This window comes from Phaenicophaeus curvirostris, chromosome 1 (assembly GCF_032191515.1).
Source record: "Phaenicophaeus curvirostris isolate KB17595 chromosome 1, BPBGC_Pcur_1.0, whole genome shotgun sequence".
NCBI lineage: Eukaryota > Metazoa > Chordata > Aves > Cuculiformes > Cuculidae > Phaenicophaeus > Phaenicophaeus curvirostris.
The window spans coordinates 84,667,959-84,812,137 of NC_091392.1; the positions used below are offsets into that span (position 1 = coordinate 84,667,959).

At 43.0% G+C, this 144,179-nt stretch overlaps 1 protein-coding gene and 1 long non-coding RNA gene across 5 annotated transcripts; one reads left to right on the plus strand and one right to left on the minus strand.

Annotated features, from left to right (window-relative positions):
* Positions 1-15,109: 15,109 nt before the first annotated feature.
* On the minus strand, positions 15,110-18,337 carry LOC138725625 (uncharacterized). Of its 4 annotated transcripts, none has more exons than XR_011338278.1 (4): positions 18,096-18,337; positions 17,121-17,293; positions 16,525-16,604; positions 15,110-15,553 (listed from the first exon to the last, which is right to left on the minus strand). It is a non-coding gene; the product is annotated as an uncharacterized lncRNA (long non-coding RNA). The 4 variants fall into 4 exon arrangements; XR_011338280.1 differs by lacking the exon at positions 15,110-15,553 and adding an exon at positions 15,688-15,852; XR_011338274.1 differs by lacking the exon at positions 15,110-15,553 and having other exon boundaries at positions 15,688-16,604.
* Positions 17,636-114,869, plus strand: TBX15 (T-box transcription factor 15). The gene is made up of 8 exons (XM_069866667.1): positions 17,636-17,913; positions 78,289-78,502; positions 86,515-86,616; positions 88,459-88,630; positions 88,995-89,162; positions 92,476-92,540; positions 99,438-99,535; positions 112,692-114,869. Exons 1-8 carry the CDS (start codon positions 17,712-17,714, stop codon positions 113,474-113,476), a joined length of 1,806 nt encoding a protein of 601 aa, XP_069722768.1. The 5' UTR covers positions 17,636-17,711; the 3' UTR covers positions 113,477-114,869.
* The last annotated feature ends 29,310 nt before the right edge of the window (positions 114,870-144,179 follow it).

A 144,179-nucleotide genomic window follows, 5' to 3' on the forward strand; every position in this document is an offset into this window, starting at 1 on the left:
ATGCTGGGCTTCAACGGCTGAGTCTCTCTAAAGAATCCGTTCCTTCCTGGGGTGTATGTGGAATCCATGTGGACAAGGCCTCTCAAAGGTCCACAGTTTAACTATAGTTTTATGCACAGAAAGCTCCTCCCTACCACATCAAGAACAATTCTGAAGAAGCACTGGAGTTACTGTCTACTCACAGGTTGAATGCACTGGATGTGAACAACTAAACCCTTTTCTTTCTCAGGGCTAATGAGTTCTCTAGGCATGCATGAGGCAGAAACACCTTGGTGGACCTTGGAAAAACGTTGTCTGGGAGGGGATTACTTCTGCTGTTGGACAACTGATCTGAGCTGTGATACTCCTGGCTTATGTTCAGCAATATGAACGCCTCTAGAGGGAAGCTGTGAAGTGGATATATTTACTGTATGGGTTACAGGAAGGCTGCAGGTTTCATAGTGCTGGTGTGACCTGGTGGGCAAGTATCATTTTGGTGTTTAGTAGCCACTGCAGAAATGGCTCAGGGTTCTGCTGGCATTCTGAAGATCTTGGATCAGGTGTGTTGCTGACTTCTGTGTGAGAGCGGGTTGTTTTGGCTCCACTAATGATGAAATATGCTTTTATGGGAGGTTTATTTCTAGTGGGCTTAATTCCTACAAAGAAACAGTGGTGTTAAATTAGACTTCAGAGATACCTGTATAGAATAACAGCAAAATTCAGGTGGTATCACTGCTGGTTTAATCCATTTTGCTTACCAGTATCACATGCTAGCAGGCTGCCTTAGAGCAGAAACTCCACTTTTTTCCTTCTTTAAGCCAGCAAAGGCTGCACCCTACTCACCTTTGAGGGGGATGGATTAGCTGAACTGCGAATGTGAAAGTGTTTATAAGGATGTTTCAGCAGAAGATAAGTGATTTGTCAAGAGTGGTCTGAGGAGATTTCATGGATGCTGGAATGTTGTGAGGGTGGTACCTTAGTTCACTTTAGTTTAAAAAAAAAAAGTGTGATGTATCTGCAGCTGAGAAAGAAAATAGAGAGTATTTCCTATCAATTTTTTAGAATGCTTTGCTACAGTTTCTTAGAAAACGAGTGTGCATCAGCAAGGCTACTTTGGTCTCTTGTTTTTAATCTGGTTTGGGTCTTTTCCGTCTGTCTTACAGATTTCTTTTCCTTTAGTATTATTTCTGCAGGAAGAGTTTTGCTCTGGTTAAGCAAAGAAAATCTACAAGTATGTTTTACCTTGTATTTCTTTGATGCCTTCGAGCAAGTTGTGCCACTGTGCTTTTCCTCAGTTTCCTTTGCATAGGAGACTGCATTACACAGGTATTGGGAGGCTAACCTAATATTCACTAAGCATTTTGAGCCTTCCAATTGAAGATGCCTTTACTTGGTGCAGAGTTATAGTAGTTCTTCCTGAGATGCTCTATTAGCAGTGCCTGTGACACGAATAAACAGAGTGAAATGTGCTGGAGGGCAGACAGTTCAATCCAGAGTAATAAATAATGGATCCAATGAAAGCATCAAAGTTGTCTGCTTTGCAGAAACCTGTAGGCTATTGCTTTCTAACCTGATGCTTTTGTTCCACTGCAAAATGCCTGGAAACGTCCTGAAAAAAAGCTTACAGTACAGTCTGTACTGTGGCCTCTTAATCACTGTCTCCTCCCTGCAGCCTGAAATGAGGGCCTATGGTAAGGATCTGATATCAAAAGAAGGGTAATGCCACTACAGGGAAGGGAAAAATAATTACTAAATTTCCTGAATAGTAAACAGTTTGGGGTTTAGGAGCTGGGCCCTCTACTCTTCTAGCCCTCACTGTGCTGGTGGTGGTTTGTAGGGTGGAATGCCCCCGCCTGCTGCTGTTACACACCTCTCCTGATACCGAAAATGCCAGCAAATCAAAGTCTACAAGACTCATTTTGGAGTTTTAGAAAGCAATCACCCTTTATCAGGCCTGGGCAACACAAGGAGCGATGTCCATCCATCGCGTGCAGCAAGACAAGCGCTGGGACAGAACAGATTTCCCACTGACAGGTATATGGATAAACTTATGCATATTCTATTACTTTCCAAGGTCCAATTTTAATATCATGATGAAACTTAACAACAGCCACATCTCTTGCCAATTTGGAGCTCTGGAGCCAGCCCTGCCCGACGCTGCGTGTGAGGCAGGTAAAGGCTGCGAGCAGGGACTGCAGAGGGAGAGGCACCTGTTCAGCACAGATCACACCGAGCACTAGGGGCCGCCAGGGGGCAGCAGCGGGCCCGGGGCGGGCAGAGCGCCCCCCGCTCACACCAGCCCGAACCGGGGATGATTTTACGTGCGACCCGTCCGGGCTCCGAGCTCTGCGGGAGCGAGGAGGTGCGGCCCGGCTTCCCCAGGTTGGAAAAGACCTTTGAGATCACTGAGCCCAGCCGTACCTGTCCACTACTAAACCAGATCTCTGAGCGCCTCGTCTGCCCAGCTCTTAAACACCTCCAGGGATGGGGACGCCACCGCCTCCCTGGGCAGCCTGTGCCAGTGCCCAATGACCCTTTCCGTGAAATCTTTTTTCCTAATGTCCAGCATGAACCTCCCCTGACGGAGCTTGAGGCCATTCCCTCTTGTCCTGTCCCCTGTCACTTGGGAGAAGAAGCCAGCTCCCTCCAGCCCCTTCACCAGCTTCGTTGCTCTTCTCTGGACTCGCTCCAGAGTCTCAACATCCTTCTTGTGGTGAGGGGCCCAGAACTGAGCACAGGATTCGAGGTGGGGGCCCTGCCTCACCTTCGGGACCGTGAATCCCTGCAGGGAAAACGACGGTGATTCCAGCGCCTCTCGGTCCATCCCTCTCCCAACGATTATTCCCCTGCAGTTTCCCTCAAGCAAGCCGGAGTCTGGGGATGATTTCCGCGGCCGAGTCGTTTGGAAGCACACGGGAGGGGACTGTGCAGGAACGATGGTATCTGCTCACCGAGTGGTACTTGCTAAGCCCTCCCCGCTTCCCAAAACGCGAAAGATACGAGATGATCTGGAGACTGGCCTGAGCTTTCACCTCCATAAAATGATGGAGGAGACGGGCAGCAGCCAGGAGGGAAAGGGGCTAATCCGGAGCCCTTCGCCCCTGCTGTCCTCCTCCATCTCCAGACTCCTGGGTGCGCAAAACTGCGCGCATCTATGTCCCCATCCCGGGGCTCAAAAGCAAGGCGATGCTTCCCTTCATCCTATTTCTGCTAAAGCAAAGCACGTTTTGCTGAGGCGCGGAATAAACCTGCGAGTCGACGAGCACCCCGCCATGTAACATTTCCCACAGTCTGAGCTCTCTGGGATGAGCGAGAGGTTGAACTCCAGGCTCACGTGAAAATCCCCCAGGGCCGGGATGCGCGGGGAAGGCTGCAGTGCTCGCTCTTTTCAGGTATCCCAGCGGGGAAAATTAAATTGCAGCAACTTCCCTACGGCGAAAACCAATTTAAATGGAAGGGGGGGAAAAAAAAAGAAAGAAAAAAAAGAAGAAAAAGAAAACCATTAGAGAGTGGATACATTTTGAGAAACGAAGCCTTGAGCGGCCAGCAGCGTTCCGTGCAGGCTACAGCGCTGGCTGCCTTAGTTAAATCCTGTTTATTCTTCTCTCGGCAGAGCCAGGAGCGGTTCCAGCGGAGGGTCCGGGTGCCAAGGGCATCTCTCCGGCAGATCGAAGCAGCCTCTCTCCCCTGCCCCTCCTGGTGCTCACCCTGTGTCTCCTCTCCCGGTTTTTCCCGGTGTCCCGGGCCAGCCCCGACGAGCATCTTTTCTACCTCTTTCATTTCAGGCGCCTCCTTGCGCGCTGAGCCTCGCAAACTTCCCCCAGGTGTTGTTGTGTCCGAAATAAATTTTCTAAACAAGCGTTTCCCTCCCAAATACGGATATAATCTTTCTGGGCTTTCTTTTTTAATGACTTCCATTGAATCGATTCTGCAAAGCTCTTTATCTTATAGAGCAATACGGAATGTGGCGTTGCACACATATGGTTTAGTTTTTTCCCCCTAATTCTTGCGAGCTGGGCAGCTTTGAGCCGGGAAAAGGCATATTTAGGCGTATTTGACTCCTTCCACGTTCTAAGGCGCTGCAATGGTATAGGGTGGCTTGGCAGATCTGTTTGGGCAGGGAGATTAAACTAAGGCTTTGGCAAATGTGCTTTTAAGCGGATTCCGAGGAAGCGGGTCTATCCTTAAAGGCAGAACTAAAAACGCACTGGGAAACCGTTGTTGCTGTTGCTGAAAATGGGCTAAGCACGGCGGGCTCAGTCGCCATGGCAAACCCATCAAGAATAAGAGTTAAGATCCCGTGTGACAATAAAAATTATAGAAAGAAAAAGAAAGAGAAGGTACGTGTAAAGCCGCTTGTGACTGAGGACGCGTGTGAAGCCGGGGGAGCTGCGGGTCGTGGGTCCGGGGGAAGGCGGGGGGCAAGCGAGGGGAAGGTGTCAAGCAGCCCCCGCTGCCTTATCCCTCCTCCTCCCCGCCTGGGGAGGCTTTTCGGGAAGCCCGCACAAAATCACCCCTAGGGATCCCGCAAATCCCCCGGCCCCGGGGGAGCAAAGGGAGGGGGGGAGGGGGGGGGATGCGGGGCTGCCCCGCGTCGCTCCCGAAAAGTATCCCAGCTCGGAGCCCGCACCCAGGGATCGCCCCCTGTCACACCGCGGGTGTCGCTGTGTGAGTGAGCGTCCTGCGTGCTGGGGGGGCTCCAGGCTGCCGTGTCCGTGCCTGGTTTCTGTGTGGAGGCATCTAGAGGTGTTGTCTCTGGTCTACACGCGACCCACTGGCAAGGCAAGAGGGGGTGAGTATGAGTGATGTAGTCCCTGGTCGTGACCCGCTCTTTGTGCTGTGCCTGAGCTGCCAGGCCAGCTTCTCTGGAGTGTGTTTTTTTTATCTTCAGCTGCTCAGGAAGAGTTTATCCCGCGTTCTCTCTCTTCCTCTGAACTTGACAGGGAAACGTCGGTGCGGTTTTATGTCGCGCAAGACAGTGCCTGCAAAAGCGATATATGCTTCCATCCAAATAAATAAATACGGGTGAACTCCACTCTCTGCCCTTTCCAGGCTGAGTTCAAGCTCCTCTTCCTACTTGCAAAACCCGCCTGTGTCCCTGCCCGCTGGTCTGTCCATCTGTCTGCCCGTCCGTCTACCTTTGGGGCTGGACTTTCTGGGAGAGGCAGCCCAGGTCACATCAGTGAGGACTCAAGCATAAGCCCAGTCCTTTACTAACTCGTTTTAGGTGGGTTTCCCCCCGAATCCTCCTCGAATTCGTTCTTATTTCAGTAATGAGACAAAGAAAGAACCACCTCCTTCCTGAACAGCTAAGGCCCCCAAACCAGAACCCAATAACAGCAATGAAAATTCCGAGGGCTTCTTTGAAGGAAATGTATTTGTGTACAGGAACATAGACCTGTAAAAACCTTCCGAGCCGCGCTAGCGTGTAAACGAGGCGTCAAGCCCTGCACCGCGTGAAAAGAGATGGAATTCATCTTCTAGGCGCATTTGAAACAGGTTACAGGTTTATTGCTGGGTTGCTGTTTATTTTCCTCCAGAAATAAACATGAGCCGATTTCTGAAATCGTTTCCCCCTCGGTGTTTCCCCCTTTTCTGTGATGTAGCTGCCGCCGCAAACGGGAGGCGAACAATTTCGAAATCTCGGGTCACGGTTAAGAGTTCGAGGAGAGTTAGCGCAGCCGACCCAGCTCTATTTCTAGGCAAATGCATTCTGGAAACTGGCAATACGCTGAAGAAAAGGTGCTCTCCGAAAGGACGAGCGGCTCGGCGTTTAGCCGTGAAACCGGGGAGGAGGAAAGCTCTGCGGCTGCCGAGATCCCGACCCCGAAACGTTTGCTCCGTGGCTCTTTACGGTGATTATTTGTACCGCGTGCGGGAAAGCGAGAGGGTCGAGCTCTTATTGCAGCTCTGGTCAGGTTTACAGCCTCGAACCGTAGGGGACTGTGCTGTAAAGCCGAGGTCTTGAGAGCCTCCGCTTTGGCAGGGAAACATCCCGAGAGCTGCTGGGACACAGCGATTCATGTGGTGCCGCCGAGGCGTCTTCTGTGCAGCGAGGCTGTGGGGCTTGCGCGCCGCGCCGGTGTCTCGGGGAGAGGGGAAATATTTGCTAAATTGTTTTCCAATCCCGAGGTTAAAACGAAAGGGCGGCCTTTGAAGCGCCTCAGACCTGGAAACCGAGCCGCCGGGGATCGGTGGTGAAACTTAAAGAGGGGATGGAAACCTTTGCAGCAGCAAAGAGGGTTTCAATAGCCCAACAGCGGCGGGACGGCGTCCGCCTGAGGCGTGCGTTTAAAAATCAAACCCGGGGATGGAACCACCGATGCCAAAAGCAGGGAAGACGCTTCTACGGCAAAAGGGGGTCGTGTAAAACCTGCAGCGCCCAGGCCGGGACGCATGCCCGGTGTCAGGGCGGAGGGAGGAAGGTGCGACCCAGACTCGTCGCCTCTGCCGCCGGGGGAGGCGACGGGCGGCACCGCGGCCGCAGGCTCCATCCCCTAAGGAAGGGCAGGATCGCCTCGAGGGAGACCTGCGGCTGAAGGCCCAGACCCCCTGCCCCGCGTGTGAGCTGCTTCTGCGCTCCTGCTGACCCGGCTCGGCCTTTTTCGATGCTGGAGGAGCCGCTCGGAGATGCTCTTGCCTTCCCGAGATGCGCTGCCTCCTCTGCGGCTCTCTGGGTGATTCCTTCTCCCCCTTTGCTTTTATACGCTTGTCCACTAACTATCAAAACTTCGGGAACCCTTCTGTTCCCGGGGATCCAGACGCGTCTCCTGACACTGAAGAGTCGCGATCAGCTTTTTCCCTTTCGCAGAAAACCGCCCGGCCCATGGGGGTTTCTCCTCCAAGTTCAAAGTCACCGTCCCGAAAACATGAAGGGAGCAAAAGGGACAAGTGCAGGGGAGGCACAGGATCAGGAGTGCAGGGTCGAGGCCATCAGAGCCTCTGTCGTCCTTAGAACCCAGGGACTTAAGGGAAACGGGATGGGAGAGGAAATGTCACGTTACTTCTCTTTGGAAACACTAAAGACACGTCAGACACAGGGCCATCGAGCTCCAGAATAAGTGACCCCGGCAGGGACTGGTGCTTGAGGAGAGCACGGTTTACCCACCCACCCTCTCCCTTCTCTCTTCTTGGGATCCACGATCCCGCGGGCCCCGGGACAGGCACATCCCTCCTAAGAGACGGAACGAACACTTTCCTCTCTCTCCCAGGACCTGCTTCTCTCCGTCCCCTGCACCCTCTCTCAGCCCGAGGGCGTCTGCTGATGAAAACTTCTCCTCGCCGCCGCCCTTTGCTCCCTCCCTACAAGTTCTTGGGTTCCGCTGGGCTGCCGCGTTATGCAGGGCATGTGCTCGGTTGTTAGAAGCCTCTGTAAAAGAATAAAGACTTAGTAGCAGCCTGAAACTCCTCTTTCTACACGTTATAACACAGTCCTCGGTTTCGGGATGGGAGCTAGTAGAAAGACGAGGCTCGTGTTATTGCTTTTTAATGAAAGAAGAAAGCCGTGTAAGGTGTTTCCTGTCTACTTGAGATTTTGTACGGCCCTTTAGGCAGGTTATTCCTTTGGAAAACAGCCACGGAGCCCATTGTCTTTATCTGATGCTTGAAAAAATGGGGAGGAGAGGAAGGAGAAAAATCATTGTTAAAAAGCACTTTGAAGTTGTGCAACTGTTGCCGCTCCAATTTTTTTCTCCAGTTTCCAGATGCACCAGAAATCGTTACTTTGATCTCACAAAGGAGCAATTTATATTTTCTAATTTTTATATATAGAAAAAAAAAAAAAGAACGAAACAACAAAAAAAAACCAACCCCGTTGGGTAACTGAGAATGTAATGGCAAACATGCCGGGAATGAGGTCATCGGGCAGAGCGGGAGCGAACGCCGAGAGCGCAGGAATGAGGCGGCAGGGAAGGAAAAGGGATTTCTCTCCAAACGAGCCTGGCTGCGGGAACATCTGCTCAAGGGCTAGTTTTACATCGCAGCTCGATCACGAGGGAAAAGCCTCTGCCGGTGCACATGGGGCTGGCTGGAGCGGGCGAGGGACCTTCCCTTCCCTGCCCCGAGGGTGCCGGAGAGGCGCGATGCCACGGGGAGGGGCGCGCACGTCGGGTAGCGAGGAGCCCGGGAGTAACTACTGCTTGTATCTTTAGAACCGCGGCTGCGGACACGGAGAGGACCAGGACTCTGCCTGGCAGGGGGGTCTCCGTCTCTCTTCGTCGGAGGAGACGGGAGATTTGGGGCAGAGGCTTCCTCTCTCGAAGCTGTATGGCAAACTCTCTTTAATCTCTCCCCGAAAACGGGTCCTCTCCAGACGAAACCACAGACCTCGAGCCTCTTCCAACACCCTCAAAACCAAAGCCAACCCCACCCGGTGTCCGCGCCCCCTGGGGTGGAGGCAGCTCTGTCCTTTCTGCCCCCTCCTGCCCGGAGCATCCAGGACCGGCGTCCCAGTCCCCATGGGCTGGGAGATGGCAGGGGGACAATGCTGAGAGCGCCCAGACGGGAGCATCAGGCTGCCATCCTCCGCTCTGGGAGGGTCTGCGGGGGCTCCTCGGGCTCCTTTGAGCGAGCAACAGCCACCTGCCTAGTGCTCCCGGGAGAGACCCGCCCGTGCCGAGCTCGGGAGTTGGTTTTTCTCCAGGAAAAATCAAATGAGAGGATGAGAGGTGTGAGGACAGACCCGGGAGACACCAACCCGTGACTCTCAGGCTGAAAACAAACACACCGGCGTGGATTGTGTTGAACCCCGGCGTTGAATGCGGGTGATTTTCTTGCTGGGCAAACTGCCTGGCTTTTCCATCCCCAAGGTACCGCCTCTCCCTACACAGAGCGTGAAGTGGGTCCCTCGGGAGGTCGTCGTGCCCCCGTGGGGATGTTTCCAGAGCAAAGGGATGGGAGGGCAGAAATTTGTGTTCTCCGGGGGAGGAGGCAGGCTGGTGCCGCTCGAAGTGGCCCTCCCCGTGGAAATAGGACCGCAGGGACCCGCGGGTGGGGTGGCGGCATCCCTCGCGACCCTTCAAACCCCGTGTTTTTTGAAAGGGGAGAAATAGTGGGGGAGAAGCTACAGAAACAAGATGCTGACACTGAGGAGTCGCAGGGAGACATCAACAATTGGTGCCTATAGACCACATCAAAGGCCTGCAGAGCAACAATAAAATGCCTTGAAATATTTCTTAATGCAATGTTTGCATTGGGCAAGTCCACGGATGACGCCGAGTTTGCCATCGCAGGGGAAAGAAAGCAGCAGATGAGGAGGTTTAGCCAGCATTCTTCCAAAACCCAGATTTAGAGGGAAAAGAGAGGAAGGGAGAGGGAGAGAGATTTTTATAATCCTGAAAGGCAAAAGAAGAAACCGAATCAACGCAGAGCAAGCAAGTGCGACAGGGCAGGATTATCGAGGCACAGGGGGATCTGAAACAAATGGACCGATCTGCAACAAGATACCCATAAAGAAGAAAACTTCCACTCGGGATTGCTACGGGGGCATTTTTGACCTAGAAGCTATTGCTCGGCCCAGCTATTCTTTTTTTTTAAAAAGAGGCCACATTCGAGTCCCTTGCTCATGCCCCCTCCGGGAGATCTGGGGGCACCCACAGCCTGAAGCTCGTCCTGGCGGCTGAAGAGCTTTCCAGCGGCGGAACATCCCGGTGTGGGACTGGTGGGGAAGAAGGGAAACGAGGGCAAATTTGTGTGCTGATGAGGGGAAAGCCTCCAGGTTCCCGTCAGTCTCTGCCAAACAAGCAGTCACACTCAGATGAGCGTTTAATTGCTATTGTGTTTTCTTGTTTTCCAAAGGCAGAGCCCCTGCTCCCCGAGTCGCGGCTGCAGCGTGGCACAGGCTGCCTCTGTCTGGTTGCTGTGCGGCCGCTCTCGTCACGCTGCTCCCCCTGATTGAAGCCCAAGGTCAGCAGCACCTATTTAGCCGCCGGCCACCCACGCACGAAAAAAAGTCAACAAAAACCGCTGGATGCAGGCGGCTGAGCACCGCCCTGCACGGGCAGCGGGTCTCTTCCTCTCATCCCCGAGGAGATGAAGCCGCTCTGAGCCCAAATCTCTGCTGAGCTACCGGATCCCGCTCTAAATTCGCTTTGTTTGCCTCTTCTCCCGTGGGCGACCTGCCGTCCCCTCCTCCCTCCTCACTCTCCCGAGCCCCATCGCAGCCTTTCCCGAAGCGAGAGCCCGTTCTTGGATGAGACACCCCGATCCGGCTTCCCACCAAACGCCCCGTTTTGCTGCCCCCCCGCCCCACCCCCATCCTCCTCGGGGAGCGCTCCCGGGGTGGCTCCGCTGCCCCCCTGTTGCGGGGATGTCCCTGCGATCCGGCCCCTGAGGTCGGGAGCTGGATGCTGCACTCTCCCCTCCAATCCAGCAACCCCCCAGCCCGCAAAACATTGTTCTCCGAGAGCCTGAAAGGCGACAGGAGAGGGAGAAAAGGGGTGTCCCTCCAGCCTCCACCCCCCACTGGCCCCGGTTTGGCTTCGCGGCGGCTCCAGCCCCCAAAAGAGATGGGGAGGGGGCTCGGTGCTCCCCGGGCGTGGGCTGCAGCCTGGGACTCCTCCCCCGGGGATGCCACACGAGCCTCGCTTGACCCTGGGAGACTCCGTGCCTTCTCCCACAGGGATGCGACAGGAGGGAGGGGGCTGGGTGGGGATGCGGGGGGTGATAAATTCGCTCGCGGTGTCAATGCCGCGATAAAAAGTGACCCCGGCAGGAAAGCTGCCGGTACTGCCAGTCTCAGTCTCAGAGAAGGGGGTTCTCTGTAGGTTTCTGAGTGCTTGCTGGGAATTGCCGGGATGGGCTGTGGGGAGCCGAGAAGGCTGCGCCGAGAGAGGGGTAGAGGAACAAGCTGGATCTGCATCGCCCGTTCGCCTTCCGTCCTCTTCCAAAGTTTCAGTCGTCCAGCCGGGAAAAAGCCCAGCGAGCCGGGCAAACGGGGGACCGCAAGCGCTAGGAGGAAATCCTCCCGGGACAGCCCAAAAGTTAGCTGTAGGATAACCCAGTCCCCAGTAGCGTTTTGGTTACTAGAAACTAATAAAACCTATTATCAGAAACTAAGAGAAACTCGTTTTGTCATAAACCTGGGTAAATTCCGGGCGTGGAGCAGGAGCGGGCGAGGTTTGCGATGCAGAACGGGAGCCCGGGACGGGGCCCGACGGATCGTGGCTATTTGGAGGGGGACCGGGACCGGATTTCTGGCTTGTTTGCTTGTCCACAGCAGCCGCATTTCTCGTGGGGCGACACAAACCCCGTGTTTGCCGTGCCCGGCGTTGTGCCTCACACACTGGTACCCGCCGCAGGGGCCGGAGACCGCTCTCCTGCCTTTGTGGTCGTTCCTAGCGCTGATGCCACCGCGGGATTAACGCTTGTTTTCGATAGAAGAGGAACCCATCCCGCAGCCACCGCTCTTTTGAATAGTCTCACTAAAGTCTACTGCGTTTTAGCATCGACCCTAAGCGGGATTGTTTATGGTAAAATACATCATGTAGAGGCAGGGGAGTGCACAGACCTCTCTTGGTTCAAAGCTCAGTGGAGGGAGAAAAAAACCGCCACCCTATATATATATATATATATTTTTTTTTTTTTTTTTTACTGAACACACATTGAAATTCTGAGCGCAGCTCGGCTTTCTTCCCTGGAAAAGCGGACTTGGGATGCCGTCTCTGTAACAAGGGGCCGGTTGTCCGCCTACAGCTCTCCATACGAGAACCATTGTGTGCAGGACCCGCGGCGTTTTCTGAGGGACGCCGCTTTTTTTTGTTTTCTGCGTGTGCGAGGTGTGGGGACAAGGCGGGGGCAAGAGAAGAGCGTGGCTGCCAGGTGGGTCCGGCCTGGACTCTGTGGAGGTGAAAGGAGGCTTGGCTGCTCCTGTTCCTCAGCTGGGACGGCTGCCCCAGAGTGACCCCCATGCGTGGGTGAAGCCCCAAATCTCCCCACCTATCACACTCAATCCGGAGGATTTGAGAGCCGAGGGGTCCATAGGGCTTGGGAGAGGGAGGAGGGAAGATCAAAACGAAGGAAAAATTCCAAACTTCGACGTTATAACAGCAGCAGTAATCTGCACAAAACTGCTCTTCAACGCACCGCCCTATAGATGCTGTTTGCTACCGACATTAATTATTTTTTTTTTTATGCTTTCCTGGTGGAAAAATGGAACGGGGGCCCTGCTGCGAGCAATCACCTTTTAGATTAAAATCTCCCCGCCGGGGTCAGCCCCACGTCCAGCTTTCCTGGTGCGACTTGCATCCCTCCGGCCGCCCTGGCAGCAGCCTGGCTAAAGCTCTTGTCCTGGAGCAGGAGCTTGTCTGCATACAGCCCCGCTTTTTCCGAGGTCCACCAGCCCTCTAGATCTCCTCCGAAATCACACAAGGATGGCTTATTTCTTGGAAACAAACAAAAAAAAAAGACAGAAAGAAAGAAAACCAAAATAACCCAGACTCAAGAACCTCTTTGAGATCTTTCTCAGTCCCTTCCCACTGGCCGACACCACCCCCAAGTACACCTGCAAAGGTGGGGAGGAGGAAGGAGGCCCAGGGGAAACCTCAGGGACCTCAAATGGGGCCAGGGGAGCGCGCAAGGGGGCGGGAGACCCAGCTCCGCACTTGCCCTGGGCCCCAGCCTTCCTTCCCCTGCGAGCCACCTCGTCGGGCTTTGGCATCTTTTCGTGGGGAGGGGGCATCGCGGGGATGTGGCTGCCTGAAAGGTAACCTGGCGAGCTGTGGACAGACTGATCAAACACCTATTTTCCTCCGCTCGGAGGTGCCGAGACGAGAGCATCCTTTTTTTTTTTTTCTTTCTTTTTTTCTTTTTTATGCGAGGCCTCTGCTCTCCAGGGGGCTTGGCCCTCCGCGAGCAGCACCCACGCGGATCCATCTGCCAGCAGAAGCAGGCACCGGGGAGGGAGAAAATCCGCAGAGGAAAGGGGAAAATAAATACAGTATATAAAAAAAGCGGGCGGCAGAAGCATCAGCAGCGGAGCCCGTGGGTGCGAAGCGGGATGCCCGGGGCTGTGCTGCTTCGGGGAGCGAGGAGAACAACCCCCCCCATGTGTGTCCGTGCGGGTTTGACACAAGCTGAAAGCTGCAGGAGCTCGGCGCCCCTGCTTTCGGCCGGGAGAAGCGGGTTTGTAGGCGGCAAATGAAGGGAGAGAGCTCCTAGATCCCCCGCTCACCGCTCCGGGTCGTTCTGAAGGCTGGCGTGGTAAAAAATACAAAATGCACGGCTTTGAACCCTGCCTGTGTTATTCCGAGCTAGGAGCTAAGAAGGCAGAAGGGTCTCGAGCCGGGACTTCAGTCTTTGTTTGCGAGGGGAACCTGCTTTGTTTGAATTATTCACCGTAATTGCTTATTTCCAAACAGCTCCGCGGGGAGGCTCCGAAATGCAGTCAGGTCTGATTAGTGCCTGCGAAGAAGAGACGCCTGGAGCTGGAGGGAGTTCAGGGACAATTTAAGTCCCCGATTCGTCTCTCCTCTTGGAACACTAGGGCTGGGATGGAGCTGAGAGGGGAAACAAGCCCGGGGAACCTGCCAGTGCGTTTCTGCTTTGCCTGGTCTCCTTCTGCCGCTCCCAAAAAAACAAGAGAGCCAGAAATAATGTACCCGTCTTGGTCTGCAGAGCCAAAACTGAATGGGGGACAAGTCCTGGTAAAATGGAGGGCAAGTAGTGGCTGGTTTTTTATAGTTCAAGTGTATAAACGGATTTTTTTTTCTGTCCTGATAGAAAGCAGATAAATTTATGAAGGGAGAGCTAAGAGAATAATTACAGAGTGAAGGTAGTTAAATTTTATTTCGAGTCCCAAAGGCAAAACCTGACATTTTATTGCAAACATCTGGAAGGCTTAAGAGACTGGCATGGTGTTTGTTTAAACACTAATAGAGATTTTTATTCTGTAAAACGCAAACAAAGCCCATTTAAAAAACACTAGAGACTGTAAATATTTTGCGGTGGTTCAATTCTTAAAGCCTGAGAAAACCAGGGGGAGGAGGGGAACGAATCGACGGCATAATGGGGATATAATTATGAATTAGTTAATAATATGCAACAATACCGTTTGTGTAGACCGTAAAAATAAATTGCAGGCGTATTTTTTTTCCGCAGTCACAATAAGTGACCCCGCGCGTATCACCTCGCTCGAGTTTCCAAGCGGCGGCTTGTATTCGCTCTAAACTCGCCCCTTACGAGAGCGCCAGCCTCGAAATCCTTCTCTCCGTTTTAAAAGATAATCGACGGTGCATTAAAGTCCGCGGAATCACTCTCTCACGCTATCAGGCGGCTTTCAGCCCGCACCCGCTGGCGAGTTCTAACATTGTTTTCAATCACTAACCTTAAAAAAAAAAAAAGAAAGAAAGAAATCCCCGGGCTAGGTCTGGCTAAAGAACCTTCGGTGAGGTTTTTCTCGCTGTCGGAGCAGGGTTTGAAACTGGCTCGGCTGAGCCCTTGCGAGCAGCACATCTGGACCGCACTCCCGCCCGGCTGCCGGATCCCCTTCTTTCCCTTCTTTTTTTTTTCTTTTCTTTTTTTTTTTTTCTTCCCCCAAATATTCCATACATAAACAAATATTTTCGGCTCGCTCTGCAACAACTGGAAAGCAGGAGTGAATGATTTCTTTATAAAGCCCTGGGCCTGGCCCTGCGACCCTTGCTCCTGCCACTTTATTCCAGGGAGCAGTTTCCTGGATTTAATGGGGGCTACCCCTGTGAGTAAGGGTTTGGAATAAAGACCAGGCGAAGGGGTGCATTCATCTCTGCCGGCCGGAGGTCGGAGTCGGGTCTGAATCCGGATTAAACCCAGTCTGACTCCGGGTTTACGCTGCGGGGATGGGGACCCGGTTGTGAAGAGCCCCCAGACCAGATGCCAGACGGGGTGGAGGAGAAGGGGGGGGGGGGGGTCGCTCAGCGAGAATTTGGGGCAAAATCTGCGTCGAAATCCTATCCTCCGGCGTGAGGAGCGCGGGTATCTTCGGGAGACCCCCCTCAGGACTCTGCGAGGGGGCTGAGTTGGTTGTCCCCCCTCTCCCTCAGTCTCATCCCTCCTCTTTCCACCCCTCGGGGCCGAGAGGTCGCAGCAGGGGCGAGCTGAGCTAAACCTCCTGGGCATCGACGTCGCGGCAGGGAGGAGGCAGAGGAGCGGCTGTGCGGCCCCAAGCCCCCCCGGACACCTCTCCTGGGACGGCGGGGAGCTGCTCTCTCTCTCCTCCCTGGTCAAAGGGTTCGCTCCCTGGAATGTGTCAGCTCCGGGCCGTGCTGGCTCGGGAAACTGCGCCGCGTTCCCGCTGGCTGCTGCCAGGCTCACAGACACCCGGGAGAGCCCCTGGGTGAGGGACCCACCAAGGGCTGGGGCTGCTGTAAGCTGGCGACCTGTAAAAACGCGCTTAACGCGGTGGAAAACGTATTCCTGGGCTCTTACATCAGCCCCCAAATTTCGTTTAAATCGCCCTGCCTTTCCAACACCATTTCCTCTCGCTAAAGCGCTATAAATAATCCTCTGTTTTCTTGGGCTCTCTTTCTGAAATCTCCCATCCAACTTCTTTAAAAGCTTCCCTCGCTGTCTGTCTCCCAGACGAGTGTTTCGAGGCTTTCTGAAACAGGGAAAACAGGTTTTATTTATTTATTTATTTATTTATTTATTTATTTATTTATTTATTTATTTTGTAATTGCTTGGGAGATGTTTCTTCTCCGAGGGAAGGACACGCAGCCCGAGGACCAGCTGGAAACGCGTTTTCCCCCTCCAGCTCCCCGCTCCTCCATCAGCCCCGCTGCCGGCTCCCTCCAAGCCCCTGCTCCTGTCGCTCCCTCCTCCCCGCTGCTCCCCACGGAGCTGGGGGAGAGGACGACGACACGACCCCCCGTGTGGCAGCGCTGCTGTGCCCGAGTGACCTGTCAGAGGGGACGTGCAAGAGGGAGGGGAAAGGCGGGGGGGGAGAAGAGGGGGCGGTGGTGGGTGAGGGGATGACAGAGTCAAACTAAACCTGCTCCTCGGCCTGGATAACAGGGTTTAGCTCTTCCAGGATTCCCCGAAGAAACGGCTTCTTTCTCGCTTTTCACCCCAAATCCCTTTCCGCGTGTGTGGATCCCAACGGGATGTTGCCCTGTCGGTCCCGCTTTAGGCCGGGGAGAAGGGGAATATGGGCACCGTGGGGTCACTCCGGTAGCTAAAAGAAGCGTTTCCCACCTCCCCCCTGCTCCCCGAGCCGCCTGCTCCCTTCACTTGGGTCCAGTCCTACGGAAAAATCTCGCCTCGCTCTTCCCCGGCGCTGCTGGAAGCAGCTCTGCGCCTTCGGGGAGCATCGGCCAAAAAAAAAATCCCTTCCTGAAATTTGGTGTGTATCCTCACCCCCTTTTCCACTGTGGTTCTGTCCATATTAATTCCTTCCCTCATTTTATAATTATTTATTAGCATTTTAACGTTAATTCGATCCTTAACCCCCGGCGGCTCTCCCTGCTATATTTTCCCTAGACGTGCGGTTTCGCTTTTCTCTCCCTCTCTCTTTTTTTTTTTTTTTTTCCGTGGTCCCATCAGCTCCCGAAAACACACGGTGCTTCCTTCACCTTCGCAAATTCATCCCATGCTCCTTTTCCCTGCGATTCCTTGCGCCACGCGTGGGAGCGGCTGTGGATGCGGCTCCAGCCTGAAGGGTTTTTGGGGCAGAGCGAAAAGAAAGAAAACACCGAGTATCACCCAGGCAACAGGCCAGGGGTTCTACCTAGCGGGTTTGTCCTCGCTGTAACTAAACAGGCAAAGATAGAAGGGATGATGATGATAATAATTTTATTGATATGTATATATAAATGTATATGTATATATATATTTTTTTTTTAACTGCCTCTTCCCAAAGAGAAGGTGCTGCCCAAGGGTGTCTGGGTCTCTCCTGCCCCTGGCAGCCCACGCCACCCCCTCCCTTCCACGGACTCGCGTCGTTTCGAAGCGAAATTTCACCCCCTACCCGAGATGCTGCTCTTGCCGGGACAAACACAGATTCCACCGGCGGGAGCAAGTAACGAATGGCATGAGTGACGTTTTAAAACACCCCCTCACCCGGCACCCCCGGGTGACAAAGCCCCTCTCGGGTGCTTTGCGTGGGGATTAACTGGCAGCAGCCCCTGGGAAACCTGGATGCGGCGGGGAGAAGTGCTGGACTTGTTACCTTCTCTGCATTGAGAGCTACGGGTTTCCTAGCGTCTCCCCGCTCTTCAAACAGTTAATTCTCCCGGCCGGTGTTCCAGGACTCAGATGGCCAAAATTCCTCGCCCTGAAGCCCGAGTCTCTCTCCTCTCCCCATTGGGTCGCAGCTTTTGGGTCTCTCCCGTTCTCTCCCTCCTATTGGCCGAGGACAGTTGGGTTGGTTTTTTTTTTTTTCCTTATTTTTTTTTTGTTTCTTGACAGGCGCACGCAGCCTGCCTGACTCTTGGAGAGAAAAAAAAAAAAATCCCAGAAGTTTGGATCAATCAGAGAGAGACAGAAGGAAAGTGGAGAAGAAAAAAAAAAAAAAGATGAAATCCAGCCTGCAGCCCCTCTGAGCAAGTGCTGGGGACCTGGGCTGAGCACACCCTCCCGGCTCTGCCTACGGAGTATTCGCAGCCTCATGTAGAGCCTTCAGGAGACTGAGGGCTGGTTCTTCTGGGGGTGCAGCTGGGGAGGGGTGGGGGGAGAAGGAGGCGAGAGGCTCTTGGTCCCCGAGCTCCGCGCTCCCAGCCAGTGGCCGCTCGTCCGCCCGAGAGCCGGGGCCGGGGATAAGATGAGCGAAAGGCGAAGATCGGCGGTGGCCCTCAGCTCCCGAGCTCACGCCTTCTCGGTAGAAGCCTTGATCGGGACAAATAAAAAGAGGAAACTGCGAGACTGGGAGGACAAGGGGCTGGATTTGTCCATGGAAAGCCTCAGCCCCAACGGCCAGCTGGGGGACAATGAAGACCCGACCCAGTGCCTGGACCTCAACCCCGGTTAGTGCGACTCCTTTCTCTTCCAGCTCCCTCCCTCATCCCGCCGGGAGCGTCCCGGGAAGCAGCCGGGTCTGGTGGGAGAGGAAAAGATGGGACATTCTGTCGAGATTCTTTGGATTTTATATATTTTTTTCGTGGGGGGGGGGGAGGGAGGGATTTACGGGGACTTTTCTCCTACTCACTGCGGCTCTTTCCCACTCCAACTCGATTATGTCCCGGGAGGGAACGGCGCGTCCTCTCCGCTCCCTCTCTCTCCCGTCTCTCCTCCCTTTCCGTGCCCGCCGGTCGCCAAGGTCCTTCCCGGGCGTCTCGGGACTCGCCTTTGCCCCGGAGCTTCCCGACCACCTCGGGGTTGGGGGGCAAAGGAGTAGGGAACGACGCTGGCGACCCCGCGGGAGGGATCCCCCCCTCTCTTTTCGGGGCACCGGCCGCCACCCCCAAGTCTCCCCCGCGGAGCCGCGCGGTGGAGGAGGAAGAGGAGGAGGAGGAGGAGGGAGCTCTTCTCGTTGCACCGAGGAGAGGGGCTCCGGCTCCCACCCAAGACCCCCGGGAGCCGGGGTGACTCAGCCCGGCAGCCAAGGGGCAGGGGGCCTGATCCTTCCCCGGGGATCGGGCTCCGCGGGAGCTAACCGGGGGACGGGACGTTCCCCCTCTTCTCTTCGCACGGACGCTACTCCCAGCAGGGATAAGGGGTTCGTGGGCAGCCGGAGAGGGGGGCTCCGAGGAATCCTGCCCTCGCTCCCAAGCCCGGCATCTCCCGGGAGGCTTTGGAGGTTTTTGCGTTTGGAGCAGCGCTGGGGCCCCGGGGCCCCCGTCAGCTGCACGGGATTTCGGGGGAGAGAGCTCCAGACCTACCCCGTGGTGCTTTTTCGCTTTAAACTTTTATGGGATTAATTATTTTTACTTAAAAGGAAGCCAGTCGCGTGAAGCGGTCATTTGGCTCAAGCCAAACGTTCGGTCTCTTCTTGTCCCACCCTCCTCGGCCGTTTCTTTCCGTCTAAAAACCTTAAAGCTGAGGTTCCGCAAAAGCAGTCGCTTTTTTTTCTTTTTTCTCAACCGAGGAGGGAAAACGTTCTGCCCCCCGCACCCGCACGACCCCCCGCACCCTCCTCGCCACCCCCTGCCCCGCATCTCAGCGCCTTAAAATGGGACGTAGCAGGCGGCCCCGCTCTCACAATTGCAGCCTACGGAGAAGGAGAATTTTAGGTGCTTTCTCTTATTTTTTCTTTTCATATTCGGGTGGGGGAAAAGGTCAAGTGATCTCTGTGCGCCACCCCGTAAAAGAAAGGGCAGAAATTTCCTCCACTCGCGCCAAGTCCACTCCGCTGCTCTTGGAGAAGAAAACATATTTTATTTTATTTTATTTTATTTTATTTTATTTTATTTTATTTTATTTTATTTTATTTTATTTTATTTTATTTTATTTTATTTTATTTTATTTTATTTTCATTTTTGCGTGACGTTTCCCGCGCTATCCATAAGCCCGAAACACAGCATAAAACAAACAAACAAACAAACAAAACCAAGGAAAAATAGTTAGGGACTGAGGTGTAAAAAAAATTTCTGCTGTAAAAAAAAAAATCTGTTAAGTGTTTTGAAAGCAGCGAAAGACCGGGAACTCCGGAGACCTCGCCCCACTCCGCTCTCAAGAAACCGCACTTCAGTCTGCTTGTAAGAGCAGCAGCCTTTGCCGGTGCGGATCTTAAGGAGAAGTAGGTAAAAGCTACTACCTGCCACCTCTCTCTCAGGGGGGAGACGGGCGTAAAGGAGAGGGAGCAGAAGCAATCAAAGTGTCAGCCACTAAAAAAATAGTTCACGGTTAGTGAACTATAGTGATAGTCTTCCCCGTTAAAAACAATAAATACGCGAATGAAAAGACAAAAGTCCACTTTCCAGTAACACAGCACGTATGTGCATCTGTCTTATTTTCTAGAACCGCTTGTCGTTATGTTTTAGCTGCAGTAGGATTTATTTTTGGACACTCTAGAGGTTTAATTTGCCCATTTCTCCAAGAATTTGAAATTAAAAAAAACCCTGGAAAAGTCCCCCTGCGCGAATGGCTGCTAATGCCTGAAACCTTAGAAAGCAAACGTGATGTTTTTCATAAAGCAAAGGAAATCAGGAACAGTTTGAGAAATCATTTTTTTAGGAGGTTGATAGACTTTAAATAAAGTCCGTGACTGTAATTTGCACAGTCACTTCATTAAACCTCAAGCCTCCACTGTGCACCTTTGCTGCTGGGTGAAAATTGATTAGCGGCTCTATAATGGCCACCAAATTCCACCTTTACAAGACCCAATTAAGAGCAAACTTTACACCTAAAGTATTTTAAACTTGCCAAATCTCCAGCGATATGGCAAAAAAAAAAAAAAAAAATTAGAGAAAGGAGGTTTTATAGCGTCCCAAAGGTTCAGAACATAAAGTCGCTGTTGGAAATATTATTGGAGCGGGTGTGCTTGCAGGGAGGCCCCAGATATTACAGTATGAGCTGGGAAATTAGATGTTGATTTTGCGTGTGATAACGTAAATCAGTCTAGCTCAATTTTTTTCGATCTCCTCGTATAAACCCCCTCGAATTCAGCTCAGGAGGGTCTGGAAAGCTGAAAAGCAACCGCCGCGGGGAACCGAACACCGCCAAGGGAAGAGTAAGGCTTCTCTTTCTTTTTTTTTTTCCCGTTCTCCGTGTAAACGGGCATCGGGATTTCTCTCCCACGAGCTGGAAGCGTCTCGCGGGGAACTTTTGTCCCCGTCGGGGGTGTCAGTGGATTTCGTACACGTCGGGCGTGTACGAAATCCGGCGTGGGAGTCAGCGCTCCTCGTTTTGGACAATTCCTTCACCCCTAAAACGCGTTTATCCATCCGTGCCCAGAGCCTCGGGCAACTATAGCGGCGATTCGAAGTCCCCTCGAGGGCCAGAGGGACACTCTCCGCGGCCGCATCTTCCCGGGAGAGGAGAGGTGGCAGGGTGGGAGGCGTCGGGTCGGGGGGGCGGCGTGGGGGAAAGGTGACAAAAGGCAGAGGATAAATCTCAGGTTGATTAAAAAAAAAAAAAAATCTCCCTAGCATCCCAGTTATTGACGTCTCAGCACAGAATCTCGTCGCCGGAGCTGGTGTGCTGGTCCGCGAGACTCGTTTAAAACGGGGGAGGGTGTTAAAGCCGGATTTTAATCACGTGCGGGTTTAATCACGAAGTCGTGAAAAGGAACGAGGGATTACAGGGGCTCTCCCACTCCTCCCCGCATCCCTGCTCCTCGGGGTGGAAGGCTCGGGGCACCCCCCCACCCCGCCCCGCGTTTCTCCCCGCATCCTTCGCTGCTCCCGGAGAGGAGGAGGAGGAGGAGGGTGGCGGAGTCCCTCAGTCCCCTTAGCAGGTTCGGTTTCAGAGGGCAGCACAACAATGGGCTCGGATGTCGTCTGGGTATTTATAGATTAAACCTGAGCAGCGAAAAGGTCACGGGGGGCGAGGCCAGGCGTCGCCTCCCTTAATGTATATATTATTTACCATCGCTTACGGCGGTGGCTTTCGTTGCCCCTTCCCTCTGCGACCCCAGCAGCGCAGGGACAGACCGAGGCAGAGGCGAGCGAGCTCCCTGGCTCGTCGAAAGTTTAAGACAGGTTTTGGCGGTTTATTTTTTATTTTTTTTTTTTTTTGTGTGGAGACATCTCTCACGGACGCGTTTTCTCCCCTGAATCCCAGAAGCTGGTTCCCTACCCGAGAGGCGCTAAACGGGCGCTTCAGAGGCGAAGCGAAACAATGCGGCTGAAAATTTAGAATTTCTCGGTTTGGGGACGGTGTTGTTCCTCGCGAAGAAACGCGCAAGCGAGTTTGTAAACGAAATTCACCAGTGCAGTCTTCATATCGTACATCTCACTGGTATTTTTGGTTGAATGTATTAAAAATGCAGATATCAGTTACATAAAATAACAAAAAAAACCCCCATTTTCAGGAGTTCTATTTTGGCAGTCTGCAAAGCGATTTGCATTGCAACTTTTTTTTTTCGTTCCGTATGTTTTTCTAAAGCTACGTTAACAAACTGCTGCAAAGCTTTGCAACGGGAGAAAGCAACACAGCGCACATCTTGAGATCCACAATGTGTTTATTGCAGCTGTTTATCCATAAGATTAAGATGTGATAGCTTGGTAAATTCTTCCGTAGCTAGCAGGAGTAAAACCTCCATCTCTTTCACCATGGTGTGTTGTTCTCCTGCCTGTTCTGGGAGTTTACACGAATATCCATCCTAATCCTGCTCCCCTGCTCCCTCTTGCCCTCCGCCAATGGGGATATGGGAACCATGCATCCCCCCCGACCCTCTGGAGAGGCAAACAAATTTAAAGAGTGAGAGAAATGCGACTGATAATATGTGATTTTTTTAAATATACCACTGTTTCTGAATGCTCGTGCTGATAAAGTCCCCTTTTTTGAGCAGTGGCTGTTAAACCTGTGAGTGGGGAATGACTTAACCAGACCCAGTTTCTCAGTTCAGTTTTTGTTTGAGCACTCGGTGGATGAGCCTAGGATTTCAAGACCTGGCAGAGAACTGTTTTCTCATCTCTTCCCTGAGGCAGGGTGGCTTGGTGTACGCTGTCCTTTGCATGGTCCTTGAGGGTCGCCAACGAGCAACACTTCATAGGTGTAAGAAAGAGCATCAGTTTTGCCTTTGGCAGTAGTGCTCGGGGCTGGGATTTATTGAAGCAATGTCTTTCTAACAAATGTAATGTAAATTGTATGAATTCATTCCACCTGTTGGATCATCAGTCTGCCTCTTAAAGAGGGAATAGTGAGCTCAGATCCATTGCTCCCTTGTGTATAAGATGGAAGGAAATGCGAAAATCTTACCCTTGTAATGCCTCCGCTCCCCCTGTACTCTGGCCACAGAGCTAATGCTCTTGCCCTTCCCAGAGGAGGCAGTTGTAGGAGGTAGATGGAGCTGTCCAGATGAGAGCCAGGAGAGCCCTGTGGGGGCTTGGGAAAGGGTTGCCTTGGTCAAGTTCATACAATTCTGACCTTGGAGGTGACAGAGAGTGAGAAGGATTTGTCTCTGCGGTAATATGTGTCTTAAACGAATTGGTGAATTCCTGCTGCTGGTTTTGTTAAACTCTTCCTGCAGAGAGGTGAATTGCTTACACTGTATTAAAAGGACAGATAATAGAATTATAGAGACAAATCTTACAGAACATCAGAGTATTAGAAAACAGGCAGCATGTCAAACAATGTCTTCCTTTCTTTTATATGAATTTTAAATCCACACTGGTTTTTATGCAGGTTTATTCCATCTGCTAGGAAGGGGAAAGCTGCTATTTCAAAAGACTTTTCTTGTCTTTGACAAGAACTTTGAGAGAATCCAAAAAGCTTCTGTTACAAGAAAAAGTTAAGTAATTCCCTACAAACCATCAATCACTTCTCCCTCCTCCCACTTGGGACTGAACGCTTATATCAAATATCATCCCAGCTGGCCTCTCCTCAGGCAGAAGTGTCCTGCTTTATCTGTATCTGTCTTTAAGGAAAACTGATGCTTTTTTCAGGTGGAAAAGTTGAAAGATGTCTTCCAAGAGCACCACGTTCAGGAAAGAGCATTTGCATTTTTTTACAACGCGGTCAGTGCCTCTTCAGTCACCTCTGTTCACATAGATCTGTGTTCCTATTTTACTCAGGTAGAGTCCTGTGTGAATCTTTACTTGCAGACATGCATCTGAAAAGATCAAAATGTGGGTTTTTTTTAACTTTTCTTCCCCCCCACCTTCAGATCTAGGTTCATAAGCTTACAGTAGTGTAAAAAAATGCACTAAAATCAGTCTGAGAGCACTCAGAAAATTCCTGGATATATTGAGACCAGCTCATATGGCATTTACATCAGCTCCTGTTGCAAGCAAAATCTATTAAAGTGTGATTTAAATCACCCCAAGTGTCCATATTGAGATCTGTAGCTTACACGGGTGATGTAAAATCAAATTCAAAGAAAGAAGTTTAACTTCTCTAAAATGTTTCAGAGATCAACAGTTTCCTGGAGAGGCTGAGCTTGCTAGTGCTTGTCGATGGATGTAGAGGATTTTGGGCTAGCCTTTAGCGTTCAGCGCTCTGATGTCCTCCTGAACAATACGATTACTTTCCAGGAATGGGCTGGGAAGTTATGTTTAAACCCTGACAGCAAAAGCAGAGTGGGTATATACACAAATGGTCGGTATCTGTCAGCCTGGGAGCTCTGAGGCTCCACTAGGAAGAGCAGCAGTGGACACCTGGGTGTACAGGGAAGCGCAGGAAACTGGGGGCTTTCTAGTGCTCAACCCAGCCCGAAGCAGCTCTGCACAGCAGAGCATTGAAAGGTTTGGCTTTTCTGGATTATTATGCATACTTGATTTTTCACAGGTAGAAAGTACCGTGCAGCGATGCTAAGAGATCTTTATTTTCAGAGAAACGGAAGCTTTTTGCTGCTTGTTTCCAACACTGGTTAAAACAGGTTTACGAGTCCAGCTTTTCTGCCAGCAAAGGATCTGCTGTCTCAAAATTCAATGCCATTGCACTGCTTGTGGTAAAAGCCGTAGCGTGTTTTGTCGAGAAGGGCCAGGAAAAGATAATATGGCATTATGGTAAAAGTAAATTGAACTATCTTTGAAAGCAGATTAAGAAATTTTTAAATTCTATCAGGAAATGTAATGCCAATTCAATTTCTAGCAACAGTATTCACGCCCAAGGCATCTTTTAATTGCATATTCTGCAAGATCAGAAAACAATGAATCAGTAAATCAGTCCAAGAAGTGACAAAAGCACTTGCTACAATAATATTTACAATAATATTTCCATATGCCATTGGCTCACTTAAGCTATTTATCAGACAGTATTGTGAGGATGGTGAAAGGATTGCTCGAGTCAAACCCCTGTGACAGTGAGTTGTCCAATATTTGCTGTATATTTGCAAATGCAAACTTATAACTGCTAAAAGGAAGGCTGCACCTAGCAAATGACTTCGGCAAGCACATACTGATTTGCAGCAACAGAGGAGTTCCACGGAGGATTTTTCATTTGGGGACTAAGTAGAGAAAAGTGAAGATGGCAAGGAGGTGTTTAGCTTTCCTTGAGTGAAAGCTACTTTTTTTTCACTTTGTTGTGAAACAGGAAAACTCAGGTTTTGGTTAACCTATGTATGTATCATCAAACTACCTCATGTTTTTAAGTTACACAATGATTAAAAATGTTTAAATTAAAAAATATTTTAATAATAAATTTTGAAATGAATGTGCAAGTAAAAAAATAAGATATTTTGATTTAGATAATGAAGCCAAGCATTTGGACATTCAAAACAGCTTCCTATTTTTTCTTCTTTTAGCAATCAAAGTTATTGGCCAAATTCTGTATGATCTGACGGATAAGTTTTCATTTCTCTGAATCCATACTTGCTTTGTCAATTCACTCTCTCTTTATATAAGAAAAAATAATTCAGCTAAATTCTCACACAGTAGAATTCAGTCCCTGTCACAGTGGACTCTTTCACTTCCACTGCATCTTCACCTGCTCATTCCTCTTAAGGCTTTTGCTTTTTGGACAGAAAATCTTCCAGTATTGATAAATGGACATTTTCAGCAATATTCACAAGTATAGCTCTTAGAAAGGAGCTGGGGAAGAAAGTATTGCCACCCCCCTTTAAAAGAACCAATTCACAGTTTCTAAAGAGTACTTAACCAACTGGTTAAGAACTGACACAAGTCGTATTAATAATCAGCGCATTTATATGAATACAGCCACAGCAAAAATTGTTTGAAAATCAGCGGGTCAGGGCATACAGAATAATTATGAATAACTTCTAGTTCTTTCAATTCGCTCAGGGTCTGGACACCCTCTTGACTAGCATTAGCATTTTTCCCCATGATCTATGAATTAACAAAACCAAGCCACTACTTTTAGGAGGTTTGGGAAACAGAGAACTGCCTGATCAAAAACCTAAGCCAAAAGTGCAGGGAAAGCTAAAGACACCAGAATGTCCTTGCTTTTAGTGACAGTGAAGAACCAGGCATCATAGACTTCTTAAGAAGCTGCAAAAAGTTGATAGCAGCATCCCTAAATAAGACAGCAAAAATGCTGCCTGACTGTGTGGGTGCTTACAGGCAGAAAATAATTCAGAAGAGAACACATCTTAATGTTTAGAAATATATGGTGCACACAATGAGGAGGTTAGGGAGTCATCAAAAATAGGTTCTGGTTTTACCCCAGAAATGCCTGCAGATCCATTCTGTACACGTGAGTTTGCTGAAGAGGAATGGATTTTGGGAACAGATGGAGTGATACCCAGATAGAATTTTTTTCACTTACTTGCCACAGTGGATTGTCCTCAATCCTGCTCAAAGGATTCTATTAAAAGGTCAGTTATTAAATGTTCATTGGTGTTGCTGTCATCACTTCTACAAGCATCGCTTAGTTTGATCCCTGTGCTGCCCTGCCATCCCTCTTTTGCCTTTGCCTGTAGATGCACTTGGCACACATAAAATGCAAATGTATTTTTTACTGTGCTTTAAGCAATCTTTCTCATCGGGGCAGAAAATAATGGAACCTGTTGAGCATTCTCTTGTACCCCCTCAGACCTTAATGGAAACTTTCCACTGGCTTTTTTAAAATAAGACTTCTGACTTGAGGTTGTACTGGACTATGAAGCTTCCTTAACTGTGCAACAATCGTGATTGGCAATTCTAAATTTGGTTGACACATCCTCTTGCAAAGATGTATATTATCCCTCAGTTTGTTCTTTTTTTTTTTGTCAGGTATCTGCAAAATTAGAAAACAAAGACACTGAAAGTGTCCTATGACAGTGCAAAATACAGCAATGTGAAGGCTATGTGGGAACACAATTATAAGGCAGCTGATAAAGGAGGGCCTGATTCTGTGAGGTGCTGAGTGACTGCATTTCAAAGGACTTTGTAGTGTTGATTTTCAAGGGCGCACCTTTTTTAATTATGTTTTCAGTGGTAAGAATGTGTAATTGCCATGGAGATCTTGACCTCTTGCTTGCTTTCTGCTCTGAGATGCCCTAGACAGTGAGAGCAGAACGTAGCGTCCCCCTCGGCACAACTGTCAGGATTGGAATTATTTTGAGTTATGCGTGGGGATTTGTTTTTTATCTGCCGGAATACTGTGTCTGTCTGTATGAGTGAAATAATCATGACAGTGAGGTTAATACTTGGGTGATCATTTTATGCTGTGGAAGGTTCATGTTTTCCTCTGCCCTTCAGTTTTTCTGCAAATGTCTCAAAATGTGAAAACTATTCAGTTGGATCAGATACAGTTTTCTGGATTATGCCCATCTTTGCAATTTCTAAGTGCTCCTGCCTGTTTACTGTGTAATACAATAAAACTATGCTCCATACAAGCTAGCGAGCCTGTTACTTTTAAACTGAGAAATTGCTTTTTACTTCAGAAAACTTAATCTTTTTTTGCCAGAGGGTTGTAGGAAGTTGTGAAAATACAGAATATAGCACATGGCCACGGGTGCCTAATGGTTTTTATTTTGCTCCAGAATTTAAAAGATAAATAGAAGATTTATTATTGTAGGATTTGGGGATTTCCTGTGCCAGGCTCCTTGGAGCAAATAAAAAAAAGTCTTCATTTACCATCAAACAACCCTAGCAAAGTCTCCATCTGCCTAGCAGCAAGCCAGTCCTGTTATTCACTTCAGTGCTTGGGAGTGTTACCCACATAAGACTGTAACATCACAGGTCTGTTATGCAGGTCCCTGCAACGCTGCCCCATTAGAGACTGCTCGGATTATTCTGTACCTAGTAATTCTGTTTACTCCATAACTCAGGAAACTGCGCCTGGGCTGGGGACAGGGAGGGTTGTTGTGAAAGTGCCTAGCAGCGTGCCGTTACAGAAATGGACAATAATTAACGGCTTTTGTGAAAATATAGTCATACAATGCAGCTTCAGGAAAAAAATCTTGTTCTGCTTCTTGAAATGAATGATTTGATTGTGAAGCGGCTGTTACTAAGAGTGCTTCAGATTGATTGCTCGAGTTACGTTGAGATGGGAAGCATTATTTATCCAGGATAATTCAGGAACAATTGATTAGGAAAAAACGGAGAGAGGCATACATGCAGGGTACACAAACAGGTAATCTGGTGTAGTTACAGCCTTTAACAGAAAACCTGTACAGCCTCAAAAGGGTATGGAAAATGTCTGGGGCGTTTATCGTTTCTGTCCTTTTGAGACGTCAGATGGCCTGTCCTGGGTGCGCTCTCACACGCTCGCTGGACTGGGACAACTCTGGGCTTCTGTAGGTACTGACTTGTCCTTGGGCTGGGAAATGGTACAGGAGAAACAAATCAAGACTAGACATGTTGCAGCTCAGCCTGGGTGAAGACTGCGTGCCCCGCTTTGCTCTGAGGGGCTCACTTGGCTAGGACGGGGGACATAACACACAGTGAGTAGACCGTGACACCTCGTGTTAGCTTCATTTCAATGTTGAGTTGCTTGTGTGCACTGAAATGATAGCGAAATCGGGAAAAGACTAGTTAACAGGGGCAAAAGAGTAGAAAAACAGGCAGAAAGCAAGATCACTGTTGGGAAGGGGAGAATAAGGCAGGAAAAGGAGCGGTGCAGGGCTTCATTTCCTACCCACTGGCAGCTCACGGCATGAGGAGGAATTAGAAACTATTTTCAGACTCTTCTCATACATTTGGGTACCCTTCTGTTTGTGTTTTTCCTTTTTTTTTTTTCTTTCCTCAAATAATGAAAAACATGGTTCCTATAAGTGCCATGTACTGTTACAGTTCAAAATAGTTTATGAAGGCAACTCGGTACATTATAGCAGACAAACATGTATTCACTTGGTGTAGCTTAGATACATAAGAGGCCTGCGGGAAAATGGAACAATCTCTCAAACAAGCAGAAGTTTTCAGGAAAAAGAACAGAGTTTCTTCCCATGGTCCTTATTCTCCATGGCTTGATGTGAAACAAATAGGAATTTCAGAAAAAATTAGAATCTTCTAGATGAAATATTTTATCTTACTGTGAACTCCATAGGATATTTTAGTATAACATTTAAAATCCTAATTGCTGCTTTTGTTGCTTGTATTCAGACCTTGAGCCTTTTTATAATCGATAGTTGATACATATGGAGTTACTTTAAGTCTTTTGTATTACGCAGTTGCATTGGCTGCGCTTATTCATTTTGATTGTATATTGAAATCAGATATTTCAAAGCTTTATATTATTAACATTTAAATTTTCAACATACAGAAGTTTTTCATGTGCCTGGGAGAACATGTTAGTCATTATTGCAATTAATGTAGTTATTTATTAAATAAGTATACCTAAAGCCAATTTCTAATTAGTAATTAAAATACACATAGCACTTTTCTTATTGTCAAGGAAGTAATTAAACTTGGCTTATGATAATCAGCTGCTACAGATAATTCAGCCTTCTCCCTCTACTCAAAATTTCTGCTTGTTATTTTGCTTATTTGTGTTTTTCCTTGGGGACGAGTGTGGAGGGAAGAGGGAGGCAGCTTGACTGCCCAGCAGTAAAATTTCTTGGAAACTACTTTTTAACATAGACTGGCAAGGGCCACATAATTTAAATGAATAATTACAAACAGTAGTAATGGTTTCTTATTGCATATATTTGTTGTTGAATGAGAATATTTATTTATGAACTGACCCTTAACAATTGCTGAGTATTCATGAAAATGCTTGACAATCTTGAATTTAAACAGAAAAAATTGCATCTCAGATAATGACTATTCACTGTAGCATTTCCATGGTAATATTTGCTGTGCAGATAAATGGGAAGAAAAAGCTTATTATTATTATGGTCATCTAATGAAGTGCATACTAGCTATTTCGTATGTCTTTCCAGAAAAGTAAGTATTTATCTTTTTAGGCTTCCACCCTATTTTCTGCTTCCTTTTTTCTTTACTCAAGATTCACAGACATAATATTGTTTACTTGTCTGAATCACGATTTTTCTCCTGTGAATCAAGATGCTTATCTAGCTTTATTTCTGAAGCAAGAGGTGATTCATTGTGAGCTCTTGGGCTGTTGTGCATACTTAGACTGTTGACTCTTTGGGACAGCCTGATGACCTCCTTTGCTTACGTTTAACAGTACAACGGAGCGTCAATCCACATCCAGGGCTTTGGAACATTACAGCTGTACAAATAATAATATTTTAAAGGTGTTGCTGGTTAGTCACCTTCCTTTAATAAGACAACATTTACACCAACTGTTTACACTGCGGTTGGCTAATTTTTTTTTCCCATGTACATACTAAGATGTGATGCTCATTTCATATGCCAGAATTTGCTGCTTTGAGCATAGCAGGTCAAACACCTTTAACTCTTCCCTGCGATCTCTGTCATTAGGTAAACAGGGACTTTAACCAGGATTTGTTATTGTTTTTCTTGTGGTCTGAGTTTGACATCATTTCATAACAAATTCTAAAGGATTGTTGATGACATTGGAGTAGGAATTCAAAATCTCAGTGCAATAAAAAACCTAAATGAAGAATGAAGAAATAATGAAAGTTCTGTGAAGTAGTAGGAGGTCGTGTTGTTTCAGTGCACAGTGATTTACAAGTGAAATTTCCATTTTATACAGGAATATTTTGTGAAAAATAGTAATCAGAAGTTTCTCAGATGGGTTTCATCTTCCTCTGTCTAATATGCTGGGGAAAAAAAAAGTTTCTTTTTATATACCTTAAAAACACCCAAGGGAAAAGAAAGCATTAACTTCTCATTTGCAGGTACAGAGAACAATCTGAAGATGAAGGCTTAGTTTGAAAAGCTTGTGGAACAATTAAAATTAATTAAATTTGTTGCTAAAATTGTTGGCTCAAAATGCCTCTTGATTTAGTACGGAAAGCCGTGAATCAGTCAGTGTTTGAGTCCCTTACACAACACATCTACAAAGTTGAAGATCTAAAAATTTCATTTTCTTCGGTTAAATTTTGGTTACCCTCACATAGATACGATAGTTATTTTTGTATGAGGACATGAATTTCAAAAGTTATTTTACAATACTAGTTTACTTTATTTCTCTTCAGAGGAGTCTATAGATATCTATTTGAGGCCAGATTCAACAAGCTGTTGAGAACTCAGCTCATCTGATCACAAAGCTTAACAGTGACTATGACTTTTACTAAATATTTGATATCCCTCATTTTTAGTGAATCTAATTCTCCCTCTCTCTCTCTCTCTCTCTTTTAATTTATTTTTTTAGGATTTATTTCCTTTAACAATTGGGGATATTTTTCTTTTTCAGGAAGAAATTCCTGCTGCTCTTACCAGTTCTGAAAAAGTGACTAATACTGAACAGCAAAGAATTTGGATTCCTGCTATATGCTTTCCCTACATTCTGTGCATGTATGACTCTTTCAATATAGATAGATTGGTAATACATATACTTTTTTTTGTTTGTTTTTAATAGGACTGTAGCCTAATCTTTTTCTAGGAAGACTAAAATCCCAAATTGAAACACTAAACAGATTTTATGCATTTCGGAAATAAACTTTTCTGTTCCTGTTTTGAACTTACAGTTTGTTATCGATACAAGTATTAGATACTAGCGTTATGTTTGATGACTAGAAATAAATGAATCGTGTACTGCAAAAGATTTCAGGCATTTGGTAGTGAAAGCTGCTTTCATTTTACAATGAAATCAAAAATACTGGTTTTGTATAGGGCAGCAAAAAAAATCTTGCTTTTTAATGGGAGAAACATTGTTTTATGCATTGATTTTTCCATTTAAGTTTGCAGCAAGTACCTAATGTTCAGGAGATGAAAGCAGGACCGTCTGCTGTCTTTGGTGAGAGCGACTCGACAGCAAGAGCGTTCCCACTTATGCAGCAGATATATTCGTGGCAGCAAGGATTTCCCTCCAGGCAAAAGTGGAGGTGAAATCCTCTTTTAGAAGGGCAATTCAAAAAATTCCCCATGTTAAACAGAAGTGCAAAAAACTCTTTTAATGAAAGACAGATTGCAAGCGTTTGCCTGAGATTATCACTTTGCTAAACTGAAGCAGAGCAGCTGAAATTCCTGCGTCATTTACATCTTGTGAGCAAAAGGGGAAAAAGCTAGAAGGAAAGTATTCAACAGCATGGGAGCAAACAGCTCTGAGGAAGAAAAAGCTGTGCTTTCAGTCACTGAATCTTTTAGCAAAATAAAATAATAGTTTATTAAAATCTGAACTACGCAAACCTTGGTCTGTACCATCACTTACCATTTTAACGGGACACTCTCAACTTGGATTTTAAAAAAACTGTTCAAGCTTGGAATCCTCCAGTTTCTGTCAGTGCTCCCTTTAAATAATCTAGCTTGCACGTAAAAGTGTATAAAACTTCAATTTTTGTTCCTTCGATCTTTCCCTCTTTTTGTTTGCAAAGGTGGTTTCTGTTAGCCAGTTTCCTCCTCGCTATCTGAGGCCCTGATCCTGCCAAAATGTATTCATGTCCTTTATTGCGGTGAGTCTCCCATCAAAACCCCTCCCAGCAGGAAAGGTGAGCTCACATTTATGTGTTTGTAGGATCGGTGCCTAATTGTCAGAAATGGAAACTGCGCAGGGTTCTGTCCGTGGCACAAAGTAAACAATAGAGAATGTGGAGTAAAATATATTTCTTTCATACTTCAGTTATAAAAATGCTAGATGTGATGTGTAGCTCTAGTAGAGGACAGACCTTTCAGAAGGGAATGTAATTTTTCATGCTATAAGTTATAGTTTTTAGTGGAAATAACTATTAAAAGAACATGAATTAAAATTGTTGTAGTTGTAAGGTGAGGAATAAGGTTCTTTTATTTTCATTCTGTATTTCCCTTTCAGTGTAAAACCATCAAGTCCTTTTGTTGCTTGCCATTGAGCTTCTGTAGGACTTGAATTTATTTATTTATTTATTTATTTATTTATTTATTTATTATATCTTGTTTTGCATAGTTAGCAGTTCTGATGATGGAACTTAAGATAAATTTATTTAGAAAGTGCACTATTTATTATTTACTATTTATTAAGTCTCCTTCTATGGTGGAAACATAAACCAGAATGTCAAACAAAATGAAATTGTGACCCCTCATATGTCCTTTTTCAGAAAAATAGTCTCAATGGAGTAACTGGGTGCTGGAAAATGCATTGCATGGAATTTACATGTTTACTTGAATCTGAAAGCTTAAGCTACATTTGAAACTGAAGAAAAAAAATTGTGTGCTTGAATAGTTTACATGTTTTCACAAATGCTATCAAGATTTAAAGTATGATACTGGCATGCATAAGCATAATTTAAAAATCTAGTCTAGCCACTGCATGCTAGAGCTGGTTGGGATAAAGACTGCAAATCTGCTGCTGTTGTGCAGAGCTGGGTAAAGTCACAGCACAGACCTCTCAGATCCCACATGAAGAATGGGACTGATAGCGAGCTGAGCTGTTAGATGAGAAATTATATTTCTTTCTGAGTATCAGGCTGAGATAAAAGCTGGGGAAAGGTGTTTTGCTACTCAGGTTTTGGACTTCAGTTGCAGAAAATTTAGGGAGAAGAGAGACAATCTATATTTCTTGTTCTCTCTTCTTGTACACCCGTGCAGCTATTTTACTGAGAGTCATTTGCAGATCACAGGTGAGATGCTAGTATTTAGGCCTTGTAAAATGAAATATGAATGACTGCATAGCAATGCTTCAGGAAGATTTTATAAACATTTTCCACTCCAAAGGCTTAATTTTGCATTTCTTCTGGGGCTTGAACTCTTGATAACTTTTAAAGGGTATTTTGGTGAAAGCAGCGAGCTTCTTTGCAAGCAGCTGGATGAATAATTTGCATTATATCCTGGTGTCCTCATCACAGAAATATTAGCTCTTCCTGCCCCTTCCCCAATGGCTGTGACCTGTTGTTTATCTACATTTTCAGCTCCACATACTTTCCCCCGAATGTCCCATAGCATCCCAGTTTCTCTCCTCTACCACAGCCAGGCAAAGGTTAGCGTTCTCTCTGTCTGGCTTCTGTCTTGGGATGTTCTGCCTGGATGAGAATATCGAGCAAGCAGCCAAGAGAGCCTCTTAGTTGGGAGTGTTAATTTGTTTAGCCACTGATTTTCACAGAATTTCTGGAAATTTAATTCCTTTGAGACTCCTATCGCTCTGTCAAAGTTGCTTGAAGCTGACTAGTGAGTCAAGTTGGAACAGGGGGTCCAGAATATTAAGAAGAAAGGGAAAACTGATCGAGTGATGGCCTCCTCTGAGGCTAATTTTGTAAGAAATAAAGCTAAAATGTTTGATGCATAAATAGATAATCTGTCCTCATACAGTTTATATCCCAGCGTTCAAAGGAGATGCTTTAGGCTAGAACTATTTTATGTGTTTATGAAATGACGATGCAAAAATAATGTTCCACACTTTCGCACAGTTTTCATTATTTGCATAGCTTCATTCTTCAACTCAGTGCTCCTTCAGGAAAAAAAACGACTGCATAATGCTTATGCACATACTGCGAAAAGGCATTGATCCTCTGCGCCCTTTTTGCGCCTGACATGGATCTTTTAAAAACAAGATTTCCCATCCTTTTCTGCAATATTTGATAAGTAGAATGATAGCTATCAAAGTGCAGTGTATTATGATTAGCAAATAAATTAGTACCTGAAGACAGAAACAGAACATCAAAACTCAAATCACTGGTTTAGGGACTCTGCAGTTTCACATAGACGTCCATAAGACACTCTGGAGGTTTGCTTGGTAGCTTGCTTTAAAGGATATTGTGCTTCCTGAAGATGAAAGCAGTGGGGTGTGGATAGAAAGGAGCCAAGCCTGGCCCCAGGTCCTGCTACTTACCTGCTGCTTGCCCTTAAATCAGACTCAGGCCATATTGGTTTTGATTCTGTTCATTTTGTTTCAGCTGGTATTTGAATGTTCAGTCACTGATAAACAGACCTCCGTGTGTGCAAGACCTGTTATCTGGTACTCAAAGGTGGTTAATAAAGAATACCATTTGAATGCAAAACTTCAGACTTAACTTCTGTTTTGAGAAGTTAAGTGTGTTAAACTGCATTTTTTAAACACTTTGTGGTTTTATGAATCTCGTTTTACTCACTTGATTTTTCTGGAAGGAGATTTGAGTTGTTACACATTCAACTGCTGTACTGTAACTTTACCTTAATGCCGACTTTGACAAACCGTTCAGGACCATTTTTCCGGCAATTACTGTGCCTTCACCACTGCCCCTTCCCTTGGGCTCTTTTAGAAGCCATGACAACTCAGAAGAAAATATTTCCTCTTGTTTGGTAAACGTTAACATTTTTCTAATGATAGTTAATAAAGAATTAACCTCTCGTAATTTTATTTGTTGGTTTGAGGTAAATAGTTAATCTTCCTGGCAGGGAAACCCAGTTTAAGAACCCATTTACCACATAAGACTAATTTAAATGCCATATTAAGAGTTTAGTATAGTTTGTTGGCTCTTGTCTGGAACACTGGATATGAATTTCACCAGAATATTTATAGATACAACATTCCTCCTTTGTTATCACCATCTGCTCACCACCTCTGTTTCTCTAGCTGAGCTTTGGGGTCTGTACCAATGTCAGCGGAAACTTTAAAATCTGCCATTAAAATAGCAACAACAGCAGAGATCTGCTGTTAAAATAATAGCAACAACATCCCTCTGTGGGATGCCAAGGAACACACGACTATGGACAGGCCTGATCCAGTGTTCCTTTCCTGCCCTGGGAGATTTTTTTGGGGGGAGGAGAGGGTGGTAAAGAAAAAAATAATACATGGGCTGACTCTGTTTCTAAGTACATAGAGGGAAATGTGGAACTGCTTTCTCCCATTGTCCTTCTAGCTGAATGCTGGGGAGAGAGAGGAACAATGCATGGGAATGCCATGGAGGGAATGTAAAGATATTTAGTTTTGGGTTTTTTTTAGAAATGGTTCTCCATGTAATTGCATGTTGCATTTAATAGTAGCAGCATTGCAGTTCACGGGGCTAGTCCATATATCTGATAGCAGTGGGACTGAACTTATGGGTCATGCACAAAGCACCCATAAAACACAAGAACAGTTGTAATCAAGCAAACAAAATGTGAAAATGTAAGTTAATAAATAAACATTAAATGTTTAGTAAATTTTTGTTTGATTGTAGGGGAAAACTATTGTGGTAACATCACCTGGTTTGGTCTAGGTGGCCAATGATGTAGAAAAATTTGGGAAATGTTCCTGGACAGCATGTCAGCACACACAAATAGCTAACGAATTTGCATCTTATTCAGTAATGCAACTTCCTACCACATTTTTACGTGTTTGATTAGCAGAACTTCAGAGACCGTGTAATTCCTCATGTGAACAAAAGATAATGGTGGCTACTATGAAAGAAAAATATGATCACATTGAACAGTAGTATATCCTGAGAGGCTTTACTTTTCATGTTTTGGTACTGCTTTGATAACAAAATAGTGTGCAACTTCAAGGAGTCTATCTGAAATGCAGCACCATGTGCTTCTTTTCAAAGAGAGAGAAACTACGGGCTTTAAAAAAATCCCCTTTTTCATAGAAGAGTTTAGGACTCAGGAACTAAGCTAACCACAACTAAAAGGTAAAAAGGACAAAACCTTAAGACAGAAAGTGCTTTTGAATGATTTCTTATCACAAAAAAGTGAGTAAGTGACCATTTGCAATGGATGTTAACAGTGTAAAGTCACTGAGGTGTTTTAGGTGCCCAAATGCCTTTGTGGCTGTGGCCAAGTGTTGTATTCCCTGCCAAATAGATTGCCTGCACTTTATTGTGAATAATTCCTGGCTGAATCACAACAACAATTACTGTGCGTTGCACCACTAGACTTTTGACAGTCATTAGAAGGAAATGTCTGCTAATAATTCCTAATGGCCAGCATCGTGCACTGGGACAGGGCAAAAACATCTTCTCTGATGCACAAAAATCTGTCAATTCCCATCCTTCAGAAAAGGAAACATTCTTTAATCAATTTACATGTGGAAGTAGAAGGAGGTTTGATGATTTTGATGCAACTGTTTGGTGAATAACCAGACAGAAAAACGATTCTGTCTTGTGCAATTGCTGTGAAGTGTAATGCTCACTGGAGGAAGCATGAGGAGTGAAGTCTGAAAGACCAAAACTGTGCTTAAGTATCAGCTGTATGTCAATAACATGCAGCCTGGAAAATATTAGTGATATTGGTTATTTCAGAACAGCAACATTGTTAATGGAAAGGTGTTCAGCCTCCAAAATACTCGAGGTCTTGCTCAGCTATAACACAATATAAACAGGCACTAGCAGTTAGATAGCGTAGTAAGAATATACGAAGAATTAATTATCAAAGAGCAACACAAAACAGCAGTGTACTAAACAGCTGATTCATGTTTTAACAATGGTGCAGAATAGCAGGAATAACACCTTTGTATGAAATTTTATTTCCTCTTATATTGTGCAGGATTTTTTACCCTGCTTCCCTTGCATGTTCAGAGAGTGCTGTTGGTTAAGTAGAACATCAGATGAAGGTGTGAACTGCTAGTATTCCTACTGTCAGAGGGGAAAAAAGCTGCTGCATTTTGTTTTCATCTAAACCGTGTGAGTCTGTCAGCAAGACTATGTGGAAATGACCAAGAGACCAAAACAGGAGGGGAAAAGAAGAGATCTCTGTAAGATAAGGGAACCCAATTTATTATTTTTAATGACAGACATATGGAAGAGACACGTATACCACAGTAGTAACAAGAAACAGTCTACCGTTTAATAACTGTAGACGATAGCATTTATTTTTATGGCAGGTCAAGAGCTCGATCCACAAAACAGATGAAACTTTTCTTTCATGAGCTCAGCAGGCCTGACCCATACCATGCAAACCACAACTGCAGTTGGACAGATCTTTGAAGTCAGTTGTATCTGCCCTTGCAGTATCAGGCACACGAAGCCTGAGAAAGTTAGAAGAAAAAAAAAAATCTTTAAAAAATTACTGTAGAGAAAAGAGGAAGTAGCATAAAGGAAAAGAAAGACAAAATCCACATTCTCGTAGCTATAAATCAGTTCCATTGACCTGAGTGAATTTTCCCTTGTTGATACCCTGCGAGGCTGACCCAGAAAGACAAATGTACAAGTACAGTAGCCAACTGGGCAGAACAACAGTGAGATAGGCATTATCTACATAATCAGAGATAAATTCTTTTTATTTTTATTCAATAAAAACAAGAATTGCACAGTACAAGCCATACAGATGAGGTCAGACTGCACTGCATCTCTTCTGTGTGCCCATAACTGTCTGTCAGTAATCCACAAGAGCTTGAGACGTGGGTTTGAGGCTTTAATTTGGTCTGGCAGAGCTAGTGCCTTTTACTTCCTTGATTTATTAAGATACTGCAGGATCTTTCCTACTCACTCTGGGTTTTGCAAAGCAAATTGGGATAAAATGCCCAGAAGAAGGATCCTTACTAGGCACACTTTTTACTTTTTTTTTTTTTTCTTCAAGGATGTATTTACCTGGCTCGGAAGAAATATACATCATTAAAACAGATAGTTTATTTGAGTACATCAGTCCTGTTCCTTCTTGCATATTCTTGGCCACTATGAGCCACTTTCTGTTCAGCTCATTTCTTAATATCTCTTCCCTAACTATTCAGCTTCCCTCTTTTGTTTCAGAATTCTCTTTCTTTGCTTTTCCCTAGAAAACTCACCATTCTCATACACACAAACCCTCTTGCCTACAGCAACATTGCTGCTGATAATTCTCTCCAGATGTTGTCTGGTGCATGACCACCAGACCATGCACTTCCCCAGCTATTTACCTTCCATTATAGAAAGAAACAAAAACAAAGTCAAATTTCTGTTTAGACAACTGAAAAACTCAGATCAAAACACAATTAGAACATGCAGAAAATGCAAAAAAAGATATCCAAGATTCACAAAAGCATTAACATGATACAATTCACATAACAAAATTATTGCACCTGTTAAGAAATGTAAAGGAAAGTAATGTGTGAATAGTAAATGTTCAATTTGTAAATAATCAATAATATTAATTAAAAATATCATGTCTAGGGACTCGGGCTTATTACTTAGTGAATTTCTGTGTTAAGTGTAAGTAAAAGATGGAATTTGTGTTTACAAGCACTTTTTCCTCTTCAGACTGATTTTGAGATACGGGACCTGATGGGGTTCTCTGTCTGTGACCAAGGCAAACCAGAATTAGCAGGCTGTATCTTTAAGGAGGAAAGGAGAGGGCCGGTTCAAAAAGGAGACTTGCTGTCTTTCACATTTGATCATCTCACACTTGGTGTCTCACAGCAAGAGGGATGTCCTCTCTTCCTTCTGCGTCAAGAGAACTCCATGTGAAGAGTGGGCAGTGGGAAGACCAGCAGGTCTGAGGGGATATTGCTATCTGCTACAAAGGCTAAGGCTTTGTACCGGTCCACTCAGCACATTTGGGCACCCAGTACAACCTAGGATGACAGAGAATGAGATTGTATGTCAAGAGATTTCCTGGTGGGAAGAGTCACCACCTCAGAGTACACATTGAAATGCTGCTTAGACAGCTATCTTTTATTAAAGTCGTCATTGAGAAAATCGTGCCAGGAAGATGAGTATCTTATGTGTTGTCTCTCTCTCATTCCTTGCATTGACGTATATCTTGCTCCACTAAAATTACACATATTTTAGAAATCATTACATCTTTCTTTGAGTTCATCTATTACAGTTGGTCAAAAGGGTGGAAAGCTCAGATGAGAGCTCTTACACGGTTATTACTGATGGCTATTGCCGATAGAAGAGCGGAATTCTTATTTTATTATCACAAATCTCTTCATAAGATTTGATACCCTCCTCAGAAGGTCTTAATCTAAATGGGTGACAGCTGTCATAACATAAGCAGAGCTATATATTAGATTGAGTGAAGAATTCCTTATTTTCAACTAGGATGGTAAATGGGGAAAGATGAAGGGAAATAATTTTTTCCTATTTATCCTATTTATTTTTCCTATTTAATTTTTCCTGAGCCTGGAGAAGAGAGGGCTCCGGGGAGAACTTGTAGCAGCCTTCCAATACCTAAAGGGAGCCTACAAGAAAGATGGGGACAGGCTTCTTATCAGAGCCTGTTGCAACAAGTCAAAGGTAATTGTTTAAAAGAGGAAAGATTCAGACTAGACACAAGGAAGGGATTTTTTATGGTGAGGGTGCTGAAACACTAGCACGGGTTGCCCAGAGCGGAGGTCAATGTCCCATCCCTGGAAACATTCAATGTCAGGTTGGACAGGGCTCAGCAAACTGATTGGGTTAAAGATGCTGAGGGTGGTTTCAGTTACACAGCAGCCTTGGCTGGATTTGGGGGTTCATGCAGAATTCACCCATGTGAAAAGCAAAAAGCATTTGGACAACATCCTCAGACACACAGGGTGAATATTTGGGTTATCCTGTGCAGGGGCAGGAGTTGGACTCGATGATCCTTGTGGGTCCCTTCCAACTTGAGACATTCTATGATTCTATCTTCATCTATCAAGGAAGGCTAAGTAAAGAGGTGGCTTTAATTTTCTTTCGCTCTTAATCTCTTTTATCTTACACAGCACTCATCTCAGAAATTTCCTCACACCATTCTCATTGTGTACCAGTCTACAAATATGGCTTTGCCAACGACTCTAAGGCGTTTTTCAGCCAAGTTCCTTATTTAATCTGATCTCTGTAATACCGTGCCACTCTTCCAGGTCTGTAAGATTTCCCATTGTGGGAGGCCTGAGTAGTACAGAGCTGTTTGGTTTTGGCTCTGTCTACTGCCAGATGAGGTTCATGACGACAGCTTTTCAAGTCTCTAAATTTCTGTCTGGTACACATACAAATAAGTCGTAAACAGGAAAAGAATGCGAGGGAAGTTGTTTTAAGCCCATCTCAGAAATCTCTGCTCATACCCTGTTTCTAAAAGTGCTTTTAAAAAAAGAGAAATTTTATATTTTGCTCTAGATTAACACACCATGATGAAAAGACCTGAGATATTCAGGTATCTCACTGAATGTTTAATCCTCAGTGGTTTTGTATATGAGGGGTTTTTTTTTGAAATGCAGAAACTGAATACTTTCCTGTTATCTTGACCAACAAATTTACATGTAGAAGCTTAGCTATATCTGCATGGAACACCACTGCTTGTGAAGGATCCTGTGCTGAAGGATTTACAGAGAGTTATCACAGGTGCTGTCTCTGATCTGTCCCCAAGTTGCTTCATTTTGAGAATTCTGCGTAATTCCTTGTGACCAAAATGAACAATCTTCAGGTGTCAGCAAGGGCCTCATCAGATGTCTTCCCCTTGAAGACATTCAGTCCTCTAACAGATGAGCTGTAGGATCTTTACAGAGCATAAATGCAAGTCATCAACGTATCTTCCGAATCATGCGTTTAGTGCCATGGTTGTTAATTCTTGCTCTATTTAATCAACTGTATTTCTACATCCAGATACAAGAAGTCCAACCTATATGATTATTAAGCTTTGCAGTTATCTGGGGTTTAACATTTTAGTCAAGTTGTTTCCTCTGAAGGAGGGACTACCTCTTCTTTGTGTTAAATGTCTTTAATGACACAGTATTTGCTCATAAGCCCATATGTTCCTGCTGCCTTGATGCTAGTACTCATTTCTGTCTTAAGTGGGTTATCCAAGAATTCCGTATTTCTCTTGTGGCTCTGTGGGGAAAAAGTACTTAAAGCAATTTAAAAGTTGCTGGGTTTTGGAGAGTGACTCTCAATCAATAAAATCTTTTGGTCTCAAATCACCCAGCATATCTTCTGAACATGTTACCAGATGTCCATTGTTGTCCCTTTTGAAGGAACCGCCTTTTATTCACTTTTTTTAAAGCCTGTCCACCATCTTTCCCTTATATAATGTTTTATTTTATGCATTTTTAGGCTGGTTCTGTTTAACAGATTTGCAGGAAATCCAGTTCCTCCCACGCTTGTGGATTTATGCCCTTTTTAACCAACCCTTTAGTACCTTTCTGCTTACCTTGGACTGAAAAGGATCTGCCAGGCCTTTTTCTTCACTGATTCTTGATTTTTTTAAGATGGAAAGCTTCACTGGTAACTTTAACATTTATCCATGCCTTACTAGCACCCCACAGATTTCTGTTATCTCAGTAAGCTTACTGTCTTCTTTTAGATAACTCTGAAAAAGCTGTAGTCTTTTGTCCTAAGTTACAAGCAGAGTTCCATCCAGTTTGCCATCAATATAATTTGTTTTAAAATTTTAAAATAAGGCGCAGAGAGTGTGGATACTGACTGATTACATCCATCTCAAAGCAACAGAATTTAACAAGCTGCTAGAGACAGGGACCACATCAGTACCTGAAAATGCATCACATGAATGACAACAAGTTAGAGCATCCCCTCAGTTAAGAGCTTACTACCTTTAAAACTTTACCAGCATCCAACAAGGCAACTAGCTTTAAGTTACTTTCTTATCTCCAAATCCTGATCACCTTAGTCTACCCAGGGCTGGATTCATGAAAACGACACCAATTCTCTCCTGTCCTAAATTTTATTAAAAATTCTTAGAAAAAAAAAGGGAGTGAAATTAAATAGGCTTGTCCCTGGATAGAGCAGTGTGGAGCGTACACTCTTTTAAGTTACCATTTTAGAGGTCTTTGATCAGAACATATCTGCCATCTTCAAACACCAGGCTTTTAGGATGAAAAGGCGGTATTTGACTAATAAAACTGCCACCCTTTTTCCTTTTGATGGCCTGAAGAGCAGTACGGTATCTGTTCTCAAACTGCATCGCAAACAGCTTTTGTTATTGGTCTGTAAAGGAGCTTCTTGAAACTGTACAGTTGTGTTATTATATAAGCTTTTTTTTTTATTGCTTGTAAAGCTTGTTGACCTAAGCTGGTCAACCGTTTAACATATAAAGACATCATTTGAATTGGTTCATCTGTTCTACTGAATTTGTAGCTGTTGCTTTTCCAACATTTTAACTTAAAGGCTGTTATTCCATTCCTTTTAGCTCATACTTTTATAAATAATCCAAGCTGCCTGTTGCAATAGCAAGTATCCCTTTTATTGATAGGAGATGGCAATTCTTCGGATAACTTTTCAGGCTTCTTACTACACTTAGTTTACTTCCTTGCTTCCTGTGTTTCATACTCTTGTTTTGCTGTTTTGACATTCATTGAATTAACTTTAGCCATTCTGAATTTCTCCTGTCTTCAATACCTTATTGCTGTCCTTCTGCATCTTCAAGCACTGCTGTATCCCATGCTCTTGGAGCACAGCTACAAATCCAAGTGAACAGAAATGACTCGCTAGCAGAAGGTACTGACCACTGAAGTGGAAGGTGTTGCAAAATGGAGATGCTTAAAGGGCAGGGAAGGGAGGGCATCATCATTTTAAAAGCTATTCCAGCCTGGCCAGTGAGGTCAATTACTAGTCTGCCTGACAGCCTACACAAAAAGCAGCTGTTTGCCTGCTGATCTCTAGCAGATCATTCAAATCAAACGAAGGGCAGGGTTTAAAAGGCTGCTTGAACTCAGGTGGCAGCATGCCCAGTTCAAGATGGTGTCTCAGCACGTTGCACGCACGCTGCCAAAAGGAGGGTGTCCGCTAAGAGTTTTTTATTCTGTACATATGGAGGGGGCCTCATCATCCGGGGTAACTTGGCAAGGCAGAAGACTTTGGGTGTCCCCAAAGCTTTTGGTCTCTTTGAAAGTTAAGGCAAGGAAGGCACCCTGCCTCGCTAGAGAGATTTCTGCTGCCCAGACGGTGGAAGTGCTGCTTGTTATTAAGCCTCTTGAAACTGTGAGCAGTTGTGAAAGCATGTTTGAAAGCAGGATATGCTCTACAGTGATATCCAGGGCTCATAAGAAATTTTAAAGGAGCTTTAAGAGGAAATCAGACCTGATCAAGAGAGCTTGAGGATGGTAATTTAGCAGGGGAATTCTATATAGTTTGAGGGTGTTGCTTTCTTGTGTATTGATTTTTCTGTGATTCCTAACTAAAATAACACATTAGGATATTAAAACCAGACCTTCTAGAGTGTGGTTTGGATGAAATCACAAAGTGGGAGAGTGTGGCAAATTTGCCCATGCAAAGCCCAGTGTAAGGCTTTCCCTTAAAAGTTACATCAAAGCCATAAACATTACAAGATGTAAAGTCCAACAAATGTGCAAGCAGAAAAATGCCTCTCCATGTTCTTTCCATCTGAGCACAGAAGAGAGTACAAGATAAGCTAGAATAGTAAAGACTCCTTGTTGCAAAACGGAATAGCAAAGTAAGCTAATTCAGGATGTAATGCAAGCATTAAATTTCTCTTGCAGACTTTGCTGCAAATTTACTGTCATGTCCATCTTTTTGAGAGCTGTCTTTAGTGTGGAAGCTGATGCAGATGTGTGCTCCTGATAATACCTCTCCTGTCAACAGAGATCCTCTGGATTCATTGCATTGGCAGGGGTAGGTGAAGCACATTATGAAATTTGCTCCATCTGCATTGCAAGAAAAAGAACTTGCTTTACCTCTCAGGAATTTTTCAGCTTTCTGATTCAAACTCCTGCTGGTTTTGCAGTTCAGAAGAGCTGAATAGCATAGATAACAGATCACTCCTGTGCTGTCTGCATCATTTTTGTTTGAAACTCAGAGATAACTTTTGGCGTTCTAGCTTTTATAATGTTCTTTTACAGCAGTGGCTTTTTATTTTTAATGCAACTAAACACAAGCACATTATGTATTTCAACTCTGCAGCTCAATTCTTCTCCACTGTCAGCAGGGATGTGCTACAGACCACAAAACCTACTGATGGTTCCTAGTGGCCTTTGTAGGATTTTATTCATATTATGCTGATAAGCTATAGTGTTTTACTGTTTTCTCCCAACAAATGTTGTTAGCAGCTTATATGTTTCTTTTACAATGCAAAGCAATATCCACCATTTCTGTATTTGCTATCATATAGTATTAGGGAAAATGCACGTGTTGAATTTCTATTTATTTTTTTTCTTTTAATGTTAAAAGGCTTAAAGCCTCACACAGAAAAATGGGCTGTAAAGCCCCCTTGGAGTCATCATCATTACCCAAAGCCAATAGCTTCTTCATTGTTCAGTGCTTTAGTACAAAAGCCTCTAAGTTTAATGAACATAAGGACTTAACCAGTTTTTTCTTAAGGAAATCATCTAACATATTTGTAGGTTTAGGATATCCTTGTGTGGAGTAAGAAATGGTCATTGGCCCTAACAGCATTCTTGGTTGCTTTGATGAAAATCCACAGAGACCATTAGATTGTCTCATTACCTTTCCATGTATCATAGATTCACCATCTTACTCAGTCACCTTTTTATTTGGCTAAAAAGTATCTCCTGGGAAAGCATGTAGGCTTCACCTAAAAGGTTCAGAAGCAGGAGAACTGAGCACAGCCTGCGGCAGGACTTATCACCCCACTGCTAAAAAAATGTGTCTTCTTTCTCTCAGAAGAGGGCTTCACTTTCCTTCATTGGTTACGGTCATCTCTTCCTCCAGGAAACAAAAGAATTCTCTTCTATTTAACATTTTGTACTGTAAGCATATTCCTGCATTGTAAAAACTCACCTTCCTTTGGTATATGAAGCAGGCAGAGCTCCTTACATCTTTCTCTGTAATGCATTTTTCCCCAGACTAGAAGTGATTTTGCTGTTTCTTTTCTCTATGCCATTGAACTTCCAAACATCCTTTAGAAAAGTCTGCACAGGACTGTATACAGGGTTCCACTAGTATTACTGCTATTAAAGAAAAACAAAACAAAACAACAAAACTTAAAAAATCTAGATTAAAACTCCCTCAAAACTCACTTAACACTCCCCGGTTTAAACAGCTACATTTTTTTTTCCAAAGCATTACACTGGGAGTTTGTGTGTTGTTGCTTGTCACTGTGACCCCCCCTAGACTTTTTCAGACACACCAGTGTTGAAAACACAGCCCTTGGTTTTATAGGTTTGGCTCCCATTCTTTGTTCCTAAATATACAACTTTGCTTTTGCCTGCTTTAGCATGCCTTGTTTAACAAGATTTATGTTCCATAGAATTATGTGATATAACTTTATTTATATCTTTATTCTTCATTTGCTTTATGAATGGGATCCCTTCCCAGCTTTTGCATTCTTCTGGCCCAGAAGGAATATTACGCTCATCAGCAGAACTCCTCTGCTCATCCCATTCACTTCATACTGACACTATTCTAGTCTTTCAGAATTCCCCTGCATTTCCAAGATATGTTCAAGACCATCACAGCAGGCCAGAGATCTCTTCAGCCAAGTTTCTTAGAATCGTTATGCACAAGTAGTCTCAGCCTGCCAAGTCGAATATGCTTACTCCTAGGGGACTGATCTGAATTTATCTAGCATCCTCCTCTGTTACCAATAAATATAATTGTTCTTCATAATTTTTACATGGTGCTGTCTTACTTCTGAGTCCCAGGCATGAGTAATTGTTATTTTGTATTTATATTAATGCATCTGAGTGCACTGATCTTATTAATCCAGCATTCTTAGTTTTATAGGCTACCAGCTAATATTTATTGCTGTCTTCCGCTGAAGAATGTAGTGCCTGTAAATTCCCTGATATATTTAACACTTGCTAATGCAGAATTCCTTGCTGATTTTGGCTGATTTACCCTTGGCTCATTCAGAAAATTTAAGCCTCTAGCCAAAATTACCTCCTTTGCCCATTGCTTCCCTCATAATATGGATTCTTATGGACCTCTTTTTTTTTTTTTTGTCTGCAAATCTGAATTGTACTGGGACATTGAAACGAGTCACTTCTAAAGACAAATACTCATGCAATTTTAACCAACCTTTGGATCAAGCTAGAGAACGCAGTATGACCCTTAAACCCTTAACTGCAAAAAGTGTTAATCTTCTGCCCCCTCCCTCAAGCAAACTACTTCTACAAAAGTGATTATCTTGATGGAAGCTCTCACACATGCTATAAGGAAGACTTGGTGTGTGCTAATAGTTTGCTGTAATACTAGAATTGCAGCTGCTTCTGGACTGGGGGCTCTTAGTCCTCCTGTCATTCATGTAGGAACAGGGTGTTCATTCTTTGGTCCTGAGACCTGGGGCTGAGAGCTACCAAGTCACTCCTATTGTATGGCATGGTGCTGCCTCTGCCTTCAAGCTTTGGAGTTGATCATGGTGTTTGCTCAGTTTGGAGAACAAAACGCTGTTTCCATAGGTCCTAACTCTTCCTGAGCCTGCTCTTCCCACTTGCAATTGGGAATCAGAGTACCGCTATAATTGCATACATTTAAACACTTATTGGAGGGAAATATATTTCCCCAGGTATGCATTAGAAGAAAATGACAGGGCAAAGGAAGAAATAGGGACAATATTAGCTGACAGCCACCTGAGGGGATGCATATTCATGTCTGGTCAGTCTCCCACTAAAAAGTTGTTGAATAGAAGTAGTTTCTGAGATTCAGACCTTTAGAAGCTGAGAGGTTGAAAAATTACAACTACTCAGTGTAGACAGAAGAGATAATTACTAACCAATGAAAAGGAGACTGAAGGTAATTTTTTTGGTTCTAATAATAAAAAACCAAGGAGATGATAGATTTAAAAACAAAATTCCTGGTGCATGTAGCAGAGATCAAAACTGAACTGAGGGTTTAGGTACTTCTGCAGTAAAGACCCCTAAACATGCATAAAACACAAAATATAGACTTTTTCCACAGGAAATTGTTCTTAATGTGGGCACGTGACTCTGAAATATCACATTATATGAATGCTTAAGTAGTGGGTGCCACGGCTTCTGTTGTAATCCTAGAGAGCCATTCTGAAATTTCCTCTACTTGCTTTTTGCCCAGACGTGATTTTCTTTACTTTGCAAAACTGGACTCAGCAGTTTGTAGAGACAAGTTGAGGGCCCAGTGAGCAGTTTACACATTCTAAAAGTGAAATCTTCCCCCTTTCCTGCAGGCATGTAGGCTGTAAAAAAAGAACAGGACAATTTGCAGAGGGATATTTCCATTCCACTCAAATTTGATGCAAATTACCACTGGCTCATGTTTTTTTAAAGTTTCTCTGGGCTTCCTCTGCTACTGGTGTGGTGGGCAGATTTCAGCTGTATAGCTCCTTTATCCTGTCATGGGGAGAAGCCTGGGAAGATGCAGCAGCAGGGTTAACTACTGCTATTCCTCCTTTTTCCTGAAGAAGGCTGGAACTAGAGAAGGGGAAAACTGGGGTTGTACCAGAGCTTCTCTCACTTTCTTTTGTTTGGAGTGGATACATGTCAGTGCATATGAGTACACATACATTTGCACTTGCACAGAACACCAAAATATGTAGTGGTATATAGATTTTCTGAGATTATTTCCTTTCCTTCGTTAAAAAACAAACACTTCCCAAACCTGTTCCATTAAATATAGATCCCCAACTCCCCCTTTGACTTTAGAGACAGGCATATGTTCTGCTCAAATTCATTCATTTCACTTAAGAGAACAGCATAACACCCTAAAACTGAACTGAAAACTGAGTTTTTCACAACACACACCAGCATTACTTCATAAAGGGCAGCACAATCAAGGTCTTGTCTCATCTCCCTTAGCCATCAGCGATACAGTGTAAGAAGTTGAAAATTCTTATGTTATCAAGAAAAATATTAGGCTTCATAAATCTAGATCTATCATAAACATAGATCTATCACCTCCAAATCATCCTGTACTTGAAACTTTATCCTGGTTCTTTCTGCACACAACATTGATACACAGACAACTTGGTATGCAGGGATTGTGTTCACAACCTGGTGGTAAGAGATGGTCAAAAAATCAGGAAAAAAGTCAGACATCCAGATGTCAGAAGTGTGGGACACCAGGAGCAAAAACCTGAATGTGGGTCTAAGTGACACATGGATGGATTTGTCTGTTGCCTTCTCTGCAGAAAAAACGCAGGCACAGCATTTGCCCCAATGGACTATAGATATGTGGTGGGGGAGTGCAGATGTGGTAGCCTAGTTTGTATAGATTTTGTTGACTGCATCTGGACCATCAGAGCAATTAATGATTCTGTATGAAAATCTCTGATGTTGCTTTTCCAATGACCTCCGTGGCAGTGAGCAGGTTGCAGATGAGCCGAGCTGATTCGGCATCTTACCACTTACAATCTTCTTGTTGGACCTGTGTTCCTACTGAGTCCACCCTATGCATTTAGCTCCTGTGAGAAAGGGTGTTCTGATCTCCTGAATTAAGTTGGAAGTATATAGAATCACCACCACACATGACAGCGTTCAAGGACTGTTTTACATAGCTATGGTTAAGACAGCCTTTTTAGTCTGTTATGGTTTCTCCTCATTGACACAGCTGTTAGATATTTGAATAGTTACTTAGGAGCTGCTGAAAACCTTTGAACTTTAATGGTAATACTGGAAGCACGTTAACTAAGGACTTTGATATCCCGGAAAGTTACTATGAATTAATTTTTAATGCATTAGCTAATTTACATGTAAATCCTGGTTAGCTATTCTCTAGAGATGACTTAAGTAAAATCAGATCAAGGCCATCTTAATTCTCAGCAGAGATTTCTACGTAATTGAGTTAATGCAGTTTAGCAAATCCACTTTAAATTGCCAGTTTCATTGGTTTAGTACGGTGAATGAATATTTTTTCCCCAGTTTTCTTAAGACTGATTAAAAAAATAAGGAGCTGATTTAAGGTAACCTAATTTTAGGTCACCTAGACTGGAGAGTTCCCTGTAATGTTTAGTGTTGGATTTCTTAGTAATGTTGCTTAATTCATTCATAGAATAATAGAATGCTTTTGGACCTTAAAAATTATCCAGCTCCAACAAATTCTTTCTAAGAGAATCTTTCAAAAGCCCAAGTAGAAGCTTTTCAAATGCAGACTACATCCAGGCAAGCCTCTTGTGATAAAAGAGGTCTAATACAAGCAAGAAGGAAACCTACTCATACTGCTTGAGACTGGAGGGAGGAGGCTAAATGAGACATTCTGCAGAAAGCCCATCTTTTGGAAGTGCAGTTTGCTGACCAGATAAATGAAAAAAAGCATGAAAATCACTCTAACTAACATGTACAGAAGTTTCCATGATGGAAAAAAGAAGTCATCATGGATGGGAAAGCGGTATGAAAACTAACGTCATCATAAAAATAATGGAAAACAGGGGGTTGGGAAGATTGAAGAACAAAACTACTCCTGCATAAGGAAAGCATCAGGAAGGCATAATTCAGGTCACATTGCCTATGTAAGAGTGAATTACAGAGCAAAACCAAACCTGAACTGAAAAGGTTTTCTGTCCTAACTATGCCAGTGGTTACAGATGGTTCTAAATTGGAAGTCAATTTTAGCTAACATGTTGCTAATTTTTTCCTTCTCTGTTAATTTTCTTTTCTTTCTTCATTTTCTGTTGTGCTGAAAATATCTCTGAATAGGACCTTACAAATATATGAACTTTTACCACAACCCATGCAGGAGGTGGTATGAAGAATGCTGGAGAAAATTGCTTTTGACTTGAGGGATTTGGAAGACAATGAGAAACTTTTTAAAAAAATCCCTAAATCTAGTTTGAATTTTGTTGTGCAGTAGACCACAGGACCTGTTTTTGTGAATCATCCCACACAGAAACTTGGTCAGCATCTCTCACTATTGGTTTGCATTGTGCAGTGGAAGATGAACTGATGTTTTCTGTGGTGTTGGTGGGAGAACAAGAAATGTGAGTGAAGTATTATACACTGCTCTGTAACAGAAGGGCACCTCCACTATTTCAGCTTTCCAAGACAAAGAAAAAGGCTGGAATCTTTCTGTCCTCTAGAAAAAGCAAATTTCAAGGGCAAGCCTGTCTGTCACACCAGGGCCTATGGAAAACAGTGTGATGTTGGAAAAGACAGGAAAGTAGCAGTTTATAGCCAGGCTGCACAGAATAGTGCTTATACAGATATATAGAACAGAACACTTTTTTTGTCAGTGTTCACAGAATAACTATTGTTGTCCTTTAATAAAGAGCAAAAGCTGTTTGGAATAACTACTGTACAAAAACTAACATGTGCAGAGGCTTAAATTCGAAGTTCAGCACGTGGCTGGAGCAGTCAGGACAAGCAGTGGGCAGGGAAGTGGGTCAGGAAGAGAAACTGCTTTGAACCTTCTCCACTAAGTCTCTCAAGTGTCTTTTGTACCAAACAGCAGCTGAGCAGGCCCTTCTGGCAGCAACCTCTCTGTTTATCTTCCTTGACACCTATGTCTGACTTTCTGCAGGGCCCCATGTAGACTAGGGTCTTGCATGACTCCATGGGGGCTTCTTTGCACTGAACAACTGCAGTGATGATAGTAGGTAGGGATATTTGCTCATGAGTCATGAAACACAACATTTATGGTACACCAAGACCTTTTGAAATTTCTTCTCTCCCCTGAAAATGTTTCATGGTGCTGTTTTTTTTTTTTCTTGACACTTTTCTGCTTCTATTCGCTCTTTTTGTTTGGTAATGGACCTCAAGCAGCATTTTGTCAGCCAAGCTAACAGTTGCTTCATCTGCCTTCTTTACATACTAGTACTTCATCCAATACTTTGTGTCTTTTGCTGGTTTTCATCCAGGTGTTCTCCAGCATTTTATGGAAGGTGAACTTCCCGCCTTGCACACACTAGCCTTCATACTTGGTACTGGGACTTCTCTTTGGAGGTTTAAAATTGAAAATAAGAGGGCAAAAAACCCTTAGAAAGAAATTCATCCATCAATAAATGGAGGCACACATTTTTCAAAAGTGCCTATGGGTTTTTTGTTTTTTTTTTTAATGAGAAACCTGAATTGCTGTGTGTGCTTATTTGGTTTGCATGATGTTTTAAAGATTTCTCAGTGTTTGCCTTAAAAATCTGTTGTAGTTGAACACAATCACAAAATCCAGACAGGCAGGACACTGGTGAGACATTAAATCCTAACTTATGCCCCAACTGCATGCAGTGGGATGAACGGTTATTACAAATAATTGTATGGCCAGCACACTCTGCAAGTCTGAAAATTCAGACCACAGTGTTCACCACAGAAATTCTCCCACTTCCCGTGTTTTGGTAATTAAAAAAAAAGAAAGGAAATGAAAAGGTGAAGCTGCTGTTATGAAATGAACTACTTGTGTTGAATATCTCTACTATGCCTTGCTTCTACCCTGGAGTCCATAAGTGCAGCTTCTAATGACATTGCTCCAGCTGCAGGAATCTGCTCAGAGAAAGAGGACGAGAAGGATGGCTGCTGGCCATTTTTGTTTTCTAACATGCATGGGTTGAAGAAAGAAGAATCCCTCAGGGGTTTTGATTTGGATGATTTTGGCAGCTGTAAATTACTCACAGCATGCTGAGGAGTTTGTGCTACGAGATATTTTCAGTTCTGTTGAAATCTCATGCTAGAAAAGAAAAAAAACAGCCCTCACTGAACTTGAAGAAAAACAAGGCAGCAGGACAGGAGATTGCTGTAGATGACTTTCAGATGGCTCGTGCCTGCCTGCTCTGTAGGAGGAGTTTCAAGGACCTGTATTCACCACTTAGGGAATCCTGAAAAATTGACAGTGAATGCAACCAAAACACTGGTTGACATTGTTAATGGCAAAGAAACTGTTTTTCTTTAGACCTTGCATTACATTAGGGTACACTTACAGGGAATATTGTCTGTTTGTCCTAAGATGATGCTGCAGCACGGTTTTTTAGAGGAATTGGGGAGTAACGAATTAGTATTTTCTAAAAGATTTTTTACTTACATTGTTGTCCTGAAGGGCATTTAAGAATGAATCCTAGTCAGAGGGCAGAGCTCCTGCTTATAAATTGTACCTCCACAAATGAGCAGACAAATAAACAAAACCATTTGCCGAAATAGAAACATAGAATGGTTTGGGTTGGGAGGGATCTTGAAGATCATCTAGCTCTAACTTCAGGAGCACTGTGTGCAAATACATTTGTTTTGTGGAAGGTTGCTCTTAAGCCAATTTTTCTTTAGAAAAAATAAACTAGTTTTGCAACTTCCTACTTTGGCTGCTGCAGTAGAGCCAGAATAGCAAGGGAAGTGAGATTGCTTTGCATCAGGAAAGGTGTTAATGCAACTGGAAGAATAAAATCTATTTTGGTGGAGGAGGATCTCTTGGAAGGAGCTCAGCTTTAGTCTCAAATCCCAGGCCAACTTGCATGGTTAACCCATCATAAAACCAAGAAAGACAACAACAAATGAGAAAACCTCTCCAAACTTGCTTTGCTTGTAAACTGAGACACTGGATGGATTTAATCTAGGAATGACTGAAGAGTGAGGAGCACCACAGGTGTCCTTATGGCAATTTAATTTTTCAGAGCAGTCGTGCTCTCAGGACATTTTACACTATAACAGTCATGTATGTGGCTGAGCAGCCTCCCACACCAAATGGAGCCTGCAGCAGAGCAGGACACCTGCAAAATCAAGTGCTAATGCTGGAAAGTGAACAAGAGCTCACCTTTCCTTACATCTGCTGGATCATTACAGCATCTGTTCTTACTCCACAGTTCTGTCCAATATAATTTATTTTGTTTCCTCTCTCACTGTACACAGTACAGAGTAAAATATCTCCATCCCTAGAGGTGTTCAAGTCCAGTCTGGATGAGGCTTTGAGCAACCTGATCCAGTGATCCAGCGTCCCTGCCCATGGCTTGGAACATTATCATCTCTGAGGTCCCTTTTGACCAAAATCATTCTATGATTCTATGATTTTAGTAAGTGGGGATATGCAAGACAATTTTGAAAAATATATAAACTTGATATAATTGACATTTTTACAAATGTCAGTATGAAGAGAGTTGTAATCATCAAAGTGGAACAGGGAGCTAGACATAGTTTCAATTATAAAACAATAACAATGCCTCCTTGCTATACTTCTGCTTGTACATCATTTCTGAAGAAAAACTATTTCATCAACATTCTTTCACTGGTTTTACTTAGAGTTTCATTTTACCATCACTTTCTCAGCTGGCCTAGAACAACAGAGTCAAGAAAAATGTTGGTATCTTATACGAGTAGATTAGTGTTCATTAACTTCCAGCCTCCTTGCTGTCTTGCATCTCCCAGTGGATCCTTCACTGCAGGTACAAATGCACACCCATACCCCCAATGGCTTCACAGTAGACACCCAGCCAAATTCAGGCCTTGCTTGATGACATGATAATGACGGACATGAGTTCATCTGCTTCCATCTCCACCTTCTGGTGTGAGCACCCTCACAAGGCACTGTGATTGTAGGCTTCTACTCAAGATACAGATGTCAGAGGACCATGAGACCCAGACAAGATTTCTACTGGCAGCCCCTCAACCTCCTTCGATCAAGAGGTATTGGTGGGTGAGGAAACATGGGAGAAACAATGTGGACCACAATAAATTCTGTTGCTTCTGTTCATTTTGTGTAAGGCACTGTAACCTACCTTCTTTTGAAGAGGACTTTTGAAGGCTGTGAATATATTTGTCCTGTTCCTTTGCTGGATTAACCGCTGCAGAAGTTTTAATCCCCGAGTTCCTGTGAGTGCTTTCTGATATTGGAGTCTTCTGTTGGTGGACAAGAGAGAAGGCATACCTGAGTTTGGGGCCAAATGATATGACAGTGGTGTCATGCTGTCATCTGCTCTCTTACACTATGCTTTTCATTATGCTTTTTCCATATAAATTCATAATTGTTTCCACACGATGGTAGAAGTGCTCACATTGGTTCATGTTTGTTCCTCCTTCCGTACCATTCCAAGAACCTCTGCAAGAGCTTGTGAATTTGCGATGGAGATGTAGAAATATTTTTCCCAGTGTCTTATATAGGAGATCTTATTGTCCTTTGGTTCGCTGCCTGCCCTATGCCTGTGCAGAAATAAAGCATAATGAAAAATAGTTAGAAAACCCTAGTATCACTGTAAAAGAGGGAAAAGTGCTAATGAAATCAATTGATGTAATCGTTGTGATTGAGAATAGATCTGGAGCTACTTCACACAGAGTTAAATGCACACAAAGAAATACAGTGGTGGGTTAAGATTCATTATTAGAGGAGTTTTATAGATTTCCTCCATAATCCAGCATATGTGGCTTTGTGCTTACATGAATGTAGTTGTTTGTTTCATGCAATGAGGACATCTCACTGAAGTATAGAAATTATACCTAGGGAGCACTGGGAAGATGTTCAAACCATTTAGCAGCATCAGAGTAATTTCTGAATTTCAGCATGACTTGCATATCCTTAGTCTGTTTTCTTTTTATGTTTTTCTTCCATGTTTTTAAGTCTTTCTAACGTCTTTTTGAAGCCTTTATGCTTATTTTACTTCATTATTTGCTTTACACTTTTTTAAAGGTTGTGCTGCTATAGCCCTTTACTGTCTCTTCTTCTAGTGTCTTCTTCCACTGATCTCTTTAGCTTTCCCCCATTCTCCTTTACCTGTGTTTTTTCCTCTTTCTTACTGTTACACAATCTGCAGTGTTTCTACCCATTTCCTCTCAAAACATGTGGACTTGGGACCATCTAAAGACTTTGTGGGGTGGGAGTGGAATATGAGCCAACAAAACTTTTAGGGAATCTTATAACCAAAGCTTGAATTTTAGTAAATAAAAAGTATTGTAGCCTTCCCTGTGGCAGGAGAGGTGGCTCATGACTGTTTGCATTGGCTTGCAAGCCCACAGGAAATTCTTGAGAATGTTTTTAGTGATTCAATTTGTTAGTTTGTAAGTCTGTAGTCACTGGATTATATTGTGTATGTGTGGGCAGATTTTCTCTTTTTGCTTCCCCCCCCGCTTTTCCTTTATTTTATTACGTTGTTGGCTTTTTACTTTTATTTTTATTTTTATTTTCCTCTCTCTTAGTTATTATTCTTATAACACCACCACGTCACCTATTTCCATCCACGCTGCTCTTCCAGGTTCTTTTTATCTCACTGCTTCTACCTCTTTTCTCCTTGTATTCTTCTTGATTTTATTGTCCCTGTCACACTTCACTTGTTCCATTTAAAACCGAGAGCAGAAAGCCCCATGCATTTAAGGAACAGGTTTTTATTATATTAATTAGTAATATTTGGAGTGTTCAGTGTAGGAGATCTGAAGGTTACCTTTCCTGAGACAGTAAATAAAATGGACCTAAAATTCACCTGTGTTCATCCTGCAATGGTTCCTGCTGGATGATCTGACTTTAGGAGCAAAGCCTGGGAACTGTCTAATGTGGCTGTTTTCTTTGCTAAGCACTCGGTTAGTGTGCAGCCTTAGAGAGCATTGGCAGCTGCCACTTGCCATTGCCTATGGTAAGGAAATGGGAAAGAGTGTGAAGGGTACAGGCTGGGAGAAGAGATTTGCTGCCCAGTCTCCTCCTGTCCATGGCAGCTTGCAGATCTTTTTTACTTTGGAGCCTGGCTTATTTTCCCACCCTGCACTGGAAGAGCCCAGTGCAGGGTGGGATATCCTTTCTCAGTGAAATCTGTGAGTGTGGAAGCTATTGAACTGACGCTAACATTAACGAGGAGAAGTTGCTTAAATACTATATAATGGATCTATCTACTATAAAGCTTGTAGCACTGCAGGAACCAATAACTTGAGGTGGTTTGTGCAAGTCCTCTGGTACTGTCAGCAAGGCCAACTCTGCCTTCTCTATGAGGGTTTCATGTTTGTGCAGAAGGCAGTATGGCTGATGGTGAATTAATGGATTTACTGCCATTTTGAGGTAGCAAACCATGAATTAATCATAGCCAATGGCTCAGATCTGAGCAGTTCTGCTAAGTGTGACTCAGCCTGGACTTATCTAAAATGCTTCAAGCACAGGCACAGGGAAATAGTCCTGACAGGGCTTTGAGGTCGTTGTACATAGGTAGACGTGTGTGTCTGCTCTTGTGCTTGTGTAATGCTTGTGTAAGTGACTTCAAACCATCCTTGCTCTAAAATAAGTAAGAAATTGCTTGAGCTCATTGAACAAGCTGGAATATAATATTTTTTTTTTGTGATAAATCCTGCATAGAATTGCTTTAAATTGTATGCAGAAATTAAAGCATTTATTGGAGTATTGGGATCTGTACTAAAACAGTCTCTGGTACCACTGAGGTTTTTGCTTTCTGGTGGTTTGTACCATCAAGGCAACCATGCTGCCTTGTAAAGTTTAAAAGCTCTGTTCATTCTTAGGCAGACTGTGCTGGCCTGTGTGACTGATTTGTATGAACTGTAATACGGCTTTTGCTCAAGAGCTGTGTGCTTCTGGCAGATTCTTTCAAGAGTTTTGCAAACCTTTGAAATAAAAAGCTGGGGAGTATTTGAGTGCATAAATAAATGGGAGGAAATCACATGCAGTAAATCACCAGGAGTGCACAGACAGTCCAAGGATTGTGAAAGAAATAAAGTGTGAAATAGCAATGATACTGTAAAAGAGATATAATAAATTCAGAAAAAACAGTGGGTCAGGCACTAAGCAGCCTGAAGGCTGCTTTGCTCCGCTCCAGCAGCTCAATACAGCAGTTAAACAAACATTTTATAACTAGAGGTACACATACTCTAGTTCCTCTGAAGCTGAGTGCTGTGCCACTCTCTCTGTGAGGGTGAAATAGTAGCACACACTTACATCAGCAGTCTGCAGACCTCGTTCAACGGGACATTCAGTGTGTGGTGATGGGACAGAAGAAGTATTCACTGCATGCAGGTCTTCATGTTCAGAGTTCCTGCTTAGTTCCCTGCCAGTTCCCAAGCTCCTCTGCCTAGTTCTGTATACAGCAAGAGTGGGGGAACCACAGAGGGATGCTGAAGTCAGTGGAGCATCTCCTGACTTGACTGGGGCAACTGGGAAGTTATTCTTGTCTTTTAAATACATTGCCCCACGCAAGGAAATATTAGTTTTCATGCATTAGTGAAATGTCACAGAAATTAGGTGTTAAAGGCAAAAAACATAAGGGAAGAGTTTATAAGGTTGGTCTCAGCTCTGCCTCCTGGTGCCTGTGCATGACAGCGTGGCCCACCATCACTGTACCAAATTTGTCAGCTAGTGAGACAAAGTGACGTACAGTTTGCAGCTCATCTCTTACACTCACAGTTGCTGGTGTGCACCTGTGTTTATGGAAATTATGCTTAAACCAGACTGAGGTAGTGTAAATTCAGGGGCATCGTTACGCCAGAGCTCTTTCCCCATGAGACGACACTGATCAGTTCAGTGGCTGATGGTGGTGAACTCAGCTGTGCTGTAACTGTTCCCAGGGTTTTCATATGGGTCTGGTGGGGGCAAGTCTGAAGGAAGAGCTGAAGGGAGAAGAATGACCTGGCTGTGTAAATGTTTCTTCCTGAGTGTTAAAGGTGCCATAAGAGACGTCACAGAGGTGCTTGCTGAAGTCTGTAGCACCTCTGTGGCTGGGAATAATTTCTGGCACTGAGAGCCTTTCAGTGTCTACTGTGGGTAAGTGAGAAGGATGGAAAAGGTTGAGCAGGTCCTTGAAAGGAGATTTAACACTTTCATATAGTGTAGTAGAAAAGGAAATAGAGTGGAGGGATGTGGCACAGAGGAGGGGTCAAATGGAAAGATTGAAAGTTTATCCTTGCAAGTGTTTTATGCAAATATAACTGCAGCAAGACTGCGATAAGTCACAGAAAAAACGATTTTGCAGCAAACAAGATGCCAGTACTGACAAATCTTATCAACACTAGCGCTGACAAATCCTATGGATTTACCATAAAAAGGCACAGGTTTTTCTCATGCTGCATCAGTTTCACAATGCAGAGACAAGATGCTGACTGTATGTGTTTTTTAAGAAACCAAACAAAAAGACAAAGTTCACAGAACCTTGTAGAGAACTACGTTGTGCAGGAAACTCAGAGGAAGCTCCAGCTCCCTTTAGAAGCCTGGGTTTCATACCTCTATGTAAAGGTAATCTGTGATAATTACTCATCGTGTATCTTGCAGACAGGCTGAGAACCAGGCAGAGTTGGAAATGAAGGGATGTGTTTGTCCTAGCAAAGTTCAGTCTCATTCTGTTTTCAAGCAATCTTCCAGAATAACCATTTCAGAGAAGATCTTTCCTTTTGTTTAATTATCTTCTTGCTTAATAGACACTAGCACTGCGTATCACCGTCTGGAAATTGACATGCTTTTTCTTGACGCTTCTATCACTGTTAGATGAAAAGAAATGGCTTATCGCAGATATAGACTTGACACTTTTCTTTATATCTAGAGGCTTCCTTTGAACTCTTGACTGGCATTCTTAATAGGAATATATTATGTTTGCTTATTTTGATTTTAAATGTTAGACTGGGGTAGAAACTAAGAAATTGAGCCCACAATTTTCTGCCTGCTTGAGTCATTGCAAAGTATAATATTGACCTGCTCATATAAGGAGTAGCAACGTACTCCTTACTTATTACTTGCTCTCGTATTTGTGTTGCACTAAGGAATAAGTATAAAGATTTTGGCTTTGAGCTCTGCTACTCTTTGATAAAAATGTACATTCATGTGAAAATAAGTGTAATGTTCCTGCAGTAATTGCTAGCATGTTTTTGTGTCATAAACAGAATACTGTTTTAGGAGCTTCATTTGCATGTATGCAGCATCCATTTGAAGTAAATGGAGTGACAAGCAGAGTATCTAGACCTGAAGATGATGCTGTCTGTTAAGCAAGGGAATGGAAGACTATGTTGGGTAGACTTTTAAAATCTCAGCTTTTGTTCGGTTGATTTCTTTCCAAAAATGTAGTCTCAGTTTTCAAAATGTAGCACTAGGACTAGGAGGTCTTCAGAACATAGCTACTGGGTTGCAGGGTCTTTCAGCACCAGATCAAAATCTGGATTAAGTCTAGCTCAGGGTGTATGAGAGTTATCCCCAACTTCAAGGATGCTCAGTGGTACCTCTTCAGATGTGTTTGGTGACTCTCAGTTCCTCCTCATGCTGCACAAACTGGCTGCTCAGTCTTGTTCCCTGCAGCAGAGATGCTCTCTTTCTGTGTGCTGCTTGGGCGTTTGGTGTAATGATTGTCTGAGTTCAGGTAGACTCATATAAAAGCTCCAGCCAGGACCAAAACTGCTGTGATCACGCATGTCACAATTGATGTGATGCTTACAGAAAGATATTTGCACCTGCCACACAGCATTTGAATCTCTGGCCTGGTAAATTATGAATGTATTGTGGGGTTGGCTAGGCAAACACTGCTAGGGAAAAACTGTGGAGGGCAAATTTTAAGGGTGAATTTTTAAAGTATTTTTCTCCCAGTCAGACAAAGTTTTCCCATACTTCATAGGTAGGATTGGGACGCTTACTGCTTGTCAGACTGGAGGTGTGCTGTTGCCGAGGAGAGGGCTTGTTTGTGGTAGACCACCAAACAAAGCTCTGTGTAGACTCATTTACATCTGTTGAGAAGACTCTGAAATTTGAGTTGTGCGAGTTTCATAAAGAAGGGAGAGCCTTGCAAGGAACCAATTAAACAGTGCCATTACTGAAGGGCGGGAGCAGCTGTCTGGTAGCATCCTCTGGTATACATTCTCCTTTTCTCTCTCTATATATAGCTGACGACTTATTGCTGTATAATGGGTCAGGTGCAGGGTGGCAAGGGCATAGCACGATGCCACATTCAGAGGTGGAGAACAACCAGCTGGTTGCAGAAGGCGTGTGCTGGTGCATATCCCCCATGCTGCATGCAGAAAAGAACCCCATTCCTGGGATGAGGGAACACTCTTTTCCACAGGCTTTTCTGGAGCAGAGGATTGCTGTGTCTCAGGTTTCAGCAGTGGGAATTGCACATGCCTCCTGGTTGAGTGATGGAGTAGGGAGCACTCTGCCACCTGTCCTTCTGGGGAGTGTTTGCATGGCCACTTGCTGCTTGAAACACAAGGGACGTGAGAGACACAAGTTTTGGGGATGTGAGGGTGTATGGGTGCAGTGGAAGTAGGTGGGACACGATACGTTGCTCTAGCATAGGACACTTGCTTTGTGCTCCAAGGGCTTCTTTGTATGGGAGGTTCTTGCTGAACTATTTTTATTGTCAATCACTGTAAAGTATCCTTTACTCAAGAAAAAACCTAAACCAGCATCATGCTTGCTGTCTAAGTAACCCAAAAGTATCGATGGCCTGTAAGACCACATGGAGATGCCTGGCTGGATTTAGAAGCACCAGAATTATTACACAAATCATGTCTCGTGGATGTGACCTTCTCCATTCCTCCCACTCAGTAAATAGAGGAATCAGCTATTCTCCAGCTGCATCTTCCCTGCAAGAAGGGCACATTTTTAACAGTAAGATACTTAATAAAAGGAAGTTAGCTGTCTTTCTGTAAAATACTTGATATAACAAGCTTGTGAGGGATTTACCTCAGTTGTAGAGAAAGTAATGGAGAGGTAAGTGATGTAACAAATGTAATGCTGGATTTGCTTTGCTGTCTTCTGGGGGAAACTCATTGCTCCCATTTTCCAGTGAGGCCGCCAAAATGTATTAGTTTACCTTTCTGTAAATGTCCTGACTTGTTTTAGCAGTAAGAGGATACTTGTGGTTGCAAAACTGGCATTTTGCAAAGACGTCTTGAGATTCAGCCATGGAAACAGCCAGACACTTTTATTTTCTTTTATTTTTCGCCCTCTATGGCTAGGTAGAACTCGCCTGCAACTGTCCCGTATTGTTAGTAAGGAGAATTGTGAGACATGCTGTCTGCTCAAAGCTAGGAGAAGAAAGAGTATGCTGATGGGTGAAAGGCTTTTTAGTACTGGTTTCTTTACACATAAACTCTGTAAGCTTTAAACAAAGAACAGACTCTCCAGGCAGGATTCCGGGTGTGTCATGCAACAGAAGGCATCCTATTGAAGCAGTTCCATATTTTTCTGTTCTTTTTATATTTTCCATGAAATGGAAGTGGGCAAGCAAGCTGCTGAAATGGGTTAAGAGGTCCCTACTTACCTGGTGCGCACAGCACGAAATTGTCTAATATTTTTGAGAAGATCAAACCTGCAGCCACTGGTAGAAAGCAAGGCTGTCTGACAAGACCTGTGGTAAGAGAAGAAAAGAATTTTATGACATTGAGGACTTGAGCCTGTCTCACTATCATTCCTTCTGCTGGGATGTTTTGTGAGAAGCTGTAAGGTACAGGGTTGTAATATTTCCCTGATTGTCCTCTCTTACTGCATTTGCTGTTAAAAAGCCAGTTCCAATAAGCTGTCCTAATCCCCAGCCTCTTCCTTCTCTTTTCTTACTCTGTACACTTGTTAAACTTCTGTTCTAGGCTTATTTTCTTCCCTTCCCTCTCTCTCTTTCCTTGCTTTCCATAACAAATCTCACTGAAGAGCAGCCCAGGTGCTTTTCAGACACTGCTGAGCTCCAGACTGGAAGGGGTGGGTCACAGATGCGCTTTGAAGCATCACTGTGGGGTTTCACAACCGTACTAGGAAAGGAAATTGCTGCCTCCTCCTGTAGCCACATGGTCAAGCTCAGGAGCATCAGAGACAAGCTTGGGATGCTTTTCACATGAAATTTTACCACACAAGAAGAAGATGATGGAAATATGATTGAAGGGAAGGTGGAGAGAGGGGGAGGAATGTACGTTGTTTTGGAACTATCTTTTCCCTCACAAGAATTGGTGGATTTCTTATTAATTTAGTCTTATTAGTCTCTTCTCTCTGACCGCTGCATGCTGTAGGATGGGAGGAGCTGAAAGGAGGCTGTGTGAGGCACAGATGGCAGTATTTCAGCAACAAGGAGGGCATGGGAGGTTGCACAAAAGCACCAGAGACTGTAAATTGTGAAATGAAAAAATATGCTTAAAGACCCACTAAGGGATGTACTAATTGGCTGTTTGTGCACTTGAACTCCACTCATAACAAAACCCCAGTGACAGTTAAAAACTCTGCTTTGTGTCTCTGCTCTTCTGCTCTTCTGAGACTCTTTTGAACTGACCAGTAATATAATCTACAGCAATGTCTGGGGAGGACATGAGTGATCATCTATATTTCAGAAAACTCACATGCTTTTTTGTTAAGAACTTTCGTGTGGAGCATGCTAAATGGTAATAAGCACTGGTAGATGCCTGGATTCTTGTCATGTTAGTGTCCATGGGTGTCTTTCCTTCTCTGGGCTCTAGTGTGAATGATTTTGACTTCCTGTTCTGTGCATTTCATGCAGTAGCACAATATCAGTTTTCTCTGTGCCACAGTTTTTTGTGAAGGAAACCCCTAAGTGCAGGATGAGTGTCTCATTGTGCAAGCTCTGATACTGGACAGCAAAATGAGTTTGAACTAGTTTTTTAGGAGGCACAAGGGGACTGCAAAATCAATGTGTTATCTGTTTCTTAATGAAATGGTTAATGATACTGTTCTTACCCTTACCCTTAGATTTAACAGCACAGTGAGATATGTGGAACAAATCACATCATGTAGCTTAGACTGAAAACGTCGAGAGTTTGCAGATTTCCTTTCAATATGAAAATTGTGGTCCTCATTTTTTAACTTTAAGTTCTAAATTAATTCAGTAGAATGCATCACATTTCTTGTCTTCAGTAAGTCCCAGTGAGCTATTCTTCCTACGGTCAAAATAACAAGCTCTTTTAGAGAGAAGATGGTTGGAAGAAAACCTCAATAAACTCAAGATATGCATATAATTTTCCATGTGTAGTACATGCTTGTAAAGGTTTTAAAAGAATGGGTTATGAAACAGTTTAGTTCTGCATGGTTGACAATGTGTGGGTATTCATACACACAGAAAATTACTAGCGCTGTTTTTGACATCCGTAAAGGATGCTGTCTGAGGTCACAGAAGGCAACAGATTTCTGAGATTGCACCAATGCATTTTATGAGGTCACCACCTTTGGATTGACATTTGTGGTGGGGTAATTGGGCAAATCTGAGACCCTTTGCAACTTCACTGCTTCCAGACAGTGTACTTTCCAGCATATTTTGCTGTAACATAGAGATAGTTGAGAACATCACAGTGAGTTATCCCATTGTTTCCAGTGTGCCGAACAGAGAGCCAGGCAGGTATAAAAATTCTGAATTCAAGTGTTTTTCATAAAACGTCAAACAAAAACTGCCAGAAGTTTTTGACCACATTCTCTTTGAGTGCATCTTTTAGATTAGATGGGGGTGAGACAAACAGGAAAACAGAATGGAAATTTCCAACATCAATAAATGCCAAATAATGCATGTATCAATTTTAGTATTAAGCAGTGGGATGTTTATAAGTTAATGGATATCTGGGTATTTGGATGTGACCCTTTATTTCCTTTTATCCATTTCATTCTGGCATGATTTCTAGCCAGAAACACAAAATTGAGCCACGTAGCATGTAAGGGCACGTAGGCAGATATACAGGTGTATATCTGTGTGCACATTATGTGCAACATCTGTGAAGTGTTTATGTCAAGAATCATTCTTGCTCTGTTATTCAGAAGGGACCAAATGTGTCCTTTAAAAGTAAGTGCAAGTGCTTGGTTGTATTTCTGCATGTATGACTGTGAATGCCAGGTTAAGAGCACATATTTCTTTCAGCGAAGTGGAAAAGGTTATGCACCTCTTCAGTGGATGTATAGATGAAGTGTTTGTGAGTTTTGTAAGATGAATGAAGTTTGTGGAGTTATTACACTTAGCTTGTGATCACCAGATGTTGGAATATGTGCTGGTGCATCTCTTGTTTGGATAATAGGATATACATGTGTGGGACAACTGTGAGGCGTAGGTATTATTACATTCAGGACCATAGCTTCAGCAGGCATAAATCAAGGTGGCTCAGTGGAAGTCAACAAAGTCCAGCAGCTTGTGCTTCCTGGAATCAGTGCATGTGACTGCATGTAGGGATTTTGACGTGTGGGATTGCGGTTGGCAGAGTGTGTTGGGATGTGACTTTGGGAACTTGAGCTGAAGACAGTTAGTGAAAAAAAAAGAGAAAAAGCCAAGCCACAAACACACATCCAAGGAACATGGATGTTAAGGGAAAAGGAAAGAACACGTGCACTGGGACTGATCCTCAAGCCTAAGCCATAAGTTTTGTGCTGCTATTTCTTTGTGGAAGTACATGGAAACTGTGGGATTTTAGAATGTTGATCTTTTAGATAATTCAGTTACTGGCAATGTCTGCGTTAACAATTCATGCAGCCCGACAGGAGCAGATTTGCAGGGTGAAATCATTGGTATTCAGGAGCTGATGTTCAGACTGTCCAGACTGCCTGACTTTTAGGTAGGGTTAATTTTATTTAATTGCTGTGGTGGAGCTGGGGAAGGCCTGGAATCTCTCTCAGCCACAACCTCATTCCTTCTTGCACTGCTGCCCCATAGAGGAACAGCTTCTATCTACTCTTGTGCCACCTCTGAGCATGGACATGAAATTTATGCTTGCCCGTTCCCTGTCCCTTCCTGATCCTGCCTATCTGCTGGATTGAGGAGGAATGTATGATAACTTGGTGAATTCTTCCTCTGCTGTACATGAAACAGGAATCTCCAGCTATGGGACTTCCTCCTGCCCTGGTTTCTAAATGCACCCACAGCCTGTCTCTCACAAGAACATTGTCTTCACATGTGCTACCCGGAATTGCACTGGGTTAATTTCTCTGGTCAAACTACATAGCATGGAAGTCCACACATCTGTCCTTTCTTACTCCTAGGTTTCTTTCAGCATCTCCTACCCTGCCTTCCGTCAACTACAGCTGCCGTTGATGGGCTGCTTACCTCACTCTTTCATCTTATCTGGGCAGTGGTTTAATTTTTAAGACATACTCAAGCATCAGTGCCTGGTACTACTCCCTGGCTGCGTAGTGAAGCATTGGCTTTTGCAACTTTGAAAAATTCTGGTTTCAACTGTTCTTGTGAATAACCTCATTCTAAGCATTGTTTACTCTTGCAAGTTACCTGATTATTTTAAGTTGTTAAGATAATTGTTTCAAATTGATATGAGGTACATTCTTCATTTTAGTTGAAGGGGAGACTCTATTTATGGCTTGCCATGACTGTCTGACACTTCAAATTTCAAATTAAATTTGTTTTATATAACAGGTTGCCCTTTATAGCACAGGCTGGATGGATGTTCCTAATATATCCTTTCCAAGTCCTTGCACCATACTCTCATAATGCAGAATTATCGCAGAATTATCACAGAATTGTTTAGCCTGGCAAAGACCTTTAAGATCATTGAGTCCAACTGATAACCCAGCACTGACAAGTCCACCACTAAACCACGTCCCTAAACACCGCATCTACATATCTTTTAAATACATGAGGGATGATGACTTAATCATTACCTTGGGCAGCCGTTTCCAATGCTTGACAATCCTATCAGTGAAGCAATATTTCCTAATATCTAGCCTAAAACGTCCCCTGGCACAACTTGAGGCCATTTCTTCTTGTTCTATCACTTGTTAGTTGGGAGAAGACACCAAGACCCGCCTCACTACAACTTCCTTTCAGGTAGGTGTAGAAAGGGATAAGATCTATCCTCAGCTTCCTTTTCTCCAGACTAAATAACTCCAGTTCCTTCAGCTGCTCTGCATAAAACCTGTTCTCAAGCCTCCTCATCAGTTTTACTGCCCTTTTCTGGACATGCTCCAGCACCTCAGTGTCTTTCTTGTAGTGAGGGGTCAAAAACTGAACACAGTACTCAAGATGCAGCCTCACCAGCACAGAGTGCAGGGGGTGATCACTTCCCTGCTCTTGCTGGCCACACTGTTTCTGATAAAAGGGAGGATGCTATTTGCCTTTTTGGCCACCTGGGCTCATGTTCAGCCAGATGTCAACCAGCACCCCCAGGGCCTTTTCTGTCATGCAGCTTTCCAGTCACTCTTCCCTAAGCCTGTAGAGTTGCATGGGGTTGTTGTGACTGAAATGCAGAACCCAGCACTTAGCCTCGCTGAATCTTGTTGGCCTTGGCCCATTGACCCAGCCTGCATAGAAACCTCTGTAGAGCCTTCCTTCTCTCAAGAAGGCACACACTCCCACCCAGCCTACTGCAGGAGCACGTGTCCCCTCATCCAGATCACTGATAAAGGTATTAAACAACACTGGCCCCAAAACTGAGACCTGGGCAACGCCACTCATGACCAGCTGCTGCCTGGATTTCACTTTATTCACCACAACTCTCTGGGCTCAGCCATCCAGCCAGTTTTTTAACCAGCAAAGAATATGTCCATCCAAGCCATGAACAGATAGTTTTTCCAGGAGAATGTTGTGGGAAACAGTGTCAAAGGCTTTACTGAAGTCTAGGTAGACAACATCCTCAGGCTTTCCCTCATCCACCAAGTGCAGGGAATCTGTCCTTCTGGCCCTTCTAGTAGATGGGCATCACATTTGCTGACCACTAGTCAGCTGGGATGGCCCCAGTCAGCCAGGAGTGTTGATAAATGATGGAAAGTGGTTTGGTGAGTACTTCCACCAGTTCCTTCAGTATTCTTGCAGGAATCTCATCCAACCCCATAGACTTGTTGTGGAGTAGCAGGTTGTTAACCATTTCCTCTTGGATTATGGGTGCTCCATGCTGCTCTCCATCCCAGTCTTCCAGCACAAAGGGATGGGTACCCAGAGAACAACTGGTCTTACTATAGAAGTCTCTCATGAATCTGTCCTCCATGGACTCAGACCAACTCCATCCCCTGTTGGATGAAAACTCAGCACTGTGCTCAGGTTCTTCTGGAGAATCTTCTCTATCAACCCTACCTGCATGGCTACATACTTAGGAGCAGGAAAACTGGCTGGTTTGGATGCAAGTTGGTTGTATGTGAAACAACTAAAAGAATATGTTTATCACTTGTGAAAAATGCCCCAGGCTTATTGTTTAGTAAAAAACATCTGGCCACCCTGCAGAGGTGATCAAAAGAGCAAACAGAACATTACATTGCAAGAAACTTCCCGATGGAAAGTGCCATTGAAAATACTAGAGTTCCTGCTATGTGAGCCAGTGACAGATCACTGATTTAAAAGCCACATACGTTTTTAAGAGTTCAATCCCATACACATACTTACATATATTTGTGTGTTTGTGTGCACATGTATGCGGCAAAAATAGAACAGGTTCAGAGATGGAGCAATTAAAATGATTAGAGTCAAATAGAAGCTTTGTTGTGAATAAAATCTAAAAGGATTTGGATTACAGTCAAGAAGTTTAGGTAGAAGACAATCAAACTTGTATTGGGGCAGATAGTCTTTCAAAGTCTGCTTCAGAGAGGGGTAGGGTGGGGGTCTGAAGGACACTTGGCCAGTGTAGCATGTGGCTGAAGAAAATGTAGGTTAATAATTTGTTTAACAAATTGTTTAACATTTAACAATTTAACAATTGTGTAAATTGTTTAACAAACGCAAACATCAGTTCAGCAGGACTAGCCTGGTAATTGCTGTTTTCCCAAAACGGAATTGTGTATCGTGAACAAAATGAAAAATTTAAACTTGAAACTTCAGATAATGGATCTGGATTTTTCTTCTAAACCCATTCCTATGGAACTTTCCTGGTGTTTTCCTTTTGAAATGGCTTGATTTCGAAAGGAAATATAAGCAGTACATAGAGTGGTATCTATCCTGTTGTAACACTGCAGCAAATGAACACTCGTACTAAAAAGATAGTACATTTTAAAGTGAAAAAGGTCTCTTTCTCTTCTTGTGAGTACAGGTACATAGTGGAATTCACTGCCATGTGACAGCAGTGCAAAAATCTCAGTAGGACTCAGGAAAGGCTTGCTCTTTTCTCATTATTAAGATGCCAGCTGTCTCCCTGATACTGCTGTCATGATAACCACTGTGGTATAGGGAAGCATATGAAATGTCTCTTCCACTGTGGTTTGTAGGACTCCAGATACCTTCAGCTTGCAAATATTTAAAATGTAAGCCTTCATTGGTTTGAGCTGTGTTCAAAATATGGCAATATTTTCTGGACTTTGCAGTAATTTAAAATTTCTTGGTGGTCTGATGTTGGACATAGAGTGAATAGATATCTCCACGGCATTAATCTTGTGTCATGTTTTCCTTTTTTAAAATTTTTTTTTTCTTCTGGCTGGCAAAGAGCAATCCAAGCCACAGAATCCATAAACAGACTGTCTCAGGGCTTGTGCCTGCTCCCATCAGGGAAGGGCTAGCCACAGAGCTGGGATCTAGTTCCAAACTCCTGTACAATTTGTGGTTATTCAGAGCCAACATTTTGGTTTAGGCTGGTCTCTAAATATTTGTTGTATGGTTTTATTTATAAGAATAATGACTCTATGTTTACAGACTCCATCTAATGCCTAGTCTCTTACATTTTTTAGCTTTCCCTAACTTTCAAGTGCATTGCCACTCTTTAATTTTAGAAAAACTCTTGGACACTGGCCAGGCAAATTTTCTATAGTCTGTACAGTTCAGGATCTTGGCCAGATTAAAGTTGTCATCAATTTCAACTCTCTCTTCTTTTAATACCATCCCACTTACTCCCTAATACTTCTTACGTTTTTAAAGGCTGCTGTTCTCTATGTTCTTCTATATTTTCTTGAGTTTTATGCTCTCTTATGCTATCTCCTGATTTAAGTGAGTTATTTTTCTGCACGATCTTTTTAAGCCTTTTACCATTTTAAGTGTGGACTTTCTGAATATTTCCCACCGAGCACTCTTTTTGTGAGGCTATGCTGATGATTTTCCTTGTCCTAAGGAAGTGCTGACTGACAGCTACAGAGGATGTCCTCAAAGAATTTTAAGAATCTGTTCATTTCTTCTATACAGGAATTTCAAACTGCATTTTCCTCAAAGCTAGTAGGAGATACTGAAGACCTAAGCTGTTTTTTTTCCCTTTCCAGAAGACAATACTACCATATCAAACACAGTCCAAATTTTGCTACTTCAGTGGGGATTGTTGTCCTGAAATATGATTGCCAAAACCTCTGCTGGGGAAAGGTTATACTTATAAAATACTTTTAAGCAAACAAGTTACCTCAGTCCAGAGATTGGAGAATTTATAGAACAGTTTTTTGGTTGACATCCATTTGATGGGATATTTTTAGTTGTGATGGATAGTCTAAAGCACAGACTGATAAGTTGCAGGCAGTTTTCCTGAGAGACTATGGTGGGATTAGGTATGAAGTCTACAAAGAAATCTTATTCTGTGACACTAGTCAGAACATTCTTGGTCACGTAGCTTACACTTCTGTAATAAGAATTCGTATTTGCCAAGGATGACTTCAGAGCCCAGCAGCCAGTGTCTCCATTTTAATCTCATTTAGTTTCAAACTGGAGCCGGTGTCTTGTATTTTGGGTCCTAAACTGTAAGCTGGAAAATGTGTAAGTTTTTTTTTTCTCAGGATTCTAAAATGAATACAATAGATTGTGACATAAAAAAAAAAAAGAACTTTAAAGTTTAACTGTGGCTGACACTCTTCCTCTTGGCTGGAGCAAAATTTAACTTCCAAGGGCAAACCCCGAGGGCTAAGTACACTAGTAAACTCCAGCTGCTTTGTACTATTTCACCAATACTGAGAAGTCATAAACCCAATTTAACTTGCTGGTTAAACCAGGTTTACAGCTGTTTTGCATTGGATCTGCAGTGGAGCAGAGCAGCTGGAGCATACCAGTGAATTGGGGTGATTTTTATTTTGCTGTGTCTTGTGTCCATTCATTGAGTTTTACACGGAATAAATGAAGGCAAAGGCAGACAGTTCTTGGCAGTGCATAGTCAAGTTGATGCAAGACTTGTATTTAGAGCCAAAGCCACTGTGTTTTTTTTGTCTTTATGTTTGCTTTGATATTCTCCTACTAGTTGTGTTTTCCATGGGGGATATAGATGTGTAATAATTCTATGTCATAAATGCCTCGTACTCAGTCTGTTTTGGTATAGGCAGCCATCAAATTCAGTGTATTTTACAAGCTTTGCTGGCTCAAGTCATCTTATGAAAACACCTTATAAAACTATAATTCAGGAGGATGAATAAGTCTTTGAGGTTAAAGTGCTGGAGGAATTATCCACTTCAGAATCAGCTTGTCTCTCATTGATTTCACTTGTGACTGTATCAGGTCTCTTTATTTGTCTTTGTCACATTTTCCCATCTATACAACACCTTCTAGTTTTGTCTTTAGGAGTCTTGCGGATATTGATACCCTTTTGTCCTGCTGGGGTTTCATAAAAGGCTTTAGGCTGGAAATTAATTACTGGAATGTTTCTTTTGGCTGTCTGAGATTGCAATGCAGCATGAGTATAGATGAAGTTCTGAGTCTGGACAAGCTTGTGCTGTCTCCAGACCAGTAAAATCATGATATTGGTTGCAACTTGTAATCACTAATGTAATAATAATAAATATTACTGGAGGATAAGAGACTAGATGATCTTTAAAAGACCTCTTTCAACCAAAGGCATTCAATGCCTCTAATATCAACAATAAACAAGTTCTAGCTATTTGTAGTTGATAACGGGCCTAATGCTGGAAGAAGGAATGACTAATGTAGTAGAGTATATGAATGAATGCAAAACAGCTCAGGGGAGATAAGATGACATATGAAACATTTGCAGAACTATCTTTGTGCTATTTGTTGTATGCAGCATGTGCATATGGTTACAATCACCTGGGAAGTGTTTAGAACCATTGCCTACAGCAAAAGCAATTGCTGGATCAGTTGCGTAAGATGCAACTGTGCCAATCAAGTACTTGGGGAAGATTGGCTAGGAAGCTGCCTGACAGAGAAGGACCTGGAGGTGTTGGCTGACAGCCATCTGAATATGAGTCAGCAGTGTGCCCAAGTGGCCAAGAAAACCAATGGCATCTTGGCTTGTATCAGAAATAGCATGGCCAGCAGGACCAGGGAAGTGATGGTGCCCATGTACTTGGCATTGGTGAGGCTGCAACCCAAATCCTGTGTTCAGTTTTCAGCCCCTCACTACAAGAAAGACATTGAGGTACTGGAGTGCGTCCAGAGAAGGGCAACAAAGCTGGTGAAGGGTCTGGAGAACAAGACTTATGAGAAGCAGCTGAGGGAACTGGGGTTCTTTAGACTGAAGAAGAGGAGGCTGAGGTGGGAGACCTTATTGCTCTCTACAACTGCCTGAAAGGAGGTTGTAGTGAGGTGGGTGTTGGTCTTTTCTCCCAGATGACAGGTGATAAGATGAGAGGAAATGGCCTCAAGTTGTATCAGGGGAGGATCAGATTAGACAACAGGAAAAATTTCTTCATTAAGAGGGTTCTCAGGCACTGGCAGAGGCTGCCCAGAGAGGTGGTTGAGTCCTCATCCCTGGAGGTGTTTAAAAGATCGGTAAATTAAGTGCTCAAGGATATGGTTTAGCAGTGGACAGGTAAAGTTGGACTTCATGATCTCAAAAGTCTTTTCCAACCTAGTGACTTTATGATTCTATGATTCTAATTTGAATGGCTCCATTGAACTCCAACCTGTTTCAACTCCTTCGCACATGCTATTTTTGCCACAGCCTGGCTCCCTGTGTAATTTTGAAGTTACTGAGGTCTTTGTTTTAGCTTCTGTTCATGTATCAGTTATTGGGGGTAAAGAGCAGTGTACCTGAAGCAGTTGCACCAGCAGCCACCACACAGTGTGGACAGATGAACTTCCACCCTTCAAAACTATTTGGACTTACTGAGTTTCCGTGTTTTCACTTCCATAGGATTGCAACATTTTTATATCTAGATTCCAGTAAAGTCACACTGTTATATGCATGGTTCCAATGCTGCTGATTTTGTGGGGTGGCAGTAGCCAGTTTGAAAATTAGAAATCTAAATAGAACCATGAGACCTGTTCTGCAAATACAAGGTGTTAGCTCTGTCAATTTCAGCTCAGTTAACAGGAAAAAAAAAAGTAATATCCCCCGCATTTTCTCTGCCCTTGCATGGCCAGGATTTTTTGCCTCCTTTGTAGTCTGCAGATCCTGATTGTCAGCAAATTGACTGCAGGGGAGAGGGAAGGACCACCTGTTGCACCGAATGTTCACAAATCTTGCAAACAAAAATATGCATTTTTAAAAAAGTAAACCCCTAACAGCTTGTAACAGCTGCCACATTCCACCCAAGAGAAATCTTTATGCTAATGGAATCTGACAGGCTCTACATTAGATATCTACATGTAAGCAGACTGAAAAAAAAATTAAGAAAAAAAAAGAAAAAAAATCTTAAAATCCCCAGAAAGATAAGAAATCCTTTGGGGTCCTCTAAGTCAGTACTGTTTTATGTATATTATGTTTTTGTCATTGTTCTCATTCCTGTAGTTTACATTCTTTGATATCTTGTAGTAAAATGTTTGTTAAGTGCATGGGCTGCATGATATGGCCAAGGACTAAACTGAGCTCTTTTTGTTTTATTGGTTAAATAAGGGAGCAGGATCCCTGCTGTGCTCCAGCTGTAGAGAAAATTCTGTTGAAAATCCATGTATGAAATTGCTTAGAAAATTAATTCCTTTTAATGTCTCGAGTACCAGTTTGGCTCATGTACCAGACTGATGAAAAAGCAGGAAATGTACATGAGGAATACTGGGTAGCTGAGTTGCAGAAAGAAGTCTGGCAGTAGGAGCTTGCTGTTTAGTACAAGAGGGCTCTGATCCCAGGACACATAGTGTTCATGCAGGAAGCCAGTTGGGGTTATTTTCCATCATCTTGGGGCACTCAGCGGGGATGCTGACCTCAGAGTCACTGTGCTTGTGAGAATGATGTTTTCCTTCCTATCTGCCAACCAGAAGCCTGGGAATTTATGGATCAAAAGGAGTTATGCACTGAGGATTTCCAGGGTGATGTGGAGATAGTAGAAATGGGAAAGGGATTAAGAAAGAAAAAAAATCTGAACTAAGTTAATGTTCTTCTGTAATCTCAGCAATGTCTGCAGTAACCCTGAGACCTCTGACAGTGACCTTGTGGTCTTGTTGGTAGGCTCAAAAGTTGCTGAAAGTGCTGAGAAACTTCTTCCCCCTCCAGGTCCAACACTGTTAAACTGCAGTGGCTGGATATGTGGTCACTATGGCAAGAAGGGATAGTAGGAAGCCATCCAACAGGGTAGTATAAAGGGAATAGTCTTTATTTTATTTTTTTTTTTTTTTTTTACACAGTGGCAGTGAGAGCACTGTACTTCAGGCCCCAGAGAATTTTTTTTCTCATTGAATCCATTGGTCTTCTCCATGAACTTTTGGGTAATGTCACATTAGATAGTTTCAAGCTCCTTGACATGCAATGCTTGCAAAAACATGTCTGATTTTGACAGATTAGGCTAAGTCCCACAGTCAAAACCACTGGATTAGCCTGTTTATCCAGCAAGCTGACTGTAACAAGGAACAGTAGTTTGTGAACTTTTCTCTGTATTGTCTCTGGGGAGAATGTATTAAACCGGAGGGTCTGAGCATTGGAATTCCCTTGTGATCAGTGGGTCATTCCCCACACAGACCAAAACAGCTGTGTTTTCTTCCGGTTACACATCACTCCAAAGAACAGCATAAATAATCAGTGGAAACATCAGGAAAAAAGAACGTAAGGAACAAGCAAGAGTGGAAATGGATGGGTTTAGAAGAGATTTACAAGAAAAAGAAACTGAAAGAGGCAGAGTGATATGAAATGTTTAGTCAGCAGCATTGGAGATGTTCACTTCAATGGCTGCGGTGCAGAAGGAAGGACTCTTCTTCAAGCAGACAGGAGAGGGGAAGGACCTTGTAAAGAAAAGTAGGTAAGATCAGGAGACACAAGTTCATGGATGCCTGTAAGAGCAATGAGGAACATTTTGACCTGACACTGCCTCAACTGAAAGTCAAGTGGAGTACTCTAGGTTTAGGAACCTCAGATGCATCTGTCCTCACTTGCTATTTTCCAACAATGGATGAGCTTGGTTTTGAAGCACCCTTTCTCAAGGACTGTACTGTACCCTAGGAAGAGAAAAACAACGTTGTTTCTATTGCCACTTGCCTAACATATGCCTAAAGTGGCATGGATTGCAACCTAACAAGGCACCAGAAAACCAGCATTCCTATATTAGTAGTCTGAGAAGTTCTCTTAACTCTGAAACGAAGCTGTTGCCTGGGGGATGTGCCTTTCCCCGTGGCTGGACCTTGGATTCAGCATGTAGGCATTTATACAAGGCACTTCTTTTAAGAAAAGGTAAAGAATCTTATCTTGTCACCTTGGAGCTAGAAGAAGATATAGAAAGCTTATCTTCCTCAGAAATTCTTCTGTTTGTGCTTCAGTCAGGCACGATATGTAGTACCAGCCACCATCTACTCCTCAGGGTGTTCACAGGCGTGTACTGTTTCGTTGGAGCTTCAGGAGTGAATCCTTAGTCCCCTTTTGCTTACATCAATGTAAAGTACAAGTAATGTCTTTGAGTTTAGTGAAGTTGCACTCCACTGAAGATGGTGAATGAAGAAAAGCTCCCTGCTCAAATATCAGAAGAAAACTCAGATCTTCTTCCTGTGTTGTTTCATTGTAAGCAAGTATGTGCAGCAGAGTGGCTTGAGCTGTGCTACCTGCCATCAGCCAGAATTAATTACTATATGTCCAGACTGGTTCACCCTGCACCCCTCTGTATGTTGCTCACTTACAGATGTTGACACCTGTCTCTCGATTAAACCAGAATCCTAACACATGTAGAAAGCTCTAGCTAAGAGTCACAGAGTATTATAGAGCTGGATGTCATTAGGGATGATTTACATATGTCAGATGCATTTAACTTCCCCTGAATTCCCTAGCTCTGGAATAAACTCGGTGTCTCCAACAGATGATACCATTCAGGGGAGCTTAGCTCAGGAAAAGCTGGAGAAAACACAAAAACCCATCTCAGTTCCCACTGAGACTGAACTAAGAGCAGCAATAGTAGTGACTCCGCCTCTCCCATTTCCAAAATTAGAGGAGGGATAGGTACTTGCTGTTCTGTGCACAAATTTGGGGGTAATTACAGATCATATTTCAGGACATAAAATAATAGTCCTTGGATGAAAAGAAGTATTTTTTTTTCCTGTGTGTGGTAATTCATGGTTGGGTAGATAGAGGCATATCAGTAATTAGTGACTTCTTTCGGCAATTTTTGATTTGCAACAGCATGGCAAATTATATCCAAGCATGTGGTTCTCCTTCCACTTCCATCATTGTCAAAAACCTCTCCAAAACTCTGTTAAAAGTCAGTGGAGTGACATTGAATAAAATCAGTGAGAAGGGTCTTAAGCCTCTGATATTTAATTTTCTGCAGCATGCAATTCCAGTCAATTCCCAGGTATCCCCCAGACTCCAGCCACATGCCCAGTTTGAAAGGCTGTCCGGGAAACACTGGAATGGTACGGGGACAACATCTAGTCAAGTGCCATCTGTTGGTCATTTACCATACTGCTTCAGAGGACAGTTTCTGAGTGCCTGAACCAAGCACAGATTATGCGCCCTAATACTCTCTTTAGGTGCAAACCTACCTGTCAGTACCTCATTCAGGGAGTGGGACTCCATAAAGGAAGCTTTTTCCTAGGTCCAGTCTCTTCAGACTCCCAGCGTAGTTTATTTTTGCTTTCTCAGGACCTCAGAGATGTAAGACTTTAGGTTAATGGATCAGCACGTGGACAGATACACAAAAAAATCATACTGTGATTTGTAAAGCACACTCTTGCTTTTTGTGGAAGGATAAAGTGATTAACCATCACTAGGAAAACAAATCTCCTAAGCATAGTCACCCTTACTCATGCTTACCCACTCCAACTCTTTAAAGTGGAATAGTCTGTGGAAGCAGGTAAGCATCACTTCACTTCTGCATCCATGGGCTCTGAAGTAGGAAGCGAATGTCTCAGCCCCTCTGCGCTCTCAGACCGATTGTCTGTCATGTGGTCACAGAACCCCAACAGGTTATCTGATATCATCTTAAGTCATCTCAAGTCTAGGCTGTCAGTTTTGGGTGTATTACTGGTTTCCATGTAAAAGCCCTCTGTTGGTAGGTAGGTTTGTGCTCTTCCTTTAGAGGGATGGGTCTGTTATTGCTTCAGCCCCTCATGAACGTCAGTGGGAGACATAAAGTATGAGATATTCAAAGTGGATTGAGCGCAATACATACCAAGCCTTTCTATTATCCTACAGAATTTCTACATTGTACTGGCAGATTTTCTAAAATGTTGATAAAGTTTACTGAAAATGTCTTTCAAACAAGCCCACTATCCAATAACATATTCACCCACGATTCTCACAGAAGATAAACGGCTGGTGGGTCAGCAGGTGACATCTTCAACCCTAGACTCTTCGTAACTATGGCCCTCTGCACTGGTGTGTGAGCTGCTTCAGGAAACACTATCTCTAAGAAACACTGTATATCTGAGACTTGGCCTGCATGACCTCAGGGTTATTAAAGAGTTTCTGGCACTTGGTTGGTATGGAAGGAATTTTAGCTGGGGCCATTTAATCACATTTTTAAAACAGGTTGTTACTTTTCATCTCCTTAAGTTTCCACTTCATACAGAGATGCCTCTTTCTTTCTTAAAGTGCAGAGAATACATATAAATAGCTGTTTCATTTCACTGGGATGCTTATATTTAGGTGATCAATGAGGACACTCATTCTGTACCATCTCTGAAACCTACAAATCTCTTCTTGAGCCGTTTGACCTAGTGCTTCACATCACTTTCTTCCTGTTGATCATCCATATAATATTAGTTCCAAACTGTTAAGAATCAGGTTCAAAGCATAAACACATAGCTTAGCAGAATGTATTTTGAATCATTTTGATGTGATGTGGGTATGCACTCTGTTGCAAAACGTCACTGCTGTTCGCAAAATTCCAGCTTAGCCCTATCATGTAAGAGCTAGAATCACATATATACCATGCCTACATACTATATACAAGATACTTTTTAGCAAAGAAAGGGCCATCTAGCTCAACATGCTAACCTGCACTTTGAAACCAATCCAACCTCACTTGTTTATTTGCTTATTTTTTGAGCAAGCCTTCTTTTTCTTTATCTCCCCTATACAGAGAGGTGCTTGTCTCATGTGCTTTTTTGTGCAGTTTACTTCAACTGCTTTCCTTGGTAACATATTCCATGTATTTACTATCTCCCCTTTTTGTCTTTCAATAGTCTAGAGCATTTTCCTCACCAAAACCTGCATGGTTATTTTCCCAGGAAATATCGTTGTTCCAAGAAATACATTACAGGAGCAAATAAAACATGGTTCCAAAATGGTGCTGCCAAATAACAAAATGAAAAAATGCTCATTATTTTTGATGACAAAGTTATTAAAAAAATGTGTTGTTTAAAAATAACCAACTCAATTAAATGGAATGTAGTTTTCCAGTGAGTCCATCTAATCCTGGATTGAAAATGTGGGTTGAATTAACTTTTTTTTTAATTTCTCTTTTTTAATCTATATTTTGTACTCAATTCCCAGCATTGTAGTAGTGCTTATTAATAATTATATTTTATGTTGAAGGTCCTTCTTTCAGCTGTTTCTAAAACTTTACAAAAATGCCAGATGTCATTTTGGGAACCCAAGGCCCCAAATCAGGTCATAAATCACAACAAACTATAAAAATATATGTGTGTGTGCATATAAAAGGACATTATACTGTGCTTTAGCACTTCCCTTACTGGCTTTCCTTTACCTTTCCTTTATGACTCACAGCAGGTAGAAGTGTCTTACCTGGTGTGTTTACTTTACAGACTCAGAGCAGAGCACGGGGTCAGACACAGAAGTGCTGGCAGAAAGGACATCCTGCTCATTTGGCTCCCATTCTGACCTTGCCTCTGGTGGCTCAGGCCCTCAGCCTCCTCCACCTTCATCCATGGAAGAGATCCAGGTAGAGTTGCAGTGTGCTGACCTCTGGAAAAGATTTCATGACATTGGGACAGAGATGATCATCACAAAAGCAGGCAGGTAAGATATCTCTGGCTTTCTGTCTAGTTAAAAACCAGATCATAATAAAGCAAAATTAAATATTCTTTTTTTTTTTTTTAAGAAACATATTCTTGATAAACCAAAGAAAGAATATGAAGGGAAAATTAAATAGCTGTCAGAGTTTCAGAGCTATATCTCCTACTAGCTTCCTGAAGACAGGTAAAGCTGTTTCATATTGCTTCTTGATTCAGTGGCTGCAAGGGAGAACTGACAGCTTCAGGAAACTGTTAGGGATAGTTTTTCCTTTGAGCAAATAAATAAGGAAATGATCATTGTGCTGTTGGTTGTACTAAATTTAAGATAAGTTATGAGATTGGGGATGAGCCATCTGAGTTTCCTTTCAAGCTCCCATAGCACTTCATGAGCCAGTCAATTTAATCTCACATATAGTGAAATTTAAACTTACCTTAGCACAAAATAAATGTTTTCCTGTGATTCTAAGTACATAAGATGTTAATGACATTCTGTTTAAAAAAATGTGCAGGCTTAATGCTTCCCTCTGCTATTGCAACTGTTTCTACATCAGCTGAGGTTAGGAAGAGCCACCAATCAGTCATGTTTTTTCAAAATAAAAACTCATCCTGCCCTGCTTGCTGTTAGCCAAGGGTAAGAACTTCATTGCTGTCTCCTATTAAAGTCTAGAAGACTTTTTGCCAAAACGCAACTTGAAACTAGCTGTAAATTTCTAGATCCCTCAAACTATAAACGATCCCAGATTTTTAGTCACGTTTGCGTTAACAAAATAATTCTTACTTCCACTTAATGATGTTTTAATTCCGATTAACGCTGCGAAATTGGAGATCAGCACCATGGACAGAGGCAACCAAAGCGAACGGGGCACTCGGCTGTCGCAGGAGCTGTTTTGCCCCTTCCCCAGACAAGCAAGAGGGGATTTTCCCCAGGCTGTGGGAAAAAGCCATGGTGTTCCGTTGTTTATAATTTTATTTCATGTCTGGTCTTTCAGAATTTATCAGAACAGGTAGAATTGTCCTTTTGTGTTCTTGCAAAGTGAGGACTATTTCTCTGTTGCTCCAGGAAGTTCAGTTTGTATTGACAAACGACTCAGATAATTCCTAAGGAAGACTATCAAAATCAGATTAGCTCCCAGTTTTAGATATATCATCTCATTGGCACAGGGAGGATCCTGCATATGTACAGAATAGGTCGCTGGCTTTGCCCTTTTGGCATAAATGGACAAGGCAAAGTAACTGGAATTGTAACACTTGCTGTTATGCAACTACTTTTCATAGAATAATAGAATGGAATCATAGAATCACTAGGTTGGAAAAGTCCAACCATTCCTATCTGCCACTAAACCATGTCCCTGTGCACCTCGTCTACCTGTCTTTTAAACACCTCCAAGGATGGTGACTCAACCACCTCCCTGGGCAACCTCTGCCAGTGTCCAATGACCCTTTCCCTGAAAACATTTTTCCTGATATCCAGTTTGAACCTCCTCTGGTGCAGCTTGAGACTATTACACCCTGTCCTATCACCTGCCATTTGGCAGAAGAGGCCAGCACCCACCTCTCTACAGCTTCCTTTCAGGTAGTTGTAGAGAGCAATAAGATCTCCCCTCAGCCTCTTCTTCTCAAGGCTAAACAACTCCAGTTCCCTCAGCCACTCCTCATAAGACTTTTCCCTAGCATTGTCAGAGCAGACATAGACAGAATTGTTGTTATCCTCTTTTCATGGGGGGTGAAATTAAGATCTAACCAAATTATTTGATCTGTTCGTTGTCATTAAACATGGCACTGGAAGAACCAAATTTATTGGTTCTGACTTTGTTGCCCTGGTCCCTGGGCCATGCTGTCTCAGCAAATCAAAATAATATATTGTTACCTGTTGGATTAACTATAATTAATTATTTTATGAAACATGGAGTAGATAGACTTAACAGCAGCATAAATATCTCACAGTCCACCAACAACAATGCACACTGAAATACCTTGAACTTAGTGGTTTGAAGATGATCTCAGCAGCTCACATATTTCTGAATGAAGCAGCTGACCTTTCTGGGATCTTAAAAAGCTGTACCTTGATTACAGTTTTATTCTTTAAAAAAAAGTCACTAGGAAGTTGCAACATCAATGCCACTGCAATTTCACAAATGGTTCAACACCACTTCTCACAAAATCCTTGACAGTATTAGCAGGGGTCCTGGAGAAGAAAAGGTTTATGAAAACAAACATAGTCAAATATTCTGGGGATATATAACATAATGACATTAAGTATGTTGTATGAGTTACAAGCCCCAAATTCTTTATTTGGTCAGACTGATGCATACATACAAAAAAGACTCTGTATTTGCTTGAAGGTTTTTTAGGAATTACAACATTGAATACATTGCTATTTAAAAAAAAACTCAAAATTTTTTTGAATTTTTTTGAAATTTGTCGTCTGCTGTTTTCAAGATGACTTACAAGTTGACTCTTACTTGCTGCATGGAACTGTCTGAAGTATGTATTTTGACACTTTTGACACAAAACTACTGACAGTTATGAATTGAAATTTTTCATGTTGGTAATTGTTCATGGAACTTGCCATCACATTGTCTTTCTGACAAATATGACTTCCCATATCACATATCACCATAACAAACAATAGTTACATATATCCCTAATTGCTAGTAATAACAAGAAGCTAATTAAAAACTATTGTGAGATGTACATAGTTCCTTCCATGTAGGAACATGATACAGCTGAAATACAATTCCAGTAGGAATTGAATTTAAAAAAAGCCCCATTTGGTAAAAAAGCATCCCAAACAAAAACATTTAGATTTATTTCCCCTGCCATTTTTTTTCTACTTGCTTCAGCCTGACACCCCAAATATTAATATTAATAATAACAACAACAATAACAATAATAATGTTTTTATTTTCTTATATTTTGACTGAGATATTTTGGTTTTCATATTTTGAAGGAGAGATCTCTATGCTCTGTGGAAAACCGTGGTTGTTCTGCATTTTATGATTAAATATCTTCCCTTATTTAGCCAGCTGTCACAGGTGTTTAACTGCATATGATAAGAAAGTCAGACACCCTAACTTTCTTATAAGTAGTTTAAATGTGTTTTGATAATTTCTAGTAGGAATAGATGTAGGGAAATCTGTAAGCACTGTATGAAATATTTTCCTTTCCAAGATTTTTTTCTGTAACACCATTAATAGCATTTTCAAGCACCCCAGTCTTGATAACATTTCCCCATTTATGAAAGACCATATATCACAATCAAAACTTACCATGCAAATAATATATTTTTTATAATTCTAAATAATATTCTTTCTGAAAGGAGATTCATACTGTTCCTTGAATCCTGATGGCCGACAGGCTCATCATTGCCTGTTCACAGAAAATGTACATAGCTACTAAATAGATACAGGGTTTTTTTTTCCTGAATGCTGGCTTCTCCAGAAGTGATATTAACAATATTGGGGCAGTTTTTTTCCTTCTGACTACACTTGTATGTTAATAATTGCAAAGCATAATGAAAAGTTAGGTAGTTTCTTGAGATTCGACAAAATGCGCAAATTAAATGTTTAACATTTCAAGTGAAACATTCTTCTTTCAGAAAGCATGTGTCTGTGATGGGTGGGAGCTGAGTCTGGCAGTCTTTTTTCTCCATATGGGATGCATGATATATGACGCATCCCATAGATTAGATTATATAAATTCTTGTAAAAATACCAGAACTTGGGTTATTTCCTCATGTTTTCCTACTACTTAGTGATATTGTGAGAGACATGAAGCATCTTTACCCATGCAAGATTTTGCTCCTCTTGTTGCTTTCTCTTTGGAAAGCCTGTAAGGACATGTTTGAGTCCATCCTGTTTTCACAGTCCTTATAATTCTTGACTCATTTGCCTGTAACTATAGCTGCTCCTTCATTTTCTATGACTCCTAAGGCACCACTTAGTTCCTGTCTGACCCCACGATGTCTTTTTGCTTTTACTGTGTAATACTAGTTTCTAGCTTTTAACCTACCTTCAGTCATATTCCTGGAGCAATATCCTTCCTACACTGGGCTTACTACAATTCTTAACTTTCAGACTTTTCCCGCTCTCATTTAATTCTGCTTTGGTTTTTTTTCTTCTCTTGATGCTGTATTTATGTATGTCTTTTTTTTCTGTTTACATAAACACACTTCAGTCCTCCTTGAACTTCTCCTTTCTTCCTTTCAATCAAAACACTATTATATGGAATTTAATAACATGCTTTTTACAAGACTCTGTTGTTCTTTTTGCAAAAGATGCAAATGGCTTTCCGTCAGCTGCAGTGCATTCAAATCTGCAATCTCCTTCACATCCTTTTCATTTGAAAGGCAGCCTCCCCTTCCCTCCCCTCCCCTCCCCCTCCCCTTCCCCCTCCCCTTCCCCCTCCCCTTCCCCCTCCCCTTCCCCCTCCCCTTCCCCCTCCCCCAGTGATAACTTCATGCTGCTCTATAAAGTCATGCACATTGTAAACATTGTGCACACTTAATCTGCAAGCCTAAGTCAGGCTGTTTAGAGTTTCTCAATCAGATATTTTTACAACTGGGAGATGACTAATCTGTTACTATCAATAGACAAACTGTCTTTTGGTAAAACTGAACAGCACATCCCTTCATGTTAGAGTCTGCATTTAGCAGATGTTACTCTGAAGCAAATTTAATCTTATTTAAGTTTTTGTTAATGTGATGTATAGATCTTTACACTGAACATCATGAAAGCTGGATGGTAAATTTTGTCAGTCCTTTTAAATACCCTGCCAGGTAACTTTTAATTTTGTCTAATGGAGAATTGCCCTCTCTAAAACTAAACTGAGAAATAGAGAACGCATTTATGTCGGAAGGGATCTTTGGATCTGTCCCACGCCTCCATTCAAAGCAAGTCAACTTTGAAAACAGATCCAACTTGACACAAGCTTCACATGTGCTGGTTCAAGGGGCAGAGATTAAGGGTTGGCACCTTGAGACACTTAAGAATTAGAAACTGAAGCTTTATGCTGTTAGAAAAAAGTCAACCCAGTTTGGGGACGTACTTGTGATCTTTCTTCTTAGAACAGTATTCACAAGAGAAAACTGAGCTATATTTTTGAGTTAAATAAAATGCTTAAGCAAAAAAATTTGCCAGTGGCTGCAACCCAACAACTTCTTTCTACTGCTGAAAGACCCCAATCATCGTTCTTAAAATCAGCACACTACTGCACTGGTTAATTCTATGTTAATCAAGTTTGAGAGAAGTAAACCAATGATTAATTTTCTTCAGGGTTTCATAAACTTCATTCTCATTATGTAAGAAGCCAGGAATTAAGCAGGCTGAGATACTAGGTTGTTACAAAAAATATTTTTATAACCCTTCTAAGTGTTCCTAAAATAATTGTAACAACTTATTTCATATCATATTATATTTCCCCTAAAATGGTAGCGAGTATAAGTGCACAGTCTAACTTTGGGAAGACTGTTTTCCTGCTGAGTGGTAAAGCTAACATATAAATAACTTCATCATCCCAAACTGCTGCTGATATAAAACCTCCTCCTAAAGTATATCAGATGTCATCATGTGCTCCATGTGAAAGCAAACAGCCTTCGCGTCTGTAGCTGTTGACTATAAAGCTAGCCTACATTTTTCTAGATGAAAGGTTTATTAATTCAGCCATATTCACGTGGCCTGAGTTCCTTCTAAACCTTTGAGGCTCTGGTTTTCTATAGGGCTGGTGCCTCTGGAGGGCCAAGAGTCAGCCCAGAGGGAACACAGAGCATAGAGACTCAAACAGAATTACACCTGAGTACTTCCCTAAGCTGCTACTGTTTGCCCCTGCCTTTTTCATTTTCCCCTTTCCATGCAGCAGTGCTGCTGGAGACCTGCTGTGACAGTTCCAGGCCACATCCTTACGGCAAAGAAACCTGAGTTACTTTTACACCCACAGAAAAAGAAAGCAGTAATAATTTACAAAACTTTAAAAGTACTTTTAAACCCTAGAGAAAGCAGTGGGATCAGCTGAGCTCTCTCTGATCACTTTAGAGATTAGCCTCTAAGCCCGTTGAACGGTCTGCGGTAATCTTTTACAAGGTATTTCATAAGCAAACAGCCCTATAGGCTATACTGCAACTTTACCCGTGGCTGCAGATTTGGAGAGAGCTTCTTGGAACACACAGCATTCAGTTTTCCCCATACAGCATGCAGGCTTAGGCCCAAAGAAACTCAGATTTAATCCTGGGTTTCTCATCAACCCTCTGAAACATGACCTACCTCTTAAGCTACTCCCAAGCCACCTCTCTCCAATTAAGGAGATCTGGGTTGTAAAATGCCACATCCTGTACCCATTTAGCTTTGCAGATTTAATGAGCCATTGTGGTAGAAACAAGGTAATGCCCTCAAGCCACTGAAGATTAATCCATTATTCCTCTCCCTTCCTGCCCCAATCGTTCGACTAGCAAAATCCCACTACCCACTGCACAAAGCTGCTCTCTCTTTGAAAGGTTTCTGCAGACAATTTTTCTGCCACTTTTGCATCTCTCAGCTCTGGTTAGCTGTGCTCTGTCAGCTATGTGATGCTATTCTCCCTGTCCCCCGTGATAAATGCCCTTTTCTGAGGCAGGTGAAGTTATTAACAGGCCAGAACTTTCCTTTTCAGTGGCCTGAAATGGAAGAGCTGAGGGTAGGGTGAAGCTGAGAACCAACATTCTCCTTCCCACTCTCTTCTGCAAGTAGGTGTATGTGGCCTGGGTGGGAAAGAATAAAAGGTTCTCATGGCCACATCCCTTCCGTGCAAACGTTTATCGAGACATATTTAGAGGTGCTGACATAAACTTTCTGGTTTTCATCCTCCTCCAGGCTGTGTCCAATGATAATCCTTTGAGAAACAGAAATGTTGGGGGGTTTAAACATTCTTCCCTAATATTTCAGTAAATCTTACTAACCAGAAGAGAAAGTGTCATGATGGTTTCTAGGGATGGCCCTAGATATAGTGGACAAATATTGCTTGTACGCTTTTCCACATTTTTGGCATTGGGATTTTAAATTCCCTTCTATCATTCTTTTTCCATCCAAACTACCCTCATTCCATAAGGACATATCTACTCATCTGAGAAGCAGAATGTAATATCATGTGAGCATCCAGTATTTTCAGAATTTCTTCTGCCAAAACTCTGTATCTCTGGGCAGAAGTCATGCAATTGAGTAATACCATTCTGTAGGACCTCAACTTCAGATTTTCTCAGATAAAGGCTGAGAAAACACTCAAGTGGAGCTAAGGCTTAACAGTCAGTGAAACAATCCAGGATTTTTTTTTCACACTTTGCTCATTTCTGCTTCTCAGGTTTTATGAAGACTTTAAAATACTGCATTAGTCGCAAATATAATATGGCATAAATAATTCAATTAACATGGTGTTTGAGAGAAGTATAGAATGGCCACTGGACTACTGGTAACCTGAATTTTTTAAGGAGATAATAATAAGCAGATTAATTTGAGTAGATTCTTTTTTCCAGGAAAAGCAAAAGGATCTTTCAGGGTGGTAGATTTGCTTTAAATATTACTCCAGTACTATCAAACTCCATACTGAAACATATGTTTTTCAAAAAGGAGAACTAAAGTGATACTGTATTTAATGGAATATAAGAGAACAGGTACAGATGGGTGGCCAGTGGGAAAACCAGGAGGAAGAAGGTATGCTACCCACCCTAGAAATGCATCGAGAGGATAATTTGTGCGGAGCTTGGCAGAACTGTCTGCTAGGGGCTGGAAGCAGATACAATGCTTGATTAGAAGTGTTTTATTTTTAGCCACAGATTGTTACCCTGCTACACCTTTTCTTAAGCGGGAAAAAATTGAAGATTCAAAGCACTGCCAGCACAGTCTTTGCTACCCACACGAAGCCCACAGGAGCCATGTCAAGAACTGGGCTGTATAAATTAGCATTTCTCTGGTGTCAGAGAGAGGTCTAAGGAAGTTCTTCAGCTTCCTTGTTCACCATTTTCTTCTTATTTCTACTCTTCTTTTTTCCTAGGAGGATGTTTCCAGCCATGAGAGTGAAAATTACTGGCCTGGATCCCCACCAGCAGTATTATATTGCCATGGACATTGTGCCTGTGGATAACAAGAGATACAGGTAAGGTTTTTAGTCATAGAGGTAGGAACATTGTGTTAAATGAGTGTTAATAGTAACCTAGGAAAGACACATGCCATTACACAGCATTGCTAAGATTTGCACAAGGAGAATGTGTTGGTTTACACGATTAGTTGATTTGACCAGAACAGTGAGAGACACAACTGGATGTTTAATATGCACTCACACTTTTAGATCAAAATCTTGCTCTTCGGTTTCAAATAGCAGTTTTTATTCATGGAGATCCCTAGCACACATTTCATAATTGATATAATTAGCAATGACTCTCTGAGGGAACTGATAACTGGAGTTATCAATGGCTAGTCTGGAGCCTCTAAAACCACTTCAGCAAGAAAGGAATGGGCAAGTGGTGCCCAGACTAAGAGGGCCTCAGTACTGGCCTGAATTGAATTGGGTGATTTTTATTTTAAAACTGTTCACTGTCCAGCACAGCAACCATAGGGAATATGGTCCCTGACCTGCAGTATGAGGCTATTGAGAAATGCTCCCTGAATCTTAGTCACTGAGCTGAAAGACAAGAAGAAGAGATTTCTCTGATATTAATGGGCTCCCAAACCTAGAAACTATTCTGGAGAACTCATGGTCCTCTACATTTGAGAAAACTATCCAGACAGTGGTGATGTATCTGTACTCATTAAAAGACCCCTTAGAGCAAGCCTTTTCCCCAAACAGTCTTGATTGCACCACATTTTGAGGATTTAAGAACTGATCCTCTGCTTCAAATGTTAAATATTACATTTTTGCTCTTAGACCATGTAAAGTATTTCTCAGGAAAGTACTTTTCCCAGGAAGTATCAATGTAGTGTCTGATACTCAGCTAGATGTTTTGCCCCTTTCTCTGAGTATAGTTCTGCCAGCATTAATGTAAAAAAGAAATACATCATCTTACACTTTATTTCTGTCCTTGTTAGCTCGTGCAGCCACATGCAGCAAACTAGCAGTGAAAGAACAGTTTCTCTTCTTTTCCTTTGAAAAAATAGGACAGTAAACGAGTCACTGTTTGTAGGTAAGGACTGAAATAGCTTAGCAGAGCTGGGTAGAAACAGAATGAAGGGCAGCATAGGGCAGAACTCAGAGGTGTTGGCTGGACTCTGTGAAATGGATTTTTATTACTATCATTATTATTCTTATTATTAGGCTGAAGGAGCTGCAGGACAGAAAGAAAAAAAGAGTCCTGGCAAAACTACGGCAGAGAAATTTATGGCACATACAGGATGGCTAGGTCAGGAACACAAAAGATCAAAGAAGACCAGGAACACAAAAGATATTTTTTTTCCTCGCATCCCAACATTTGTAATAATATATGGAATTTCCTATTTTGCAGCACTTTGAACCAGAAATTCTGTTTGGTCAATTGTTTTAGTGTTATTCATTGGATTTTGCCCTTTCTGGATGAAGGCACAAGTTTTGCAAAGTCTTACATGGCAGCCAGTGCAGATTTCCTAACACTACAGGGCATTTACTAGTATTTTCAGAAAGGCCTTTGTTTACCCATATTTTCTAGCGTCTTACTCTGGCTTAGAGAGGGTTAAGGAGTTGAGAAGGCACATATGGCAGAGTTTTACAGGGAAAATAACTGAAAAGGTGGTTTTAATAAGGAATCAAGTCTGAACAAGTGGCTTGGGGGTAATCTGGCTTTCATTTAGAAGGTAGGAGATTGCAATAAAGCACAATCTACCCTGACTGCAAATGAGAGCTTGGGGTGCATGCGGTAGGGTGGCAGGGGAGGGGGAGCCCTGGAAATATTCCTCCAGTGTGTGAGTGAGTGAATGAGTGAGTGAGTGAGTGACAACTTCCCTTAGCCATCTTCCCTTTTTCTTTCAGGTATGTGTATCACAGCTCCAAGTGGATGGTTGCTGGCAATGCTGACTCCCCAGTGCCCCCGAGGGTTTATATCCACCCTGACTCCCTGGCTTCTGGAGATACCTGGATGAGGCAGGTGGTTAGTTTCGACAAGCTCAAGCTGACCAACAACGAACTTGATGATCAAGGCCATGTAAGTTAGAAGCTAATCCTGGTGCCTACTACCCCAGCCTCACTCTTCTTAGACTGGAAAGGGTACTGCTGCTGCTGCTCCAATGCTTCTCTGTCCTACACATGCCTGTAGCCATTCTCCAGAGTTATGGAACTTTTTTTCCTATTTCAGTGCTTTTCCTCAAAATATTGCCTGACCATATAAAGGAATAAAGCCCCTCTCTCCCTGCACATAATACAGACTTTGTCTCATATATACTTCTAAGAAAAGGATAATTTTCTTCATATTAGCCCTTACTCCATCCCTTCTTCCTCATATATCTGGATGTTGTGCAGAAGTTTTTGGGGAAAAAAATATGCTTTTTTTTTTCTCCTTATGTTTTCAGATAATCTTACATTCAATGCATAAGTACCAGCCCCGTGTTCATGTCATCCGCAAGGATTTCAGCAGTGATCTTTCTCCTACAAAGCCAGTTCCTTCAGGAGATGGGGTGAAAACCTTCAACTTCCCTGAGACTGTCTTCACCACAGTGACAGCCTACCAAAATCAACAGGTAAAACTGTGTGCCTTCAGGCTCTTTTTTTTGTTGTTGTTGGATATTCATAAAATTATCAGTGTGCTCTTTGTGTTTGCTAGACATTATCTTCTCTAAGAAATGTAGCTTGAGGAGACTGTATATTTTACAGGCTTACTGTTCTTCTGCACAAAACTGAAATGCTTGCTAGGGAGTAGTGTGTAAACATAAGGGAGGTATCTAGCCAGAAAACTCTCTTCCAGATAAAGATCCTGCAGGTTTTATTTTAAAATCAATAGGTGTGATGAACCATGAAGAGATGTATTGTGTTCACTTTTCCTTGCTGCCTTGTGGCACAAACCACCGTGTCCTGTCCCATCTGTAATTTTAAGGTAGGACAACCAGTCCAGATCAGTTATCTCACAGAGAAAATGCATCACAAGGTTTTTCTTTAGCAGTGAAGGGAAAAGTTTTAGAGAACAGGAATCTCATCAGTTTGCTGAGAAAAGACAACCTTGTACGTAAGCAGCAGCAGACCGTGTATTGCTTATGAACTAAAATTCTCATGCATGATTCATGTCCAGTTAAGATCTTGCACAGTTCCCAGTGGAGAGTGTTACTATTGACCAGACATCATAAGGAAGAGCAGTTGCCACAGTGGGATCCTATCTGTACAGGATTTGACTACTCAACTTTGTACTGATCTACCTTTTTTCTTAAACTGAACTTCATGGAACTAAAAAATGTGATCTCAGTCCACACTAGTGTTTGATTACAGAATTCCCGATCTATCCCTATTTTCCCAAACGTTATGACATTTTTTAGAAGAAGTCAATTGCTAAGAAAATATAAACATTTGAGAATGCAAGCATTGGAGACACCAGCAAAGAAAGGAGTTTTGGGGAGGGCTCACTGTGGATTACACACATGTCTTTGAGGAGGAGGTGGCCTTCTTCATCATTTCTGCACGCATGTTCATTGCACATAGTGAGAGCTCCATGTATACGCCCATTCCCTTTGTAGTTTCCCTATGTATTGCACATCTGCTAAAATCCTCAGGGATTCCCATTAGCCTTCACACTACTTGTGTCATGCTTTGGGCTCAGTGTACTCCTCTTCTCTTGTTTGTGTATACATACTCCATATTTTATTGTCAGCTCGGAGGTGCTGTGCATTTACCATGTCCCTTTACTGCTGTTCTCTTCCTTACTGGGTTGGGGGTTGTGATGGCATTAAAAGGGCCATCTAGCATATTTTTTTCTCAGCCATATGAAACAGAATCTCAGTTGGTGAAGATTTCTGTTGTGTTAATTATGTGTCCTGTTAGAGAGGGACTGTTATAAGCTAGAATAAGGGTATAAGCTATCTTGGAAGAAAGCTAATCTGTTAGCAAGCCTGTTAGGAAAATAGGTTATAAAATTTTCTGCCATAAAGTGCAGAGGAGCCTTGAATCAGAAATGACAACATCTGTGTTTCTGGAGAATGACTTCGTGAACTCAGTGGATGTCATTATGTTTAGTATTCTTGGACTGAGGGATACATACATGTCAAATCAGCTTAGGACAGATTGTAAATTGCCAATTTGTAACAATTATGAATTGAAAAACTCTTATACAGAGAGACCACAAATGCTGACAGTGCTCCCATGACTGCTTCTGAATCCCCACTCCTAACTTTTTCTAGGTCTTTTCCTCTTGAATTGACTTAAATCAGAATTCAAAATGTATCACAACACAATGGTGAATTTGCTGTCATTGCAGCACTGGAAATTACCTGTCTCCCTCACCCAAGTGCATGTATGTACTCCGCAAATCTTTAACTATAGACCAGACATGGAAAGAGAATAGAGAAATGAGAAGAAATGACAGGAAATAAGCTTGTCATTCTTGCCTAATGACCAGACCTGTAAGATTTAATTAGACAGGTAAGGGAGGTGCTGAGGGAGGGATCTCTGTTAGGAACTGTACTGTAAGCCTCCTCACTGTAAAGAATCACTGAAATTTCTTCTTGTCTCCCTAAATTCCAAATATTTGGGGATTTTGTTAAAAAAATACTGGGGATGTGTGGTGTGCATTTTTATACCAGTAAAAGAGATCCTGGTAGGTTGGAGAAACCTGTTCATCAAAAATAAGTTTAAAACTCTTGAATCTGCCTACATGTCCTCCAGTGGCTGTAAAACTTTGCTTTACTGGAAGAAGCATCTCTGGAAACAATTGTAAAATGTTAGCAAATCCACCACAGGGATTCCCTCTGCTGTAATTCCATCCTCCACAGAACATATCTGTCTCTGTACACACAAGTTCCAGGACAGCTGCAAAGTCAGGCTAGCGGAAATTAAGTTCACAAATTAAGCTTCTGCGAAAATAGAAGCTGCATTCCAGATCTGAGGTTAATATCCAGAGTAAGGGCTTGGTTCTGACAGAAGCAAAACACCTGCAAATACGCTTCAGAACTGTCTGTGTTAAACTGTTTCCTTTAGAGCAGTTTCCACAAAAAAACCCTCAAATTTGATAGGATCTGGATTCCTTGCTGTCTTTTCAGTTGAGAGCCAAGGTCTTCAGGAAAAGGTGAGGCTGGCAGTGAGAAGCTTTTATACTGTACCAGGTTGGGAAATAACTGACAGGGAGTATGATACCACAGGCTGCAAGGTCAAAATCTCATTATTATCTTCCATATTTACCAACATGGTATTCATGTCTAAAAATAATGCAGGAAGGAAGATTCCCCACTCAGTCCAGCTGTCATCCTCTTTGTTTAGAGGAGGTAAAAAAGAAAAAAAAATGGTTTCCAGAGTAGAAAACCCTTAAAGGGCCACCCAGATGCTGACTAGAACAGCAGCACCTCTTGCTTGTGAGTGGGTGGCCAGTTGCTGTCTTTGGAGGCTGTAACCTGTGCTTTGCTTGGTGTTTTCTCCTTAGTGTTGTTTGAAGATACATGAGAGGATCCAGCTGCTGAATAGCTAGAATGTTGAGGCTGGGATAACCCAGATACCAGCCAAACCTGAGCAGTATTTATGCTTTCCAGACCACAACACCATTGTTGAGTAATGAGATCCTGGGGTTTTGCACTTGGGTCCATGGTGTGCTCCTCCTTCAGGGACAGCTTCTCAGCCCAGTGCTGTGCCAGGTTTCCTGATGCTGCTAGGGTTCTGCCTCTGGCACCGTTCATTTGCTAAGCAGATAATCTTTTCATGGATAATGGAAAAGTAACTTTAATATAACTCTGGGAGAATAAGTATGAAAGATCATCATACAGGTGGTTTGAGCAAGAGTGGTAATCATCAGGAATTTTCATTTGTTGAAAGAAAAAAAACTTGCAGAGATCAACTAATTCTCCTTTTCTTCCTTTGTAGATCACTAGATTAAAAATTGACAGAAACCCTTTTGCCAAAGGCTTCAGAGATTCTGGAAGAAATAGGTAAGATGAGCTTGTTCCTGTTTCCTCACTGATATCTCCTTCTCCTTCACCTGATGAGTGTGCAGGGCAATTGCTTAAGGCCAGGCAAGGCATTTTGTTATCGTAATTAATTTTTACAGGAGAAGCTTGCTGTGGTCTAGTTCTTAGAGGAATGAGAACTGTTTTACCCTGCCTAAACAGATCCAATCACAATGCATAATGATGGCTTCATTAGAAAATTCTTTCCAGGTTTGCCATCTAGACTGAATCTGTTTCTTTTCAGAAGTATCCTCCAGTGCTACTCCTACCCCTGCCTGGATCCTGCAGTTCCAAACCCTGACAGAGGATTTTAGATATTCTTAGACAAAATAAATGTAAATATAGTTTATCACTTTCCTGCTTGACAACATTTTTTCTGTGACTATATTTTTTTGCTTTCATATGTTTAATTTCCTGTTCATTGGTACCTCTGTCCTCCTTCTGGTACCACTACCAACTGCTGTTGGTTTTTTTCTGCTGGATAATTAATTTATTTATACTCATTTCTATTATCTTCATGTTCCTCTAAGCTTTTCCATTTATTGTTGAGAAACACAATTAAAACACAATTAAAACATCCTTTAGTATCTCTGATAAGTTATTAGTGAACTGTTCATGAATTACTAATATTGTTCCGTGATATCCAAAGAATTAGGTAGAATATGATGAACTTGGAGCATGCAGCAGGTCTAAATATTTCAGATCGAAGCGGCATAGCTATCCTTTAAATCAGTGTGACAAAGGCTTTAAACATTAAATTAATTATAAAATTAGGTATATATGTCTACGTTACAAGAACCCTACAGTTCCTGTAACAATAAAACAAGGCTCCGAGTACGCAGACCAAGGTGAAATTTGTGTGCATAGCCCTCATTTGCCATCCCCATGGGCAGAGTAACTCAGTTTTTACTCATATTCTTTTCTGGTGTGTGTTCACCAGGGCTGCTACCTCATTCATGGTTTGGTATGGGAAGTATACAGAGAAAAGGCAACTGCCCCATGTTTCCCATCACCCATTTAAATGCTACTCTCTCCATGATCACAAAAAAAGACATCTTACAGACCTAGCAACTTTCTAAAACTCGTCTCTTCTGTTCTCATCTTACTGTAGCTATGCAAAAAGATGTTAAAGACCCTATTTAACCCCTGCTGTAAGCATTAGTTCTGATACTTGAGGCATATGTGATATGACGCTTAGTCTGCTTTCCTCCCCTGTGCAGGGGAACTAGTATGTGCCCTGGGTACAAGGTCTTCTCTATGTGCAGATACAGCTGCACCGAAGGCTGGGCTTTGAAGAGGGATTGATGCAGTTCCAGGTACATGGTGGGCTAGATTAACGTGGAAGGCATTAATAAGGTCCTGGCATAGTGAATTTGGACAGTTTCCTGAAAAGGTTGGGAATTACTGATCTTTGTAGCTCATTGATTTAAGAAAGGGCAGGAAATTACTACACAGCTGCAGCTGTGGGGAGGGCTCAGTAAGGCTCTCTGCTGATGTAAAGAGGAATTAAAATCTTTAAGGTATTACACATCAAAGAGAGCAGCCTGAGGGTTTAGGAAGAAAAAAACAGGCAAAGGTATTTGCAAGCATATATAGCAGTCAGGCGCCTGCCTCACAAGCAGTGGTCTGGCTAAGGTTGCATCGCTGCTGTCAAGTAGTGGAGGGCATCCTAAGGCTCAGCTACACCCTTTAAAGAGGACCTGCATATAGATGTACACATAGAAGGGAGAGAAGCTTTAACGTCCAAGCTGTATGCAGAAAACACTCTCCAAATGGAACTTTTCTTAACTGAGCTGGCTGGCTTCTCTTCCCTTTGTGACTTTCTAATCTCATCAGGATCAGTGGTCAATGTGAGTGATGATTGTAATGCTCTGTAGCTTCCCACATCCTCACAACAACTTTGTTCAGCTCTGGTTCATCAGGCTGTAGAAGGAGAACATCCCACTGAAAATGTAGGCCTCCTCTGAAAAAGAAACAGGGTAATTTGGAAAAGGGTCTATTTGTGAAGCAGGTGAGTGTAGTATATAAGTCCAAGAGGTTTTCTGCATAAGATCTTAGAAGAAAATAAAGAAGTGTAGTAGCAGCTGGGGCCATGGAATATCTGAGGCTGTTCCAGGGCATCATTCCAGCACTGTTGGGATGCTGAATCTGAGCCGTGGTTAGAGTTTGCCAGCAAATGATGGAGAAAAAAAAGCCACTGCAAAAACAGAGAGCATGGTGAAAGAAGAAGGTCTCTTAGGCCACTTCTTTCCTAGAACATTTCCTTTTCTGCTTTTCCATGAAATGGATGGGCATGTTTGTCCTACATTTATTCTGACATGGTTTCACTGTTGTTGCTTGCTGCAGGAATTACAGGATTGACTGTTACAGTTTTTAAAAGAGTTTATCTTTCAAATCTTTCACTTCCATCAGCTCACAGCCTTCCTGTACGTCTCCTTCTTACTGTGGTTTCCCTTCATCAGCAGAAGTGGCTGCTAAAAATCAGCTGCTAAAACCCGGCTGCTCTGGGACACCCGTTCATGATGTAACTGCCTGTATCCACCTGGTTTTTTTGCACAGATCCCTCTTGGATCTCTTTCGGTTGTTTGCATGGTTGTCTCCTTTCACAGCTGACTGCCTCAGTCCTTGCACTGGGAAAAGAAACAGTGAGGGAAGGCTGCAAGAAGCTCACCAGCTGGACATTGTTTTGCAGTCTTTGAGCACTCAAACCCTGATAACTAATGACGTTCAGCAATCTAGCCATGTCAGAAGGCCAAGTCTTAGCTCCTGCTTATTAGCGATTCCCTCTATGTGATTTTTTTGGTCCTTCCTTGCTTTATTTGAAAAAGCATGTGGAACGTCTTTAAAAGTGAAACAAGAGAACCCATCCTGATGGTGAAAGGATACGTATGTAATCTGCACAAGGCGGGTGTTGTTGCTTTCCTGAACTTCAAGAGACTGAGAACCAGAGCTTTTGACACATGGAGCTCAGCTCACCAAATGTTTGGGTAGTGAAGGTGCAGGTTTAATGCCACAGAGACTATTTTTGGAGACTGGGTAAAGTTCATTTGACAGTGGGATGCTTGCAGGAACTCCTCATCCAAGAGGAAGCCAGAAGGGACAACAGTCAGGAAACCCAGCAGAGCAAGGGAAATAAAAAACGTAGGCTGAAGGCAAGCAACAGTGCTTTCCTTTCAGATGTGGGCAGCTGAGGTGGATAAAAGTTGTTTGTGTTGGAAATACTCTTTGAGCTTTTGTCTAGGGTAAGAGAGCCAGGAGGGTGCTTGGAGCCAATAGTTTGGCTTCCCCAGTGAACAATGAAATGATGACCTGAATTCTGTGTGCAGTGGGAATGGCAAGGTCGGCCATATGGGATGGATTATGGAGGTTCACAGATAGCTAGTACATCTTTTTTCAGTTTTCAGACAATGGAACTGTTTCATTTATTGCCTATTATTAAAACTTTATAGCACTAAAAATAAAAAAAAAAGAATGAAAAAGAGAGACTGAATTTTGGATACCTTTTAAAGGATTGACCTTATTAAAATAAAGCTGGCAGTGATACTTTTTTTACTTCCTTCATAAAGATGGTGTGAGAGGGGGAGGGTTTATGGCCTGATAGACAGTTTGAAGTCAATTTTTCAGTGTGGTTCTTCGGAAGAGGAAGTGGATGCCACATGGATTAAATTCAGTACACTTGATACCAGCAGCCCTCACCAAAACCCTCCAAAGTTGCTGACATCTTAGAAATGCTGAAAACTTTGGGACAGCATTTATTGTTGTCCCAAAGACCTTTTCATTGGCCAGGTTGGGTTTTTTTTCCCCCCACTTGGGGATGGAACACATAGAATTATAGTTCAGTGTTTCTGCTGACTAGGAGAGCACTACCCTTCTGTCCTGTGTTGGAGGTCTGTAGTGTGGCTCTTGGTACTACACTAATGTAATAAACTGCTATGGGAGAAAGGGCTGTTAAGAGTTGACAATGATGAGGTTTCTTAATTTCCACTCTCTCACTCCACAATTTTCTTACAAAAGGGGATGAAGCTGTAAAATCAGTCACACAAATGCAGTGTGCATTCTGACCCAAGATGGTTTTTGCATGGCTGCAGGTTGTTTTTCTGCAACACAAGGTGGTAGGTGCCTAGCAGGTTAACGCAAAAGGTTGGTGTCTCATGGATCTTGTCTGATGCAGGGAAGAATCTGAAAGTTCAGTAAGGATGTGTTCTGCTTAGATATTATTTCCAAAACACCTGCAGCACTTGTTCTATGCAAAGAAAACAAAACAAAACAAGAGAAAAAAATATTATCTAATAAATAGGGACCCAAATTTGTGCATAGGAAAACTGGACATAACTTCTACCTCTGTGAATCATGTACTTAGGGAGGGTGCGTGTTCAACATGTGCACACCTCTGAGGGAGTAAAGAACTCTCATTTGGGGCAGGAGGAGGAAAGAAGTGGCTTTAAGCCGCTTGTGGAGTTTGGAATCCATTCTTCAGGTACCTGTGGCTGCAGTGCCACGCAATCCAGTGAAGCCAGTGTTGCTGCTGGCAGTTGCAGTGTGGAAAGAGAAGAGTGACAGGAGCTGTATCCACAGCAAAGAGGCAGTTCCAGACTTGCTCCCCTGGAGGTCTGGGAGCAGCATGCAGAGAAGGTGGGTATCTGGTGCCATCGCTCCTTTCTCTGTCAGACAGGGCAGGAATAGAGCAGCTTGCTGCTCTGGTACACTCAGTACTGCCATGACTCTCTGTGGGCTCACAGTCACAGTGGAGTCCAACCCTTGAAAGCAGTATATTATTTCTAATTTACTCTTTTATTTCTTCTTTTTATTGTCTCCTGACTATTCTCTATTTTTCTCTTTCTTTTAGAAGTACAAATTATGTAGTGCTTGTGAGAACTATATTGATACAGAGGAAAGTGGTAGACAGAGAGCTAGAAACTTTGAACTGTGAGTCAAGCTGAACTGAGAATGATGCAGGCTCCAGACAGAGGCAGGACTAATAGCTTTAACCTACCTCTACTGTTTCCCTGAGCCATCTCCCATTAGGCACTGGATTTTCCTGGAATGGAGTCATGAGAGCAGAGCTAAAATTCAGATGCTGGTGCAGAGTAGGGTTATGTGTGTGCAGAGTAGGGTTATGTGTGTGGGGATGTAATGACTGAATCAGACTCTGAATACTGGCTTTTGTGAGCTGATCTCCCTACTTTCCTGCATGATCCTTGTGGCTGACACAGAACAGCCGGATTATCACAGTTGGAATTTTCAGTCTATATTTCTGGGTGTATTACGTGGTGTTAATTATCAAGGCAGGTCCTTTCAAGAGGAGGTCTTGTTGCATTGGGACTTACTCTGGGCATTTTATGCCCCTTGATGTACATGATGTACAGTACTAGAAAGTCCTCCCTCAGTGTTTGGGTTGGAGATCATTTCATGAGGCTTCAAAAAATGTACTGTTCTCTTCTGAACTGTGTGTGTTGAGAAGCAGATGCAGTCTGAATACAGGGAAAGGAAGAAATCCTGGAGTCGGTATTGGTACTGTTAGTTGGAGCTGCTTTTACACAGACCCCAGCCTAGCAGCTGGGTTCATATTCTGTGCTGCCTTGTTGTCCCGGAGCTCCATGAGCTGGCAGAGGCCACTGTATTAACCAAATAGTTTTGTTGTAATGTGCTCAGAGTTAGTGTGAGACTGCTATGCAGAGATGTCTTCTGTTTCTACTTCTAACAGCTTAGCAGCTAATAAACACCATGCAACAACCTCTCTTCTAAACCTCCTCCTAAAATACAGAGTTTGATTTGCCAACTCCAATGTATTTAAAGCATCTGAGCTTCCGGGGACACTTTGGAAAGTTAACTGAGTGAGTGGAGGCACGTGCAGAAAGACATTTTCAGAAGCAAAAGGCAGCTCCAGTATCAGCTCAACATCTGATGAGAGGCTCTGGGGATGTTGGAGCTTTTTGCATTGAAAGAGGATATGTTCTCGCATTTGACGAAGCCCCTCAGGTTGTGTTCAGTCAGGGTGAAGGCTATAACCTACAGCTGGAAAAGAGGCAGGAGAAGTTAAGGAATGGGGAACAGAACAAGATGTAGCTTCCACAGAGGAGAAGTTTTCCTGGGCAGAAACTCCAGAGGGTTGTCTAGTAAGGAACATGACAGTCTTTTCCTGATACTGCACCTATGTCCTTCCTGAGCCTGTGGAGTTTTCCCCACTAACACTCAGCAGAGCTAACATTCTGTGTACAGAAGAAAAGCAAATCTGAGACTCCAGTCCTTTAATAGGAAAAAGCTTTTTTTTCATTTGATTTTTGGCCTTTCCTCATTGGTAAAGTCTTTGTGGTGAGTTAGGGACCCAAAGCAGAGAGGTTTCTAGCATTTATATATAGAAAGCCTTTTATGCATTTCTAGTTCAAACCTAAGGAGATTCCCTTTTTGACGCCATTCCATAGCACTTCAGAATGGTGTCCAGAGCTGGGAGGTGGCAGGAACAGGGAATTCACAAAATCTCTCTGATTCTGTTGGCTGAATCCCAGACCTCCTTCATTTGCATGACTGCTTGTATCCACAAAGTATGGAAGTCCGCTCTAGGATAAGACATGCCTTGAGAAGCTGATGGTCATGTGTCCCCTGCAAAGCAGACAGAAAATTTAATATCTTTATTAAAAAAGAAAAGGCATTGGGAGGCTGTAATTAGCTTTTGAAATCCTGGGCTTGGGCAATTTCATTTTACTGTGGCAGCCAGCACCTGTGCAATAAGGCTGGCTTGAGGAATTCACAGATGACAAGGTGACCTTTTGGTGGCTGCTGGCAGACTGTCAAGTTAGGTCAGAGCCTTCTTCACCCAGTGCTGATACCCTTGCCATCTGACTATCATTCTTCTCTCCTTGTTTTATTTTCATTGCATAGGACGGGGCTGGAGGCCATTATGGAGACTTATGCCTTCTGGAGGCCCCCTGTGCGCACTCTCACCTTCGAAGACTTCACTACCATGCAGAAGCAGCAAGGTGAGTGTACAAAGGGCACATAGAGGGCTGTAGAAAGAGCAGGATAAGATGGTGTAAAAGCAGCAACGTGATTTGCCGTCTGTCTGGTGGCCAGGGGGATTTCATGCATGTTGTTGAGCTCTTGACTGCTGTGAAAGAACACCAAGTGGAGAAGATGGATGGAAACAGTGGACAAGCTGTGCCTTATGAGCTGTAATGCAGCTGCTTCACTGGTGCCTGCAGTGCACTTAAGGGTTAGAAGGAGGAGCAGGAAGGAACGCAGGGCTGGAAAAACCAGCCCAAGTACACAACAGGAGTTAAGTGCAAAAAGAACACAGACTGAGGAAATGCTCCAGCATATCAGACATGTTTGTTCTCCATTTACAGTGAGAGTTTGCTATTTGTGTGGCAACACAAGGGGAAAGCGTGTATGTCCTCTGGAAGCTTTAGGAGACCAGAAATGTGCCTTCCCCCAAGACCATGCTGCCTTGCTTTCAAAACCTGGTGGCCTTACTGGAGAGATTGTTAGTGTGAGGTTGGGAGGATTTGTTAGGTAGGTCAAGTGTTTTCCACTTGTTCATGCTGCGTCTTTTCATAGCTTCTGCCCTTTACATCTCTCATTTATTAAGTAGGGCTTTCATCTCTAGTTACAGGCTGTGTTACCACAGGATTTTTTTCCACAGATAAGACTTCCCCATTCACTGGATTACAACTATTTCTAGTTAAAAACACAGTAATCACTGGGAAGAGAGGTAACAGGGGAACATAGCATGTTTTTATTCCAGTATAAATGCAAGAAATTCCCCCAATCCAAAATAGTGTTCAAATGTGACAGCTGTGATGTTAAACAATTGAAAAAACCCACATGCCCTGTGTAGGAGATTCTCCAGCCTCTCACACTTGAGTTCGGTGTCACCCTAAAACTTTCCACCAGTCCTCAAATCCATCTGGGGGTGGCACGGTCTCTTCTAGAGATGGTAGTAGCAGTAGCTGCTGGGGCTGCCCATCAGCAGGACAAGATCAGAAGGTGATAAGGTGCAGGTATCTCTTCTGAAAGTCTGCACCCCACCCCAGTTTCCCATGCAACACCCCAGAGCCCAGGTCATCTGCTAAATAATTTTTCTGATAGCACAGTACCAGAGAAGGACAGACCATACTTCTGTCCACTGAGTTAGACTCCTTGTGTGTGGTCTTTACATGACCACCTCACCTCTCTTAAACAGTGCAGCATGGGGCAGGAAGGGAGCTCCACAGTTTGTGTTGAGGAACACTTCTGGTGGGGTCTGTGGTCAGAGACGGGTTAAAGCAGGGATTCAGAAACGTTTTCATCACCCACCTAAATAGAAACATAACAGCCTTTCCTCCTGGTCACAGTCGCTGAAGTAGCCTCCCTCCTCTGTCTCACCCCCTATTTGGGCTCGCACACCTCCCCTCCCACTGGTTATCAGATGACATCCTAGTGGCAAGTCCAGCTATTGCTTACGTGGTAAGGTAATCTTAGGAAAGGAAAATATTTAATGTATTTTTAGCTTGTTTTAATATAGTTTGGCAGCTGAAAAACCAGGAAGTAAGCCAGTACCCTGTGACCAGCCAGCTCTGTGTAGATCGCCACTGCACCACAGACCCGTAGGTTTAAGGCAGCACTTAACTAGAGTTGTGTCCAGCAGTCAGTCTCAAAACTTAATAACTCAGTACAAAACAATGGTCTTGAGCTCTGTATTTAGCCATGCAAAATGACCTCAATATAACAGATCGGAAATACTCCCTCCATCCCAGTGCTCACCTCTCCAGTGGTTGCTTTAAGAAGCTGACACCTCAGTAAGAGGTGCAAAGCCAAAGTACAAACACCCTCTGTTTTAATTTCTGGCTGCTGGGAAAGCCCCCAAAGGCCAGCACAAATGCACCAATTTGGAGGCCTTGGAATTGCTGGCAGAAAGAACAAGAAATGCTGAAGTGGCTTTAAGCCGCATGTGATTCTTCCCTTCAAATCTAAGATAACCAAGATGTACAGTGTCCATATCTATTAATCTCCTTGCTTCAAGCACATGAACTGTGTGACAGGGGAGTAAAGCACTGGTGTTTAACAGCTGACTTCATCATAAGCTCTTGCACCTCGGATCTTGTGAGCCTTAACCAGTCTTTTCATGTAAAAGGCTTACCTGGTACTCTACCCCTTTCCCTGATCTAAAACTTTAGTGCTCTGAGCCCCATGCTGTTATCACACACCCCTGAATAGTTATGAATTAGAAGTTTTCAGGGTATTATTTTAATAGGCAGACACCTTCATTCTAGAATATGCTGTTGTTTCTAAAGCTGGGTGAATATTTGGCATTTCTGAATTAACACTTGAGGAATTGCAAGCTGCCATTTTGTTGCTTGAATCTTCGGTTGGGAAACTGCACTGGGGCTACAGGAGACTTTTGGGACTAGATGTGTCCACTGCAGCTTAAAAGTAGGGCACACTTACTGCAGAGACAAGACGAGGGTAGCAAAAATGGCCACGTGCCTAGGAAGAAACAATTGATGAGGAACAGGTTAAGGTTGTTCAAGCTGAAGGGGAGGGAGAGAGTAAATAATAGTAGTGAGATAAGATGTTATCTGCTGGATAGGAAAAAAACAATAGGCTCCAGTTATAAGAAGTATTGCAATGTACTGGAACAGACATCTGTAGGAAGCTCTGGTATTCAAGAGACAAACGCTTCTTACTGTAGTACGAAAAATGGTGTTTTCTAGGGCAGAAGTTTGGAATTTCAGTAGTATACATATAGTGCCTTTGCTGCTTTCCAGCTGGATTTTAATGTGCTAAAGAATACTATGGTTTCTTAGCTTTTTTTTTGTCACTGGATAATCTTTGCATGAAACAAAAACGTTATCTGCATTTTCCAAAACTGTTTTGGCAACCAGATCTAACTGAATTACCTGATTAAGTTAGAGATTTGACTAATGAAATGACTACAGTTATGACAGATTTTTGGAGAGCATTTAACTTACTGCCACATGGGGTAGCTTGGAAAAGTTACCATTGGCATGTATGAAGAAATGAGTAGCTGACTGATGTCAAAGCTGACATGAGAAATGTGAGAGCACCATGCAGGGAAGGCAGTCCTGCTGTTGCTCTGCAGAGACTGGATTCAGTCTAACTTGTCCAGATCTAAATGAAACAGCACAGTTGCTAACAGGTGCAATTCTCATAAAGACAGCAAAGTGGTCAGTAATGATGGGTACAAAGGTATGGAGAGTGATAGAGCTTGCTTGGTAACCTGCTTGCATTCAAACAAGTGGCTTTTAGTTCAGCCAGATAAAATATCATGTGTTGACGAACAAAAGTTAGGATGTACATACCCACCAAATGTACTGGAAAGTGTTGTCACTGGCAGGATTTGGAAGTTTCAATGGATAAACCACTGCACAGACAAGGGACGGTGTGTGTAATACTATGGTAAAAAGGGACATGCAATCTTTGGTGTAGAAATATAACAGTGGTTGGCAGTGAGGAGACAATTTCCTGGCTGCAAACTGACACTACAGTATGGTCTTCTACTGTATGTATTTTTAAAAGGTGGAAAGAGATTGAAGAGATTTGAATGATTTGTTGGATGGAGAAGGTGTCAGAATAAAAACTTGTTTTTCATAGTTGATCAAAAAGAAGATTGAGTACTGAATCTTTACAGCCAATACTGTGTCGCAGAGAGAAGCATTGTCACCCATCCTTGATAGACACCTGTGACAGCCATTTCCATGTTTTTATGAGACAACTCTGTGGAACATGCTTTGTTCTGATGGGTCTGGCTTTTCTACTCTAATTCAACATTCATACTTTTTTGTGGGATGTTAAGTGATAAGGAGTTCTCCCTCATACACTTGGTTCATACAAATAATTGCTTGACAGGTTATGTCCCTCTTTTGTGCTTCTCGCAATGAATAGCACCAGTCATTTAATTTCTCTTCAAGTGGGAATTTTTCTAGGTACTTAATTGCTTCTTTAAAAACAAGTCTGCACAGAGTACTCCAGATGCATCAATGTGTTACAATTATCTAAAGATGATATGATTTTTCCACATTATACCCATTCAACATGCATCCTACTGTTTTGCTTATTCATTTGGCCCAAGCTGTATGCAAGGGCCACAGTGACACACTGAATTGACGCTCAGTGTGCTGGATGCAGCTGTTTCATACAGGGATTAAATAACTTCCTAATCTACACAATGCTAGATTTCAGCTGCCATGCAAACTGAGAAGCCTGATATCACAATCAGTCGCATAGATGCCTGGTGCAGCTAACTCTAGGAGGTTCATAAGATTTATTTGCATGTTGTTGTTGAACATCAGTAAGTTTATGCGGGTCTGTGACCATAACTGTCCCTGTATTGTCCTACCAAGGAGAAGAGCATACTGTTTCTGACAATGAAATGCTCTGGCCTGAGTACAAAACCTCTCTTTTGAAGAATGCAATCCAAAAGTCGTCACGACTTTACAAGGGCAAGCGCCATGTTTGACACCATCATAGCAGATGTGCAGCCAGTTTGAAAAAAAAAAAAAAAATCCCTCCAAACAGAAAATTCGCAAGAAACGTTCAGAAAACAGCAGTACACAGGAGGCTGACCTTCTGGAGAATGATGTCACCTGCTCTGCGGTCTACTTATTACTAGGAAAAAAGGGGGCTTGGGATTATTGAATGCACATGGCAATGAGATGTGGGGAAAGCCAAGAATCTATTTAAGTCTTTAATTGGAATATATTTTCAAAATTTAGATTGAACTTCATCCAGATTCTCATTAATGTGGCTCAGTTTCTTGACACTAACAAGGAACATTAAAAAAAATAGAGAAGAGAGGGAGGGAAAAGAAAATAAGAGTTCCAGTAACTCTGGATTGTGTCACTTCCCAAGAGTAAGAAGAGCTGTTGCTGGCTCTTAAGTGATATGGCTTCCCACAGAATACTGAGATAAGCAGATTGCTATCAGTGACTCTAAGATTTGCCAGGACATTAAGACTAGAAAGGCACTGTGACAATGCTAGAATAGTGATCAGTATCTGAGCCTTCCCATAAAAGTTGATGACTAATGCTAGAAGTAAATTTGAAGGTACCATGGCAGCTAGTAGAAAGATTTGCCTCCTAAGCAGAATTTCAGGACCAGTATGAGTGTCACACAATATAGCGTAAAGGCATGTTTACAGCACATAAAATTTTACTTCATTGTTAAATTACTGTTTAGATACCTGTACACCAAGTCTGCAAGAGTTAAACATCTTAGCTTTGACTGGTGAGTTCTCAAGGTAGCTTTCCTTTCAAATGGTGTTTCTTTGCTTGAATAAGTGCCTTTACTAAGTGCTCTACCAATTGCTTTCAGTAGGTTCAACCTGTTCTCCATTAATTTGAGCATCTTCTTTGATCTTGGACTGGAGACCTGGGGTAGAGGCTGCCTAATTAGAGAGTCTGCAAAATTGTCATTAATGGTTGTTGAGATTAGCATCAAGTGCTTAAAGTTTGTCTAAAATGGTACTGTAGGAAAACAGGGGTGTGCTCCTTCACAGTACAACACCTGTTGCTGTCTCTGGTATAAGCAGGTATCTCTGGTAGCAGCAGAAATGCTGCTATCTCTAGAGCAGCATGCACGTGCAAATTGGCAATTAAGTACAGCTTATAATGTTTTCCTCTGAGAGGGAACATCATAATCCTGCAGCCTTGTGTAGACAAGGGTATAGAATCATAGAATCATAGAATAGTTTGGGTTGGAAGGGAACTTAAAGATCATCTAGTTCCAACCCCCTTGACATGGGCAGGGACACCTCCTACTAGATCAGGTTACCCAAGGCCCCATCCAACTTGGCCTTGAACACCTCCAGGGATGGGGCAGCCACAAGTTCCCTTGATAGCCTGTTCCAGTGTCTCACCACTCTCATGGTGAAGAAATTCCTCCTTACATCAAGCCTAAATCTGCCCCTCCCCTGTTTATCCCCGTTCCCCCTCATCTATCACCACAAAACTTTCTGAATAGTCCCTCCACAGCTTTCTTGTAGGCCTCTTTCAGATACTGGAAGGTCGCTATAAGATCTCCTCAGAGCCTTCTCTTCTTCAGGCTGAATAAGCCCAACTCTCTCAGCCTGTCCTCCTATGGAAGGTTCTCCAGCCCTCTGATCATCTTTGTAGCCCTCCTCTGGACTCGTTCCAATAGCTCCATATCCTTCTTATGTTGAGGATTCCAGAACTGGACACGAGTATCCAGATGAAGTCTCACAAGAGAGGAATAGAGAGGCAGAATCACCTCCCTTGACCTGCTGGCCACGCTTCTTTTGATGCAGCCCAGGATATGGTTGACCACCTGGGCTGGGAGTGCACATTGCCAGCTCATGTCGAGCTTCTCATTGACCAAGTCCTTCTCTGCAGAGCAGCTCTCAATCATGTCATCCCCCATTGTGTACTGAAATCAAGGATTGCCCCGACCCAGGTGTAGGACCTTGCTCTTGGCCTTGTTGAACCTCATGAGGTTCTCACAGGCCCACTTCTCCAGCCTGTCCAGGTCCCTCTGGATGACATCCCATCTTTCCGGTGTGGCAACTACACCACTCAGCTTAGTGTCATCTGCAAACTTGCTGAGGATGCACTCAATCTCGCTGTCAATATCACTGATGAAGGTATTAAACAGCACTGGTCCCAGTATGGACCCCTGAGGGACACCACTCGTCACAGATCTCCATCTGGACTTTGAGCCATTGACAACTCTTTGAATATGACCTTCCAACCAGTTTCTTATCTACTGTACCGTCCACCCATCAAATCCATATCTGTCCAATTTAGAGAGAATTGACATCCCAGATCCCCAAAGTAGTGTATCCCAAAAAAGCAGAACCACTGATGTCAAAGGAGGCTGAGCAACCTATGAATATGTCTGCTGTGCCAGTTGCCTCCTGATGGCAGCCATTTGTTTTCTCATCTATGCCACCAGGATAATCTGGATACTGCTTCCCTTTCAAAATCAATTGTGAATGGTCTAGGCTACTGGCAGAGGTCAGATATCTGGATTTGGTCTCAATTACCTTCTTGATTCTTTTGACCTTGAAGAGGAGATTGGAAACAGAGCAGTTGTTGCCAGCGTTATTGGGATCAAGAGCTGGTTTCTGCTGCATACTTCAAATGGCTAGTAGATTGCCTCATCTAAATGAAGCAACAGAGAACAAACTGTTCCAGCTTCTCCTTCGCTGAGCTGCAGGCAGTTTCTCTTTAGGGAAGAGAAGTTTCTGGGGCTTCAAGGTCTCATCTTTCGCTGCGAGAAGTTAAAATGCCCCCCAAGATGTGACACAGTGGACTGAGAGTCAATGTTGGTGCTGCTCCCTGATGACCTGAAAGGAGCCTGAAGCACCCTGTTACTCCAGGGAAGTGTTTACTCTGAAGTCTAGTTACTGAAGCCTAAACCTCTGTTACCTCATACACGGTGATCAGATTTCACATGAATGAATGGAGGATGGCAATGATACTTCGAAGATTTGCACAATTTCCTCAGAGTGGCATATTGTTTTGTCACAAGTAGAAAGTGATGTGTGTTTTGAGCTTGCCACAATACTAAGACATTTTCCCTCTGTTCAGAAATCTTGAATCACAGTGGGTATATGTAGTTGTTCATTGTATTTTTTTACCATTTAATATGCTGTGCCTCTGTTGGCCCAATGCAGACTTCATCAAAAATGGCAGGACAGGTTTGCAATTCAGTTTACTTTTGTTAACACCAAAGAAATCACTGCAACTTCAGTTCATCTCAGCTGCAAAGTTGCAGCAGCTTCTGTTGTGACTTTCTGAAGGATTTGTGCCACAGGGAGTCCTTTTCTGCATCCTGTTTTCATTCAGTGTCGTCTCTCAGGGTAGCGTTCATTACAATGACATCCTTGTCAATGTTTGTGCCCAGCTGTTGGTTGTAAATGTGAGGGGCAGTACATAGTTATCACTTATGAGCAATTTTCTCCACTGAAGTGGGGTGCTTCTCATCCCCCAAGACTCAGTTGATTTGATCTGTCTGTACTTGAAGAAGGGAAACAGGAGACGTTTCTGTAGGAGCTGATGTACAGCTCATGAAAGTGTTGTGTATGCCGTATTACAACTGTCTGCACACAAGACAGAAAGTCACGTCCAACAGGCCTTCTCCTGAGTAAGCGTGAAACTGGCCCAAGGATACCATGTGTTTATATGAGAAGCAGAAACCCTTGTATTAAAGATAGTCTTGGGGGGACTGGGAAGGAAAAGTTGTTTCTTACTTTTGGGAAAGCTCTCCAGGTCCTCTTGTGTAGATGGGAATGGGAATCAGACATCCTGACCTGTACTCTTGCCCACAGTAGAAAAATGGGTTGTTTTTACCTTTAGACCTTGAAAATATTTTATCTTGTAGGATGACCAAGGCGAGTTTTATCTCTTTCTTTCTGACTGCTCAGTTTGTGTTGCAGAAATCTGTAAGAGCTAAAGGGAGATAAAGTTTTATTCTGATTTGCTCTAGATTTACCATGAATTCCAGTTATTCTTGTAATTTATATATAATTTATTAACCTTAAGTAAAATTTCCTTTCATTCCTCACTTTGTGCCATACAGTACATACTTTCCCCCTTAAATCTATTGCTGTAATCATCTTCTTGCACTCTGTGAGCTGTATCTCAAAGAACTACAAAGCTCTCAATGTTTTCCCTACCAGCACAGCAACTTGGCATGCAGTAGATTTTGAGTCTCTTTTGGGTCTTTTAAAGATTTTACCAGTGGATTCAGAATTTGATAGTTGGCCAAGGGCTCTAGAGAGAAAACAGGCAGCTACACTCTGTGAAGACAGAAATGGCTCTAATTCCCATGAAAGAGTGAAGTTTTCATTCCAAGAAATGGGGAAAGAATGAAGAAAGATTCCAGCACATCACAGACCAAGTATCCCTGCCCTTCCTTGGTGGGAGGATGAGGAAGAGTCACCAAAGCTGTTTAGTTTTCCAAAGTAGTGAAGAAGGAACTCGGAGGAGTAGTGGTGGCACAAGGAGGATGAGATGAAGTCCTTCTTGCAGATTTGAGTTTTGGAATACTAGGAATGGAAAGACAGACATCAGGCTGTCAGTTAGACCTGCAAGATAAAAGTTGTCATGATATGTGAGAGCAGGAATGACACCTGATTTTGTGGCATTTAGATGCCTGGAGATGCAAGTAGGTGTTGAGCAGGACTAAAGCATGTGCTGCTTGAAGCGGGAATGAATCCCAGTTAGTGCTACACCTGGCTCTTAAAGGACATGAGATCAGATGATTACAGTGGCACACTTTGACCTCCTAATGTATCAGTCAGACAACCTGGTGATCAGCACGAACCCTCCCTCATTACTGTCTCAGATTTCAGCCTCTGGGGAGGCATCTCATTTTTGTTCTGCAGCAGAGTTACAGTTACTTGGAAGATAGGGAGTAAGTTTCATAGGCCGTACCTAGGGTGCAAGCATTTGCAAGTGCGCGGAATGGGATTTTGCCTTTTTGTTAAAATTTGTTTTACTGCGTGCATGTCATTGTTATTTACTGTTGTAACCATGGATAGAACATTGCAAAAAACTGGGAAGAGTTTGTCTCTCCCATGCTTCAGGAAATACCTTCACATATGTGTACGTGCCTGTAGAGGTTTCACAAAAATCAGACCCTTCAGAAGTGACTTAGAGTATGTCTGCACGGACAGGCTCCTCTGTCTGTGCTCCATGCTGGCCAGACACATGCCAGCTCCCAGCCAGCTCCATTTGGAAAGCTGGAGAGCTGCTTTAGCATGGCTCTGTGCCCAGGTGAGTATAAACTGCCTCTCAGGAGGGCTTATTAGCTGAAGCAAAGTGCCAGGAGAAGAGCAGCAAGCCAGATAAATGGCTAGCATCCACAGCTCCTCCTTCTCACACCATCAGGTGCTTGGACACGTGCCTATCACATAGTGGAGATGCTGATGTGTTGGGCTTGTGTCAGAAGAGGGGCTGTGGCTCCTCCAGGAGACCGATCAACAAGGCTGTGCACCTATCATTCCCAAGCATCTAGCCTTTGGGCTAGGTCCTGTTCACATCTGAAGGTGGGAGAACATGGCCGGGCTGCAGCTATGGGCCAGATGCTGTCCTGGTGGGCTGAGTGCAGTCTCTGATCTACAGGCTGGCTATGCTCAACCTGCAGCCCATATCCGTGGCCATGATAAGCTAAGATAGCTTGTAGGTGGAAGTGGACTGAGCTGTTTAAGAAGTGTTTGCACTCAAAATTTCCCTGTCTTCCACCATGATTTCATTCTTTTTCCCACCTCCTCTATTTACCAATGGTTTCTTACTTCTTGGCCCAGTTTGCAGGTTTTGACCTTTCTTGCACTAGATCATTCTCCACTCCCAGGCTTTGGAAATGCTCCTGTCCCCTTGATCAGGTCAACTTAGTTATCACTTGTACGCCAGACAGGGAGTAGCCTCCTTTCAGGATGGCACCAGCTCTTGGCTAAGCCCTGAACAGCAGAATGCTGTGAGAACAGACACTTTTATCTACCATGTGGGGCAGGGTTCACATACAAAGGAGGGTGGTAATGAAGTTATAAACTTTGCATTTTATAAAAATTGACTTGCTAACTGCCACATACGGGAATAGCTTTTGAAGGGCAGAATGGTTTAGAAGATAGGCAAAGTAATAATCCACTGGATTTAAGTGGAGAGAGAGCCTACATGAGATCGCTTAGATAATTCTCTGTTCCTTTTCTCTATTCACTGTGCCTCCAGAATAATTGCCACAAGTGAATAGAGAAAAGGAACAGAGAATTATTGAGCGATTCATGTTGGTTTTCCTTAAATGTGGTTTCACTTGACTTAAACTAGACTTAAACGTATTCTTATGTGGCAGTTAACTAGATTGGTTTGCATCCATGCCTTCCATTAGAACGACATACACATCTCTGAGACTGTAGTATGATGTGGATATATGTGGATATACTTGCTGGGCTTGCTGCCATCTCTAGGGGTATTTGGCTGACTTTGTTATAAATACAGTCCAAGTTATAACTTCATAAAAGTCCGGGTTGTGTTTGGCCCATATTTAGTGCTGCCAGCAAAGATGAATCAGAAATGTTATTAGAGCAGAGTAGTCTTTTGCCGTCTGAAGAGAATGAGCTGAGATAGATTGCTTTGTATTGTTTCCCATTCCGTTTAGAGGTGTAAAGGTTATTCTGCAAGTGGTCAGGAACTTTGGGCTTCTGCGTTATGCTCTGTTGCCGTGGAAGTGTGATGTGTCCTGTGCTTATGGTTGGCATCTGCAGCAAAGCATGCTTGAATGATGCTTGTCAGGTCTGGTGTTTGCTCCCATTAATAGACCTCTCAGCTCCTCATGATTTCAAAGTTATAGAGAAACAGAAAAAATATTTTTTTACTTTGCTTCCTAATTACCGTGTTGTCACTTCAGGGTTATTCTATTGGCCTGCAAAGAGGGGTAATTCAGAGGAGAATCACTTCAGTCCCTTTTTTGAGGTAACCTGAAATGTACAAGTCAGTACTTCAGATTTGGAACTGTTAAGAATATCTAGTTATCTCTAAACAGAGATCTCTACATACTGTCTGTGGAGACAAAGCCTCAGCTATGCTTATTGCTTGTAGCTCCTTAGCAGGTATTAAGGCCTAATGCTTGAGGTAACTAGTGTGTATGCTCTTCTTCTGCATAGTTTTTAAAGGTTGATTACAGGGTAAAGGAAGACTGAAATGAAGACATTATAATTAATAATTTATTCTACATATTTTATTTGAAACAAATCATTAAACACTCATATATCTATCTATGCATACATATTTTTACTTACTCTCTAGACACTGACAGCAAGTAAGTCACCATCTGAAATTTGTTCATGAAATATGCGTGTAAAGAATCAATTGCATAATTACTGGGGGTTAAATGCATCTCACTTTTTGCTGTATTTGTTTTGTGATTATGATTATCTGCCTTGATAAATTTCAGCTGCCCACTCTAATGCACTCTTTCTAGTGCCTTTGCCTTTCACAGGCTTCTAGCCTGTCCAAAATGCCGCCCCACCTGTTGACTTCCTGGTTCCTCTGGTTCTACTTATCATCCCCTGGCCAAGTCTCTACACCAGCACCTCTTTGTTCCTTTTACAAGAGGCCTCAATATTAGTTGCCCTAGCGCAGAAATGGGACCTCGTGCAAAGGGAATTATTCAAATAATATTTAAAATAAACCATATCAAATAAATGTATTCCCTTAAGCGCAGTTGATTTTCCCATCTGACCAAGGAAGCTTCCTCTAATTCAGTATCTTGCCCACAAAATAATCTTTTCTCAAGCTCAAAATTGTGCCACCAGCTTTTTCCTATCACTTACTTTGTTTGTTACTGTTCTTGGTAGTGTTTCACAGTATTGTTTTCCCACGTCAGAACACGTGAGCATCCCTGCTGTGCAGAATAATCAATTCTATCATTCATAGCATAAATAACATATAATACATTGATACTACCAACATACATATCTATCAATATCTTGTTAACACCAGTGATACCACATATGGAATCCCTTTTAAAGTCAAAGCACATAATTGATAATCCTGGCACATCCCCTTTCTTTGCTCAACAGAACATGCTATAACTTTAAACTGTGTTCCTTCATTTCAGTGTTACTTCTGGCTTAATCAGTACTGCTTTTGCCATCCAAAAAAACTGCAGCACTGTGCAGAAGTCCATCATGCTTCCAGGCACTTCCCACCACAGGCTCCCTGAGTGGATGATAAAGCATGTTTGTAGTGGAGCCATGCAGCCCACTGACTGGTGGGCTTCCTGCAGACCAGGAGAGGGAAATAAAAGTTTTCTTTTTTAAAAAAGAAGACTAGATAAACACGCCTGGAAATGGCAGATCTCTTGACTCATGGAGTGGTGCTTCCTTGCAGCTTTTCCCACTGCCTTTGACTGCTCTGTGTCATGCTTGCTTCCCTCTCCTATTTTAAAAGGGAAGAAAATATCTGTTGAAAAACAAAATCATAACAAAAAAGTAGCAGGAAAGACCAAGGGATGCTATTAATAAAGTCAGTGCTCTTGCCAAGAAAGACTGAGATTTCCAGCAGCCATTTTACCACCCTTGTTTCTTTATTAAACTAAGCTGTTTTTTAATGAGAGTGTCTCAATTTGCAGATGTGGTCCTGTGCTCTGAACATCATCCCCATGTGTTTTGTTTTGCAGGAGGCAGCACAGGCACCTCCCCGACCACCTCCAGCACAGGGACCCCGTCCCCCTCTGCTTCCTCCCATCTTCTCTCTCCATCCTGCTCCCCTCCAGCCTTTCATTTGGCCCCCAACACTTTCAACGTTGGCTGCCGGGAAAGTCAGCTTTGCAACCTCAACCTGTCTGATTATCCCCCGTGTGCCAGAAGCAATATGGCTGCGTTGCAGAGCTACCCAGGGCTGAGTGACAGCAGCTACAACCGGCTGCAGAGCAGCACAGCTTCTGCCTCGCAGCCCTCCGAAACCTTCATGCCTCAGAGGACTCCATCCTTGATCTCAGGAATGCCAGCTCCTTCCACCCTGCCCACCAACAGCAAGATGGAGCCGTACAGCAGCCAGCTGGGGTCCTTCTCCAGCTCCCAGTTTCAGTATGTCATGCAAGCAGGCAACCCTGCCTCCACCTCCTCCTCTTCACACATGTTTGGTGGAGGCCACATGCAGCAGAGCTCCTACAATGCCTTCTCCCTGCACAATCCCTACAACCTCTATGGATATAATTTCCCTGCTTCCCCCAGGCTGGCGGCGAGCCCGGAGAAACTCACCACGTCCCAAAGCACTTTACTCTGCTCTTCCCCGTCCAGTGGGGCCTTTGGAGAGAGGCAGTACCTTTCCACGGGGATGGATCACGGGATGCACATGATCAGCCCTCCCTCTGGCAACCAGCAGACAGCCAACGCCTGTGACAACAGACAGTATGGTGCAGTTCAGGGCTCTTCCTCACAGATGTCTGTGCACATGGTCTAACAAGCTGTTCGTCTACTTGGCGTTGAAGGCAGCCAGACCTTCATCATTTCCAGGGGTAAACCCATCCCAGTACCTTTTTGCCTTCAAACTTATAGCGGAACTAGTATTGTAACGATAAATAAGAACACAAGCCATCTAAGTATGCGCCACAGAACATTGTGGAAAGCCTCGACTGACAGTCATTGCAGCTTGTTGTAGCCCAGAGCTGGCTCAGAGTGTCTGCTCTTTCTGGACATTGCAGAGAGAAGGACGTGACTTTAACGGGAAGCTGGAGAGAAGCAGCTGAATATATGGTTTTTACATTAACTCTCAGCTTGTGTGAGCTCTCAGCATGGAGGGAGCTGTGCCCCTGTGCTGTCTTCTCCGGGTGCTGAAGAAAGGCAGTGTCCCAAGGTTTCATCTTCTGAAGCTGCACTGCCCATAGCTTTAAAGACTGCCCCATTACCAGACCATTACTCACTGCTGGAGAGGCTCAGCCCATTTCTGTAGCCAACAGTGGCCCGTGGCTCCTCCTTCCACTGTAGCACGGGAATGGTGCTACTGGGCTGGAGCTTCTCCTTCCAAAGATGTTCACCATGGCTCTGCCTTACAAACGTTTTTTTTTCGTGAGGGCTGAGTTTATCAGCAGCCAGCCTGCAGACAGAGATGGGAGAGAGAGAGAGAAGAAAGAAAAGTTTTAACCTGCAAATGAGTCTCAGACACAAGCAGGGACTGATCTTCAGAAAGATGCATGTGGGAGAAGGGGGCTAAGCTCCTGTTGATGTAATTGGAAGTGATGCACCCAAACCGAAAGGATGACAGCCTTTGTGGGGAACGTGTGCCCTGTAGCAGTAAACCCCATGGCAGGAAACTGTCCAGACTGAGCTCATGGGAAGAACAATGAGAAAAGTGAGCTCTGCTCCACAGACGTGCAGCCAGCCTTCCTCAACCGTGCATGCAAGAGTTGCTGTAGAAAACCATTAGAATTTCAGTAACAGTAAGGTTGAGTATTCGCCAGCCTCCTGCCTGCCACATGATCTCTGTTTAGCCAAATAGATCATTGCCTTTTGACATCTTTATTTTCTGTTTGTTTTCTTCTCTTTTTTTTTTCTTCAAATACTTTAAAAATAAGAAAACAATTGTAGCTTGGTGCAACCTATGCATTTAAATTGTGTGAAAATGCAAAAACCAAGTAACAGAATACAGATATTATTGAGATTTGTTTTGAGGTGTTGTAGATAAATGTATTTATATGCCTAGTGGGGTATTCAATATTATGAATATAAAAGAGGGCAATAAAAATGGTATGTAAAATATGTATGAAGAAAAAGGTGTATAAAGATTTGCCCTATGCACGGAACTCTGTTTCTAAGTGCCAAGCACAGAATGCGCTAAATAAATCTTTGTAATTGTTCCCTTTGTGTTTTTCTCTGTCAGGCTTCCCCAGTGGTCTTCTAGAGACATTTTCAAAATGCCACCATGCATGTTTGCACAACAGAGGATATGAACACATGGTGCTGAATTGCAAAGTCCAGGCAATATTACAATAAAAATAAAAATTCTTGCCTCTCAAGAAATTTTAAAAATTGAGTGCTTGGGGTCTGTAAGGTGCCTGCCTTCACAGGAAAGGTGTCTTACGGACAGCTAGAGTTGTTATTTTGATTGCTAAAGTCTAATAAAATGCTCTTCAGAATGAATTCTCACAGTCCATATTGAAAGTAATACTTATGAATAACAGTATAATTTGTTTCTCATTTTTAAATGGCATTTTAGGGTATGTGTCAGTTTTTGATTTGCATTACATTTCTAATATGAGATTGAGACATTAATACTGAAAGCAGTGGGGAAGCTGAAACTCCCCCAAACCTGGCTGTAAGCTATGGCTGCTGAGTTTATAGCTTTCCTTGTGTCAATAATTTTTTTTTTCTGAATTGAAAAAGCACCAGGAAGTTAGAAAGACCTTGAAAGATAAAATCTGCTAACATTTCTTAATTTTTATTTTTACAGGAGAAGATAAATATACCAATACCATTCCCAGTTCTGTGTCTAGCCTGTCCAACCATATTCTAGCTTTTACTGTATGTAGCTTCAGAAAGGTTTGGAGGGACTATGGACAGGAGAGATTCTGTCCCTCCCCTTATTATCTCCTGTTTAACACCAGTAATTAATTTTCAATTTACTCCTGAAACAGAGAGCTTTGTAGCCTTTCTAATGCCCTTTTGGAATCTTTCAGAAAAACTCTTCAAACTGTGCTTTGATGTTCGCCATGGTTTTGGGTTTGACTCCATCCATGGCAAGAGTTTCTACAGGTTAATAATATGTTGTGTTAACCAGTATTTCCTTCTGCAAACTATTTGAATTAGATTGCTCTTTCTTATTCATTCAATTTAATACCTCAGTGAGTCTGTATTTCAGCTAAAAACAGAAGGTAACTCAACAAAATCACAACAATTCTCAGCATCAAAATATATATTTCTAATATTGATTAAAACAAAAAAATTAATTTCATCAAAAATTACCATTGAAAGAGTTGCTGAAGAAAGCAAAGGACAGATGTAGGGCTCAACTTTCAATGTTAGTGTGAAGGACTGGAATCCCAGTTTCTACGCATTCGATTAGGAACCTGTGGGCAAGACTTTTGAAATTGTCACTCAGACTGTTCAGTAATGTGATCCTTCAAGGTGTTGAGCACAATGTCCCTGATCCAACCAAGCTCTTCAACATACTGCGATAATGTTACTCCATTTGATTACCTTCAGTATGAAACTTATTGACCTGAGGGTGAGCATTTGTTGACCATATTTATTGACATATTTATTTAGCTCTTATGTGGCATACGCATAAAATCATAGAGTGATCAGAGAATGGCTTACATTGGAAGGGATCTCAAAGATCATCCAGTTCCAACCCCCCTGACATGGGCAGGGCATCTCCCACCAGACCAGGCTTCCCAAAGCCCCATCCAACCTGGCTCCAGGGAGGGGGCATCCACGACTTCTCTAGGCAACTTAGCTAGATAGTTATTCTTTCATTTTGACATATGTTTAAGTGGTTTGTTGATTCAGGATCATCGGAATTCAGAATATTCGTCACCAAGACTGAAGAAGAACAAGAAAAAAACTGAGACAGGCTTCCATGTCCCAAGATGTAAAGTTGTAAGTACACAAATACGACTCAGTGTGAAAGTTACACTGACAGTCTACAAGGATGAAAAAACAAGCTAGCAGTGAAATGAGAAAAAAAAAAACAGTAAACTTTTTTCTGGATTGTTACTGTGCAAAGCAAAAGTAGAACAGTGTTTGCATGGCAGCATAAAAAGTAAGTCAAAAGAGTGTTAAAATAATTTATTTAGGCTTCAGTTAGGTGCAGAGGTGAAACCCTCCCAGGATAACACTACCCAAAGCAGAGAAAACTGCTTGGAGATTTGTCACCCTGCCAGAAAGACAAGGTGGGCAATGAATTTGAAGTGGTATGACAGAGGTATCTAGTATACAGCAGTGGTCTTTCTTTCCCTGCCCCCCTTGTAGGGACAGAAGGCTCCAATTAATTTGCCACTTGTTACTGAAACTTCCCAGAGAAGAGGCAATGACAATGGTCAATGGGAGAGATGCACTGGGGTCAGTCTGGGATATTTGCTTGGATCCAGCTGGCCTGGTGGATGACCCGGATTGTGGTACATACAGCAGCCACTCCTAGAAAACTGTATTGCCTTGGGTAACTGTCCTAATCACAGGGCTTAAAAGCACCTCCTGCCATTGTCACGCTTTCATCCAGGAGCCCTTTGCTCATTTGTAAGAATGTGTGGATGGAGGGTGGCTGTGTGGTTCCTTCCTTCCTTCCTTCCTTCCTTCCTTCCTTCCTTCCTTCCTTCCTTCCTTCCTTCCTTCCTTCCTTCCTTCCTTCCTTCCTTCCTTCCTTCCTTCCTTCCTTCCTTCCTTCCTTCCTTCCTTCCTTCCTTCCTTCCTTCCTTCCTTCCTTCCTTCCTTCCTTCCTTCCTTCCTTCCTTCCTTCCTTCCCCCCTTCCCCCCTTCCTTCCCTCCTTCCTTCCTTCCCCCCTTCCTTCCCCCCTTCCTTCCCCCCTTCCTTCCCCCCTCCCTCCCTCCCTCCCTTCCTCCCTCCCTTCCTCCCTTCCTTCCTCCCTTCCTCCCTTCCTTCCTCCCTTCCTTCCTCCCTTCCTCCCTTCCTTCCTCCCTTGGTTGGAGATCAGGGTACCTTTACCACTCCTGGACCAAGTGAAGAAAAGAAGGGTCTGTATCTCTCAGTTAGATGCTGTAGACTTAAAAGGTGAAACATCAGGTACTACTCTGAAGAAGCACCGATTTGAAAAAACCTGATCCAGATATGAGGAAGGGTAGTAGAAATGTTGACCATAGGAGAGCCCTCATCTCGCAGCACAGGCTGTTCCAGATTCAAACCCGGCAACTTGTTACACAAATGTAAAGGATGGGGCAAAAATAATCAGGGCAGATTTCTCAGGTCTGCAAAGTTTATTTAGCTTCATTCCTTAACACCCTGACAGGCACAGGACATAGATATTACTGTGACCACGATCACTGCAGCATAGCAAAACCAGGACATTGCATCCCAGTGTGACATAGTGTTCTTGGAGAGAATGTCAGTACTCTATGCTAAAGCAAAATGCTTAGGGCACAAACATAAATAATAATTAAGGTACACTGCCTGTGACCTTATTCTAAATATGCTACAGCAAAAATTACAGCAGATGAACTGCTAGTGTGGCTGATATATGGTATACTGGATGAAGCTTTACTGACATAGGTGGGGGCTGACAAACAGTAATTTGCCATTTAAAAAAAAAAAAAGTAGTTGAGAATTTTTTTTCCCCCAACACATCTAGGTGCATTGATCCAGGGCACACAACCCATGTCAGACTAGCACCAGCAGGTGAGTTTTGCTGTATGTGGCACTGTTCTAAACAAAACAACAGTAACATGAAGTGCACTGGAGGACTGGGCAGGGGAATGCCTGAGCATGCCAATGTCATGCTACAGATGCACTGGAAAGACAGCTATAAAACCTGTGACAGAACTTGGCAAGGAGACTGCTGGTGTGGCCAATGGGTAATTTTCTATAAATAAGCCAGTTCCCATCCAAGGAACATCTGACTCCTTCAACATTGTTCGTTCCTTAGAGAACTGGTGTTTTGGCCACGTCTATAACACAGCATTTAGAGTTCACTGATGGCAATATTTCTAGGAGCTTGGCTGTTGATCTGCTGAGAGGGGTTTGTGTAGCCTGCTGCTCACCCACAAAAGTTCTGCTGGAAAAGCGGCACACTGAGTTTTCTGACTGCTCCTTCTAATCTAATGTCTGTAATTGCTAACAAGGAAACTATATAGAATACAGCTAAAATCCCTGAAACTCTCTTCAAGAGTTTCCCATGTCACTAACTGTTGTTTGTCACCCCAGAAGAGTAACACAACCACAAATGGCAGGAGCAGTGTACAGAACACACCTCTTCAAATATTAGCTTGTTTCTACAACAAAAATCTCCAATAATTCTAGCCTGCCTGCATGGAGGTCTAGACTGGAAAAGAGCAGTACAAACTGTGTGGTGTCATTTGTGACAGCCAAATGATGAGCATGGCTTCTGTGTTGGATAGTGGTTGCCATTGCCTGATTCAAGGAGGAGCAATAAACTTCCACAGCAGAATTAATTGTGCTGTAGTCTCTCTCCAGAGCTTGCCTTTTTTTTTTTCTTTTCCTACTCAATGTGGAACCCATCTTGTGCTGTGGAGGAGAAGGATTAGGAGACGGTATAATTTTACACAGGTTGTAGTTCTATAGATGCTGCTCTTATTCCAATAATGTTCTAAATTTGTTGAGCATCTGGAAGCTCTGACATTCAGCTGGATAATGCCCTTCTCTGCTGAGATAGGGTGACTTCTGCGGGCCCTTCTCAGTTGCTTTCACAAGCAGTTCAAGGCTCTGTTAGGTTGCGTCTTTCCTTGAGCATCCAACAGTGTACACACCTCAAGGCACTATTTTCCAGTTGACTGGATGCAGCAGCACTGCAGAGACAGGTAGCTGGCCCAACCAGTGAGAGCATCACCCAGTCTCTTAGGATGAGAGAAGCTGCCTGCAGGCGTTCTCAGTGGATGTGCCTGTGCCTAGGATAGGCTTTTCCCTCCCAATCACACAGATGACAGTCCTGGGAGCCAGTTTAAGAGCCTACAACCTTCCTAGTGCTTCCTTTGTAAGAATAAAGGGTGCCCAGGGGGCAATTATGGGGGTGACGTGGCCTCGAGTTCCTCTTAGCTGAGATAGTGTATAGCATTTCCCTTAACGTGCACTCAGCTAATTGCACATTAATACAGTTACTTTTTAAGCCAGTGCAACTGGCCCAGGAACAGGCACAAAGGAAAACTGCAGTCAGTTTATCATATTAAATATATAATAGATACAATTGGAGATGTGATTTACTTACCTACATCTGCCTTTCCCAGGAAAGCTGGAACAAGTTGCAGTGCATTTAACCCAGAATAAACTTGTCTGCCAACCATGCAAACTAGGGCCAGTACTGTGTTCCATGGTTTATATTATGTTGCTATGCAAAGGTCTATATACAGAAATATTAGTTAGAAAGAAATATGAACACAGATGTGTGTGTAAAAGCACTAGGGGAATATGAGAGCAAGGAGACAAAGAATGGCCTGCACTGATAGCCAGGTATATGATCATCTCCAGTGAAACTGGTAAACACTAAGGAATGCGTTGCTTTCACCAAAATCACAGCACAGATGACTTAACAGCAGAAAATCTGCAATCCAGTAATGGAATAGTGGCAGCAAGACTACAGCACACTGTGTGTACCATTTCTCCTACTGCAACCCAAACAAGAAGCCAAACTTTAATAGCAAGCTAGCCAAAATGAGAAAGAAGACGACAATGTGCATCAATGTCATTCAAGATTTATAATGGTTAACTAACCAAGGTTCCAAGGTGAAAGCTCAATAACTGTGACTCCTGAAACATATAAAAGACCTGACCAAAACTTAATACATTGTCACCATGAAAAGAAAGCCAGAAGAAGAAGTGAAGGTTCAACAGCAATTGTGCCTTACCTGCAAGTTATCTACAAGAATAGTTGGAGACATAAATTTTGGAGCTTCTGAGTCCCATGTGTGCACTGGACGCATCATGTTTTTTTTAGAAAACTAAATAAAAATCATAGTCTTGTACTTTTTTTTTTTAATGAGTTCCTACAGCTGTAATATTACCTGTAAAATACTCCAACTCCTAACTCTGTGTATATTGTAAAATCAGGTTTTACAGAAGATGAGGGGAAACCAATGCAAGAATTTGGTGACCTGAGGGGGGGAAAAAAATAAGGATAAAAGATTATGTAAACAGAGGTTGAGCTAGCCAGAAGAAACTTACATAAAATGAAAAGTAAAGTGCACATACCCAACTGTCTGTCCTTGTAGCAGGGGACTTGGGAAGCATTTTTCATCACTGCCATGACTAGGGAAGGAAACAATATGATTCAAAGAACTTGTAGAGTTGAAAAATCTGTTTAATAGTGATTCTTGATTTATCATATTTGGTTTCTGTAGAAAAATGAAGACCCTGTCTCCTGTCTCCGGTCTACTCATGCACAAATCTAGAATGGAGAGATAAATAATTCTGGAGTGTATGTTTTCCACCACACAGGACATAGCGTGGAGGTTCTGTAATGGCATAGGAGAAAAATAAGGCTGGGAACATCTTTCTAACTTGACTATAGTTCAAGCTGTCGAATAAGGCTTATAAAATATGAGGCGGGGAGCAAGGCACAGTTGTCATGTTGCCTTAGCTCTTTGCCTTCTCCTTTCTAATGTCCAGGTCATATTCATATTGTGAGTGTATGAGCATGCTGTGATACCTGATATGAAAGGATCTGCCCATGTCCATCGCTTTCAGATCTAAGCTGGTAGACTATTCATTGTATCACATCAATGAACAATATCTATGAAATGGGGCCATACCCATGTACAAATGAACATGACCTATATTCAAGGCAGTCTGACATCTTTTGAAGCTGAGTTTCAGCGATGACTTACTTTTCATAACATACAAGGGAAACCAAAGGAGAAAATGAAGTAAAGTAGCTGGATGAGCTGAATTTAGTTGTGAAACAGTCACAGCTCTAAAGCTTGGGAAAGTACGTCAAGAGCAGCCCTGGGTGGGCTGTGCAGTAGATGCCCAGTGCTAATGGTATTTTCCATTCCTAAATCCAGCAGTTCTACAACCGAAGGAGGAATATATAGCAACGATGAATTGTCCCTACAAGACATGTGGGGAGTTCACAATTTCAATTGAGCTTGAATACAAACCTAAAAGAATTCTTTAGGTTCATCCATCCGTAATATCTATGTTTTTTCCTCCCTTCAGCTGTTACCACAATTGTGCCACTGGAGGATTCTTTAAGTCAGTTCTCTACTACTTTTATCTATGTTTCCCAGAATGCTAACAGCTGCAATATAATGAGATTATTTATGAGTTCTAAATATCATTTAATTTATCTCCGAGGCCAGCAAAGTGGCAGCCCAGCAAATCTCACTGAACCAAAGCTGCCTGTAGGAATCCCAAAGTGTCCAGCCATCCATTTCCATTTCCTGGCTTCACTGGCTTCTCACTGCACTTTTTCAGATTTCCTTCTGGATTTTTTTGTTTTTGTGCAGCAATAACAGAAAGAAAAATGTTATTGGCTGCTGGTGTTCAATCCCTGAAGAGGCATAGCAGGAGGAGCCTCTCTTCTAGGGCTATTTTGGTGGTGTACAGAGGAAAGAATAGAAGTTCTGTCCTTGATGCTGTCTGCAGATGCAGATGTTATGTCCCATGACCCAGCAGCCATTGAACAAGTGTAGAGCGACATGAATGGATGCTCTCCCACAACCTTCTGCCCTGGTCTCAACATCTGGCATTTTCTCCATTCCTGCATTTTTCTCACCTACTTTTGGCCTTGCCCTTTCGGACAGGTACTTTAAGATGAACACATTTCTAAAGCTGCATGTGCAGATAACGTCTCCTTCTGTGTGAGAATGAGTTGACTGCTTTTCAGCAAAGTTGTTGGGCATTTATACATAAATAAAGACTTTCACATAGCAACATGTAATTTCAGATTTTCCATCAAATTCTATTCTATGTTGATTAATTTTTAAGACATCTGCTGCTTTATATAGCCAGAAGATTACCTACAATCTCCTCTTTTTGATGGTACTTGAACATTTATTTTCTTTTTTCCATGGACAAGGTACTTTGTAACAAAGTAAGCCCTGTACCTCCCCTGCTGGTCAATGGAATGTAGCCCCATTTAACAGACATTAAACTCAACAAAAGACTTGTCCTTGGCCATGCATACCCTACACCAGTCTCTGCTCCATTTATTGTAAAACTGTAGTCATTGGTAGAAGCAATGAGAGAGAGACCAGCGAACTATGGTAAACAGAGTTAAATCCAGTTTGCAGCTGGTCACAAATGGTGTTCCCCAGGGCTCAGCGTTGTTTAATATCTTTATCAATGTTCTAGACGAGGGGATTGAGTGCTCCCTTAGTAAGTTTGTAAATGACACCAAATTGGACGGTAGTGTCAATCTGTTTGAGGGCAGGAAGGCTCTGCAGAGGGATCTGGACAGGCTGGATCCCTGGGCTGAGGCAAATTGAATGAGTAGGGAAGTGATGGTGCCCCTGTACTCAGCGCTGGTGAGGCCACACCTCAAATGCTTTGTTCAGTTTGGGGCCCCTCACTAGAAGAAAGACATTGAGGTGCTGAACCATGTCCAGAGAAGGGCAACAACATTTGTCAAAGGTCTGAAGGACAAATATTACAAGGAGTGGCTAAGCGAACTAGGATTGTTTAGCCTGAAGAAGAAGAGGCTGAGGGGAGACCTTACTGCTCTCTACAACTACCTGAAACGAGGTTGTAGTGAGATGGGGGCCAGTCTCTCCTCCCAAGTTACAAATAATAGGACAAGAGGATGGGAGGGAATGGCCTCAAGTTGCACCAGCGGAGGTTTAAATTGGATGATAGAGATAATTACTTTACTGAAATAGTGGTCAAGCATTGGAACACTCCCCAGAGGAGTGGTCAAGTCTCCATCTCTGGAGGTGTTCAAAAAATGTGTAGACATGGCACTTCAGGACATGGTTTGGTGAGCACAGTGGTGTTGGGCTGATGGTTGGACTGGATGATCTTACAGGTCTTTTCCAACCTTAACGGTTCTATGATTTTATGATAACAAAATTCCCATCTTTGCCAATTGTGTACTGCATTAAAGGTAATGTTGCTTGATTTATACTTTCAAAATTTAAGTCAGGTGGGAGGAAGAGCCTGCCATGTGATGACTGACACCACTAGACATAGGTAGTCTGAGCTATATTTCTCATGTCACTGTTGTAACGTCACCCAGATATGCATGCTTGATGGGACCAAGCTTAGTATTTTACCACTGACCCATGGCAAGGTGGTGGTGAAAGAGTTTCCAGCTGAGGCTGCAAACGCTGTGGGCTGCACAAGCAGGAAAACTTGACCACTGTGTGCTGCTCCCGATCAGTTCTGCTGCTAACCAGCAGAAATCTCCAGGGCCCAATTACCGGCTCCTTACCAGCCCGCAGAGTTGAATAGTGCACCCCTGGAAACATAGTGCTTGTACCAATGCTGTTCTTCAGTTTGGTTTCACTCTCCACCTGCGTGCAGATAAACACAGACCTGTGCCAGGAGCCTTGTGTAGGTGCACAGAGAAAAAGAGACAGTTGTCCAAACAATATGGTACGGAAGGCTGGAAAAAAGACATGTTGAAAATGTAAAGGACATTTACGTTAAAGGAAGGTGTGAAAGCTGTAGGAAGAGCCAAATTACAAAAAAAATTGAGTACTTCAAGAAGCCAAACTAAACAAGACATGCTAGGGGCCAACTTTGCCTCCCAGGCGTTTCATGAGCCCATGCCTCAGAGTTCAGGGGGTGCTAACGGGAGAACCACGTGTCCCTCTAGGTCTTATTTAACTTGGCCATGTATAAGAACTTTAAATCTTTTGCGACTTGCCTGTTTCTACAACGCTCACATCTTCCCATTTTTTGCTTTATTTCTGGGTGCTTTTTGTTGGGTGAGTTTTAAATGTTCTTGAAGACAAATAATTTCTTTCTATTTAGAAAAATAATCAGTGGAGGCAAAGCATAAAGTCATTTCAGTCATAGCATCTTGGAGGAAAATAGATACAGTATTTTGGAAAGAATTTGAAATGAAAACATAAAGTCTGATGGGATTTAAATGTAGAAAACCAAAAATCCAGTCTCGCCCCCTCTTTTCCCTCCCCCTATTCATGAGGTCACCATTTCTCATCTCACAGTCTATGGCGTCTTGCCGGGATCCCGAGGCAGTCACCAGAAAAAGTGTTCTTGCTCTGGCCAGTGCAAAGCAAGTTCAAACTGGCCAAGGGAAAATAATCAGAGTGGTTTCTTGAAGCTACAAAGAGAGAAACATTGTAGTATCAGCAAGAAAAAGGTGTCCACAAAATGCAGGCAACCTTTCCTGTCCCTTCAAAAAAATTAACACGTAAGCACTTGAGAAAAAACGAGATCAGATGAAAATGCATGAAATAGTGAATGGGCACTGAAATTCAGCATTGCTGCCTGTAAAGAAAGTGTGAGTGTGTGTGTGTGCGTGTGAGTGTGTGTATGCATGTGTGTGTGCATACAAAGGTTGAGATGCAAGAGATGGTCCCTCCACGCTCAGCTTGCAGCAGACATCAGTTCAACAAGCTTAACTTGAATCTTGCTTGCTAACACTTTGCTGCAGTGGCCTGGCTCTCTGAAATGGGAGTGCTGACACCGTTGACATCTCAGTTCTAGTCCTGTTTCTGCAGCAACTGACTTTTCTCCCAGCATTGCTCACATTGGCTCTGCTCAGACCCCAGGAGGTGGACCTTTGTTCAGCTCTGGCCCAGTGTGAGCAGCACCTAAGATTTGCATTCCACATAATTGTCAGTCCACTTGGAGAGGAACTCTCTTGACACCTCATTGATCTTGTTTAGCTACAGATAGTTCCCCCTTTTTAATAAATCATGATCCACTTCGAGGCAAATCAAGAGCATGAGGGGAGTAGGGGTTGTGAATACTATTCTGCCCTTCCAGATTTCCTTGTGGAAAGACCCTGTGAACTCAAAGGACCTCCTGGTCATATTGGTGGCTCCTACTTGTTCTGTCACAATATCTGGGACAGCAGGGGCAAAGTGAATGCTCTAACTCCTACCAAAGTCAGGTGGCAGCATGATTATTTTCAGCGTACATTTCTGAGTTATTTTGTTGTTGTTTATGTCCAATGCAGACTTGAGTTGAAGATCTGGTAAAAAAAGTGTGTCCTTGTAACAATTCCCCCAATTGTCCTTTTTATGACAACCTGCTACAAAGAAAAAAAAATGTGCCTATTAAAAAGAAAGATTTGTTTGTTGAATTTTGGCTCTTGATCTGAATTGTCTCCAGGAACAACTGATGGTATTAAAGGCGTGGAGTCAGTTTGGCTAGATGGGATAGTCTTCTGAAACAGGGGAAAGTCTTGAACACGTGCTCAGCATTGAGTACATTCCTAATATTCCGTCCATATTAATATGGATGTTCATATGCCAAAACCTGCAGCCAAAGTCTTCAGCTCAGTTAAAAGCACATCTGCTGCCCATGGGCATAAGTCAGCTACCAGTGAGGAGCACAGCTCCTGTATGTACGCCAACTAAGTTCTCTCTAAATATGACCATTCAGTGATTTACCACTGGCTTTCTTGCTCTGGACAAGATGAGCTTGAGCTGTAACTGACAAGGCTTCCAGCCTACCATGGCATTAACCAGATCATTTTGTATAATTGTAGAGGATTCTCCTCTTGATTTTTCTTTCCAGTCTTAAAGCCTCCACTAGCTATGGAGCTCCTTAAAAGCTAACAGGTATTTGTTTCTGTGCAATGCCATGTAACACTTTGGCTTGCAGCTGTCCCATACACCTTCTGGACTACATAGTGGGATTTTTTACACAGCTCTGCATTTTCCCCAGTATCTCTGAAAAATAATCTAATTTTTATTATTTTCTTGTCCTCTGCTGCTACTTCTGTCCTGTATCAGATGGAGCTCTTCAGTCCTGCAGTGATAGTATTTTGCTTACACCACTTGTGGGAATGTAGGGATGAGCACAGAGTGTCTGGCTCTGACACTGACAGATCTCACACTGCTCTCAGGGAGATGCCCAAATGTTGCAAAGATGAACCATATGGGCAGCCCCAGCACTTGAGGCCATTAATAGGAATTTTTAAGCAACTGTGATTGATGGGGCAGCTCTTACAAGTCTGAGATCAATGAAAATGCAACTTGATCTTTTGAACCCAACTCCTCATTTTTTTTTGTTCCTTTTTTTCTGCAGAGAATATCATAAAACCATTTCTGTGCAGACAAAAGCTGTCTGAGACACTTCATGTGGATTTGTCATGCATTTTCCTTTTCCTCCCCTTTCCACCCTGTTTGCAGTTTCACATGCAGTTTGGATTTGAGTCTTTCTCTGTGTTGCACAGTCACTTCAAGATCGGCTTTTTCTATACCTGTGATTGGACGTTGTCTTGAGGGTAGTTTTTTGAGACTCATTATTTTTCATCTGTTCTCAATTTAATTAATTTACTCCTCATCATAACCTGAACACTGGGGAGAAAAAAATGGTAAGTAAAAAGCAATGCAAAAGTCATTGAGGACAGAGGAAAGTCTGAACAACCTTCCAGGCAAAGCTGGGAGCCCAAGAAAAGAAAAAGAGAGAAGATTATGTCTAATGAGTATTAAATTATCCAATAATCACATATTTCCCTCAAGTTTTCCTGACTCAAATCAACAGTATCCAAAACAGCATTAGCATTGTCTGTCAGACTCTTTACTGACAGAGCAGTTACTCCCAGTAATTTTGGATTAAGACAGTATTCAGCCAAGATGTAAAGTCTTCCACCACCCAGATGTAGAAAAGAAAGACTTTAAGAGGCTGGCAAGCCACTTACAGCTAGAGGAGAATGAGCCTAGAAAGGCAGAGGGAAGGGACAACTTCTTAGCCAGGCAGGGAATTAGGGAGAGCCTGGGGAGCAAGGGCAGGGAGTGGGAGCAACATGGAGAGCTGTAGTTAGCTAAAGTCACAGGTTGGGGACACACAACAGAGTCCAGGGTGCAGGAGAGAAGATGCCAAAAGCACTGTAGGTGACATGGGTGAGCTTGAGGAAACACAGAGATATGTGAGGTATAGCATGGAGAGAGGGATGAGTGGTCCAGAGTGAGGACGTGAACAGCAAACAGCTGCGGAGGAGAGGAGGGAAGTGCAGCAGTAAGGAAAATCGTGAGAAAGGCAAGGGAAGATTCTTGGAGAGGTTGGGAGGGATGCAGTGGGAGAAGGGAAAAGCAGAGAGACAAACAGTAACTCTTCCCTCCCCAGGAAGCGAAGAGGAAGAACAGGAAATGGAGCCCATATTTTATGTAGGATTGACAGCTGTATTTTGAACTTGGAACAACCACGTATAAGTCAGGAGTTGGGAAAATGTCCTTTGGTGCACTAAAAAGAAAAAATAAGTGAAAGCAATGAAAGCCACATGTTTTGCTACACAATGCCTAAACCAGTGTCAGTACAAATGGGATTTCGAGAAGTAGTTGCAGGGGTGGTACTGACACAGATTAGTAGTGCCTGGGGTGGGGTGTCTTCCCTCGACTAGCTGTGGGTTCAAACAACTTTGGGTGTGGCTCAAGGCAGATGATTTTAGCAGAGTTTTGGGATAGGCTGTCCATACTGGGCTTCCAGGAAGGGTGAGAATCCATTCCCAGAAATCTCAGTTTGAATGCATTTTCTAGAGCACAACAAGCCTTAATAAAATAAGGCTCTTCTAAAATGGGGAGGACTTTTTTGCTAACTTTTCCTACTTGACTGCTTGGTGTAGGGTTTGGCACACTTACCAGCTGATTGGTATAAATGGCAACAAATGGGAGCATTGGTAGTGGGGGTTGCAATGCCGCTCCTTGGAGTTATACAGCACTTCTGAAACACTGTGAATCATGATTCTTGACTTTCCTTGGGGCCGTCGGAGTAAGGCTTGTCAAAGAGAGAAGCAAAGAGGTGAAATGAACTAGTTGAGAATGGCAGAAGTCTAGGAGCTGGGATTATTCAGTCTGTCTCAGTTGCTGGCTTAGACCACATGCTGCTTCTCTGCTCTTGGTCATGATTGTCAAGGAGCAAGTTTGGATTCAGAGCATACAAGCTGAAAAGAGATTCTGGAGGGCATTGATTGGATTGTGGACCACCCCACCCCCCCATCTTCATCACTTATCAAAAGCAGAAAGAAAACTGAAGTTATTTCCAGGACTCAGCAACGCAGCTCAGCTCCAGACAGCTGGTCATTAAAGTAACCCGGGAACTTAAAGCATGAGACAAAATTTCCAGCATAGGCAGGCTTTTGGTACAGATCTGTGCCTCTTGTGCTAAGAAAGAGTCAAATATTTCCTCTGAACAACACTTGGGATTCTCCCTGACATTATCAGATTTCCAAAACTGAACTGTTCAGGACAGGTAGAAGGAAGGGTGGGTCCAGCACACTTCTCTGGTGCTTGCATCTATTTCTGGGAGAAGGGTAAGCAACTGCTAAGCAATGGAAAGTGCTTGTGCACTCTTCAAACCTAAAGTTCCCCAAAGTGCTCAAGCACTTTACTACCTTCTAGCAGTGGGCACAGATCCAGTTGCAGCTGTATGCAACATGGAGACTTTCATCTTCAAACAAACCCTTCAGTGGTGTCACATAGATTGTTTACAATGTGGATCACGTTCAGGGCCTCTGGAGCACCCATATCTCTGGTTCACAATTCGTATGTGACAGCATGGTATCCCTAGAGACTCACTCACACTAGATGGATTCCTCCATTGAAAGTCTTGCAAAATGCAAGGCTTATTCAATAAAAATATTACACTCATTTAGCTCATGGTAATGACTCAGACGTGCCTTTAGCTCTGGAGTGTGCCAGTAACAATGCTACTAGCCTGAGTGGTTTGGACTTTACAGTTTTTTCTTTGTGACTAACACATGGGATTAACATTTTCCTTAAAAATGGTTAGTGGAGCAGTGAGACATACCAGGCTGGCAGCCTTAAAAATTGAAGCTGTGTCCCCAAAGGCTGACAAAAGGTGAGGCCAACTTCTCACACCCACACAGGGCTCTGGCCATACAGCTTGGCCTCATACCCAACTTAGAGAGACAGCTTTGAGAAGTGAATGGCGAGCTCAGTTTCCACAACTTTCTCAGATGCTGGCTGCAATTAGTGAGGCTGCCAAAAGCCACAAGAAAGCAGCCAGATAACATCACTGCATGCTGGCAAGGCTTGTCTCTTACAAGGATCTACTGACTGGAAGCCTTTCAGTTGCCATATCCCTGCTTTGCTTTAACAGGAGACCCAAAACAACTATTCATTGACTTAACTCATCTACCCTTGCATTCAGCTAGCCTCAACTGGGTACTGCATAGACCACGCCAGTGATTTCTTCATCAAAACAGCAGCCTGGTCTTACAGAGTCCCTGGAACTTGTCACATTTGCCTTTCCCCCCACCATAAGCATTAGGGAAAAACTACATGGTTGCAGCCTTGCTTTCTCTAAACCTCTTTTTTTTCCTTCCTTCCTTCCTTCCTTCCTTCCTTCCTTCCTTCCTTCCTTCCTTCCTTCCTTCCTTCCTTCCTTCCTTCCTTCCTTCCTTCCTTCCTTCCTTCCTTCCTTCCTTCCTTCCTTCCTTCCTTCCTTCCTTCCTTCCTTCCTTCCTTCCTTCCTTCCTTCCTTCCTTCCTTCCTTCCTTCCTTCCTTCCTTCCTTCCTTCCTTCCTTCCCTCCTTCCCTCCTTCCCTCCTTCCCTCCTTCCTTCCCTCCTTCCTTCCTTCCTTCCTTCCTTCCTTCCTTCCTTTTTTTTTTTTTAAAACTTCCTTTAAAATGACACCAACTCTCCTAGTGCTCTGGAGCTCAGTCAGCCTTGTTGATCCCTGCTGCAAGTGACAACACTTCTCACTGTCTTTTATATATCAGCTTAACAGCCTGATAACAACTGGGCAGGACTGGATATTCCTGGCACTCTGTGTGTATACTCTGCAAAGCTTGTAGTACGGCACTGGTTCTATTTTGCAGTCTCTTGCGCTTGAACTGTTACCTTCTGATTGCTTGAAAATTGCTCATGACATTCATATGGTCCAAATTAAGTCTATGGCTGAACACTCACAGCGCCATAGATTACTTAAAGGATTTTAGGCAGAATCTTAATATTTCGTTGCATGTATGAACACTTCTGAGATTTTTTTAGGAGGAAGCAAAATATAAATTTTGCAGACTACAGAAATGTTTCACCAGTTGGGGTTTGGAACCCTACTTCCACAGTCATTCATTAATTTGTAGCACGCTGTGGTTAATGCAGCTATAGAGAAACATTCCTACAGAAATTATCAGTCTCCCAAAGGCACGTCCCCGTTTTTATGCATTAGTTCAACACTGGAGTTGTTCTTTATACAATGGAGTATCTTCACCAGCTGTTTCTGCAAATGAAAATTTTGAGCATCTCAGGGGACATTTCCATTATCTTGGTTTGTATGACATGTTATATGCATAGAAATACTTGTTTTGAGCTCTGCCTGGCAGGGTTATCTCCACTGTCAATGGTTCTTTTCTAAGCTATCCTAAGAGCTTCTCTCCAACCCCTGTCCCTGGTCTTATCCTCCCCACATCTGCAGCACTAGCCCTGCATTCCTGGTCTACTGGCACTACTCCCCATCACCAAAGCAATGCTTGAGCATCGCCAGAACATGTTTGGTGACATGGATTGCTGAGTAATAGGCAAATACTTAGCCTGGTGTGCAGACAGTTACTGTACTCGACATCATTTTCTCAGAGCTGCTGCTAAGTTAACTCTCCATTTGACAAGGATATTGGTGAGACCCAAAAAGCTGAAAGGACAAAAGTCTTGGCTTCTCTGATCTCCCTTACCCTAAAAACCTCACCTTCCTACTATTTTGGGGTGCAGTACTGTTGGTCTAGAAGTCTCTCCTGCACCCCTGAATGTGCTGTGGATAAAAGATTTTACCCTTCCCTAAGTCTTAATTCTTTCATGCTTGAGTCCACAGCATTCACAAAGGGTGTTCCAAATGCCTTTAGCACTTGGACTGTCGATTTTAAATTTTAGCAAAGGCTGGAGGATTTGTCAGTGGTTTTGCTTTCCAAGCATTAGCCAAATGTGCCTGCCAGGTTTCTCAAGAAGGGATGTAAGATTTTCCAATTTCAAAATAGGTCAATGATGCATAAAAATATCGAAATATAAAATGAATGTGTTTTATGAAAGGATTCTCTGTTGTCAAGGAAGGAGGGCTGGCAAACACCTGAGGGAGCCAGGAACTTCTCTTCTTTGTGACTTGAGTATCTTGGAAAATGACCTTTACCAGCCTAGAGGTGCAGGAATGTGGTGGTGCTGAACTTCCCTTCTGCATGTTGTGGGTAGCTTAATGGAAAAACCTGTAAATATTTCATAATGTCATGAATTGTTAGTAGCATTACTATGCCTTTAGGTAGAGGCAGGTACTGTGAATTTTATTCCCCATAACTCTCTTTTCATAACAGTTAACTACTGTCTAACAAGGAAAGAAAAGCTAGAAGTTTCATGGTTACAGGAAGTATGTAGTGTTGATGGATTTGCATAGTATTTAGAAGAGTTAGAGTCACATTGCAGTGACGCAGTTTTACAGCACTTGCTAATTCCATCTTCTCCCCAAATACTTCCTCCTGCCTCCCAGTTTTGTTTGTTTGAACATAGCCTCTCTGTTATTCCTCTCCCAAGCGCTGTGAAGTTACTGGACAATTGCAGTCTAGCATATCAATGCTGCATTCAATACCTTGCTGCTCATCTCAGGCTGACAATGCATTCAGATGGGTGTCCACTGCCCTGTTTACAAGTGCCACATGTGATCATCCAGACAGTCCAAACAGGAGCCCCATGCATTTATCTTTTGCTATTCCCATCTTGCTTTCAATCTCAAAACATTGCTCTCCATTCATGCATCTATTCCAGCAACTGCAGTAAACTGGGTCTTAAAATCCCAGTTGATTGCCTAGCAAAGTAGTGTCAGACATTGTGCAATGGTGATCTCCATGTCAGAGGCTTTATATTTGCTGGATTTCTATCCAGAGTTCAGGTTGTTACTCTGTGGTGCCTAACTAGAAGTAGCAGAGCTGTTGTACCATCTTCCGCTCTGATTTTGATAAAGCGGAAAACCTCCCATGAAAACACTAACAGCATTGCAAGGGTGACCCTGGAAAACTCCCTGGAAATGCCCTTTCCTCTTTCCACCTTGAGAGCTGGTTTCAATTCCCCTTCTTTTGTGGCAAATGGGGGTAGAGGTGGTGACATCAGGCCCTTCTTGGCAGCTCCCTTTTCACAAGGAAGCATGCATTCAATTAGAGGATTTTAATTAAAATACTTTTCTGTAGCATCCTGTTTCCAGGCCCTGCTGTAAATTTAACTTGACGTTCTCTCATTTAACAGGTGGGTGAGATTATTCTGAGAGCTGCCAGATGGAAGAAAGCAGAAATAGGGCTGGCTGTTGGGATAGAAGAATGAAGAGAGGAAGAGAGAGAGCAAAAGCAAGGAGTGGGGCAGATATCTGCTGCATATCTGTCAATATTTACTATGCAACATGCTATCCCTGTCTGTGACGGTTCTTCATTGCCATATGCGCGTGACTTCTTAAATTTCTTTTGAAGGATAAAAGTGGCAAATCCAGGATCAACACAGTTGCATTTGATTTCCTTTCCTTTTGGATTGGAGCTGTTCAGAAATAACCAATGCATAGCAATTGATGTAAAATTCAAAGCACCCTCATCCTGCCCTCCAAAAAGAAAAAAATACCCTTTAATCTGGAAGCTGGGAAGCAGAGTGACAGCTGTGAGGTTGCAGGGGTGGCCACAGGACCAGGCAGCTTCCTAGTGGTCTCTTCTGCTGCAGCTGTGTCAGCAGCAGCTTGCAGATTCAACAGGTTAAAGGACATGGGAGAGAAGATATTATTTCTGAGAGATTAAAACTCAGGGGTTACCAGAAGCAAGGATAAGGAACGTGGAAAGCTGCCAACTGGGAGCGTGTGAGGTAGAAAGTTTGGAGACAAGGTGGCTAAGAAAGAAAATGAAAAGGACCAAAGGAAGAAAAGAAAAGGAGATAGACTGTCTGGGAAGGAGGAACCTTAGGGAATAGGGAAGGAAAAATTGTTGGGGGTTGCTGAGCACAAGGAGAAGACTGAGAAAGCCACAGGGGCAACAAGGAGAGCAGGAATTAAAGACCAAACTGGAAGCTAATGTGGCAGGGTGCCTGCACTCATCTCCTCCCACTGTGCTATGCAGGACTGTAGTACTCTAAACCTCCCACCACACAGCATCTGCTGCAGGAGGTGAGACCTCTAGAGCAACGCAGATTAGAGGCTGCCTGAACCAGTACAAAGCTATGGTGCAGTCAAAGATGATGTTGTTATAAATTTTTAGAAGCGTTGCGCACTGCTGTCTTAACTTATAGCAGCAGTGTAATTACTCTCACTTTTGCATTGGTGGCCTGACCCAGCTGCTTTCAAAGAAGACTTTTCTTATGGAATGTTTAGCAGATAAGGTGCTACTGAGTAAAATTCCTGTGCATCCCACCTTTTATCTTTCCATTTGACAGAGGTTGGTTTAGGCTTCAACTTCAGAGGCCTGGAGCTTTCAAAGCTACTGACTTTAGATTTGCTGTTCTGACTCCAGAGGCCCACTGAGTGAATCCACAGTCTACGTGATTTCCTTGTAGCCTGATAAACTTAAAATGTCCAGGTAAGTTCTGAGAATCCTTATGATTTCCCCATGAAGAATGGGATTTCAGAGAGAGCTGTAGTCAGTCCAGGATGGACACAAGAACATTTCATGGGGAAGTAATCCCACCAAAAAGCTTACATCTAGGATGAAACACCAAATACGTAAGCATATTACATCTACATTTGTGATTAGGCTTTGCAGTATCATGGGCAAGTACAACTTTGCTTCTGTTTGGCCAACTGAAATATTTTAATATGCACCAAACCCAAACCATATAGTTTCAATTCTCTAAACAAGAAAAATCCTATGTAAAACAATATCCCATTTAAAAAAATGAAGAAAGAAAAAAAAAAAGAAGTTTGGTTGAATATTCTTTTGTACAAGCTTAAGTTTACATCAGAAAGTCATTGCACAAAATCAAGTGCTTTGGCCAGCAGATGTACTTTTATCAGTCATGTTGTAATCACTCTCTAAAACAAGGTCTTAATTTTTTTCCAACAGGATCTGCTCTCCATATTATTGCACCAACGGTCTTTAATCACATCAGTATCCTTTAATTCTTTATCAGTCATGTCTCCTATGAGTCTTTCTATAACTTTCCCTTGGACTGATGCCAAGATAATGTGCCTGCAATTTCTTGAGCAATTCTATTTATCCTCTTGAACACAGGAACAACAACTGCCTTCTTCTCTAGTTGTCTGGAACTGTCTCAGTGTTTCAGTGAAATAATCAACAGGAATAGATCAGAGCATGCTTTAGCAAGTATCTTTCAAGCCCTCTGGTAAAGTGTACTTCGTCCACGAGCCTTGAGGTGTTCAGTTTTAACAACATTTCAGAACCTCCTCAATTTACTCCTGAAAGTGTTTTCAGAGATTCACAGGGAAGAAAGGCCCATCAGGCTGTCTGCTGAGACCTCCTGTGTATCACTGACTTCTGATGCACATGCTGGCCAGCTTCTTTTACATAAAGTCCCAAGATCAAAACCTAATCAAAGCCAAAGATAAGGTACATCAGCAGCCTCTGACAAGCCATGTGATAATATCCCTGCGGGAGCAGGGATGTGATCCATGAATAGAGCGAACAGCCCTGCAACAAAAGTGCGCCCTGTATTCCAGGACAAGGTGAATCCACTCCAAGCTGATGCCAATGTGACCTTGAGGAAGCCCCATCTGCACCTCAAGTAAGTCAGGGACTGTGACCTTGAGCAAAGTGGCACAAGGTATCATCACTAGGCATCTACAGCAGAAGGGTTTTGGAGACAGATCAGCTACCACTCAAACAGCTTCGACTTTAGGTAGTTTCTCAGGCTTCAGGAAAAAGTGAAGCAAGAAAATAAATACTACTTCTTCACCCAAAAGCCAGAAGGCACACCAGAACATGTCTGCTTAGCTGAACACCAAGGGAAACCTCCCTTCTGATACTGGCAGAGAGCTAGAAGGAAATCCCGATGAACAGTACTTGCATTCAGTTGTTACTCATTTAGAGTTATAACAAACCAAAGGGGTTTTCAAAATACTGCGGTCAAAGGGAGATAATTTTTTTTACTGAGAACTTTGATGCATGTGACTTTCTCCGAAGTATTACTTTCCAGACCATTGGCTCTCATGCTGGAAACTGAATGGGCATTTTTGAGTCTCAAGATTTTCCCATGGCTCGATAATTTCTTAACCCACAGCAAAAGTAACAATATGCAAACAGTGCTAAATTTTCCCAGATTCCCAAGATTTGTGAAAAGAGTATGATTCAGGAATCTTCATTCACTACTTCAAGAATCTTCGTTGTTTATTTTAAATAGCTTCTGTCTCACATCTTCCTTTGCCTCAGACCGCAAAATTTTTATTCCAACCCTAGTATCACACATAATACCTGTCTCCCTTTCTGCTTTATTTTGTTTGTAGAACTGAAATATAAGGTGAACTGAGTATCTCTGACATTAGAATTCTGCTGTTAAAGCTACCTGTATCCAAGCAAGGCTTGGTTTTTGGTGTTGTTATTGTTATTATTGTTATTCCTGATATATTTTAAAATGTTCTCTTTAAAGACAAACTGGTCACTTTTATGTTAAAAACTGCTTTTTTTCTGACTTATCATACATTTATTTTAATGTGTAAATAGTATTAACTATCTGCTACTTTATTTCTTTTATCTGCTGGCTTGTATTGAATCACTACTTTCAGATAGCCTTTTAAGCAGACTGATTCCCAGTAAGTTATATTTCCATTCATATGCAACAAAATAGCATTTTATCTATGCGTACAATGGTGGCTTGTGAGATTTCATCTGGTAGAGGATCCACAAAGGAATCCCAGGCTTAGCCGAGCTTTTCCAAGTTTTCCAGTAAGCAATGATTACAAGCATTGGAAAATGGCTCTTGGAATTTAAAACAAAAATTGGATTACTATTTCATGCCATTCTGTTTGCATGTGACAAATACACTTTTGCCATCACCGGCATTCAGGCTACCAGTGACCCTTAGGTTAGTTATTAACTCCTTGTCCAGCAGAAGTGCTATTACTGAGCTGCCTTATCCTAGGTGCCGGACACTGTGTGTAAAGAAATTACCACCTATTATTTTTAGAAACTTTTAGAAGTTTTGTCACTAGCAACATGAGAGGTCCAGCAAATACTCTTCAGGTTCTTCTTGGCTGGATGACTGTCATTCCTCATCCCCGGTGAAACTAGTTAGACCTTTATCCCACAGGCATTCAACTTTTGTGATTATGAAACAATAGTACATTATAGCTTCTCTGGTGCCTGGAGACACAGTCTTTCTGCTGCCATCCCTACTGGAAAAGTTGTAACTGTGAATTTTAATGTCTATGCTGTAAGACTTACCCATTCTAGTTGTAAGGATTACTTGTTTTTTTGGCTCTGGGATCAATGTCACCCAGTTTGGTCATTATCTTAAGCAGAGAAATGTTCTTTTCATTCACGCACATCTTAGAACTTGGATTCCATCAAATGGCTTGAGAAAGATGCCTCAACATCTTTGCGTTTACATGTCACTACTGAGTGTACAGGCATCTTAGGTCAACCTTAGCGACCATGGTTTTGGAAACAGATCTCTGTCTGTGGCCAAAGCTCAAGGGGATACAAATGGGAAGACTTCCTATAATTTTTGTTGTATGAATATGATTTAAAATATTTTTTTGATGTTTATGTAAACACAGGTTTTATTTCTGATGCTTCTACTGTTACAACATGGCCTACAGGACGGGTTACCTTGAAGGCTGCCAATTCTCAAACATATGGACTCTACATAGACCACTACTCAGACATCCTTGTCTCCCATAGCCTTGTTTTTTTCCAAGCAAAAAAAAGGGGGGCGGGGGGGATACAGTGATTTAGGAAGAGTTAATGCCCCTGAACAGATGCACCAGCAAGAGATGTGACAAAATGTCAAGTGGAATGTGCCTGAGGGCTTGGAATTTGGCTGTGGAGGCAGCAGATGAGTCCCCAGGATGGCATGTCCCCTAGAGGCCCGGCATGCTTTGGTGACAGCTGTGATTTTTATGGCCTGGCTTCGATGACAGTTTGGGAGGGGTCAGCTCTGCTCTTTTCTGACAGGAATTTGGTTTGTCATCAGATTCTAAAATCCCTGTGATTTATGGCATCAGCCACTGCTGGTGTTTTACTCAGATACATGTCCTCTCCCTGCTCCCTGCGTACTGGGAGGTTAAGGTGCAAACACTAACATTCAAATGAAACTAATTGAGAGGAAAAGGGAAGTGGTAGGTCATGAGATGATAGGAAACATTGAGAAGAGCTAGCTCCAAAAATATCTCAGTAAGAGCATTTAATATGAAAGCAGGCAGCTCTTCGCTGCCATCTGAACACCAATTCTTCTGCTAACCTCCATGGTCCATAATCTGACAAGCTTATGGATGTTGCAGGGAATTAAAAGATAACTGAGACCTATCACTTGGTACCATGTTCCCTCATATTTGCCAGTGACAAAGCCAACTCCCAGAAAGGTGATATGCTTAGAACAAAAGCTTTAAGAATAGGTGTCGAATGCCTCCAGCCACACAGGCTAAGGGCCATGTCAGCACAACACTCCTCAGCTTCTCAGCTCCCGTTTGGCGTGACCATGGTGTGCATTTCCATGGTCACTTAGCACTCAGCAGGGGACCCATGTGGCTCTTGCAGACAGTCATTTAGGGCACAGGTAGCTCCTGTTTCCCCCCTGAGTTTTCTGACCACTTATACATTTTTTGCAGGCTTGGTAAGATGCAGTAGCACAAACAGCTACGCAAATCAAGAGCTCAAATCCCACCACCATAGACATTTAATAATAATAACCTGTTCATGTTATAGAACAAGTAGGTCCATTCTGATGACTGTTTCAACTGCCACCTCAGCTTAAAAGAAGGGACAAATTTGCTGCTTCCAAACATCACCTTCTCACTTTACTGACTTACAGATACAGCTCTGTTAGCAGCCAGAGGTGTTGACTGTCTCCTGTTGGGAAATCCAGTTCTGTTCAGGCTTCATTACAGCTGGAAGATCCCAAGGTGGGGGTTATTCTCTGTGGAAGAAAACAGAGAAAACTGAAGGTGAACATTCAATTCCTGAGTAAAGAAGAAAGAACTGGTTCTGAAGCAGCACCTCCCCCCCTGCAAAGGTAAGAAACACTGTATTCAGACTAATGTAGTTATGAACACAACATTATTATAAAGTCTTAAAATGGGTTCAAGAAACCGTGGGTACATGCCTTTATAAAGGGATGATGATCTGCTCAGGTGAGACTCCTCATTGACTCCACTGCAAATGTGGCTGCACGAGCCTGGGACAGAGGATGGAGACTTCAGGGACTGCTTTTTGGGCAGATGATAACAAAACATGCAAAATTACTGCATATTCTATAGCTGCATGGCATTTGACATTCTTCAAGCAAAATACATGTATTTCCTGCCTGGTGCATGTGTGGATGCACCACTATTCTTGCCTGGCATCCTCTTACCCTCATGCATTTGCTTTGCACTTTCCTCCTTACATTCTGCCACATGGCATTTTTAGCAGTCTGATTAGAACTTCCCTCTATTCCTGCTTAGTCAGGTTCTTTGCATTTGTAAGTGCAGTCTTCCTAATTGGTGTCCCTGCCCTTGGCAGGGGTGTTGGAACTGGATGATCTTTAAGGTCCCTTCCAACTCAAACTGTTCTATGAGTCTATGATTCAATTTAATTAACAAGTGGTCCATTGGCATTTCCATGCAAAAGATGTGAAGATATAATTTTCTACTGTAAATTTCTAATGAAGTAAGTAAAAATTAAAGAAAAAAAAAGACAGAATTACACTCATTCTTTTTTTTATCAAGCATAAATTGAAAGGGTCACAGGCTTATATATCTCACTGAAAGTTCTCTGACCACAGGGCTTTACAGGACAAATACATTTCTTTCCACACAGTAGATTAAAAGGATTTTTACATCAGATTTCCCACAAAATTTGCTTGAGATGTTTGGCAAGTTTCTCTTTGCCCAGGCAGGGGAGAAGATGTAAATATTCACAAAATTAAGAAAAGCAATTCAAATCAGTCATGTATTTTTTTCACGAAAATGTAAAAGCCCGTGAGAATCGTGATAGAGTAACAGCAAGAGGAAGCTCAACGGAGATTCTTGCTCACAAAGGAAGCAGGGACACAGAAGGTCCCAGAAGGTCCATCACACCTCCTGGGGACTTGGAAAAGAGCTAAACTGGCCCTTCCCATGGAAATATTTCAGTTCAGTTTTTTTCATAAGCCAGCTACAGTTTTGGTCTGTTGAAAAAATTAATCTCGGTAAAAAATATCTGTCAGGAGTCTCAGTACTTCTAGTGCAGTGGAAAATTGTAATAGTTTTGTCATCTATCCATCAGGATAAAAAATATTTTGAAATATCATAAGATTCTGGTGAATGGGTGCTGTGGACTCCAACTGTATTTATGCAGAGACAAGTTTTATTTCCATTTACCATCCCAGGGCTTTAATAGTCATGTTAGAGCGCTTCTCACAATTAGATCTGTGCAAGAAATGTATATGAATGGCAAGAGAATTCTATCCCAGAGAGACTTTTCTGCTTCCTTTATGGCTATTTTGAATTTTGTTCCAGTTGCCATCCTAATATGCAACTGCCTAATCAGAGCAAATGCTCCCCAAAGACCTCAGGATACTGCATGCAGTTTGGTGACAGCAATGAGATACAAAAAGCCAGTGCTGCATGAAATAAAAGCATACTTTTTTTAATTAATAGCCTAAATATTTTACCCCTGATTTTCAGTTGGTTGTGTTCAGCAGGCAAAATACTTCTGTTTCCTTTAGAGGGATAGTGATGCCAAAGTGCAGGCCAAAGAGTGGCCAAAGAACTGCAGGGAAAATAAAGGACTAACTCATTACAACTGCTAACATAAGCGGAAAGTGTCAAATACTGGTCTGAGGGTCCAAAAGACTCTCAAGCTCCACACCTGGATGTGGGTACGATCTATCTTCCTCTAGATTCCACAACACTTCACAAAGTTTTTTTTTTTACCCTGAGAAATGCTTCCCAGACTTCCTGTGCTTCTGCTTTTATGCCAGTGATACAAATACCACAAGAACAGTCTATTTCAAAAGTGTCCTGGCGAACAGTTCAGGCACTGGCAAACAGTTCAGGCACTGGCTAAGACTCTAATGTGCATTGACTGTTAAGCTTTTATAATGTGTCAGCTAGCCCCTGATAGCTACCATGTGGTGATAACGATTATTCAGTCCAAGCCCTAAATGAGGTGAAGAAAGTGCATGCATAAAGCAAGAATCCACCTCTGCAACCATGCTCTCATTCCTACACTTGCTGTGTTTCGTGGAAGAGAGGTGAATTCAGAGTCCTTAGCTGTTAACCACTGAAGGACGTCTTGCTTTTACCAGCCTCATATCTGTGGGTTCGTCACCACCATTAGTCACCACTATGTCTCCATATCAGCTTAGTGATGCAGAGCTTGTGGAGACCCCCGTGCAACTTGCACATGTCTCTAAAGAAGCTAATGGTGCCACAGTCTGCTGGAGAAAATTGATTGTGTCAGAGTGAGTGAGCTGCTGCTGGGCTGATTAACCTCACTGAAGTCAAGGTTTGCACTCAAGTGTCGATATTTTGGAGTTGCATGTCAGGTATAATTTAATACTGGGAACTCAGAAGTGTTAGACTGGACTTTAGAGAGAGCCTAACCACTCTCTTTGGCATGTCAAATTAACTACCCAGTGGTGAGCTCCTCTGGCTAAATGATCACCCATTGGCCAGCTGCCATACCACAAAGCTCCCCATACAACCATCTCAAAAATGGAAACTTGTTATTTTGGAGCTGCCCTGTGAATGCCCGTTCTGTCAGGGCTGGAGGGAAATATTTGGGGCAGGCAGGCTGAGAAAACAGAGAGGTGTTTGGTGTCAGAATTGATTTAAATGGGCTGCAACTTTTCGTGAGAGCGCTGGAGATCAGTAGCCAAAGGATGGGAGGTAGCCAGGATGGGGATCTCAGGAGCAGAAGAAAATACACTTGAGATAAGCCTCAGACACCTGAGAGCATCATTTGGATGAAAGAAAAGAACACTCTGTTGCCACTTGACATTGGAGGCTTTCCTAATCTTCACAAGCACTCACAGGTACTAATTGTCTTCTGTTGCTGGTAAATCAATGGAGATTGCTTCCCAAGGAGCCTTGCAGGCTGAACTTTCAGGGGACCTTGTATGGCCTCAGCAAATGACTAGCAGTAGAGTTAATGGTGCACCACACAGAGCAGGCAGTGACTGCCCACAACGCTTTTCTAAAGATCCTTTGAGGGTACAGAGCACTTTTGTATGCTTCTCTCCACAGGCAGAAGATTCCTGTATCCCTAAAGTTCCTGCTTTATCCATAGCAGGAGACCTTCTGGAGAACAGCATATCTCATTCTAAAGGAAACCAGGCTGATTAGGTATTGTTGAATACCAGCTGTTACCCAGAAATGCCATCAGACCATAGAAGTCAGGAGCTGGAAAGCAGTTAGTTGGGTTTCTTTGATAAAGATGTGACCATGACATAGAATCCCAGGATCCTGCCAGCCTGAAGGAGGTCTTAGCCCAAGATCGTCCTCTAAGCAGATGTCCGTGAGAACAAATTAGATTGCTCAGGGCTTGCTCAAACTGTGTTGTGCAACCTGTCTGGGCGGCCTGTCTGCTTTACTGCCCTCGTGAAAGGGACATACGTTTCATAAACTTCAGTTCAATAAGAGGTTTTCAATGCTTCTGTGCCACCAGAAGGCCAAGAAGAGGGACAACATATTCATGAGGGATGACAGAAAATGCACCGCTGTGAGTCAACTGTTTGTCCTACAAGATTTTCTTTGGCCACAGGCCACCCAAACCAGATCACATCAGCTTACTTTACAAAACTAGTCTACACCAGATTTTTTCAGACTGCTGGCTGCTGTCACCCAGTCACAAAGCAAGTTTACTCATGTAAACACAGAGTAAAACATAGGTGTTTATGCTCTGTTAAGCAATGAAACCCTGTTCTTGCAGCTTGCAGTCTCAAATTCCTAGGGTTGAGCTGGAGTACACGACCCAGTTCTATGCTTCCTTATCTCAGCATAGGAAATAGGCCATTAAATGAGCCAGTCTTCCAGGGAGAAATGTCTTTCCTTCATTTATCACCAAGAAACACCACTCCTCCTTTACCCTTCAGAAGCCACATGCTTCACTAACCAACAGGTACGAGTGCTTAACCACAACAAGTGACTTCAAGACGCTGCCACACTGGGAACAGCACAACAATAGCTATCCAGATCCAGAAGCAACCTGGAGAGACTGGTGTGCATGTGAAGCCAAGTGGCAATACATTATATTATCGTGAGCTAAAGTCTGCAGGAGTAAAACTGAACAGAAAGAGCTTTTCGGTACTTCATGTCTAACACACTGTGCAGTCAGAGAGTACAGATCTTCTTGGAAACAGATACACACACCTGCCATTTTGTTCAGCTGAACATATTCTACATGCTTATTTTCTTAGTCATAATATTTTACTAGTTCTTCCTGTTTTCAAAGTAATTTTCTACTCCAATTTCCAACACCTGTAGAAAGTCACCTCCAAACCATGATACCTAAACAGACTTGGGACAAGCAACAGGCACCCAAGATAAATATGTTAGTTATAAATACTTTTCACTCCTCTTCCAAAACCATTTTGAAACTGTTTCCACGCTTGGCAAAGTTACCTAACATAAATTGTTTCCTCACCTCCTTACATCTAGCCATTCTCTTCCTCATCTTACACTAGTTTTCTCTCTCTCTATTCCACAGTCTGTTGCCTAAAGTTCTGACAATTTTCAGAAGGCTTTCTGACTTACTCTACCTTAAAGGAAAAAGACTTCTTACCGTACTTTCTTTCTCTTTTTGGTATCCAATAACATTACATACAAGAAATCCTTCTAAAATCCATTTTATATCAAGTGAGTTTGAATGCAGTTATACATTGTGCTACATTCACTGATATATGTTTGCATTTACACTGTTGATTTGTTTATATTAATAAAGATAAGTTTATCATAATTCATTTTTACTTTCTAAACGTGAAGATGCTCAGCTCTTTAAAAATAACATTGCTGGGCACAACAGTCTGATTTGTCACTCCATAAGCTGTTCAGCGTGTTTAGTCTTTTTTCTTACACAGTTCTGTTAGCTCTCCTGATGACCTTGGTTTAAATTTTTGAAAAACGTCTCTTTGCAGGTTCTGTGAGTTCACAATGACAGTGCCATAACTTATCATATCTTCAGCTTTAGAGAGGCCCATCACTGAAGGCTTGATGTGACATCTCCAATAAATAGTTTGCTCAGAGATCTCTTCCGAGCTTGCATGTAGTACACAGGTATGTATCAATGCTAGCAATTTTTTAATCTGGTCT

Bases quoted from the DNA above. Each gene is read 5' to 3' on its own strand.
- TBX15 (XM_069866667.1), top strand. From the start codon at position 17,712: ATGAGCGAAAGGCGAAGATCGGCGGTGGCCCTCAGCTCCCGAGCTCAC. The intron at 78,503-86,514 runs GTAAGATATCTC...CTTTTTTCCTAG, and splicing joins ATCATCACAAAAGCAGGCAG to GAGGATGTTTCCAGCCATGA. The intron at 99,536-112,691 runs GTGAGTGTACAA...TTTGTTTTGCAG, and splicing joins TACCATGCAGAAGCAGCAAG to GAGGCAGCACAGGCACCTCC.